Source organism: Vitis vinifera, chromosome 10 (genome assembly GCF_030704535.1).
Source record: "Vitis vinifera cultivar Pinot Noir 40024 chromosome 10, ASM3070453v1".
NCBI classification, from domain to species: Eukaryota; Viridiplantae; Streptophyta; class Magnoliopsida; order Vitales; family Vitaceae; genus Vitis; species Vitis vinifera.
This window is the reverse complement of record NC_081814.1, coordinates 8,590,214-8,702,289: the sequence shown is the minus strand read 5'-3', so window position 1 is coordinate 8,702,289 and position 112,076 is coordinate 8,590,214. Positions and strand designations below refer to the sequence as shown.

Genomic DNA, 112,076 nt, shown 5'->3' with positions numbered 1-112,076 from the left:
GATATTTTTTAATAAGATCTTTGATCAAATATAAAATATAGTTGTTATTTTCATGGGCAGCCCATTCCCACTTAAAAGTCTCTGTTTGGCTGCTGTACGATATCACACTAGAAAGGTAGGATTTTTGTGAAGAGTAAGATAATTTTAAAAAATAATTTTTAAACTATATTATAGAAAAAATAATTTCAAATCTACAGTAATTTTTGTTAAATAGAAAAAAGAATGTTATTTTCTTTTAAAATCGTCTCTTTGAAAGACTATTTTTTTTATAAAAAAAAAATTATACAAAAAAAATCATCTTTTGAAATATGATTTCTAAAATTCATTTAAAAAAAATTACACTTTAAATCGTCTCTTAAAGAAATAATATCTTAGAAGAAAAAAAATGGTAATTTAATTATTATAAATATATTATAAAATTAATTGATTTTATTTACTAAATTTAATATATAAAAAATTATAATTATTGAGATATTTATCAACAAATATATATATAAAAATATAAATTATGTTTAATATTTAGATATTGATTTAAAAAATATTTTCTTTTTAATCTTCAATTTTTTATTTAAATTAATTCAATTAATTATAACTAATAAAATTAATTTAGTTTGATATTGTTTTGAATTTAAAAAAAAAACAAACTATTATCAAATTTTATGTGAAAAATGAGTTTATAAAAAAATTTGTTATTAATTTATTAAATAATTATTTACAAAATAAATAATTTTGTTTTGTTTTAAATTTTAAATTAATTTTATTATATAAATTTTAAATTAAAAATATTAATATTTAATTGAGTTGGTTTTTTAGTATTTACATTAACAATATTATTGGTTTTTTATAATCTTTATAATAGGTGAATTTGATTTTTTAATATAAAAAAAATTTGACAATTAAGAATTGATTTGATGTTTATATTTATCATGTATCTGAATTTCAAGACTTTTATTTAGATATATAATTTTTTTAAAATAATTTCTTAAATTTTATTTATTTATTTTTAATTGATCGATTTTCTTCAAATCTATTATATTAAAAACTCAAAACAGATAAAAAAATTTATATAATAAAAAATTTCCTCAATTTTATATAATAAAAAATTTCCTCAATTTTTTTCTTAATAAAAAATAGTTAATCATTTCTAATTTTCAACGTATTAAGTTATTTTTAAACAAATATTTTATTATTTTTTCAAATTACTTTAGTTGTTTATCATTTATAATTACTAAATAAAATATTTTAATATACAAATTATTACTATTTCCTTTTAAATTGATTAAGACTCAAAAAATTATATTTCTTAATGCTGAAATTTTTATTGAAAATTAATTCATTGAATAATAAATTAATTTATTTTTCTATATTTTATTCCTTTTATAGTTAAATTTTAAATTAAAGATTAATATTTTAAATTTTAAATAATAAAATAAATTTAAAATTAAAACAAGACAAAATTATTTATTTTGTAAATAATTATTTAATAAATTAATAACAAATTTGGTTTTATAAACTCATTTTTCACCTAAAATTAATCATTTTTTTTAATTACAAAGCAAAAGAATCAAATAATTTATTTAATTGAATTAATAGATCATTAATTAAAAAAATTAGGAAATGGAAAAATGAATTTTTTTATTTTTTATTTTTAAAGAAAATCATCCTTTCAAGAGAATATCTACCCCTTACCCCTGTCTTTTTTTTTTTTTTTTTTAAGACGTATATGATTTTTATAATATAATTTTTTTCAAAAGAAATAATTTTTTTTTTTATACTGATAGTTTAGGAATTATTTTTTAACGTACTTGTGCTTGTTTTTTGGCTTAATAGAAAAAGTCAAATATTTTAGTTTTTTCTATTCAGCTAAAAGTAATTCATTGACATTAATCAATATCATTAAACTAAACTTATTGATAATAAATTCACTTTAATTATGTTGATTAGTATCAATAAGGTATTTTTAGCTGAATAGAAAAAATCAAAATATTTAATTTTTTCTATTCAATCAAAAAACAAACACCACCTAAAATTGAAACCACCTGGTTGAGAAAATAGAAGGTCGTCGTTTCAACTTGAGGAGAAAAGTTGTGTTTGGCATGGAATGATGGAGAGAGGCGGCATTTGCTAACAAAGTCAGTAGGGCCATTAATTTGGCATACCCCCATGCAGAGGCAGAAATGCAGACTCGCGTAACTATGACGTATGATCAAACCGACAAAACCTCACAGCGTCAAAAATCTTTATATTTTTAGACTCTTTATCACCCGTGTGAAAGAGAAATAAAGTCAGGGATTGATCTCTTACGTCATCATGTTCACATGGATCGATTATTAATTTATTACACGTCGTGTGTCTGACGTGTCTTACGTGTAACATGAGAGTTTGAGCATGGCTTGATTACTTACAAAACATCGTGTCATCATCAATGTCACCTTAACCTTGATGTGTCATGTATGATGCTCGGAAACTTTGCATTTTTTTTTTCTTCTTCGAGGCATCTTCTGATATAATGTTGCATCGTCTGGAAATGGAAACGAATGTATCCAAATACATCCTTCATAACCCGAATGTCCTACTTTACCCTTGAATAAAAATAATATTATATGTAAGGATGAAAATATCGATAATCACGGATATATTAGTACTTTGATTTATTGGATATATCGAAGATATATCAATGAATATTTTAAAAAAAATATCAATAAACCTAAAATTGATTAGAATTTATAAAAATATAAGAAAAACTTCATAAAAATATAATTAGAAGTATAATAATATTTTTAAATTGTTTTATTAAATAATTTGATATATGTATAATATGATTTATCATATTTGATAATAATATTATATGTGCTAATAAAAAAATTATAAATTTCATAAGTATATATTTATTATTAAATTATATCAAATATTATTCATAATAATATTTGTGATATTTGACTATAATCAGAAAGGAAAATATCGAGATATTTCGACGATATATGGAAGGGAAATATCTGTTCCACGATATTTTATCAATTTTCACAAGCTTTTTTGGTTGGCAACGAGCCAACCGCTGGGGCAAGTTTGCCCCTTGATATATAACATGCACCAAATATATATAAAGTCAAATTCATTATATAAACATAATTTAAAAAAAAATATTTTAAAGAACAAATTAATTATAATTATTTTATAATTAAATAAATTTTTTTCATCTATTTGAATACCAAAAATATAAAAATTATCGTGATAATTTTCTTCATAGTGTTTTTAATATCATTAATATATTAATTAAGTATTAAAAATTATACATATATCATCATTTATTTTATATCATTCAATATAATTAAATTAAATGAATTATAATTTTAATATTAAATAAATTTTAAAATTAGACATATTATAATCAAACATCACAAATATTATTATGAATAATATTTGATATAATTTAATAATAAATATATACTTATGAAATTTATAGTTTTTTTTATTAGCACATACAATATTATTATCAAATATGATAAATCATATTATACATATATCAAATTATTTAATAAAATAATTTAAAAATATCATTATGCTTCTAATTACATTTTTATGAAAATTTTCTTATATTTTTATAAATTTTGATCAATTTTAAGTTTATCGATATTTTTTTTCCAAAATATCCGCCGATATATCCGTAAAATCGAAGTACCAATATATTTGTGATTACCGATATTTTTATTCTTGAATTTATAATATGTCTAATTTTAAAATATATTTAATATTAAAATTATAATTCATTTAATTTAATTGTATTAAATGATATAAAATAAATGATGATATATGTATAATTTTTAATACTTAATTAATATATTAATGATATTAAAAACACTATGAAGAAAATTATCACGATAATTTTTATATTTTTGGTATTCAAATTGATGAAAAAAAATTATTTAATTATAAAATAATTATAATTAATTTGTTCTTTAAAGCATTTTTTTAAATTTATATTTATATGATAAATTTGACTTTAAATATATTTGGTGCACGTTATATATCAATGGGCAAACTTGCCCTAGCAATTGGCTCGTTGTCAGCCAAACTTTTTGGCTGGGGTTCGATTCCCTACGACGAAAATCTTGAGGCATTTTTAAAAGTTTGTGAAAATTGATAAAATATCGTGGAACCAACATTTCTCTTTCATATATCGTGTCGAGATGCTTCGATACTCAATATTTTTCTCCTTGATTATATGTGGTATCCTTCGTTGGATAGAGAAAAAAATATTAGTTCTTCTTAATCTTGTACACATATTTTAAACCATGAGGGTCCCTTAGGCTCAGAATGTTTAATCATTTGTTTAGTGTTTACATGATTGAAAACGAGTAATTACAACTAGTATCAAATTAAGTTGATCCCCAATCTCGATTGAATAAGGGATGTTTGTTTGTTTGGACTCGTAATCTTGTGGAATATAACAAGGACGTGTGATGACTTGCTCATAACCATGTAGATATTATTCGTTTTGAATCGAAGATCAATACCATTTATAAATGACTTGCTTTCAACCGCATAAATATTATTCACTTTAAACTTAAACAACTCTCATGACTTTAAAACACGTTTACATGTTAAAGATTGATTATATATATAACATTTAAAACTTGTTCCCTTATTAGACGTGAGATATCACAATCCTTCAATACAAATACAACTTTCTCATTATGTCCTAAGGTATTGTGGAGTCAAACAAACAAATATTTTTTGTAGGATCAAATAAACTCCCACATTGGGATTGGAAATCAACTTTGATATCATTTTTAATAACTTATTTCCAACAATGTAGTTATTGTTCGCTCTAAGCCTAATGAGCCTTCATAGTTTTAAAATATATCCACAAGGTTTAAAGGAACTCATACATACACAATGTTATGAACTTTTTCTTCTATCCGGTTTGGGATATCACAATCACCTCCCCATGTGGATATAACATCTTATAACAACCCACTTACAACTGTGCATATATTGTCTTCTTTAGGCCAAAGGGCCCTTACATATATAGTGTCAGAAACTTTTTCTTCTATTTGATTTGGTATATGTTTAAATTCTTCTTAATTTTATAAATCTATTTTAAAGTAGTGCGGACCAAATATGAAAATATCAGTAATTACAGATATATTATATATATTTCAACAAATATTTTTGAAAAAAATATTAGTAGACCTAAAATTGATCAAAATATATGGAAATGTAAGAAAAACCTCATAAAAATATAATTATAAGTATAATAGACATTTTAAAGTTATTTTGTTAAAGAATTTGATATATGTATAATATGATTTATGATATTTGATAATAATATCATATGTATTGATAATATATATATATATATATATATATATATATATATATATATATATATATATATATATATGAATTTTATAAGTGTACATTTATTATTAAATTACATCAAATATTATTTCATAATAATATTGTGATATTTGATTATAATATGTTTAATTTTAAAATATATTTAATATTAAAATTATAATCCATTTAATTCAATTGTATTAAATGAAATAAAATAATTTATGATATATGTATAATTTTTTAATATTTAATTAATCTATTAATGATATTAAAAACACTATGAAGAAAATTATCATGATAATTTTTATATTTTTGGTAATCAATTAAATGAAATTTTTTTATTTAATTATAAAATAATTATAATTAATTTGTTCTCTAAAATATTCTTTTAATATTTTGTTTATATGATGACTTTGAATATAAATATGTTTGGTACAATATATTTAACAAGAGACACACTTGCCAAGACCCGGGTTGACCATTAGAAATATTGGGAAAAATCAGTGAAATATCACCATATAGGTGATATATCGGGAAATATTGGCAATGTTTCTCAATATTTCTCCTAGCCAATATTTCTTCACTTGATATTGTTTCCATATGCCCCAATACGTGATATTTTGCCTATATATATTGAAATTTTCAACAGTGGTGAGCACCCCTTGAGTTTAGAACAGACTATATTTACATGATTAAGAGTCAGACATTACAAATAGTATCAAAGTTTGATCCCTAATTTAATATGAGTCTTTATTTATTTGATCCTACAAGGGATGTTTGTTTATTTGGTTCTACAATCATATGGGACACAACAAATATGTTGTATCAGTATGTGGGTGATTGTGATATCCCATTAGATAGACAAAAAAATTATTAGTTCGAGGTTATTTAATTTTGTAAACGAATTTTAAAGTCGTAAGAACCCTTAAACTTAAAGCAAACAATATCTACGCCCCCCAACAAATATGTTGTATCTTTATGTGGGTGATTGTGATATCTCATTAGATAGACAAAAAAATTATTAGTTCTATATATGTACGAGGTTATTTTAATTTTGTAAACGAATTTTAAAGTTGTAAGAACCCTTAAACTTAAAGCAAACAATATCTACGCCGTTGATAATGGACCATTACAATATGTATCTAAGAAAAATGGATGTTTCTCTCATATTATAAGAATTGTATGCTCCCTTAATAATGGTTATGGGTGATTGATTTTCTATACTCGTTAAAGTTGTTATACTTGATGTAATGCTTTGATGACAATGCATCTACCTGAATTTGCGAGGGTATAACTTGTACATTCAAATGGATTTGATGCATCTTAGTGGTATAGTTGGTCTCCCCATTACTCTAAACTTGGGGATTTGATTTGAGGTCTTAATTTTTTGGTTAGAGCTAAAGACTCAGTAAGACAAGAGTAACACATAGAGTTGGTTTGGTCATAAAACAGAAGGAGAATTGTCATATCTTTATAACACATGTCATCTGGTCTCATATTACCTTTCAACAATTACCATAAAAAATAATATTTTGGAATGTTATAAAAAGACCCCATTTTTTGTCAAATAAAATGCAAAAGAATTTTTGCTTAGAATTCTCTTCATGATCTATTGTGTCAGGGTTGCTAGTCCCTTCTTGTATGTTACTTTATGTTTCCCTTAAAACTCTTGGCATCTCATTGTCCTAGCCTTCTGTGTAATTGACCTCCTATAACTAAGAATCTTACATAAACAATGAATTAAAAAAAAATTACTAAACTTAAACTTACATCTAATTATTTTTTAATTAATATCTGAATATTGTTAGTTGTTAAATCTATTTAATTTTATGTTTTAAAAATATCTATAAAATTAATTATTATATTTCTTCTTATTTTAATTTAAAAACTAATATTTTGAAGAAAAATATAATTAAACTCATTTTTGCATATCCCCAAAATATCGGAATTAGTACTATATTTAGAATTTTATAATAATCTCTAATGGGTTTTGGGATATGATAGAGTAATATCAAAATCGATCTTCAACCCTGATATGGGAGTTTGTTTGACCTTGCAATAATGTGAGACACAATGTTATGTATGCAAGAAAGGATAATTGTAATATCCTATAATAGATGGAGGAAAATGTTTCTGGAGCTAATGTGTATGAGTTTCTCTTAACCATATAGATACGTTTTTAAATGGTCAAGACCCATTGCGATTATAGCTTTTGTAATGACACGCTTAAACAAAAGTTATTTTAGTATGGTACATAGAAACTAGGCTAAATGATTAAATGAAACTCCAAACTTCAAGTCTATTAAGTGTAAATTCAAGAATTTTGAGGTGACAACAAGGAAGAACTGTCGCTGAAATTAATGGAATCAGGATTGTTTTTATAGAGATCTTGTGCAGATGTAGAGGAAGAACCAGTAGCTATTGTCCCATCTGATGAAAATTTTGAAGCCTCACTTCCACTTAAAATCTGCTTTTGCATCCGTTTATGATAGTCTCCGAGTGATTTAAAATTCAAATAATCCTCATCCATGCTAGCATCTGAGATCACTTCCGGAACGATGGTTTGTCCTTCAAGCATGCTTACCACAGCTGACATAATAGGCCTTAGTGTAGGAGATGCATTGGTGCATAAGATAGCTACTTTAATCATCCTCTCAGCCTCATCCCGGTTGAATTCAGATCCTAACTTTGGATCCACTATCTCCATTAAGCTTCCTTTTTGTTGCAAAGCAAAGGCCTGCAATTGAAATCAATGCAGCAACTCAAAAGAAGTGACAACAATCAAGATGCTAAAGACAGCCTTGAATTGAATGTTCATATCCAAATTACACACCCTGTCAAGAAGACAAACACATTCGTTTTCCGGCTTGCGACTTGAGTTGTTCTTCCCACTGACAATTTCTAAAGCTACCACCCCAAAGCTGTAAATGTCTGCCTTATCTGTTAGATGTCCCCAGAGTGCATATTCTGGAGCCATGTATCCTCTGAAAAGTATAGTTTTGTTATAGTGACTACATTTATGACGTGATAAAAGAATCATGGAAAGTATTCCCGGAGATTGTAGCTCACCTGGTTCCAGCAATCCGAGTGCTAATGTGGGTGTTCTCCTCTTCATTAAGTTTAGCTAATCCAAAGTCTGATATCTTAGCTTTTAGATCACCATCAAGCAGTACATTTGCAGCTTTGATGTCCCTGTGAACAATCTTGAGAGTTGATTCTTCATGGAGAAATGCTAGACCTCTAGCTAATCCAATGCATATCTTTTGCCTTGTTGCCCAATCCAATATTGGAACACTTGTTTCTGCACCTGGTAACAATCCATGAAAATCAGTCGTTCAGACATTTTATATTATGATAGTTCATATGTAAGCTTGACACTTTATTCCTGCAGAGAGCAAATTTTGCAATGGTTACCAAAAAGAGCACGTGCGAGAGAATTATTTTCCATGTACTCATACACCAGCAGCAATTGAGTTCTTTCAATACAACATCCATAAAGTTTTACAAGATTCGGGTGTTGCAAACCAGAAATTATGCCAATCTCATTCACAAATTCACGGTTCCCTTGTCTTGACTTGGAAGAGAGCTGCTTCACTGCAATGAGAGTGCCATTCGATAGTTGGCCCTGCAGTGAAGTGTAAATGCAGACTTGTAAATGAAGTATTAAGAATTTAAGATTTAAGAAAGACAAGCGCCCAGTTGATCTCTTGTTTCTTCTGCCAGGTTGGCTATGGTGTGTATAACCTTTCTTACCATAAAAATGGAAGATGATACAATGGTAAATCAATAAAAAAGTGTGACCCATAAATAATCTTCGTCTCCATCAACATGTTTCCCTCTCAACTTTTTCTCCCCTTAGAAATCACATATATTACATCCTCTCCCTCCCATGATTAACTTTTAAATGTTATATTCCATGTGCAGAGCATGTGTATCCCTCTAGTAATCTATCGGGAGAGGTCAGGTACTAAGGTATGATGATCAAAATCCCAAGTATTTAGACAGAAAGAACTCGATATCACAAGTAAACAACGTCCTACATTCAATATTAACATTTTTTTTCTCATCTATTAGTTAAAAAATCAGGATATTCAATATAACACTGTTGGGCAGAACACGTTCGACGCATATCCAAAATCATTTTCTCCAATCTTGTTTGCAAAGCAACAGTAGTATAATTTTACAAGATTTTAATGTTTTAAGCCTGAAATTATTTGCATTTCATTCACAAATGTACAATTTCCTTGCTTTGATTTAGAAGATTGCTTCGCTGCAATTATGGTGCCATCTAATGATGCCTGAATTGAAATGTAGCGAGCATATCTTAAAAGCAAGTCTAGCTCCAAATATCATGGAAAAAAAAAATAAAAAATAAGATTTAATAAAAGAATTGATGAACCTGTAGAATACCTTGTAGACAGGTCCAAAACCTCCTTCCCCAATCTTATTTGCAGCATTGAAGTTGTTAGTAGCGGCTTTGATCTGTCTTAAGGTAAATAAACCAGTTTGCAGATCTAATCTTCTCAAATCTGTCCAAACAAGAAATTTAATTAAGATGTTGAATTGGATCTTACAAAGTAAAAAAAAAAATTGATTTTGGACTCCGTTTTTGAGTGCCTCCAAATAGTTAAACTACATTTGAAAAAATGAGATAAAATGAAATGCAACTGCAAAACACAAGTGCTTCACTTTGCTGCTGACAAGTCATAGAGAATAAAAATAGAAAAACATGGACTTTCTCAAAGCTACTCCTACCAAGCCTCTTGTACAGTTCCAAGTTCACCTTACCATCTTGGCAATCTAAATGAGTGTAATTTCACATTCCATACTGATTCCATAGAGAGCTGTATGTATAGATGAGCCAAATGATATAAAACATCTGAGAAATGTATTGAAGGGTGATATTTTAGAAAACTGTAACATATGACATTTTAGATCACCCAATAAATGTACATGAAAGTAGAAACCTAGAAAAACCTAGAGCAAGGAATGATATATATATGACTAAAATAGGTGCATGCCTTCATTTAGCAAAAACACCTTTTAAGACCTTGCATTTGAAAGCTAGCTTCAATACTCCATTCATTCTCCTAGAGTGTTCGGAAGTGAAGATGTATATGTAGAGTCTTATCTTGTAAGTGGAGATATGGAGAAGAATAAGGACACCAGATGGAGTAATGTTCGGAGTTCAAGATTAGATACTATGAGCAAGGAAGCATGAGATTGTTTTGAGGCTTGAGATTTGCATTTGTTTTCCTTTTCTCTATAATTTTTCATATGACACGGGATTAACTCTTTCTCATCCCTTTATATATAGTTAGTCAAATTATATCAAAATGTGGTCTACCTTGTATGTGGATTTGTTTTTATCCTATATTATTGCACATTCATCAATTCAAAGCTCCTTGTAGTAAAACAGATTGGCATCAAGGCTATAACAAAGAATTTTGGAAAAGTCTAAGATTGAAAATTTATTCATAACCATTATGGACATTTCATGCATAACCAAAAGGAAAGCTCAAAGATGAAACAAAAAAGAATAATCCTGCAACTTTGAAGGTAAAGATGGCCCAAAAAAATAATTTCCTGAACACACAACAAGAGCAAAAAGAATTTTGGTTGAACGTAGAGACTGGAGTTGGTTGTTCTTTCATTGGATGTCATACATGAAGTTTCTACTTAGTTTTCCAAAACTAGTAGTCTCTTTCATAGAAATTGTCACACCTCAAGGTTTGTAACCATGTCTCAATTTAGTTTCTAACAGTCCAAAATTACAGAACTCAAAGTGTGAACTATGTAAAATCATAACATACTTAATGATTAGGATCATTATGGAAATGGTTTCAAAAAAGGAAAGTCATCCATAATACTTAAAAACACAGAATATTGCTATAGGTCATGATTTCACATATTGTAGCATGATCCCTTCTCCATCTCAAGTTTCATGGTATGCAAAACTATTCTTACAGGATGTAAAACTATCATTGCAAGATGTGAGACATCCTTTGCATGTTGCCAAGCATCAGTTCACATGTCGCAAAATGCTTGTGAAGGCTCCTCTTCATCTCTTCTTCTCTGAATGATGCAAAGCCATGTTGGAGAGATGTGAACTTATTACAACGACATTTCTTTCCCAATTTTCTTGGCTCCTCCTTCTCCCAAGCTTCATCCTCAATATTGAATCAGCTTCCAAGAATGCAAGACACCTCACAACTAGATGGTTACTTACGGGATCTAGGGGTTTTACTATGTGCTTCAACTCTCATAACTGTGATAATAATGAAGCTATTCAGATAGCTTCCAACTTTGTTTTTAATAAGATTACTAAGCATATAGAGATTGATTGTCACTTTGTTCAACCCCATCTTCGATTCGGGGCTGTTTTATTACCATTTAGTTGGCTAATTTATTCACATAACTTCACACCATCATACACTTTTGCTTCCTTAGTTTAAAACTCGAGATGCTTCATTTCATCATATCACAAGTTTGTAAGAGGGTGTTTGAGTGTTATTATATGTGAATATGTTTCAATGTAAATATAATTGACCTATGATCCTAGTTGATGCTAATTATGTTTCCTATCATGTAAGGGTTTACCATTTATTTAAAGCTTTTCCTAAACAGACTTCTACATTGGAAAATATACTCAAGTATCTCATTCTCTCTTCATCTCCTAACTCTATTACCTCTCTTTGCTTAGTTTAATATTATTTTCATCGAACACAAGTTTAGGGGGTAGATATTAGGAATAAGGAAACATGAGATTGTTTTGAAGCTTAGGAATTGCATCTATTTTCTTTCTTTTTCTTTTTTCTTGTAATGTTTTCTTTGGTATAGTTTACCAATTCTCTATCATCCAAAAATATTGATTGTTAGGGTACAATGATGTAGTTTTTAAGCCTAAGGATGGGTCATCCAAATGACGGTTCTTAGAACAAGCTTGTAGGTTGTCATGTCAAATGCCATTAAAAATTTGGCTACCTTCACTAAATATCAATTGGTTTTCAGATGACATGGTCAAAGTCTGATCTAAGAATTGGTTTCAAAGTTGATGATTGTGGGTTCGAGTCACGTGAGCATCATATTAGGGGAGGATTGTTAGGGTGCAACCAAGCTAACATGCCCGTAGGATGTGATGTTGAAATCCATAAAAGATTTAGCCTACCCTCACTCGATATTAATTGATTTTCAGATGAAATGGTCAAAGGCCCGATCGAATTGTTATGATTGGCCAAGCTATATTAAAACCTTGTATATCTATTTACTTTTTATATTATTGCACAACTCATAAGTTTAAAAGCTTCCACAATTAGCACAACAATATTGCTAGTGATTTGGGCCATGTGTTCATTTTACTTAACAAGTGTGACATCAGCTATCATCATTGACATTAAACCATTGTAAGACATACCTGATCATTTGTATTCTAATAAAAGTTATACTTAAGCTGCAACACATTTTCTATAATTCCTGCACTAGTTAGTAATATGAAGATGTGTATTATCCTTTCTGCATTAGGGTTTCTGCCATTGATTGACATTACCTTGTTCTGTTGAGCTTTTGCCTCCAAAGTAGCATTTCCAGCAAGCAATGCCTGAAATTATGAGAATGAGAACTAATGCCAAAGCCAGAGATCCAATAAGTATCTTCTTCCTCTTGCCTTCAGAAGGAATCGGGAAGTCTAAAAATAAAAGACATCCATTGTCAAATTGCATGCCATAATTCTTATGAAATTCCACGTAATTAATATTTCATAACAAGTTTTGACTTGAAAATGCACATCTTAGAGGAGCGAATAAATGAATAGGAAAAACGAAACAGAAAACAGGGAATCAAATTTGTCTTTTTCCAATTTGTAGAATGACCCTGGCTTGGATTACCAAGATTTTCATCTGATTGTTTACAGGAATATTTAGATATCTATTTGTGTGGTTAGGCAGCAGCAAGTTGGCACAACAAAGAATAAAAAAAAAAAAAACATCTCTAACTCAATGTGACAGAGGAAAAAAAACACACTAACTTATAATTCACCATGGATGAAGGTCCTTGACTCACCGGATTCCACAGAAATAGCTGATATGAGGGGACCATAAGTTGCTCTTGTTGGAACAGCTGTTGTCCCTTTTCCAGCCCAATGAAAGCGGATCTCTAAAGTTTTATTCTTTACAGACGTTTTAAATTCTTTTACAACTACCTTATCTACCCCACTTGCTGCTTGTGCAATATCAAAATCCTTTAGTTCCAGCTTATCCTGGAATTAACTGATGAAATCAAATCACCTTCTATAAAAATCCTGTGGGCAAAAGATGAGAAGATTGACTACCTGAATGTAGACATCAAAAATGCGTCTTCCAAGGCTGTGAAAGGATTCATTGTCTCTCATTATTATCTCTGCAAAGTGAAGTTTCACTGAATACTTCCCATCCGCTAAGCAGCGTCCATAGTAAGTGAGTGACAGAGGAGAAAGACGTGCAGTTGTGTACAATTCAGAGTAGTTCATTTTGAGTATGGATACATTTGTTGCTATATAATCACTTGCAATTTTGTCACCATCCCAGAAATGTCCACTGCTACTAAATCCCCAATTATCCTTCTTAGGTTGAAACTTTGCTGGACCACCTTCATCTTTATCCTCTTCATACACAATGTTTCCACTCCTAGTTTCCTCTCCACCACAATTTATATGCAATGAGTAATGATCTAAAGAAAACAGAAAGATTATTAATGGCAGTCAGGAGCAAATCAAACATAAAAGATGGAAAAATAACCAAGTTTCGTGCCATTAATAACTTAAAATGGCAATCAGCTGTATTTCCTGCATTGTTTGCAATATCACAGAGAAAAGTTCGAAAATCCAGGATAAAATAATTGAGGCATTTACTGAACAATTCATGTATTCACCTTTTGAACAAGGAAAGTCTTTCTGGCACCCACCAAGTTCTCTAGATTATTGTAGCATAGAAGAAATGCATCAGTGCCATACAAGAAAAGAAAACTATAAAAATTGGAACTACAGAATATTATAAACTTACAAGTTTTTCCCACCAGAAAAGCTTCTGAACAAATTCCTAGAAAACGGAATAGACAGGTGAAAATTTTAAAAAGCATGCAAAGCTCGAGGAGTTTAACTCAACACAAGTAGTTCTTACAGGGAATCCCGACAAGATGGTGCAGACTGCTCAGAAAAGTTATTGTAAGAAAGATCTATTTGGCTGCAGACAAACATATCATTCATTTATAGTTCAATATAACTGCGTGCACAAATTATGAGAAGCATTACAACAATTTTAATCTATCAAAATAAAACAATTATTGATAACATAGTAACCATGAATTCGAATAATAATTATAAAAGCAATTCAATCTAATTTTGAAACTAACTGCTAATAGGTAATTACAACCTTTTAGTAAAAACAAGTTTCTAGGCTGCCCATAAGAACTGCAAGATTTCTTCCCTTTCTAGCTACATAATCAACAGATTTGTCTAATATATACAATGCTGATGAAAATTGCATGCCTGATCATATCTAGCCTGTCCCCTAAATCCATATTAACACCTATCAGATTGTTGGTGAAACCTTCCAAATTGCTATCAAAATGTGCTAGACTATGATGCAAAATTAAGTGTCGACATCATTTTCTGTTTCTCAGTGCTTCCTGGATGGAAGCAAACTGGAGCTGCAACTATAATGGGATCATTTCACCTGTCGCATATAAAAAGATCCAAAGCCAAGGAAAAGAATCAGCTGCCAATGTCCAGATAGGTCACAGATGAATGTGTTCAAGGGGGACTTCATGCATACCTATGTGCTTACATATATATCTTGTATTGTTTGGACAGATAAAAGAAAGGTAATAAATTACAAATTGGATCTCAATCTCATACAAAATTGCATCAGGATGTAGAATGAAAAAACATACTGTGTATAATCTCTATCCTTGATCCAGTCTGGAATATTTCCCGTAAGCAAGTTGTTTGATAGACACCTAATCAGCATGCGAAACAGTTTTATTGTGGTCAAGAGTTATTTCAATTGTAACTGTCTCAAAATGTTATGCAGAATAGACTAATGGTGCATGGTTTAAACCATTGATAGGATTTGATGTAGCATATAGATGCAAAATGGAGACAAGAAAGACTTTCTATGAAATCACAGGCATAGAAAACACATCCTATGAAATTTCAGTTGCTTACACTAATTCCAGGCTTCCTAGGCCTCTGAGATCTGGAATGTTTCCTTCCAACTTGTTGAAGCTAAGGTCTCTGCAAGAAAATAGCAAAACAGACATAGAGTGCCCAAGATAAAGGTTCAGCCAAACAGGGTCAAAAACATGAGATACACACATTAACTCTCTAATGGAATTACTGACAAGAAAATCAACCATAATGCTCATTTTCTGATTGATTATTTTATTAGTAAATAGATGAGGGTCGCTAGTTCCATGTTCTCATACAAGGACCTAACTTTAATCTAACAAAAATACTTGCATAACAAACCATCAAACCAATTCATCAAGAGGGGTGAGGAAATATAGGGGGGAAGGGCAAGTGGTCTCGCAAATATTTAAAAAGAAAAAAAAGGAAAGAACAAAGAAAGCTCACAACAAAGGAAAACAACTTAAACTTAGGTGGGAATAGGAAGATACATTCTTGGTCCATTGATTGCAGCTACCATCACTGAAAGCTATGGGGAAGGGAACCACTTAGGACATGTTTGGAAAGTTGGAATAGAGAATGGGAATCATAAATCTGTTCCATTTGTCATTCATTACTGCATTTGGGTTACTTATTACAAATGCCCAGGAATAAAAGTTCATTCTCATAGAAATCCCACTCATATAAGGATTTTGATTCTTCTCTTACGCATGGTATTATAATTCACCTTCTTTCCCATTTCTATTCTCACTTCCATCCCATGTACCAAATCCGTGCTTACATGGTAGCTTACCAAGAAACTTTCGGTGACAAGTCTGGCTGTAGATATGCTAGAATACCTAATTCTGGAGTTTGATTTCTACCAATGATCATTGATTCTTTAAAATTGAAATATTTTAAAAAGACTAGTCTTGGTCATCCATATATGAACAGAGAAATCAACAGAAATATTTCAAGAAAAGAAGTGATTCATATGTCATCACAAGATAATTAACTAGTAGGCACAAATTTAACTTCATTTAGTTGTATATTCCAACCCTAAAGACACAATCTTAACTGTTCAAATTTCATAACTACTATCACTACTTCAATTTATGCGCATGTTTTCTTACCACCTAGTCTCTATAGATTACCAGCATACTCCTTTCTTCACTAGCTTCTCATAAACAGATTTTCTTCATCCAATTTTTTATTAACATGATTTTTGTTTCCTTGGTGAACCCTGAGAATTCTAATTAACCATGATCTATCAAACTTAAAACAAGGTTATGAATGTCAAATGTCAAGAAAGTTAAAAACATTTGTTTTCAACCCGTTAAGAGCGGAAAACAACAGATTCAAAAGAGGAAGTCTAACTTCCGTTTATAATTATTATATATATGGGTGTATGAATAATTTACATAACCATACACTAATAAACCACCAAAGAAAATTAATACTAAAGAATAAAATAGCAAATAATTCCTGAAATCTGCTCAAAAATAGATCTGAGCTGGAACGTTATCACCTTATTTGATGGTGTTATTCTAATAGACATTGTCAGCTCATTACCTAATACTAAATCTCAAATTCATGCACATGATTATATATGCTCTAACAACAGTCTACTATTCTTGTCATAAAAGAAAAGGAAATAGGGAGGATGAGTTACAGAGCTAGTAAATTTTTCATATCTGCTATATCTTTGGGGATCAGATCAGAGATATTACAGCTCCTCAACATCCTGCAACATTAACCAAGTCAATATAAGTGCTACTGCTGGAGAATGAATGCTTTATGTCTAAAGCATCTTCTAATCATGAGTATAACTCACAATCTCCGCAAGCTTATCATGTTTGTTAGTGGTGGAAATTTGGAACTCTCTCCCGTTAAGTCACTAATTCTTCTGCACAGAATCCATCAAGAAATATTGCCAAACTGCTATTCTCTTCAGTACTAGTCATTTTAATTAAATAAATACATTATCATTGAAACAAAGAATGTCAAAAGTATGAAGTAAGAAGGCTTGACTCACAGTTCGGACAAATTATTCAAGACAGAAATATCAGAAGGTATGGGCCCTTCAAAACCACTAGCTTGGATCTCTCTGTTAATCACACAATTCAAATGGAGACAAGTATTGCAACCACAACTCTGAAAATGGGAGATTGTGAAATACTTAAACTGGAAACAAACTCACAATTTTTGGAGTCGTTTCCAACTTTGAATGAAATGGGGTATTTTTCCAGCGAAATTGTTACTGCTAATCCTACTGCATTTGGCCCAACAAGGAGAGAATTAACAATATTAATAGTATTTTTCTTCTCAACACACTTATGAAAACTTTACAAGTACAATAGGAGAAATGGTTGCAAACTGTACAATTCTATTAAATTAGTCAGATTTGCGAGATCTGCAGGCAACACTCCAGTGAGATTGTTAGAACTAAGAATGCTACACTCACCAAACAAAAAGATTAGCTGATATAAAATCAATCAATTTTAAATGATCATTGAAACCATATAAATCAAGAACTGGATAGTTTTTAACTTCAAATAATGAAAAAAAAATGAAAGACTAACAGATTCTCCAAGTTGACAAGTTTCCCAAGCTCGGGGGGAACAGTTCCAGAAAACATGTTGGTCTCCAAACACCTGAAATTTCAATTTCCTTCAAGATAACAGTGGGAGCAAACCTAAAGAAACTTTGAAGCGCTTCCCAAAATTGAAAAGAATGGTGACCACAAGAGAGAGTCACAACATACAAATATTTGAGAGTGACAATATCTCCCAGGAAGCCTGGAATTTGTCCTGATAACCTGTTCACACTAACTCCCCTGCAGAGAATTCACTATGTCAATTCCATAAGTCATTTATAAAATCACATTGAATAAAGTGCAAAAGCATCTTACAGATATTCTAACTGTGTGGAAGCCCATTCAAGCGGTATGTGACCACTAAGGTAGTTCCTATTGAGATCACTATATACAAGAGGAGAAGTTGTCATAGCAATGAAAGCTAGGAATCTGAGTTTCAGATTTGAGAAATATACACATTTTAGAATCACTTCTTACATCGTTTTAAGGTAGCGGAGTTTCGCTAGGGATGGTGGGAGCACACCAGCAAGGTCCTGCCCTCTGAGGAATCTGTTTGACAATGAACCATGGGCCAAATTAGGATCAGCTTAAATCCCAAATGCAATGTTTCTTAGTTTCAGACATGAGTAAGGAGGAGGGAAACTCTTAATAACCAATTATTATTTATTCATGCTTGAACCACATTATATTAAACATGCAAGAGAGTCATCCCCGTGATAAACAAACAGAGAAAATTCAGTGTTCCACAGGCTCACAAAACAGAGCAATAAGACAATCAAAATTGCACACCTATGGAGTATCTAAATGACAAGAATGCAGAGTGAAAATTTCAGAATACCTTTTCTCCATATCATCGCCAGAGCACCTATACAAATTTAAGCATATGTTCCTTACACAGAAGTATCAGTGTAATGAAGAGAATGATTGTGATTTAGCAGTCGGTGGCCTGGATGTTTTTATTTGTCACCCATTATATGTATGTGTATTGGCATGCCTATTTAAGTTATTAGCACACTCAGTGCATGCATGTAATATAAAATAGTAAACAGAACTAATAAACTAAACTATAATGAAGAAAATGACCATAGTCTAGCAACTGGTGTCCTCCAATTGTTTTACTGTGATATTATTCAACTTCCAATATGCATATTTTTACAACTTGTTTATATAGGTATTTCACTTTTTCTTCCACAGCCTTAAGGAAAAGTGAGGTACCATGGGAAAATTTTAAATAGGAGACATGCAACTCATTATGCAATGAAAATGTATTCCTGCCCACTATACCCTGCCTCTGGGCACTCCAATTAAAGTTGCAGGTTGAAGGATCAATGGCAGGAGTCGAAAAAGTACCCATCAATGGTATATTTCCTATCTTCTCATTTTTCTCTAGGTAGTCATTAATTAGCACAATCCATCAGTCTCTTATACTGCAAGAAATGTATTGAAACTGTGCTATCTATTTCAAAGTGGGTGTGGCTATTAGTTAATCCGAGTTAAGCATGTTCTATAACATGTTTGGTATCCAAAAAGATGTGATTGTGCAACCTAATATCAGATACAAACTGGTTAATATGCAAAACTATCCAGTAAGATGGTGTATCAGAAGGCTCCCTAAGAAATAATATTGGAGATTAAGAGATCAAACCCATGGAGGTGAAAGAGGGTTTAGTCATGCTCAATCTAAAAACTTCTGCAGAATGAAATTCTTTTGTGTATGAACCACCCACCAGACAGACCATTTTAGCAACCAAAAAAAAAAAAATGGAAGGCATTGACCAGAGAGATCATGTATCCATTGTCAATTTCATTGTAAAATGTCATCTGAGGTTAGTCAAGACAATCATGAGATGCTTGTTTCTTCTTACCATTGGCTACCATGCAAGAAATAGAATAATGATGGGTATGAACTCATACATAAGTTTCTAAAAGAGTGGAAAAAAACCAAAGGTAGCAACAGTAAGAAAAGGACATACATAGTATCAACATGGCATTTATCAAGAGAGCAAGTGCAGTTGACACTATTGTTGTAGTATTTGTCCGTGCTTGGCGTTGTCCAGTTGGCACATGGGTTCAGACTGAAATTCCAATCTTTTTTGCCCAATTGTTCTCCTATTTCTCTTAGAGCTTCCACTGCAACCATCAATCATCAACCATTAACCATCCCAAAAGGGTCGAGCCTGAGAGAGGCTTTTATAAATCATTTTTAAGTCTTTAAAAATTATTTTTATTTTTTTAAAAAAATAATTTTTAGTTGTACGGAATGAAGATGAAGGAAAACAGACTTGTGAAATTGATGTTAAGATGTATAATTTACAAAGTAATATGACAAAATATTTAAAGTATACGCATAATTTATGATATTCATGATATCATATAAAATCTATTTATTGGGCCTAATAGTAAATAATAATATCATTAGATAAAAATAAAATAAAAATCATTTTTAATTAGTTCTACTGTTTTATTAATGTAGAGATAGTTTCAAAATAAATGATTGTAAACTTTTTTCATATAAAACACGGTAAAATAATTTGAAACTTTTATTATATGAAACAGACTTACTAAATTATATTTGGTTTTGGGAAGTACTCCAAAAAGGTAAAAAATGATACAAAAAATAATTTTATCATATTTTATTATCTTTTGTAAAATAAAATATAATCAAAATTAATTTAAAAAGTATCCATGTTCAAATTATTTAATCTTTATATCTAATAATTAAAATAAGTAAATAAAATTTAAACTAACATATAAAAATCATTTATTAATTTTAAATATCAATTTTATTTTCCTTCACAAAAGATAGACTACTAATAATATTGCAGAAATAGGATAAATATCATAAAGTTTTATGACTGAAAACATCTCCATATTCACAAGCAAAAAATTCTAAAAATTTCAGAAAAAATAAAAAAAAAATATTAAAGAAAATGAGAGGGAGAATCTTCTTACATTCATCTTGAGGCAGCTGAGGCAGCTGAGACGCAAGCCCAAAGCAACTGAGAGTTGCAAGAGAGAGGAGAAGAAGAAGAAGGCAGTTGAAGAAGAAGAAGAACATGATTAATTCATCAAGTGGATACTCCCAAGTCCTATGGCTCTTCAGAAGCTGCTCTGGATTCCGGAGTGGAGATTTAACCATGATCCAGTTCAGCCATTACTGGGACTAGGAGGAGAAGTATTCATCCACGGTTCTACCCAGGTCCCAGACACAAGGACAATTATTGAAAACGGGTTTTAAATTATGAAAATGACTACCGCACAAGTCTTCTGCTTCCAGTCTACGCCAGAATCAACTACGAACCAAATGGATGGAAAAAAATATATATTTGTATATGTAAATTTAATTTCTTAACAAAAATTTAAAATTTCGTAATTTTATTTTATTTTTTTTAAATTGTTAAAAATTTCTATTTATTTTATTTTCCAAAAATTTAAATAATGCATAGTAAATTAAATAATATATCCTCTCAAAATTGTCAAATTTGTGCATATGCTTTAGACTTTGTTTTACAGTATTTTTAAAAAATAATTATAATTTTAAAAATGTTTTTAAAGAAAAATAAGACATTTGATAAATCTAAAAGACACTTTTCAAAATTTTAAAAATCACTCAAAATATTTATTAAAGAAATATCTAATAAATGATTTCTATTTATAATGATTTTAAGAATTATTTTTAACATTTTTTAAGTGTTAAAAAAGTTAAAAATTATAATAACTCGCACTCAATTATATAGATATTATATACTCTGAATTTAAAAGGCTAGTTACGAGAAACTATGAAAAGTTCATACTTATATAATACTAAAAACTTTCTCCTTATTTGATGTGAAATATGAAAAACACTCATCATTCATTCAGACATAATGTCTTTATCGTGTTTCATAAGTTTGTGATGTCAAATAGATAGATATCCCTTATGGAGTTAAATAAACCCCTATATCGAGATTATAAATAAATTTTAATACTATTTGTAATGACTCGTTCCTTAAAAACACTATTAAACATCTTTTAAAACATATTTTATACATAATCAATAAATCAAACTAAGAGTTTATAAATTAAGCATATAATATAATATACGATATTTATGTGTGATAAAATAAAAAATTGTCATATGATGATGACTTTCTCCCGAAAAAAGAAAAAAAAAAAAGAATTGGTAATTTTTTCCAAATCTCAAAAGAAAAAGGTTGAAGATTTTAATAGAACGTAAGATGACCGGACAAGGCTCCAAAATTCTTTGCTTTCATACTGCATCCAGGGAAAAGCAGATGCAGTGGAACAGTGATGGAGATAGATGATGACATGCTAGCCAATGGATGGAAGCTGGAGATAAATTTGAATATACGCGTCTTGCATGCATGTGGTGTCAGGCTCTTCATAAGCCTAGGAGTCAAAAAACAAGTCAATAGCAGGTGAATTGGTCAGAAATATGAGTTTCTGTACATTTGCCAGCCATGGATAGATGTAGGAACGATAAAGGGAGGGATTTTTTGGGTTACCTGCCTTATCCCATCCCTTATTAGACAGAGTTTAATTTTAATAAACGGATTTAAAATGGGTATGAGATTATTCTTTTAAATTCGGGGCGGGTTCGAGTATTGTCCCATCTCATCCCGTCTCGATTATATATAAAATTAATTTAATTTAAAATTTTATTTTATAATTTTTAATATATAGATAATAATAAATTTTTTTAATAAAATAAGTTATAAAAAATATAATAATTTTATTATTTATAAAATATATTTATTTTAATGTAATTAAAAAATTTAAAAGTAATTTTTTTTTTAAAAAAAAAAAGTTAAACGGGGCTGGACGATACAGGTATGGAAAATTTCCATATCTGTCCCGCCCCGTTTAATTTTTTAAACGGGATGAGGATAAGAATTGTTTTTAATAAACGGGGCGGGGTTGGGATGAGGGTGATCCGTCCCGAACCCACTCCGTTGTCATTTCTAGATAGATGTGAGTCTAGACTCTCAATTTTGCATACTCAATAATAATAATATCTCTATCATGTGTATTAAACTTTTTATCTCATGAATGGATATGTATAATAAAATTTAAAGTATTGGATGACATACAAATAAGTAGAATTAACATATAAAAATACAAATAAGTAGAATTAACATATAAAGATACAAGTGAATGAACGTCGAGTACAAAATCATAGAATCCGACCAAAAGTGTACATTGTTTTGTAATTGACCTATAGCCTAGATTGGAACTTGAATTAGAGAATAATACAAATCAAATTACATCAATTGACGAGATTACATATATTTGATTGATTCCATCCCGTTTTGCCCCATATGAAAAACTAACTATGATTATGATTTTAAAATATTTCGGTTTCGGATTATAAACCCACTTTCTACCACTATTAATTCAAAATGATAGGATTATGATTAATGACCTTAATATTCAAATTTGTTATTGTGCTCCAAATAAAGTTAAAATACGTCAATTCTAATTATTACAATATTATTAGTTTATCTTGTTTCATGACAAGTATTAAAGAAAGAAAAAAATATAAAAAAAATAAAATCTTATATTCGGAAATTATAGAAAAAAAATGTGAGAAAAAAATACTTCAAAAAAGAAAAAAGGAAAATGTTAAAAGATTCTTGTGGACCCTGTATTTTGGTTCGATGCATTCTCACTCGATGGCTAAACTCTTTTTTTATTTATTTATGAAAAATTGATTTATTATTTAGAAAATGACTTAGAGTCGTCACTTATGTTTGTTTTTATTTTTAAAGGGTAAACAAAATAAGAAAAAAAACTCTAAGTGTGACTCTTTATTTGGAAAAGGTGTTCTGTGAAAAACCAAATCGGGGCTTGAGGGTCAGGTTACTTATTGGGAAGGTACGGTAAAGACCATAACATCTTTCTTAGCCCCTAAAAAATGGATCTCTACTGATAAAATGAAGCACGTGTGACAATTGATTGATTAAACATGAATACCAAAAGATGACCATACATTGGAAGCCAAAACAAAGCATGGAAAATGGTCAGAGTGAGAGTAGGTGCGTACCTTGACAGCAAGCGAGTAATACGCCATCATGAAATGAGGTTAGTGCACAAGAATGAGCATAAAATATATCACATGCGTCACCAAACAGATTATGAAATTATCAATGACACGCATGACATTTCACTTGAGTTCATTTTTATTCTAAGTAGAACTTTTTTTATGTTGGGTCCTACCAAAGCCCAATTTATCCTGCATAAATTGGTGTCACAAATTTCATTATTTCAAAATTATAGAAAATTCATTTTTACTTATGTAAAATCAAGAGAAACAAAAGGTTATTTGAAAATCATAGTAGAATTAAAATTGTTTGAGAGAAAACTGCATTTTTGAGATTTATTTGGAAATTGGAGTCTTGAAGATTATTTGAAAATTGGAGTTTTGAAAATTAAATTTAAGAATGAGAATTTTAGGAATTAAATTTGAAAGAAATTGGAATTTCGAAAATTATTCGAGAATTAGAGATTTTCAAATTAAATTTAAAAATTGAAATTTCGGAAATTAAATTTGAAAGAAATTGGAACTTTGAAAATTATTTGAGAATTTGGAATTTTAAAAATTAAATTATAAAAATTGGGACTTTGGAAATTAAATTTGAAAAAAATTAAAATTGAAAATTATTTGAAAAGTAGAAACTACGAAAATTAAATTATACAAATTGGAATCTTGGAAATAATTTGAAGGTGGAATTTAAAAATAAATAAATAAATAAAACTATAATAATAATAATAATAATAATAATAATAATAATAATAATAATAAAAATTAGAAAATTGGAATTTCAGAAATTGAGAATTAAATTCGAAAATCGGAATTTTGAAGAGTTATTTAAGGATATAATTTTTTTAAAATAAATAAATAAATAATAATGATTATATAGATAAATGAGAATATGGGAATTTTGGAAATCGGAATTTTGAGAAATTGTTTAGAGATGGAATTTGGAAAATGAATAAATAAATAAATAAGTAAATAAAATGATAATAATGACGAAAATAATAAAGATTAAATAAATGAATGTAATAATTGGAATTTTGGAAATTAGAAATTAAATTAGGAAATCAAAAATTTGAAAAATTGTTTAAAGATGGAATTTGGCAAATGAATAAATAAATAAATAAATAAATAAAATGATAATAATGACGGAAATAATAAAAATTAAATAAATGAATGTAAAAATTGGAATTTTGGAAATTAGAAATTAAATTAGGAAATCAGAATTTCTTTTAAAAATTGCTTAAAGATGGAATTTTAAAAAAACAACTAAATAAATGAATAAATAAATAATAACGAAAATAATAATGACTAAAAAAAAAGAGAATTGAGATTTTGAAAATTAAATGAAGATGGAATTTTCAAATAAAATAAAATAAAATAATTCAAAAATGGAAATTTGAATATTAAATCTAAGAAAATGAAATTTTGAAGAATTATTTAAAAATGGAAAATTGAAAATTAAATTTAAGAAAAGGGAATTTTGAAGAATTATTTGAGGATGAAACTTTTGAAAATTTGATTTGAAAGGAATTGGAGTTTCGAAAATTTATTTGAAGGTGACATTTTAAAAATTAAATTCGGAATTGTAGGGTTTTTGGAAAATTAAATTTAAAAATTTGAATCCTAGGAAGTTAAACTTAAAATTAGAATTTTTAAAAATTATTTCGAGAATTGAATTTTGAAGAATTAAATTTTAAAAATGGAGTTTTGGAAAAGTGAATTTTGAGAATTAAAGTTTGTAAACTAAATTTAAAATCAAATTTTAAAAAAAATTATTTCGAAAATGGTATTTTTAAAATAAAGAAATAAATAAATTGGGAACTTTGGAATTTTAGGAAATTTTAAAGAGTTATTTGAGGATATAAAAAAAAAAACAAAACTTTTAACATTAAAAATTTAAAAAAAAAAAGAAAAAAAAAAAAGATGACATGTGGTTACTGTACGTGGTAAATTAAAGTTTGTTGGTTTTGCTTTAACATTGAAATGAATCATTTAAGGAATTTATATGTACAGGAGTTAGATAAAATGAGTATGATGGTATTAATAGTCTAGGACATGAATGATAAGGGGTATGGGCAGTCGGTAATGATTATGGTGGATGGGTAGGTTTTACAAAAGGTCTTGTGGGCCTTGCATGGCGTAGGAAATCATTGGCTATGGGACAGCTAGTGGGGCAAGTAAGTTTCTCCATCTCAGGCAAGGTTCTAATTTGTGATGGACTTAGTCAACCAACCCCCCAAAAGTGCTCTCATCTTCTCATCTATTCCAACTTGGGAATCCGCGTAGAGACTATCCCACATCACCTTGACTATTATCTTCTTTGCAAGCGAGTCCATTGGGTCTTTTTCATTTCCCATCCAATGCGGGCACAAAGATCAGGTTCTTCCTAAAGAATTCTTCCGTTGTCGCCACCGCATGAATTTCCTTATCATAATAGGGCTAGTGTCATTTCTTCCGATCACAAAAAGCATGCAAATTAGAAACCTATAAACCTCATCCGTTTGCTTATTCTCTTTGCTTCTTTGTAAAACTCATTGTCTACAACCTAATTCTGCCCAGTTCACTTTAACCCTCTAGAAAGAGTGACCATCTTCCATTGTGAGCCAGAAACAGGGGAAACAGCAAGAACGGGGCACCAAAAATAGGAAGTAAAAATGAAACCATACAAACCACGTTTCATGCTTTCGTCATTGAACTTGGATGTAGGGGGTAGGCCAAGATGGAGCTCAAATGATAAAAAGAAATCAATACGTGAAAGCCAAATATCTCATGTAAAATCTCAAAATATAGGCTACAAAACAGGTTGGGAATTAAGCATAAGGTGTGTACAAGCAAGCTCAAATTCCATAAAAACAAATGAGAGTCCTCAATAAACACGTTCAGACATCAAAATAGAATCTCATGATACTCAGAAAACACAATAAAATGGCATGGACATAAAAAATATGATAGCTTGTAGAAACAATACACGTAGCTTCTTCTGTCAAGGCGATTCTTTTGTGTGGTTATTCCTCTCTCTAATCAGTTCTCCTTTCCTAGCTCAAGTGCTCTTCCCTCTAGTTGTCTTCTCTCTCAGGCTTTGTCTCCAAGCTCCTCCTAAAATCTCTCTGGTATAAAAAAAAAAAAAAATTGTATTTCTCAATGATTTTATTCTCTTCTCTTCAACTTTTTCACAGATATCATTTCCTATAAGGTCTCAATACATCAAATCTAGGGACATATGTAGAGTGTGCTACGGTGCCTTTGTGATGAAAGAAACTCATTTGAACCATTGAACCGCAGCAGGTTTAACTAAGTCATCTTGTAAATCTACGACCATTCCAGATAAGCCCTAGTGTGACTGATCCAAGCAAGGAAAGGGAAAATTTTTTCCTACTAGAGACATTCTAAGCAAATTTTTACCAGGAAAAACATTCTAATTATTTTATATTTTCATTCCATGACTTTAGGGTGCAGTATACTCGTGTATCTCTTCACGTATCGGTATGGGGCTACATGTGAGGATTGGTCATAAAAAGTATAATGTATCGTGAGTTCAAATTCTACAAATTTAAGGTTTCAAAACATTATTTGTCTAACTTGATATAAGGGCTCACGCGTGTTACACCGACAACTAAATTTGGTTTTTTTATTTAATAAAAAAACAAACACCATTTAAGCCCACCTATAACCCTAATGAAAGTTATTCATGCTTTGTTTATCCATGGGTCAATATCTCTCCTTGTGTGGGTATGACATCAAATGAGAGGAAAAGTATTAGAGAACATAATATACATTATCGACCCAATCTTATAAGCTAAAGCTTTCAAGAAATTGATTGTGTAACATGATATTAACTATTAAGGCAAAATCCTCCATTGTGGTCAAATGTGTGTCATCACTTTAATCACTGTTAAGGTAAGTTGGGTGCAAAATTTGTCTCGTGAACCTCATGTCTTGTTTTGCAACCCATCAAAATATACTATGATAATGTCGGGACAATGTATCTCCATGCGAACCTCACCTTTCACTTCCTAATAAAAGATATCACCATTGATTTCTATTTCATCCGCAATCAAGAGTCAAAAGAGTATCTTAATCTATCTCCAGTTTCACACCTTAGATCAACTTGCTTACTTTCTCACCAAATCATTACCTTATTGGTAATTTCAAAGTCATCACTCTAAAATTGGCATCCAAGATGGAAGCTCAATCTTGGGGGTCACAAAAGCAAACTATAGTTGAGTTGATGTTATCAGTTCATACTTTTATAGAAACCGGATCATTTGTAATTATTGTAAATGTCAAAACCATGATTTTTGGGTAAAATATCAATTCAACATCTCATAGTAGATACCTTATTTGCACTCACTCTGTATTGTACATAGCCAAGAAGTTGTGGTTACATAATTATTTAACTAATTTTCGTCAAAGAACTTATAACTTAAAAAATAATTTAGTATGAAAGTTCGAAAAATATTGCTTCTTGTACATGATGAATTCCCAACAGACAAAGGAAATATTGAGCAATACTTAAGTCCAAGCCATTGAAAATCCAAACCTCAATTGTATCACATGCATGGCAGAAACTTCAAGCCTCAACTCTGGAGGAAGAACCACCAATCTATATTCCATCTGATGGCAGATTAGGAGGCTGGCTTCTACTTAAACTCTGATTTTGCATCTGTTGCTGTTGGTCTCTGAGGGGTCTAAATCTTAAATCATCATTGTAGATGCCAGGATCTGAAATCACATCCTGAACAACAGTTTGTCCTTCAAGCATGCTTACCACTGCTGACATAGTAGGCCTTAGTGTAGGAGATGCATTGGTGCACAAGAGAGCTACTTTAATCATCCTTTCAGCCTCATCCTGGTTGAATTCAGACCCTAACTTTGGATCTACTATCTCCATTAAGCTACCTCTTTGTTGCAAAACAAAGGCCTGCAATAGAAATTAGTGCAGCAATTTAAAAGAAGTAGCAACAATCAAGATTGTAAAGACAGCCTTAATGCCTAATGTTCCTACATAAATTACCAAATCAAGAAGACAAACACATTCGTTTTCTGGCTTGTAACTTGTGTTGTTCTTCCCACTGACAATTTCTAAAGCAACCACCCCAAAGCTGTAAATGTCTGCCTTATTTGTCAGATATCCCCAGAGTGCATATTCAGGAGCCATGTATCCTCTAAAAACAAACAGTATTCTTTGAATTACCACCTTTGAAAATTGATTACATGACCAAAAATAAATAAAATCACAGAAAGTATTTCTACAGATTGTAACTCACATGGTTCCAGCAACTCGAGTGCTAATGTGGGTGCTCTCCTCTCCATTAAGCCTAGCTAATCCAAAGTCTGATATCTTAGCATTTAGATCCTCATCAAGCAGTACATTTGTAGCTTTGATATCCCTGTGAACAATCTTGAGAGTTGATTCTTCCTGGAGAAATGCTATGCCTCTGGCTATCCCAACACATATCTTTTGTCTTGTTGCCCAGTCCAGTTTTAAAGCACTTGTTTTTGCATCTAGCAACAATGAAAAAAAAAAATGGTTTAGACATTTTATATATGCTTATTTCAGATGCTATATATCATTTTTCTACAGACTACAGAGAAGCTATGTTACCATTTTTGTCAAAAAGAGCATAAGCAAGAGAATTATTTTCCATGTACTCATACACCAGCAGTAATTGGTTTCCTTCAGTACAGCATCCATAAAGCTTCACAAGATTTGGGTGTTGCAAAGCAGAAATCAAGCCAATCTCATTCACAAATTCACGGTACCCTTGCCTTGACTTAGAAGAGAGCTGCTTCACTGCAATAAGAGTGCCATCTGATAGTTGACCCTGCATTGGTGGTACAAATGCACATTCATATGTAACCGTATTATCAAGAAAGTTTTTTCCTCTTCTCACAGATTTGAATCATTGCAAATAATGATTCCTGCTTTGACACTAAGAAACAAAATAAGTCATATAAAATAGAAAATTGTTAACGAAAAATGGGAGCCACATGTAACTGCAGCTCCATCCACATTTTTCTCTTAACTTCTCCCACTAGGGATCACATTTGTTATGTTCTCTCCATCTCAGTATTAACATTCATATGCTAAATTCCATGCATATAGCATGTGAATCCTTCAAGTCATCTACAACATTAAGATATGTGCTCAAATGTATGGTCAAAGTGCAAGCTATCTAGACAGAAGGACCTCAAGGCCACATCACATGTAAGCAATGTCCAATATTCAAGTAGGACATTCGTTTTAGTTTTTCTTTAAATAATTGGGATATTCAATTGAACAATGTTAGCTAGAAAGCCTAGAATACCTTGAATACAGATCCAAAACCACCTTCTCCAATCTTGTTTGCAGAATCAAAGTTGTTCGTCGCAGCTTTTATTTGTCTCAAAGTAAAGGAACCTATTTGCAGATCCAGCCCTCTAAGTTCTGCCAATAGCATCGTTAGAGACTTAGTGAAAGGAGGGTATATTTGATTCAGAAGAATGATTCAAAAGACATAATCAACCAACAAATTTGTGACAGAAAGCAGACATTCATTATGCAGAGAATTTAGCCAACACCTCTTTCCCTTGTGTTTTTGTCACCCAAATAGTGTCGCCAACAAAGGACACCCAGAACAAATAAAATCAGGCATAACAGTGAAGTGACAGCTCCAACAATGACGGAAAATTTTCTCTTCTTGCTCGCTTTTGTGCTCACCAAGAGGGGACTTTCTATTCTCCAAGTAAGATGAAACAACCAAAAGGTTAACATTAATATCCAGAAAAATAAAAATAAAATGAAATAAATCAACCATTATAATAGTTCTCTAAGTCTCACCTGCACAAGGTACAGAACCTGAAGTAAACAAAATACCAAGCTTATCAGATGATGTAAGAGTCAAGAAATACTTAACAAACTTGTGTTCATTGATTCAGTATGAAATTATTATAATAATAATAATAATAATAAATAAATAATAATAACAATAAAAAAAAACCAAGTCCACAATACAGAAGCCATAACTCAAATTGATTTACGAAAGTGACACCATCTAGACAAGTTCTGCTTCCCATAAAAAGGACAATGCACTTAAATAAGGCAACAAAAGCTAAAATTGCCTAATCCTTGGACCGTCATTTATGTAAGGACAATTTTGACATTCAAATATCTTATTTCACCATAGCCTCTTTTATCTGTCCAAATCAGTGGTCAAACATTAAAAAATAAAAAGGCCTTTGTTAGCTTCCTTAAAATGGGATTGCAACTTTTACATCTCTTATGTTTTAGTTCTTCTCTTTATAACAGAAACACAATGCCCAGGCCAGATTACTTCAGTCACAGTGAGGAAAATTCAACATCAAACAGAAACACAAAACTATCAGTTGAAGTAGCACCAGCAGCAATAGTAGCAGTATTTAAAGGAAAGGGTCAGAAATAGATAACATACTGTGACATGCAGAAATAGCAGATATAAGAGGACCATATGTTCCTTTCTTAGGAATGGATGTAGTCCCTTTCCCTGCCCAATACAAGCGGATCTCTAGCATATTATCAGTCACAGCAACATTAATTTGTTTTGTGACTGGTTTACCAGTTCCGTTTGCTTCTTCCATGATATTGAAATCCTTCCATTCTAACTTCCCCTGAATAAAAAGGTTCAAGATCAAAAAGTCTCCTTAGAATGGAAGAAACATATTCTTACTATAGCATAATTGATTACCTGAATATAAATGTCAAATATGCGCTGTCCAAGACTACGATACGCTTCATTATCTGTAATTTCTATCTCTGCAAAGTGGAGTCTCACAGTGTATTCCCCATTTTCTAGACAAAATCCATAATAGATGAGGGAGGTGGGAGCTCTACGTGCCGTCATATATAACTCTGAGCAATCCATTGAAAGCTTAGAGGAGTTAGATATGGTAAACATGGGAGCTTTCTTATCATTATCCATGTAGACGCCTGTGCTGCTATATCCCCAATTTGAGCCACTGACATAATTTGTTGATGCACTTCCTACATAATCATCTCCGTCATAGGAGAATTTCCCAGAATTATCCGTAATGGTTACATTTTCTCCCCCACAGTTTATATGGAATGAGTGATACTCTGTCATATATGGAAATATCAAATTAATACTAATAGTAACATTAAAATTACTGTTGGAAATTTTGAGGTGTTCAATCTCAGCTATTTATGTTCATCCACAAAGAAAACTGCATGCATAAATTAAACCAAAACTGAGAATGCATGTGCCATTTTGTTTCTGAGAACGTGTTATTGGACCAATACAGAACACATCATTTTTTTAAAGTCAATGGTTAGACAGATTGTTGTGGGAATCTGGAGGAAATCCGGAATGTACAACTGTCTTAACAGCTATGACACAGCTATAGCACAACTGTGTGGAAATCTGAAATGTACAGTTATATTAACAGCTGTGTTACAACTATGTTGTAGTTACAACTGTGTTACAACTATAGTTGTGGTTTAGTTGTATTTCCTACTCTTAACTTATTCCCTGATTGTATGAGAGATTTTCTCTCTTAAAATCAAGGATTAGATTTCCTTTCTAAGACATAACCTCAACCATTCATGTATAAATATCAATATTATAATCTATTTGAATAATAGAGAAAAAGAAGTTTTTTCTTCTCCTTCAAATTTCTTCATGGTATTAGAGTTTAATCTGAACCGTTTAATCCGTCCATAACCAAATATGGAATGACCACCAAGAAGGACTCCTCAACCTTAGAAGTCACCTCCACTCAAGAAGCTCATATTTTGAGCAACAATGGAGGATTGGATGGTGCTACTCTCCTCATATTGGACACAAATTAAATGGGTAGAACCATCTTCAGTGGTCTCACGCAGTCATGATGTTCATATGCGGTAGAGGGAAGGATGACTACCTTACTGGTGCAGTACCTCGGCCTATGAAAGAAGACCCAAAATTCAAAAGATGGAAGGCTAAGAATAATATAGTTATGTCTTGGCTAATTAACTCAATGAACAATGACATAAGGAAAAATTTTATACTTAATTAAATGGTGCAAGAAATTTGGGAAGTAGCAAGGGAGACTTATTATGATATAGAAGACACAATAGAGACATTTGAAATAGAAGGGATCCTCCATGGTTTATGCCAAGGTGATTCTTTTGCCACTCAATATTTCAGTCTTCTAACTTGCTATTGGCGGAAACTAGACATGTTCAAAACCACCAAATGGGACTGCTCAACTAATGCAATCAAATACAAGAAGATCGTTGAAGAAATGAACCTACAAATTTTTATTAGCACTAAACAAAAATTTGAATGAAGTTTGAGGCAAAATATTAGGAACTAAACCTTTACCTAATATTCGAGAAGTTGCCTCAGAAGTAAGCCAAGAAGAAAGTAGAAAGAAAGTTATGCTGAGGTCACAAACCAACCAACCTGTCACCAAGAGTTCAGCCCTAACAACTCAGGGTCCTCTCTGTCCTTCTAATGACAACCGACCAAGAAAAAGGAGACCTTAGTGTGGTCATTGTCGAAAACAAGGTCACACCAAGGACACATGGTGGAAAATCCATGGGAAACCAGTGGATTAGAAGCTGTCACATCCTTAAAATGATAGAGAAAGACAAGGACACCATGTCACCATTGAGGACAACCCAACACCACCTAATTCCAATCCATTCAGCAAAGAGCAATTGGAACTATTGCAAAAAATGTTCACCTAGTCCCAACAAGGGGCAAATTCCTCTAATTCTATCATTGGATCTGAGTCATTAAATTATTAACTCCGAAGCTTTTGATCACATAACTGAAGATGCCACAAATTTTCAAAATTCCACACCTTATTTTGGGAATTATACTGTTTGTAGAATCGATGGTTCTTTCTCAAAGGTGGTGGTATGGGTTTTGTTGTCATCTCTAAGGACCTAACTCTTGAGTCTGTTCTTTTGGTTCCAAACTTGGATTGCAATTTGTTATCCATTAGTAAACTTACTTAGGAAAAGAACTGTGTTACTAAATTTTTCCTACACCATTGTGTTTTTTAGGATTTGAATTCAACAAAGACAATAGGTATTATTGAGATATGTTCAGGACTCTATATCTTCAAAGTGACCGATTATATAAAAAGACAACCCCAACTGACAATTGGTGAAAACAGTCTTTTTTTTTTCTTTTAATTCAAATAAAGATAATGATGTTATGTTGTGGCATTATCATCTAAGATATCTTAATTTCTTGTCTTAAAAAACTCTTTTCATCATTATTCACAAACATTAACAAAATCAGTAGACTAAAAAATTCCCTATATGGTCTCAAATAATTTCCTCAAGCTTGGTTTGATCGTTTTACCAAGGTCGTAAAGAGGTTTGGTTACTCCCAATGTTAGTCTGACTAAAATACACACTCGAGGAAAGAATTGTTGTTATCATTGCCTATATGGATGACATAATCCTGATCGAGATCATGAGGAAGAAATAGTCAAACTCAAGAATTATCTTGTCCATGAGTTCGAAGTTAAAGACTTGGAAAATCTCAAAAATTTTCTTGGGATGAAAATTACTAGATAAAAAATGGGTATTGCAATCTCCCAAAGTATGTTCTAGACTTGCTAAAGGAGACTAGGATGCTTGGTTGTAAACTTGTAGACACACCTATGGACTACACTACTAAACTAGGAATTATAAAAGGGAGTGCTTTGGTGGATAAAGGGACATATCAAAGACTTGTGGGGAAACTAATCTATCTCTCACATAAGACCAGATATTGTTTTTTCAGTAAGTGTAATTAGCTAATTAATGAACAATCCAATTGAGGAATCTATGAAACTGTGTATCATATTCTAAGATAACTAAAAATGACTCTAGGAAAAGGATTCTACTTCAATAGAACATAAAGGAAAAACATTGAGATTTTTTTTCGGTGAAGACTGTGTTGGCTCCATAACTAATTGAAGATCAACCTTAAGATATTTCACCTATATATGGGGGAATTTGGTTACTTGGTGGAACAAAAAACAGTTTGTTGTAGTTCAGAGCAGCGTAGAAGCAGAATTTAGAGTTATGACACATGGAATCTGTGATGGAATGCGATTAAAGAGACTCCTAAATGAGCTTCAAATTCCAGTAGAAAATTCTATAAAGATGTTCTATGAAATCAAACTACCATAAGTATCGTTAAGAACTCGGTTCATAATGATCAAACAAAGCATATGGAAATAGATCATCATTTTATCAAGGAGATGGTCGAAGAAACGACAATTTCATTGGTTTACACTCCAACAACTCTTCATATAGTAAACATCCTTACCAAGGTGCTTTCTAGAACCAACTTCGAAGATTTGAGATCCAAGCTGGGCATGATCAACATTTACAACCCAAATTGAAGAGGAATGTGGAAATCCAGAGGAAATTTGGAATGTACAATAGTATTAATAGCTGTGTTATAACTACAACTCTGTTATAGCTATGTCACAACTGTGATTTAGTTGTATTTCCTTTTTTAACTTATTCCTTGATTTTATGAGAGACTTTCTCTACTAAAATCAAGGATTAGATTTCTTTTCTAAAACAGATGACCTTAATCATTCATGTATAAATATCAATAATAGAAGCTATTTGAATAATAAAGAAAAAGAAGTTTTTTTCTCTCTCAAATTTCTTCAATTATACATGCTTTAATTACTTTTATCCCAACCAACACAAAGAGCTGAAATGATCCCTCCCTCCCTCCCCATCCATCCATCCATCTATCTATCTATCTATTTATGCACATGGAGGTATCATTTTTTCACAATCAATGGTTAAACAGAAAGTACATGCTTTATATGTTTTTATCCAACTTGACGCAAGAGGGTCAAAGATACAGTTACATTAATTTTCTATAATCCACACATGAGCACACAACAATGAGGATTGTTTTTCTACAATCAATGGTTAAACAAGTATATCACTATCATTTTTTGACAACCAATCATTGAAAGGAAGTTCAGCCGAATGAATAGAGAGGATGTTATGAAAAGTGCATTCCATTCTGTTTGGTGTAATTTCTATCAATCTTCCTAGATTCCATTTTTTTTTTTTTCTCAACAGAAATGTTGAATTGCTGAGCCTGAGTGTTATTGCCTATTCCTCAAATTTAGGAAACCCCAGTATACTGTTTTAAGAGACAGAACTTTCAAAATGGTGCACAGACAATGCAAAATAAATGCAAAGGTAAACTTGCAGATCAGAAAATTAATTTTAAGGGAATTCATTGTTTTTAATCCTGGATATCAATACTTACTATTTTTACAGTTAGGTTTACTTGGGCATTGATGAATTCCACTTCTATTTAACAAGGAAAACAAAAGGTCAGCATTATAAATGCAATATGAAGATGTAATGAAAGCCATACCCATAAATAAAGATTGTTACAGCTAGAGAAAATTCTCTTGCTCAAGTGAGTGAATAAATGTTTCTGACATTGGCTTCAACTCATCCAGAGATTAGTTGAAGCTCAAAGTTTGCCTCACTCAAGTTGGAATTGAACAGATCTTAATGAGAGAGGGAAAGAACCATACGAGGCAGTCTGAGACGAGCACCCATAGAAATTTATGTTTCTGTTTAGAAATTAAAAAGTCAACAAATTATAGAAGTTAAGAGGGAAAATATACTGAATCTAACATTATGAATAAGTTTTCTTACACAGTATTCTTTTGACATGGCCAAGTAACATTATTATAAGAAAGATCACTGCAAGCAAACAATGAAACTAAATATCAAGTTCCTGATAAAAGCTATATATGAAGTGTATAAAAGATAAATGGGATTTGGAAACTTAAAAGCAGTCTGACATTCAAAGCTAAAATTACTCTGAAATATCATATACTAAAATAACTTAAGTAGACACTACTAGCAGTGAACATTTTCATGGTTGGTGAGGATCAGAGGACTATCTGAAAGAAGAGAAAACATGGAAAATATGAGAGAAGTACAGTCATCACATCAAAATGTAGAGGAACCTTACAGGTAATGATGGTAATTGAAAATAAACCCAACCCAACTTCACAAGAAACTAGAAACATGGTTTAGGTTATAATGCAGACTCATCTTGTACTAAAAACATCAAATGCAACCAAAGAGAAGGATAACAAATTGGGGAGAGAAGCCAATTAGAAGATGAGATGAACTTGAAATCTTTGGTCCTCACCATTAGATTTGGATATTACAACTATCCTCAGCTGTAATTCTGATAAACAGGAGAATCATATAGGATGTAGAACTTCATTCAAAGCTTTTACAATCTAAGGGAGGTTCAGTCTAAAATTTGTAAGTGAAATGTCAGGCAGAATGATCCATGTACAGAGAAGAGAGCTTAGAGCTAACTTTAGGTAAAAGATATCACAAAAGCTGAGGCGTATATATTATCTTCCAAGTAATACAACATCCAACACAGTAAATAGATAACTAAATAGTACATTGGATAATTAAGTTCTAAAAAAAAAAAGAGATGAGAATACATTAAACAAACAGAAAGTGAATCCTAGCATCTAAGTTTGAGAACGTACATATATTTATCTTCATCTAAGATTGAGTCCGGTACAGTTCCAGATAGCATGTTGCCACCCAAAAAGCTAATAAGAAACCACATAATAGTTTTAGCATGATATAATAAAACTGAGCATTACCAAGGTTTGAAATATCGGTAAACATAGATATATCAATACTTGGATTTTACGGATATATCAGAAATATCGATGGATATTTTGATAAAAATATTAATGGGGCAAAAATTATTCAAAATTCATGGGAATGATTAAAAAATTAAAAAAAAATGATAAAACAAGCAAGAATACACATATTAAAGTTATTGTATAAGTGTAATTGACATAAGTACGATTAAAGATAATATTTATCAAATTTTTATAAAAAATTAGCTTAAATTCCTTTAATATATTATATTCATTTATTTTAAAAATTAAAAAATACTTTTATAACATGTTTTATTACATTTTAAACAAAAAATTAAATTGATTTATACAAAATATTTTATTTGAAATTTAATTTCTAAAATTTTATTACAAATCTATGGTGATAATTTTTTCTATTAACATTTTAAATAATTAAAATTATTAATAATTTATCTTATCAAATTAATTTTAATTTATAAAATATTAGGACTTCATTTTTTTTTTATATTGTAGCATTTTTTGAGTAAAATTATGTTTTTAATATTTTAAAATAAAAATATTTCAAATTAAATAAAATTAAAAGGATAAATAAATAAATAAAAGAGTGAAGTGATACTAATTTTTTAAAATAGGATTAATGAGATAAATATGAAAAATAGTTAAAAATAAAATGATAATATAAATTTAAAATAAAATGATAATATAAATTTAAAATAAAAGATAAATTAAAAATAAATAATTAAAAAATGCTTTCAAAAAAGTCAGCAATTTTTTGAGACCGCCCTTTGCCCACATGCATCATCCCCGCAGCCGATTTTCACTCCTGACCGAAATTTCGTTGATATATCGGCAGTTTCTCCAACATTTTCTGTAGACCAATTATATTTCATTTTGTCCACCGCCAACAACCAATTTTTCACCCATATTTCAGCGATAAAAACTGATTTTTCAAACTTTGAGCATTAGAACATTGTTATTCCCATTTTGTGGTATCAATTTCAAAACTTAATTACTTACGTGAATTCTGGTACATGTGGAATGCTTGGGAAATTCCCTTTCAATCTGTTCAAGCTGACATCACTACAAAAGATTGCAGGACAAAAGGAGTCAGGCCTATGTCTTCCAAGGTTGTATCACATAGTCATAGATAGGAACTTAATTTCAGCATTATAAGCAATAAAAGAGATAATACAGAATGTACGAAGCAGAAAAAACATATTATATTCTCTAAGGATGCTTTCAGTCAGCTGGTATTGATAGATATTTTTGAAGATATAAGTATTGGACACCTTTTGAAAATTGTTGATACGTCAGTTTTGTCATAAGCCCCTCTTGATGTTATCTACTCGCAATCACAAACACTGACCACAACTATTGACAGGTACCTTACGGTTATCTATCTTTGCTTGCAAACAATGGATCTAAACTAAGCTTCACAATCATCATTGAGCACACACCATGATTGAGGCCCCTGCTTATGCAATATTAAATTTCCAAAATTCTATCCAGGAATGTCCTAATATCCTATTAGTTAGGAACTGAAAGGAAACTTGAGGTAATTTTGAAACCCTGTGGTTTCCATCCAGAGGTTGTTTTAAGGTTCTTGATTGGTTGGTATATGGTAGATCTGATTGTGTTTGGCTTGATATCAGGTGATGATAATCAACTAGGTTTTAAACCAAAGAAGATCAAGCCAATGTTTTAACACACCTATTCATCCACCTTTAGGGCGTTTCATTGAATTAAGGGTGATAGTCACTTTCTAATACAGATTCCAGTTTTATCATAGATTTGGAACTGGTTGATCCCAGTGTCTAATGGTTAAATAGATATTATAGATTAAAACCAGGAACGTATTTCTAAACATGTATATAGTGATAGATGAAGCACACTTACAGCACACTCAGTTTCTTCATTTCCCAAATAATAGGTGGAATACTTCCAGACATGTTCACATTTCTCAAAACCCTGATGACAAAGTTCAGGTCACTTCTGTGTGATAGCACATATTTAACGTCACTGAAACACATATGACTAAGGGGAGTATTTAACATACAAGTTTTTCATGTAGTCCTTGTGAGGCAGATATTCAGGAAAAAAGTTTGCCCCATTCATATCAGTGATCCTCCTGCATAAAAAGTAATTAGGGAATGCTGAATTTGCATTTTTCATTTTAGTTTTTGTTCACCAAAAAAGAGAAACCCATTAAGGCATGAGGCTTGGGAAATATGTACAAGAATTCCCTTTTACTCACAGGTCATTCAAAGCTTCCAAATGAAAAATGCCATTGGGGATGGGTCCTTCCAGTCCAGTCGCATATAGTTCTCTTTGTTGATGCAAAAAATGTAGAAGAAAGAGAAGTATGACTCAGTATCCTTAAGTTCACTTTAAGCATGCAAGGAAACACAATTTGTTAGATAAGAATCTCACAGCCTTTTGAGTCGAGTCCAGTTGCCAATGAATTGAGGTATGCTTCCACTAAAGTTGTTACCACTTATCCTACTGCAGATAACATTATGAAAGGTATCTTAAGGGTGTTAGATATTGCTGAGATTATGCTCGTCACAAAGAGAGAAATAAATGAGAACTTACAAATCAGTCAAGTTTTTCATCGCAGCAAGTTTTTCTGGCAAGTTTCCAACAAACTTATTGGATGAAAGTATTCTGCAATCATAAAAAGGCACCAAACACTAACAGTCCTTTTGATTGCAAAGAAAAGGTAAGAAAACTAACAAACAAATAAGAATTTGCATCTTAGAGTTCAAGAACAATCGTTATTGAGGTCAATAAAGCTTTTCACCCTTTCAGAGCAAGAAGAGAGCAAAAACCCATGGTTTTGAAGCGACCAAATATTGAGCAAAACAATACTCGCCAAGCAATTTTAAATATAGCAAGAAGAACTAAACTAAATACCCATAAAAGATTATGTTTCTTACAGCACTGTTAAGTTGACCAAATTCCCAAGCTCCGCAGGAATATTTCCAGACAACCGGTTAGCTTCAAGGCTCCTTAAGTTTCATTGGAATCACAGCAACAGAACAAAACCGAACGGCATTGTCAAAACAAATTGAGATAGCAAGTGCTAAAAACACGATGTATTTACAAAATTGGGACATACAAGCTAGTGAGATTTGTAAAACTCCCCCATTCCCTAGGGATTTCCCCTGTTATGCGATTCGCTGCAAGTGAACTGCATAAAAATTTCTGGTGGTCAAGTTCAAGAAAAGATACATCAAAGAGGAAACTGAAATTCTAGTTTATCTAATTGAATGAGACCAACAAGCTTACATAGAACGCAGAAACTTCATTGTAGCCCATTCTTTTGGAAGCGTACCTTCAAGGTAGTTTCGAGTAAGGTCACTGCATGAATTCAAATGGTTTTATATATGACGCTTTGAAATTCTGTATATACACATATAAACAACAGAGATAAGTGTTTACAGAGGCTCTCACAGTTCCTCGAGATAAGGAAGATCAACCAATTGCGGTGGAAGCGTTCCAGGAAGACTGTACATTCTGAGGACTCTATAATGCAATAAATTAAACCAAAAATTAAAAAAAATCAGGAAGGAACCAAAAAAAAAGAAGTCAACAAACTTGAATATTTCTCTCACATTTTCTGGGTAACCAAACGCAAAAGAGAAAGCGAAGAGAGAGAAGGAATGAGTACAGGATTGTGATGTGACAAGTTGAGGGATTGGGGTGGCAATTGCACACAACTTTGTTCTGGTCCAGGCCTGGTTTGGAATCAGAGATGACGAGGGTTTTGGATTCGCAAGGATCAACGCTTGAGTTTAAGGTGGCGCCCATTGTTCTTACGATTTTAGCCAGAGCAACCACTGCATTACAGGAGGAAAGTACTGTCAGTATATTAACTTAAAATGTAATAGAGAGGCAGAAACATCTTACATTCTTGGCGATCCAGATGAGCAGATGTCAGTGGGCACAAGAAACACATGGTAATCAAAGAGAGACGAAGAAGACGCCACTGCAGCATATTTTGGAGTAAGGATTTGTCAGTGATATCTCCTCCTCCTGTCTGTCTGCCTTCCTTTTAGGAAGAGTTGTAATGCTGTATCACCCAACCACGACTGGACCACATGGAGAAAATTGTGCAATTGCTTCCTGCCAAGTGCCAACCGGGCATCACGGACGACGACTGGAACACATGGAGAAAATTGTGCAATTGCTTTCTGCCAACCGGCCTGCCACTGGCTTTGACGGTCGGTCGTGGACGCGTTCAAAGTGGGGATTTTGCAAAAAAAAAAATAGCTTTTTCAAAAATATGAATTTATTTTATGTGAGAGTAAATACTAAATACTTAGGGCTTATCGAAAATGTTTTCCAAAATAATTTTAAAAAATAGTTTTTAAAAATTATTTTTTAATTTTAGTAGAAGGTCATAAATTTGGAGAGTTTACTTCTACATTGAAATGAAGACCTTGAATAACAAATATTTGACCGAAAAGAAAAAAAAGGAAAAAAAGTAATACGTATAGAAGAATTTTGTTTATGAGATTTTGACTAGGGCTACGATGTTTAGAAATCTAAAATATTTTTAATATATTTTTAAAATAATTTTTATATTTGGTATTTTATTTTTAATTATTCTGTATGTTTATATAATTATTTTTTAAAAATATTTTATTTTATATTCTTAAAAATAAAAAATAGAAAACAGTTTTTTATTATCAAAAACTGTTTTTAAAAATACTAAATACTAAGTTAAGGTCTAGAGTAAATGTTTTCAAAAATAATTCTAAAAAATAGTTTTTGAAAACAATTTTTAAAAATTATTTTCTAATTTTAGTAGAAGGTCATAAATTTGAAGAATTTGTTTGTACAGGCAACACAAAGACCTTGAAGAACAAATAATGGATCAGGAAGAAAAAAATGGGGAAAAGTAAAGTCTAAGTATGTAAAAACTTGTTTATGACATTTTGACTAGAGATGTGATATTTAGAAATCTAAAATATTTTTAAATATGTTTTAAAATATTTTTTATATCTAATGTTTTATTTTTAATTATTTTACAAGTTTATATAATTATTTTTTTAAAGGAACTCTTAGAAAATAATAGATAACAATTAAAAAATGTTTTCTAGAAAAACCTTATTTTCTATTCTTAAGAATAAAAAACAAAAAATAATTTTTAATTATTAAACATGTTTTCTATATTTTTTTTGAGTTCAAGAGAATATAAAACTATTCTAAATAATAATTTTCAAACAACCTTTATTTTTAAATATTTTATATTTTATATTTTAAAAAGTTTTTTTATGTTATAAATACTTTTTAAAAACATTATCAATATTATTGGGTGTTTTTTTTTTTTTTTACCTTTATCCTACTTATTAGTATATTCTAATTCGATTTCCTTTGCATGTTTACCAATTCAATGAGATTTGATTAATTAATTTCATTTTTTTTCATTTTTATATTTTATTATTTTGTATTTAAATAATTTAAAAGATTTAATAAAAAATTATTTCATTTTTTTTATAATATTAACGTCTTTCTTTTTTTCTTTATATCTTTCCACTCGATTCCAAATTCTCAGAGTGAGACATCAGTCAATCCCGGTCTTTCTGCGTTCTTATTTTTATATTCACCCACGATATTTCACACTTCTGTTCACACGAGACCAAATTATTAAAAGATTTGACTATCCCATCAATTTAAAGCCAGGCCATGATCAGCCTATATTGGGTCGGAAATTGATTATCAGTCCTTAAGAAATTGTGCAATTGCTTTCACGGACGACGACTGGAACACACGGAGAAAATTGATTGCTTTCTGCCAACCGGGCTGCCACTGGCTTTGACGGTCGGTCGTTGACGCGTTCAAAGTGGGGATTTTGTAAAATAAAATAGCTTTTTCAAAAGTATGAATTTATTTTATGTGAGAGTAAATACTAAATAGGCCTTATCGAAAATGTTTTTAAAAATAATTTTAAAAAATAGTTTTTAAAAATTATTTTAAAAAATTATTTTCTAATTTTAATAGAGGGTCATAAATTTGGAGAGTTTACTTCTATATTGAAATGAAGACCTTGAATAACAAATATTTGACGAAAAAGAAAAAAGGAAAAAAAAAAAAGTAAAGTCTAGGAAGAACTTGTTTATGAGATTTTGATCAAGGATACGATGTTTAAAATCTAAAATATTTTTAACATGTTTTTAAATATGTTTTAAAAATAATTTTTATATCTGGTATTTTATTTTTAGTTATTCTATATGTTCATATAATTATTTTTTAAAAACATCTTATTTTCTATTCTTAAAAATAAAAAATAGAAAACAGTTTTTGGTTATAAAAACTGTTTTCAAAAGTACTAAATATTAAGTTAGGGCCTTCTAGTAAATGTTTTCAAAAATAATTTTAAAAAATAGTTTTTGAAAATAATTTTTAAAAATTATTTTCCAATTTTAATAGAATGTCATAAATTTGGAGAGTTTGTTTTTACACAAAACACAAAGACCTTGAAGAACAAATAATGGACTAGGAAGAAAAAAAAATGGCAAAAAATAAAGTCTAAGTATGGAAAAACTTGTTTACACATTTTGATCAAAGATGTGATATTTAGAAACCTAAAATATTTTTAACATGTTTTTAATATTTTTAAATATGTTTTAAAAATAATTTTTATATATCATATTTTATTTTTAATTATTCTACAAGTTTATATAATTATTTCTTAAAGGAACTTTTAGAAAATAATAGAAAACAATTAAAAAAATATTTTCTAGAAAAGCCTTATTTTCTATTTTTAAGAATAAAAAAAAATATTATTAAACATGTTTTCTATATTTTTTTTTAGTTCAAGAGAACATAAAATTATTCTAAATAACAATTTTCAAACAAGCTTTTATTTTTAAAAATTTTATATTTTATATTTTAAAAAGTTTTTTTATGTTATAAATACTTTTAAAAACATTATCAATATTATTGGGTGTTTTTTTTTTACCTTTATCCTACTTATTAGTATATTCTAATTCGATTTCCTATGCATGTTTATCAATTCAATGAGATTTGATTAATTAACTTCATTTTTTTTTCATATTTATATTTTATTATTTTGTATTTAAATAATTTAAAAGATTTAATAAAAAATTATTTCATTTTTTTTTTTTAATATTAACGTCTTTCTTTTTTCTTCATATCTTTCCACTCGATTCCAAATTCTCAGAGTGAGACATCAGTCAATCCCGGTCTTCTTTTTGTTCTTGCTTTTGCTTTATTTGTTCTTATTTTTATATTCACCCACGAAATTCCACACCTCTGTTCACACGAGACCAAATTATTAAAAGATTTGACTATCCCATCAATTTAAAGCCAGGCCATGATCAGCCTATGTTGGGTCAGAAATTGATTATCAGTCCTTAAGAAATTGACCCACTGAACACGTATGGATAACTACAGCATCATGAAGAATATCAGATTATATTAAATCCAGATTCTGAAATATTTTCTTCAGACCTGACGTTTGGCAATGGTAGAATCTTTGATCAACCATTTGCAAATTGAATTTCAGGACCTAACCAAGCACTGAGACATGTATTTGATGGTATCCACAAATGGCAGCTGCTATTTTTCCTTTGTTTGGTTGGTTGCTGGGAAAATATAGAGAAAACAAAGAGAATGGCAGCTGGGGCCGGGGTTTCTTTTCTTTCCTTTCCCTCAATTTTCTTGGCCACAGAATGGAGTGTTAAGGAAAAGCCGTATAGAAAAACAATCACCAAAAGACATGTTCCTGAGTGGCATCCGCTGTTTGAAGTTATAAATAGTAAGCCTCAGGACTACACAACTTATTTATTTATTGGTTACCTATTTGAAAGCAAAACTTGGATCAGTTTTGTTTCTAAATACAAGTAAAAAGCTTTCAACGACAAGAAAAGTGCTTTCGAAACGTGCCCAATTAACGTTCTTACCATGGCTACATTAATGAGTCAGGATTGATTTGATGGAGATCACGCGTTGATGTAGAGGGAGATCCAATGCCTGTTGAATCAGATGAATGCTTGATGGTCTCAGTTTCACTTGATCTGTGGAAATGCATCTGACTATACTGGCTTCTGAGGGCTTCATCACCAAAAATAATTGGATTCAAGGGGAATTCCTGAACAGGAGCCCGACCTTCAAGCATATTCACCACTGCAGACATGGTAGGCCTAAGTGCCGGGGATGGATTGGTGCATAATAGAGATATTTTAATCATTCTTAAGACCTCTTCCTTGTTGAAATCAGACTCCAACTTTGGATCCACCAACTCCATCAGATTTCCTTTTTGTTGTAGAAAAAAGGCCTTGAAAATTGTACATTGAAATGTTAATCACATTTAAAGATCATACTGATTCCCATTCATAACTCTGACAGAAAATAGTAGTTCATAATAACTGGCATTGGCCATGACAAAGAAAAACAGAAATCAAATAGAACCAAACAAATGGAAGTGAGGTTCCTGGTCCAATCAGTCACCTTTCATGCCTACCATGGACTCTGTTGGGGTTCAACTTTTTCATGCATAACTTTAACACTGGCAAGTTCTACCTACATGGCACCACTTGTATAGAAAGCCTTTCAAACACTTGCGCAATATTCAGTTTATATTTCAGTTTGAGTGTAGGATGACTAGAACATGTTAAACAATTTAAATAGACATGACCCAAACCAAATAATCTGGTTTTCCATACTGTTCATTCGATTCAACAAACGTAAAGAATGAGATAAGGATCTTTCTTACCCAATCTAAAAGAGAAAAATAGTCCTCGTTTGGTCTATATTTCATGTTGTTCTTCCCAGCAACAATTTCCAATGCAACGACTCCAAAGCTGTAAACATCTGCTTTATAGGTTAAATAACCCCAGAGCGCATACTCTGGTGCCATATATCCTCTGCACAATAAAGATCCTTTCATCATATACAAACACCACTTCTGTGAAATAGTAATATTCATATCCAAAAAGTCTAATATTACTCATATTTTGAGTACCACATGGTCAATCATAGTTATCATACTGGCAATCAGGCATACATTCTAGGAGATAACTTCATTAGACTTGATAAAATGAGTTTAGGTTTCTTAAAAAACAAGCAACTTATAATGCAAAGTGCAGAAAATGCCTGAAGAGTTGGAACTCCAAGAACAAATAAAAGAGCCAGATTCACCTAATTGATGAATAACTCTTTACCACATGCCAACATTAGTTTTGCAACTTCTAAAGTTGACCATTGAGGTAACAAGCTTCGCAAATGATGACTGCTACTGTCATTAACTAGGTAATAAAGCATGAAAATTGTTTTATCACTGAGCATGAATCATGGCTAACAGCCTCCAAACAAGTAAAGTCTCATTGTAAATTAAGTGCATAACATAAACAAGTTTCTACCAAATGATAATACTAATGCCATTTTATCCATATTCACCTCCATGATAAAACTAGTAAACAGCTGACAGGTTATGGTATAAATCAGGGCAGCAAATCAATCTCTAAGGAATTTTGATCAGTAACTAATCACTATAATCTTGTATTGATTTGGAGAAAGAACAAAATGAGAAGAAAAATATTTATAGTCACCTATATCATTCTATGTACTGTCATACACTTGAAACGAAGAAAAAGATCAAATATAAAATCAGTAGCTCACATAGTTCCAGCAACTCTGGTGCTAATGTGGGTGTTCTCTTCTTCATCAAGCTTGGCCAAACCAAAGTCAGATATCTTAGGGTTAAGGTCCCTATCGAGAAGTATATTGTTTGTTTTGATGTCCCTATGAACAATTTTCAATGCTGATTCCTCGTGCAGGAAAGCCAAACCTTTTGCTATGCCAACACAAATCCTCTGTCTGGTGGGCCAGTCCAATTTCAATTGGAATTCCTCTCTACCTATAATTAACAGAAACTGCCCAATCAATAAAGTTCAACCTTGTTAATAGTTAACAGTTGCTCTCGGTTTACAACAACATTTAATGAAATAGAAAATACATCGAGTTTAAAAGTATTAAAGCAAAGCTCACCAAATAAAGCACGGGCAAGGCTATTGTTCTCCATGTATTCATATACCAACAATAGTTGATTTGCTTCAATACAGCATCCATATAATCTCACAAGATTCGGGTGTTGTAAACCAGATATCATTCCTATCTCATTCACAAATTCACGATTTCCTTGCTTCGATTTGGAAGAAAGTTGCTTCACTGCAATTATGGTACCATCTAACAATGTACCCTGAATTGGAAAATTTCGAGCATGCTTTAAATCCAAAGTCTGGCTTCAAATGTCATGGACCAAAAATTTAAAATTAATAATAGAGTTGATGCACCTGTAAAATACCTTATATACAGATCCAAAACCTCCTTCCCCAAGCTTGTTTGCAGCATCAAAGTTGTTAGTAGCAGCTTTAATTTGTCGCAAAGTAAAAAAGCCAGTCTGCAGATCTAATCCTCTCAACTCTGTCCAAGAAAAAGGTTAAGATCTTAAATAGCATTCAATAAAGTAATAAATTTGCATTTTACTTTGTATTTGAATGCCTCCTAATTAGTTAGAGTACATTTGAAAGAATGAGATAAAAGGAAATGCAACCAACCTTTCATTTTCTTGATTAGAACTTATAGGAACAAATATAGACAACAAGCAACTTTCCCACACTCCAACTGAGTCACTTCTAGAGTTCCAAAGTTTTCTTTTTTTTTTTTTTTCATTTTTCCTTCTTGCAATCTAATTGGGCATAATGTCACATGCCACATTAATTCCTCCATGACTTGTTTATATAAACGAGCAGAATGTTCTTAACCATCCTGAATGTGTTTAAGGGTGAGATGATAGAAAATTTTCTATACATGACATTTTAGAGGACCTAGAATCATGCATAAATATTGGAACATGGAAAAATAAAGAACAAGGAATTATACTTCTAAACATGCTAGAAAATTCTCAGAATGTCCTATTTTCAAATACTCATTGTCTTCTACCTCTTAGTGCATTTTTCTAGTTCTTTTCCATCTCTTGTTGGAGGAGAAACTAGCTCAACATCACAAGGTGTCTATGATTAACTCAATGACACATGATTAGTTTGGAAAAGACTAAGACTTGCAATAGGATGAAGTTCGCAAAAATTATGTTTTTTTATTAAATTTAAATTAAATCAAGGTTACTCTAGGATTTAAATTAACCACTGATGGAGGATCTCAAGTTCCTGTGAGCTTAGGAAATGTCAAACATTGGTTTGACACTTAATCCTTTCTCTCCTCTCCTCTAGCATATTCATTTACACCAGTTTTGTAACATGTTTGAAAAAATTTTTGTAACACATTTGCAAAATCTTCTAATCTTGACATAAGAGTTATACTTAAAATGTACATATTCTTCCTGGTTCCTGCAATAGTTGGAAATATATAAGTATTTGCTATTATTTTTTGCACATATATGAAAAAAATTTACATCACCTTCGATTGGGGATTTTCCTTTGAAGTAGCATTTCCACCAAATAATGCCTAAAACTGTGAAAATGAGGATCAACAGCAAACCTAGAGCTCCAATGAGTGTCTTCATGTTGCCATGAGAAGGAGGCTTGAAGTCTATACAAAAGAAGAACATCCAACCAAGGTAAGTGTAAGATTGTGTATTATGGCTTGCACAAAATTCCCCCAACTGATATTCTTACAACAATATTACCTTGAACAATGCACATGTGAAAGGAGCAAATTAGTAGGAAAAAAGGGAAAAAAAAAAAAAAGGCAATTGAACTTGTCTAATTGGTAGGGACAAAGAAAACAAGAAATTGGATTTTGTTTTTGCTCAAATTGCAAAGTAAGCTTGTAGGTTACCAAAATTATAATATCATAATTTAAGAGATGGATCCATATTTGTTCATTCAGAACAGAGCAGAACAGGCCAGAAAAAAAAAAAAAAAGCCCTCTCCAAGTCAAATATGAGAGAGAATGACTACTAGTGCTTCACCTGGACAAGGAATGAAGGGAGCACTAACTCACCGGATTCTACAGAAATAGCTGATATGAGAGGACCATAAGTTCCTCTTGATGGCAAAGCTGTTGTCCCCTTCCCAGCCCAATAAAAACGGATTTCTAAAGTTTTATTTCTAACAACTGCTTTAAATTCTTTTACAATTGTCTTATCGACTCCTCTTGCTGCATGTTCAATATCAAAATCCTTCAATTCCAGCTTGTCCTGCAACAAACTCTTTTAATCAAATTATCTTCTACAATATATACCAGTAAAGAATAATAATATTGCCAACCTGTATATAAACATCAAAAATCCGTCTTCCCAGACTATAGAAAGATCTATTGCTTCTAAAAATTATTTCTGCAAAGTGAAGCTTCACTGTATAGTTCCCATTCGCTAAGCAGCGTCCATAATAAGTGAGAGATAGAGGAGAAAGGCGTGCTCTGGTGTATAACCCAGAGTTGTTCATTCTGAGTACAGATACATTTTGTGCTATATAATCGTTTATGGAGATGCTATGGTCCCAGAAGTGTCCAGTGCTACTAAACCCCCAATTATCACTCATGGGATGAAACTTTGCAGCACCTCCTTCATATTGATCCCCTTGATAAACAATGTTTCCGATGGTTGTTTCCGCTCCCCCACAATTTATATGCAATGAATATCGATCTCAAGACAACATAAAATTGTTAATGCTGATCAGATGCAATCAAAGTAAAAGAAGGAAAGATAACTAGATTTTATGCTATTGACCACATGAAAGGTTAATCTACCATCATCATTGCATAGTTGCAAATCAAAGAAAAAGGCCCTAAGTATCCAGAATAAAAAAATTGAGGCATTTACCTCACATCTTATACACTAACCTTTTGAACAAGGATAGCTTTCCAGGCACCCACCAAGTTCTCTAAATTAATGTAGCAAGGTTCAAGTAAAGGTAGGGGAAAAAAATAGGCATCAGGACAAGAAAATAAAAAATAAAGTACGATAGCTTCTCTTCAGTGTCAAATTAGAAAAGATAATAAGCTTACAAGTTTTTCCCCCCAGAAAAGCTTCTAAACAAGTTCCTAACCAAAAAAAAAAGGAAGAAAATAAAAAATAAAAAATTGTAATCAGCGGATGAAGGAAAAAATGTGTGCAGACGCCAAGGAAGTATAATTCAAGAAAAATAGTTCTTACAAGCTATCTCGACAAGCAGGTGGTGCAGATTTCTCAGAGAAGTTATTGTAAGAAAGATCTATTTGGCTGCATAAAGACATGTAAGTTTTCATAACTCCATACAATTCCATGGAAACTAACATATCAGACATTCGGGGAAAAAAAAGAATATATATATATACATAAGAATCACTAATACTGTAGTAATTGCAGCTTCAAAGATAAGGCTGCAAGAGGAATTTGATCTAATTTTGAACAAACAGCTAATATGCGTAACAACCTTTTAAAATGAGAATTTTGTGGATCTTCTTGTAAATTATTTATATTGAGTTTTTTGCCCTTCCCTTGTCACAAAGTGAACTAATTTGCCTAGTCCATGTCATGCTGATAAAAAATATATACATCTCTCTCCCTCCCTCCCTCCCTCCCTCCCATAATGCCTCAATGGAAGAACACAAAATGGGTCTGCAAGCACATTTGCATTATCCTCCCTCCTGTAAACTGGTTCTGTGACTGTGAACTAGATCTGCAAGTATATTTGCATGATCCTCCCTCCCATAATGCCTCATGGGTGACCATAACCTCCCTCCCTCCCTCCTATAATGGCTCATGGAAGGCCACAAACTGGGTCTGCAAGCATATTTGCATTATTTCATCCATGACACATGGCACGATGCAAATGGTAGGAACAAGGGAGGCATATGTGTATGAATTTGTATAAATAGATATAATTCGTGGTTTGGGTATATAAAAGGTGAAGTAATAAACAAGAATGGATCATAATCTCATGCAAAGTTAATTTAAAAGGTAGGATAGAAAACATACGAGCGACTTTCTCTGCTCTTGATCCCGTCTGGAATATTTCCATTAAGCAAGTTGCCTGTCAGACACCTAATCAGCATGCAACAGTCTCATTGTGGTTAAAAATTATTAAGTTATTGCTATCTTAAAGTGGCATGCAGAATAAAATGTTGAAAATCTTGTAGTTTGACTTTTGGTGAATGCAATCCACATACAAGTGCAGGAAGCCAACTCTACACATCTCCTGGCTTTCTAATGCACCAGGCTTATCATCTTGGGAGACCTACATTCCCAGGGTGAGTGACGAATCTGCTACTCAAAGTTTGGTATATTTACAATCAAGGGAAAATGACAAGAATGGATTAATTAATGCATGGTTAAACTAATTGATCTATATATTTTTGTAGTGAATGGATAATTCACAGGATAGACTTCCTGTGAATCAAAGACCCCACATGTCCTCCTGAGTTTCACTGCTTACATGGCTTCAACATTTGTTAGACTGTCAAGATTTGGAATTTGTCCTTCCAACTTGTTGAAGCTGAGGTCTCTGCAAGAAAATAACAGTACAGACATCATAATAAAGCACAAAAATTAAAGGTTTAGCCAAATGACAGTTTAATTGAATTTAGTGCAATGTAAATATATGATGACAAGAAACCAAGGAATGAAGAATCTAGTAGTATAAATGAGAGAAAGGTGTAATTACTGACAGAACTACTGACAAGGAGTGCAACCACAATGCTCAGGTGATTGATCAATCCTGTTCTTAATAATAAAATGAGGATCCCTGGTGTCATGCTATTATCTAAAGACCTACTTTAATCTAATAAAAGTCCTTTACAGATAGGCCATCATTGAAAAATAAAGAAGGAAAGAACAAATGTATCTCCCATATTTAAAAGCTAAAGATATAGTTTGGTACATGAGGCCCTTCTAGTATAGCAAAAGTTGCCTGTTTATATTACATACTCTGCACCCTTAGGTTTTTGAAAGCAAAAAGATTATTTTTTCTCATATGCAACAAAATGGCACGATTTACCCAATGTTAAAAGTCAAGACTCGAAAATAGATCATTCAGAGGGTTATCAATTAATTGCTAGCTTAGTTCTCACGTTTCGTCAAGTTTACGGTAAACTTTCGATAAGGTTGACCAAGCTAAAATGCTCTTGCCTATGCAGCTTGAACCAGCCAACTCACTGGTGTCAAAATCCTTGGCTGGTTATTGGGCCCACATAGAAAAAAGAGTTAGCATAGGAGTGTCCAACGTGGATGAAGATATTAGGCTAAGTTTTGTAGAATATAGAGCATATGAATAATTACAATGACTAATCAAAAGACCAAGCAAAACCGATTATCTCAACTAATACTATACCTAATCAGACCCAAAATTTTCTGAAAATTAAATCTGCACTAGAATTATATAATCGTATTTAATAGTACTTCAAAGCTTTGGCATAATGAACTACATTGAGAAAGTATTTTTCAGTGCGATCAGAATTTCAGGTAATAGAATCTATGTTGCAAGTAAGTTTCTCGTTCTGAAAAACAATAGAAATTTAGATACTAATCATCTCACTTCAACACATGCACAACATATATTCCTACAATAGAAGATTCATAATAGTAACATAGTTCTCTTTCTTTTCCTTCTTTGTATACAGCCTGTGTACGTAGGGAGCGCCCCCTGTTTTTTGGCATGATTTAATCTAATTTTCTTCTTTGTCTATCAAAAAAAATAAATAATAATAGTAACATAGTTCATTTATTCAACTACTTAGATCCAGCTTTTTACCAGCCTTCTCATTGAAAGACAATCAAAGAGGCAAAAGAAAGATTGTGGTGGTAGTTACAGAAATCTCAATTCTGTCATATCTGCTAGATATGTTCGGATGGGTCCAGAGATATTACAGCTCCTCAACATCCTGAAACACAAACAATATCCACGTAAGTACTACTGCAAGAGAGTGTGAATTAATTTATTTCTAAAATTGTGAAATAAACTCACAACTTATCCAAGCTTTTCATGTTTCTTATTGGTGGAAATTTGGATCCCTCTCCAGTCAAGTCACTGATCCTTCTGCATTGAATCCCATCAAGAAAAATAGCCAAATGCCACTCTTTTCAATGAAATATATACAGATATATCTTAATATGAAAAAAACCATTATTTTTTAAATCAGGCAAAAAGGCATGAACTAAGAGGGCCTAACTCACAGTTCAATTAAATCAGTCAAGGCAGAAATACTAGAAGGTATGGGGCCTTCAAAACCACTGGCCTGGATTTCCCTGTTAATCACAAAATCCAAGACAAAAGTAATGCACCTGAAAACTCTTAACATGGAGAGATTTTAAAATACCAAATCAATAAGGAACATACAAGTACTGAAGTTGCTTCCAATTTTGAATGAAACTAGGTATTTTTCCTGTGAAATTGTTGCTGCTAATCCTACTGCATTTGGCACAAAATGAAGATAAGTATGAAAAAAATAAATATAATTTTTTTTTCTCAACACACACCTGAAGCTTAACAAGTACAATGTCACAAAGGGCTACAGGTCTTACAGTTCTTTTAAATTAGTCAGGTTAGCAAGGGTTGGAGGCAACTCTCCAGTGAGATTGTTAGAATTAAGAATGCTACAATCACCAAAGGAAGGAGCAAATTAAAAGTTGCAACTCATAAAATCTAGAAATTAATATATCTAAATTATGGGTAATGAAAGTTTAATGAAAGAACCAACAGATGCTCCAAGTTGACCAGTTTCCCAAGCTCGGGAGGTACAGTTCCAGAAAAAAAATTGCCCTCAAAACCCCTGAAAATTTAGTTTTCATTAAGGTTAAATCAGGGGGCAGGAAAAAAGATACTTCACCACTTCTACAAAGGAGTGCATGTGTGTATGTGAGAGAGTGAGAGAGAGAGAGGTCAGAACATACAAGTACTTAAGAGTGGTAATGTTCCCAAAGAATTTTGGGATTGGGCCTGAGAATCGGTTCATAGAAATGGATCTGCAGTAAAGTCTGTCTGTCAATTCTGTGAAGAACACAGTCCAACTTTGAGCATGGAGTGCAAAAGTAACTTACAGAATTTCTAACTTTGTAGAAGCCCATTGAGGAGGTATGTCACCACTAAGGTAGTTCCTAGTCAGATCACTGTAAACAAGAGAACAGGATGTCTTATCAATAAAAGCTTGGAATTTGAATTTTTGATTTGAAGATTAAACTGTACTCTAGGAGCCCATCCTACATCATCTCAAGGTAAGGTAGTTTCACCAGGGATGGTGGAAGGACACCAGCAAGATCCTGCCCTTTGAGAGTTCTGTTTGACAAGGAAACAGGGGCCCATTAGATTCAAATTTAGGTTTGGTTAAAGTCCCAAATGTAATATTTCTAATCTGCAACATGAATAAAGAGAGAAGAAAGACTGTAAATAACCAAATCATTCATGATTGAACCGCATTATATGTAAACACATAATAGGGTCATCTCCATACAAATAAATAAAACAAACAGAGAGAAAAATTGGTATTCCAAAAGCTCATAAAACAGAGTAATGAAGTAATCAGAGTCACAAAACTTGTACCTAAGTAACAAGAATTTATATGCAGAGATGGAGTGACAATTTCAGAATACCTTGACCTCCATAGTGCTATATATTTATATTGGTACCATACAGAACGTGCATGTACAGCAGAAAATGATTGTTATTTAGCACCTCATGAACCAAACTCTCAATACACATTACCTGTTAGATGCATGCGTGTATCTATGACTTGCACATGCAAATGGCTAAGTGCACTTCTAATAAAAAACAATCATTCAGCATAGATAAAGTCAAAACCTTTTTTATCAGATAAATAAAAGCAAAACATAATACAGTGAATGATTGTGTTCTGTTAGCTGTATATATCTGTACATACCATAATTTGGTTGTTTCCTTAGGGATAATACCTTCCTAATCTAGGACTCTCAATTGTATATATATATAAGTATTATTCCTCTAATAAAGAACAAGGAATTGAGAAATACCTTGGTTGAGTTACATGTTCTAACAATATGCAGAATAAAATGTCTTGTTATGACAACCTTCAACTTCCAATATGTGTAAGTTTAATATTATTTAAGAAGGAACCCTTATTGAAAAAATACAGGTTACTAACTGGGGGAAAGAGGTATGCTTTAATCATAAAAAGGGTTATGAGTAACTAAACAAAGGAAAAGATGAAGAAAAAATCCACATGAGAGCTCCCTAAAGTCAACACTCTCTCTGTTAAAAAACCAGCAAATTTATGGACAAATCTCTGTGGACAAGTGAATAGAGCAATCAATAGAAGATTATGAAATCTATATGGACTAGTGAAGAGAGAAACCAAGAGAAGAATGTGAGCTGCCTTTGGAAGGTGGATATACCTCCAAAGACCTAAATCATTCAAGCACCATCAAATAAAACCCAATATCTAAGATGTTTGAACAATTAAGTCTCCTTTGTCACCAAAATCAAGAATGAAGGATTAACTTCAATTGTGTCCAGCAACTCTTGCTTCTGTTCTTGTGTTGGAAGTTGCTTCTCCTCCAATAGACAGCAAATTGAGGCTACTCTTGCATTTTCCCAAAGGACACAGCTTTTTTGCCACCAGTCCCACAATTTCATCTCAAAAAAAAGAACATACATCCTTTTTCAGTGCATCAATGAATATATATACACAGTTGGATAGGAGGGAAAAAGGTCCAGTAACTTGGGCAGTATAGTACTTTTCTACCATGTCCTTGTGGTATCATTGTCTATGGGGTCTGCATAGGACCCATTGTAAATGTTCAAATCCCAAAGGCAATGCTACATAGATGCTAATGTTGAAATCAGAAAGGTAGCAATACACTGATGATGTTCCTTAACTACTGAAGGTCCTTTCTATTGGGTGGGAGGGGGAGTTGGCACTCAATTAGGTCACGCAGGCACTCTGTTTAAAAGAAGTAAAAACAACTAAGAGTCATTTTATCTTAATGTAGTGCCACCACTAAATATCCTCCACAATTTAGCAGCAATGCCCCATCCAGATGCATATCCTAAATCATAAAGAAATAATGGAATAAGATAATTAATGAATTTTAATGGCCATTTATGATAGTCCCTATATGTAGAATACATTTCACAACAATGACGATATTTTCTGATTATGCTATGAGATAATAAGTGCAAAGTGTGGTGACTTCTCTACTTCTAAACTGCAAGCATCTTAGTACAGCACATTTTCTGCCACCTGATTGCTTAGAGTAAGTATAGATTACACTCCTAACACTAATGGAGTGATTTTCTCTTATCTCTCCACAATATTGACAATAATTTCTACATGCAATATTAACTTTCTCAACAATTGGTTGAAGAACTCCACAGAATTAGGGTTGCCATCTAAGGGGAATGGATACCTCTAAGAGGCAATTTATTACTGATACAACCCAAAAAGTTTCTCAAGAACACAATTCAATTGATGCAAGCAACAGTACTTTTGTCAAAGTTGATTCTTCAGCTAGATCATTTCAACAATCCAGGGAATAAGGCCAAGATACTACTTCACTTTTTTTTCCACGACCTTAATGAAGAATGATTGTATCATATGCAAACTTAATCTATCTCTCACACCCACATTCAGCTCTCATCTTTGTGAACAATTTAAGGCCATTTGGCACTAGATTGAAGTGAAAAGGGAGATAAAGCTTGTTTCCTTGATGAAAGAATAACCCTTGCACTCTAAATCCAACCTCAGCCAGCTCCATCAATCAATATTGCAAATTTGAGGATCAAGGGGAGTGACACCTAGTACTGGAGGATTGGAAAATGCCCATCAAACTAGTCTTATGTTTCTTACAAGTCATTGCATAATTTAGCAATTTGCAAGAGATGTTTTGAGATGGTGTTGTCTATCATAGTGGGTCATGCCTTATTTGTTAATCCAAGTCAAGGCAGGTCACTATAATATTTTTATAGGGGAAACATGTTAAAGTGCAACCTAACATTAGATAGGAACCAGTTAATAGTTTTTGTAGGTTCCTTGATATTGTTGTGTCATATGAGTTGCTTCCTATTTCCATTTTGTGCTTTGTGGAAACTCAAATGTGATATGCATACTAGTAAGCTGTCTCTGTGGAACCAGAAGGTCGCATTAAATGTTAAGAGTTTGAACTTTGGACGTATAGCAAGGCTTACATCATGCAAACAGTGAAAGAAATATAGACAATTGCCCGTAGATATCATGCATGACTTGTCAACCATATCATACTGAAATGGAATAATGTTTAGTCGTTGACTGCTGAAACATCATATGTAAGTTCATGAAATAGAGATATACAATAACTTGTAATGATAGTAAGAGAAGGAAACATACATGTTAACCACGTGGCATTCACCATTAGGATAGGAGCAATTGCAGCTGACATTATTGCCATATAATGGCTTCTCTGTTATTATTGGTGTTGACCAGTTGGAGTTCCCATCACAAGGGTTGAGACTGAAATTCCAATCCTTTTTTCCCAATTGTGAAGCAATTTCACTAAGAGCATCCACTGCAAACATCAAACAACATAGTGATCTTTAAGGTAAATGGGTAAATTTAATTAAACCGCATATATATCTCGTATTTTTTGTGTTGACCAGTTGGAGTTTGTTGAATATAATGAATTTATAGTGTACAGTCTTTCCTTTTTTTAATATAGGTCACATGTATGGTAGTTAGGACTCCTAACCTTGTATATATATATTTTCTCAATTGTAAGTAGACACTCCACGAATGAGAATCAAGGTTTTCTTCTCTCTCTCTCTTAACATGGTATCAGAGCCAAGGGAGAAAACCTAATTCTTTCCAGTTTCCCCGTGTCATCAATTCCGGGAAACCTTCCTGTGATCGTGTTTCATTCCGGTCACCTTCCCCAGACCCCAAAGCTTTCCGGTCGGTCGAATCGTCGTTAGAAAACATTCACCGCCGGCGACTTTTCCGGCGAACTTTTCCGGTAACGTCTTTTTCCGACACTGCAAGGAGCACTTGGAGGAGATCTCCAATTTTTCCCAGAGCACCGGAGCCAGAAAAACCACCCACGCGCTGTCCACGCACGTTTTTCCGGCCGGCAACTGCATCTTACGCGCCGGCGCGTGAGGGCGCGTGAGACACTTTCCGGCGACGCGCTTCCTCCTCTAGCCTCGCCTGACGCCGACTAGCCACCCTTCATACCTGTTTCTGCCGTCCGAGCCCTGCACGTGCCTCTTTTGGGGTTCTTTTGCCTCCGTCGGCCCTCCGAACAGTTTTTCCGGCGTCCTCCTTCTATTTTTTCTCAACCCCAATCCCTGCACGTGCCTTGGGAAGTGTTCTTCTACCTTTCTGGTGGTGCCACGGTTGTTTTTCTTTTCTATTTGGTCTCTCACACGGGCGATTCTTCGGTTTTTCCTTCTTTAGCCACATCTGAAGCCGTATTAGGGCTCTCTTCAATCCAAATATACTTCATTCTCCAGATAAGTGGATATGGCTACTAAAACTTCCATTTTTTCCTCTATCATATCTGGATCTCCTATGATTACTTCGGAGAAATTGGTTGGCAGTGAAAATTATCTTTCTTGGTCTGCCTCTGTTGAACTTTGGTTTATGGGACAAGGATATGAGGATCACTTGGTTACACAGAAGGTAGATATCCCTGAGGTTGAGCGCGTATAGTGGAGAAAGATAGATGCCCAGTTATGTAGTGTATTATGGCAATCAGTTGATCCCAAGATCCTTCTTCATCTTCGGGCCTACAAAACTTGTTTTAAATTTTGGACTCAAGCCAAAGGATTATACACGAATAATATCCAGCGTCTTTATAAGGTGGCTTCTGCTATTGTCCATATCAGCCAACAGGACTTGGATCTATCTACTTATATTGGCCAGATTGCCTCTCTTAAGGAGGAGTTCTTGACTGTGATGCCTCTTACTCCTGATGTTGGGGCTCAACAAACACAACTTGATAAGTTCTTCATGGTCCTTACTCTTATTGGCCTCCGTCCGGATCTTGAGCCTGTCCGCGATCAAATTCTTGGTAGTTCATCAGTTCTGTCCTTGGATGATGTGTTTGCTCGCCTCTTTCGTATCTCGTCCACTCAGACTTTGCCATCTGATAGCATTTCAGATTCTTTTGTGTTAGTTTCTCACACTACCTCTCGAGGAGGACGCAGTGGTAACCGAGGTAGAGGCCAACGTCCTCATTGCACCTGTTGCAATAAACTTGGTCACAATCGCGATCGTTGCTATCAGTTACATGGACGACCTCCTCGCACTGCCCATGTGGCCTAGTCCTCTGATTCTCAGCTGCCTCAGCCTCCGAGCTCCTCCGCATCTCAGGCATCTCAGGCTTCTGTTGCCTCTGTTGCCTAGCCTGGTAATGCTTCTGCCTGCCTTACCCACACATCTTCTCTTGGACCCTGGATTCTAGATTCTGGAGCTTCTGATCACATATCTGGTAATAAGGATCTTTTCTCCTCTATTACTACTACCTCTGCTTTATCTACTGTTACCTTAGCTAATGGTTCTCAAACTGTAGCTAAAGGTATTGGTTTGGCCCTTCCTCTGCCTTCTCTACCTCTCACTTTTGTCCTTTATACTCCTGAATGTCCTTTTAATCTTATTTCCATCATCAAAATCACTCGTACTTTTAATTGCTCTATTACCTTTTCTGATAAATTTGTGACCTTGCAGGACCGGAGTACAGGGAAGACGATTGGCATAGGACGTGAGTCTCAAGGCCTCTATCACCTCACCTCGGATTCATCTCCTGCAGTTTGCATTTCCACTGATGCTCCTCTCCTCATTCACAGTCATTTGGGCCACCCTAGTCTCTCCAAGTTCCAGAAGATGGTCCCTCGTTTTTCCAGTTTGTCGTCGCTTTCGTGTGAGTCATGTCAGCTTGGGAAACATACTCGTGTCTCATTCCCAAAGCGTTTGAATAATTAGGCAAAGTCTCCTTTTGAGCTTGTCCACACTGATGTTTGGGGTCCTTGTCAGACTGCGTCTACTTTAGGATTTTAGTATTTTGTCACTTTCATTGATGACTATTCTCGATGTACTTGGTTATTTTTAATGAAAAATCGAGCTGAGTTATTCTCTATTTTCCAGAAATTTTATGCTGAAATCCAGACTCAATTCAATATTTCTATTCGTGTGTTACGCAGTGATAATGTCAGAGAATATTTTTCAACCTCATTTACTTCATTTATGTCTCATCATGGGATTCTTCATCAGTCTTCTTGTGCTCATACTCCTCAACAAAATGGGGTAACTGAACGCAAGAATCGACATCTTGTTGAGACAGCTCGTACTATCCTCCTCCATAGTAATGTTCCTTTTCGTTTTTGGGGGAACGCTGTTCTTACCGCTTGTTATTTGATTAATCGTATGCCCTCCTCTGTTTCACGTGATCAGATTCCTCATTTCCTTCTCTTCCCTGACCAATCACTTTATTTCCTTCCTCCTCGTGTCTTTGGTTGTACTTGCTTTGTTCATATTCTCACTCCTGGACAGGACAAGCTTTCCGCCAAAGCCATGAAGTGCCTCTTCTTGGGATATTCCAGACTTCAAAAGGGTTATCGTTGTTATTCCCTTGAGACTCATCGATACTTTATCTCCGCTGATATCACTTTCTTTGAGGACTCACCATTCTTTTCCACCACTTCTGAGTCTCTTTCTGTTTCTGAAGTCTTGCTCCTTCCCATTGTCTCCCCATCTGATGTTGTGCCTCCTCGACCACTTCAGGTTTATCATCGTCGCCCTCGTGTCGCTGCTCCTCTCCCTTTTGCTGAGGCACCTGCTGACTCACTTCCTATCCCTTCGGCTTCTCTTGCCCCGGCTCTGCCTTCTCCTGATGATTTACCCATTGCTATTCGGAAAGGTACTCGCTCTACTTGTAATCCTCATCCTATTTACAATTTTTTGAGTTATCAGCGATTATCTTCACCCTATTCTGCTTTTGTTTCTTCTATATCCTCTGTTTCTCTTCCAAAGAGCACCCATGAAGTTCTTTCCCATCCAGGCTTGCGACAGGCAATGGCGGATGAAATGGCTGCTCTACACTCTAATGGCACTTGGGATCTTGTTATTTTACCCTCTGGTAAATCTACAGTTGGCTATCGTTGGGTCTATGCAGTTAAGGTTGGTCCTGATGGTCAGGTTGATCGCCTCAAGGCCTGCTTAGTTGCTAAAGGCTATACTTAGGTTTATGGTTCTGATTATGGTGACACATTCTCCCCTGTTGCCAAGATTGCTTCTGTCCGCTTGCTTCTCTCCATGGCTGCTATGTGTTCTTGGCCTCTTTATCAGTTGGATATTAAAAATGCCTTCCTTCATGGTGATCTTGCCGAGGAAGTTTATATGGAGCAACCTCCTGGTTTTGTCGCTCAGGGGGAGTCTGGTTTAGTGTGCAGGTTATGTCGTTCTCTATATGGCTTGAAACAATCTCCTCGAGCATGGTTTGGCCGTTTTAGTTCTGTTGTTCAAGAGTTTGGCATGCTTCGCAGTACAGTAGATCATTCAGTTTTCTATCATCATAACTCCTTGGGACAGTGTATTTATCTGGTTGTTTATGTGGACGACGTCGTCATTACAGGCAATGATCAGGATGGTATTCAGAAACTAAAGCAACATCTTTTTACCCACTTTCAAACCAAAGACTTGGGAAAACTCAAGTATTTCTTGAGAATTGAGATAGTTCAATCCAATTCCAGTGTGGTCATTTCCCAAAGGAAGTATGTTTTAGACATCTTGGAAGAAACTGGTATGTTAGACTGTAAACCGATAGACACACCTATGGATCCGAATGTCAAACTTGTACCAGGACAGGGGGAGCCTTTAGGAGACCCTGGGAGATATCGACGGCTCGTAGGTAAATTGAACTATCTCACCATTACTCGTCCAGACATTTCTTTTCCTGTGAGTGTTGTTAGTTAATTCCTACAGTCACCATGTGATAGCCATTGGGATGTCGTAATCCGCATTCTTCAATATATCAAAAGTACACCAGGCCAAGGTGTGTTGTACGAGAACAGAGGTCATACTCAGGTTGTTGGTTACACAGATGCAGATTGGGCTGGCTCACCCACAGATAGATGTTCCACTTCAGGGTACTGTGTTTTTATTGGAGGTAATCTAATATCTTGGAAGAGTAAGAAACAAGATGTAGTGGCCAGATTTAGTGCTGAAGCTGAGTATCAAGCAATGGCTTTGGCAACATGTGAACTCATATGGTTGAGACATCTTCTTCAAGAGTTGAGATTTGGAAAGAATGAACAAATGAAACTCATCTGTGATAACCAAGCCGCATTACATATTGCATCCAATCCAGTCTTTCATGAAAGGACCAAACATATTGAAGTTGATTGTCACTTCATTAGAGAGAAGATCGCATCAGGATGTGTTGCTACAAGTTTTGTTAATTCAAATGATCAACTAGCAGACATCTTCACTAAATCTCTCAAAGGTCCTAGGATTAAATACATTTGTAACAAGCTTGGTGCATATGACGTATATGCTCCAGCTTGAGGGGGAGTGTTGAATATAATGAATTTATAGTGTACAATCTTTCTTTTTTTTTAATATAGGTCACATGTATGGTAGTTAGGACTTCTAGCCTTGTATATATATATTTTCTCAATTGTAAATAGACACTACATGAATGAGAATCAAGGTTTTCTTCTCTCTCTCTCTTAACAGAGTTCATCACAAGGGTTGAGACTGAAATTCCAATCCTTTTTGCCCAATTGTGAAGCAATTTCACTTAGAGCATCCACTACGAACATCAAACAACATAGGGGTCTTTAAGGTACATGGGTAAATTTAATTAAACCACATATATATATATATATATATATAGATGGATAGATGGATAGATACATAGATATAGTTGGTCCAACATCGCAAGAAATTTATAACCTGAATCTTAAAGGTCTAGTTATACTTGTCCCAACTAAATTTTCCAAGAAGACATAATGCACAAATACTCTTAATCTTAATCCCTATCAGGGAAAGTAGCATTTTTCATGTAAGAAATATGTTACTCAACATTGAGTTGAGCTGGGCAGAAATTGAATGGGAGATTTTGGTGGTGTCGTTGGAACTTTAATGGTAAGATGGAAATCACTAAAATGCCCTCTTCCCCTCCCACCGTCCTTCTCTTCCCTAACTTTCTTCATCCTAAAACCCTAGTTACCTCATCATCTTTCCTTTCCCCTTTCTGGAAAGCCAACCCAACCCAAGTGTTCATGTATACTAGAGAGTCCGACATCTGAATGAAGATAGCTGAGATGGTGGCCAAGGTCTATGGTACCAAAACTGAAGCTTCGCTGAGCTCCATTTTTAAAATTTTTATCCACTGGCAGTTTATTCTTTATTTTTAATTTTGAAAGAAAATGACAAAGGCTAAAAAAAAAAAAATGCTAAGGATGGAATATATTTAGGGGAAATTTTTTCCACATATGGAACTTATTTTGAAATTTATGCAATATCCCAGGAACAAAAAGCCAAAATATCAAGAGCCCTAGTTCTTTTACCAGAGACAATATCAAATTTTACACTTATTAACCATTGAAGCTTCAAGTAAATTCATCCAACGCCTCTCCCTAAAATTTCAAATTCAAGGGCTTCTTGACAAAGACGACTTAACGGGGTACCCTAATTTATACTCAATTCTGCTAAAAGAATTGATCTGAATCACATTCATCCAAATCCAAGCAACAATTTTCTTGGAGTCCAATTCAACTGTGTATGTGTGACTGAGCAGGGGGCTGAACTTTCATTTTCCTCATGGCACCTTCATAGCAACCCAAATTCATGAAAAAACTAAGTATGGTCTAATCACACAAAGATCCCACCTTTTCCTTCATGACAATCGTAAAAGCAGATATATACCAAAAAAACATTTCTACGCCAAAAGCTCTCCTTGTAACCGTACAAAAGCTCCAATGGACAAGTGCATGCCCTAATAAGAATTAAAATACATACATACATACATATTGGTTCCACAAAGACACAGTATCGATGGAATATGTATAGAGGCATGCAGAAGCTTCTTGCTTACATTCATAGGCAGGCAGCTGAGCACCTGTTGCTGGCCTAAAGCAACTCAACACAGCGACAGAGAGAAGAAGAAGAAGAAGGCACTTGTTGAAGAAGAACCTGAGGATGTTTAGATTAAGCATCTGCATCCTTCAATAATCATTCAAGCTTAAGCTCCTGACTCTGGCTCTGACTCTTCACTATTGGCTGTTTGAAGTTGAAGGGGAAATTCATGGATTCTATTTTACCCATACTTTTTCTGAACATCAGCTGGAAGAGGGTTATAAGGATAATGAAAAAGACAACTGTAAGGCACATGGTGCCGTGCAATTTGCAGCTTGTTTATTCACTGCATCCAGTGAGGAACCATGTTTATCAGGGTCCAACCATGGCAGGGCCCAAGGGGAATGATTCATCCTGCGACTACCATACCTATGACTATAATTTTTTCATAAACTTTTCTTGGGATCAGTCAAACATATGTATCTCACGGGGTCCCATGTGTTGAAAATTTGAAATTCATGAATGCTTCCATTTTGAAGTTTTTCCACCTACAACAAAATAAACAGTGTGGATAGGTGTTTGATTGAATATACTTTCTATTTATAATAAAATAAAATAAATAAATAATAACAAAAAATTATATTGAAAAAATAATCATTGAAAAAAATTCAAAACATAAAATAAATTTATATTTTTTGTAGGAGATGTTCTATTTATATATATATATATAAATTATTTTAAATACAAAAAAAATAAAAAGTGTATCCAAGCGCATATTACATTCCATATCTTTTATTTTGAAAAATAAAAAATAGTAATCTTATATTAAAAATAAGCACTAATTTATGTCTTTAAAATTTAAAGTAACAAATTTTTTGTAATATCTTAATTTTTTAAAATTATTTTTAATTTTAAGATAAGAGCCAAAACCTTCTCGCATTTCATATAAACATTACCATTGTTGGTATTATTTTATACAGAAGTTACCATTATCTTTTGTTTTTAAAAAGCAAAAAACATATACCAACAACACCTAAAGTAAATTTTTAATACTCGAAAGTTTGGAGTCATGGAGAAGGTTGAAAGGGATGTCTCATATGAGCTGAAAATTATGGTTGCTTTCAAAATCAATTTGATTTTAGGTCCATTTACCGAAAGGGGAAAAGACTATATTCAAAGCCCCACTTGTCAATTTTTAGTCATACGAGTCCACTTCAAATTGAAGAGACACGAATCTTAGCTTGTAGAAGAGAAGAAGAATGAATAATTATATCAAATGATTTTCCATGTGAATGGTGGGTGACCCATCACATTGGGCCCCATGGCCAGATTTATGTACCCATTTTATTTCAACATCCCATTCAATTTCCTTTCTGGGACTAGGATGGATGGGATTTGATTAATTAATTTCATATTTATAATTTATAATTTATTATTTTGTATTTAAATAATTTAAAAGATTTAAGAAAAAATTATTTCATCTCATTGATGAATAAACTCTGTACCACATGCTAACATTAGTTTTGCAACTTCTAAAGTTGACAATTGAGGCAAATGATGAGTGCTGAGAATGAATCATGGCTAACAGCCTCCAAGCAAGTAAAGTCTCATTGTAAATGAAGTGCATAACATGAACAAGTTTCTACCAAATAATAATACTAATGCCATTTTATCCATATTCACCTCCATGCTGAAACTAGTAAACAGCTGACAGGTTATGGTATAAATCAGGGCAGCAACTCAATCTCTAAGACTATGTTTGGTTCCCGGAAAGTATAAAGGAAAGAAAAAAAATGTCAAGGAAAATGATTTTCTCATGTTTGATTGTCATATGAAAAATATCAAAGAAAATCAAATATAATTAAAACTAATTAAAAACTTATGTATTTTTAAATTATTTAATCTTTATATTGATGAGTTAAAATAAATAAAATGAGTTTGAAATAACAAAAATATAATTTATCAAATTTTAATCTATTTTTTTATTTTTCTTCACTTTTTCTTTCCTTCTATTTTTCCTTTATATTTTCTTTCCCTTGTATTTTCCCTCAAATTTTCCGGGAACCAAATAAAGGAAAAAATGAGAAGAAAAATATTCATTGTCACCTATATCATTCTATGTACCATAGATGCACATGTCATACACTTGAAGCGAAGAAAAAGATAAAAGTATAAAATCAGTAGCTCACATAGTTCCAGCAACTCTGGTGCTAATGTGGGTGTTCTCTTCTTCATCAAGCTTGGCCAAACCAAAGTGGGTTAAGGTGCCTATCAAGAAGTACATTGTTTGCTTTGATGTCCCTATGAACAATTTTCAATGCTGATTCTGGTGGGCCAATCCAATTTCAATTGGAATTCCTCTCTACCTATAATTAACAGAAACTGCCCAATCAATAAAGTTCAACCTTGTTAACAGTTAGCAGTTGGTCTTGGTTTGCTACAACATTTAATGAAATAGCAAATACAACGAGTTTAAAAGTAAAAAATATCTTTTATTTTGAAAAATCAATATTATGGTTGCTTTCAAAATCAATTTGCTTTTAGGCCTATTTAGTGAAGGTCCATATACCAAAAGTGAAAAAGACTATTCAAACCCTGAGTTTTTTTTTTTTTTCAGTCATACAACTGTACAAGTCCACTTGGCTTGTGTTAAGAAAAGGATTTGTGATGTGAATGGTGGGTGACCCATCACATTGGGCCATGGCCCCATGGCCCCATGGCCCCATGGCCATCTTTATGCGCCCATCAATTTGGGTTTATTTCAACATTCCATTCAATTCCCTTTTCCCAAAGCTCCAATGGACCCACAAATTCTTGCCCACCAACCAGTGGGCCAAATCATTATCCAGCATATCTCCATTGTGAAGAGCAAAGAGAGCCTCTCCTTCTCCTAATCAAAATCATTTCCTTGAATATTATTTCATATACTGTTGTCAAATGATGTGCAATTCACCTAAATATTATTCTGTAATGGGAGGAAAAAAAAAAAAATGATATCCCAAGTAGGGAGAAAAAGTTTCTAATATTTTATAAATATAGACTCTTTTTAATTATATAAATATGTTTTTAAGTAATGAGAGACCCAAAATATATAATATCTATACAATTAAATGTGGGTTATAACAAATAGTATTAAAATTGATTCCAACACATTTAAGAGCTTACAAAAAATGGACAAAATATACATATATTTTAATCATATATGAATTTTTTTATATAACTTTATTAATTTATATAATAAATTCATTTATCGTTCAAATTGCACTCGACCTTCTTTAATTTGTTTTGAAAACAAGAGTTATTCAAGATTTTTAAAAATAAATTTGGGCTTATTTTATTTTATACAACAAAATAAAACGAAGTTAAAAATTTTCATTTTTTTAATTCTAAAAAAGTGATAAGTTAAAACAAATAAGTCTGAAAATATTTTTTAAGTCTTAAAGCAACTTACTAAAAAACCTAAGTCTTATCCCATCACTCTTAAAAAATTTGAGAGAAAATATTAAGAGGGGAAAAAAATGAGGAAAGAGAAAATAAAAAAATAAAAATGTGTTTAAAATTAATTAATTAATTTTATACACTCATTTCGCTTTTTCCTTTTTTAATGCAACATTAAATGCTCTAAAAATCCATAAAATTCTAATTAGTTTAAATTAATTAAGCACTTGAAAAGTACCCACAACACAAGAGTTTAAAAGCTCTACAATCAAAAGAATACAAAGAAAAAGATTAATTTACCCTACTCCTAACGAAAAAAGATAATAATTCTTAAATAAATATTTGTACCACCATTAAAACTCTGCTTTTGCTTCTGCTGATGAAGGTCTCTTAGGGACCTGAATCTCAAATCATCCTTGTAGATGCCAGGCTCTGGAAAGAATAACAGCCACCACAGCAAAAGTTTATCAGAATGGAGTTCCAAAAACCGAATGCTGCATGACTATAGCAGGATTACTTTTTATTTCCAGAATGAAGCTAAATTAAGTCTTCAACAGATCACCAAGAAAATTCTCACCATGACTAAATCAATGTGAGTTAAGATTGATGTGAGAAAGATCCATTCATTGTTGAGTGGCCCACTGGTACTATAGCTCTCAAGTTGCATCTGATCATACTGGCCTCTGAGAGCATTGAACTTCATGTCATCACTATAAATACCTGGATCCATGGTCAGTTCTGGTGCAACGGTTTGTCCTTTCAGCATACTCACTATGGCGGACATGGTGGGCCCAAGTGCCGGGGAGGGATTGGCGCAGAGTAAAGCTACTTTAATCATCCTTATTGCCTCTTGTTGAACTCAGTTCCCAACTTTGGATCCACAAGCTCCATTAAATTTCCTTTTGTGGTAAAACAAATGCCTTAAAGAGCATAGAGAGGATAGTGGAAATGTAGAGAAGCAGGTCAGAAAAAGAATATGAAACTCGGATAAAACCATATCAAACTCCATTCAGACACTCAGATCAAAATTTAAAAGTTCATAAACCAGGACATGCTCAAGACAAACAAGACCAGAAAGAAAAATGGAAGTGGTCTACATGGAACCAGTCACTGCACCATGTCTTCCATAGAGTATTGGGTCTAACAGTGAGTACCTTCTAAACAATGGTTTGCAATTTGACAATTTTCTGTTAAATGTTTTTCTTTCTGTGCCATGGCTAAATTGCAAAAACTTCACCAGTTTGAATCTTTCCACATACACCACACACGGACAAATACACAAACACACAGAAATAACTAACTGATGATAATTTTAATGCACATAGATAATAATTCGATCTTTTTTTATTTTCACACACATAAAAATAAGATTAGAGCCGCAGCAGACAGTGAGACCTCAGGTTATTTAGCATCTCATGGATTGCCAAATTACACCTGCCTTTTCTTATGTGACTTCATAACTTTTGGGGGTTTTCTTTCAACAAATATTGAAGGCGAAAGGGGGAGCTCCAAAGAATTGGGAACCAGTTCTCTTTTCGTACATTGGTGTAGACTAGTCTCTCAACAAATTTTAGCAACTTTGAAATTCTAGATGATCTTATTCTAATGACTGGTATGCCGTGTCCAGCTAAAAATTTAGAACCTTGCAAACAAAGTTTGGTAAATGATCATCGGACTTGCCTAACACAGACCATGTCAGATGCTTTTTTTAGAGTTCAGTTTACTTCTCACTTCAGTCTCTCTTGGGTCACAGCTCGTTGAGCACGTTAAATGGACAAGTTCCAAAGCAAGTAACCTAGTTTTGCACTGTTGTTTTCATATGATGCATGCAAAAGACATTTAGCGGCTTACCCAGTCTAGAAGACAAATACATTCTTCATTTGGCCTAAACTTCGTGTTGTTCTTCCCAGCAACAATTTCCAATGGAACAGCTCCGAAACTGTAGACATCTGCTTTATAGGTTAAATAACCCTGTAATGCAACTCTGGTGCCATGTATCCTCTGCACAATAAACATTGTCTTATGGCTCCACCTTGCTAATAAACTTTATGTACAAAAAGTCCAACAAAAATCTTATATATTTAGTAAATAGTAAGATTTATGTCCAAAAGGCCCAGCATCAATCATATTTTAACTACAAATTGCCAATCAAGCCTATTCTATTGAAAATTTGGATTGCATATATGCAATTAATATAGCTAAAATTCTTTTTACTTTATAAAAATGAAACTAGTTTGTAAAATATAAGCGACCTTCTTGTTGTAAGGCAGATAAAAATGATTAAAAGCGAAAAGATTGCATTTTACAATGTTAAGAGTTAATTCTCTACCACAATTGTAACATCACCAATTATAACTTTATGAGTTGACTATTGCAGTAAAACACCCTTCAAGGATCCTAAATTACACTATCATTCTATTTAACTAGCTGACAATCTTAGGAAATCTTCCTAATCTTAGGGAATCTCATTCTCTATGATTTTCGATTTTTTCTTGTATGTATTCTATCCTAAATGGTAGTGATCTTGTAAATATATAGGTTGTCATTGACTCATAGAATTATGCCTAGACAGAAGATGTAGTTTTCTAGAGTACATCCTCTGAGGCATACCAATGAAATGCTGAAATTCTACCATATGAAATTCCTAAAAATCTTAATAAATTTTCCTAATCTCAGGAAATCTCATTCTCTATGACTTTTTGTCTCTCCTTGTATGTACTCTATCCTAAATGGTAGTGATCTTGTAAACATAGGTTGTCAATGACCCTAGAATTTTGGGCAAGGATCCTCTTACATCCATAAGTGAGGCTTTTGCTTATGTTCAAGAAGAAAAAGGTCAAAAGGGAGTTGTGCTTAGGAAACCAGAAAATTTGATTTCAACCTTTGAGAATTCTATATTGGCAGTTTCCAAAACCAACTCCATATGGAGGAAACATGGAGACAATGACAAGCTTTAGTGTGACTATAGCAACAAGCCTCAACATATTAGGGAAATGTGCTAGAAACTTCATGGACGACCACAACCTAAAGCCAAATTTGCTTAGCAAGGAACTGGAAACAAAACTGGGGCCAAATCAGGGTAGGCTCATCAAAGGAATTTCATTCAGGAATCCCAAAAGGCCTTATTTAACAAAAATGACATTGATAGACTCAAGAAACTTTGTAATGCAGTTTGAGAATCAAAACATAACCATGGGTTCTTGTTCTTGGCCCAAACAAGTAGTATCTTTGCCTTAAATGCCTCTAAAATGAATTGTTCTCATACCTGGATCATTGATTTAGGTGCCTCTGATCATATAACCAGTTTCTCTAATTTGTTTTTTGTATATACCACTTGTTCTAAAAAACAAAAAATTAAAGTTGCAAATGGGTCATTGATTCATGCCCAGCTGGTGTATGTCCTGTTGATTGGTGCTTAATCAACTAGTGTACCTTGAGTTTGGTCCTCAGACGGGAGTAATCAACAAAATTTATAACCTATATCACCATGTACTAGGATAGCCTCAACTAGCATAGCATAGTGACTTTAGAATCCTTCACTGGGATGGGCTTTCACTTCACAATTGATATTAATTCAAATATGAATTGGTACTTTTTCATTTCAAGGTTAGCTTTAAAAGAAAACATAAAGATGTTTGAAAATGTTGGTTTTAAGCTAACAAAAAATAGTAACTAATTTTAATTACAAAGAAAAGTGTTTCTTGGAATTTCAGATCACTAGGCTTAGGTTCCTTATACAAAAAGGGAGTTCTGGTCACTTGAATCTTTTCCTCGCATTAGGGATTTAACATATAGTTATTTCCCGAACCGGTGTGGTACAGATGCTTCCCCTTAATGGGTTCAAACACTAATTCCCTCTCACTGATGCATCTTGCAATGACTCATGCCTCTCACCTAACATTTGCCATTCAAGGTAATCCTTAACCTGGGATTACCCTTCAAAAGCTCGCAAGAGATAACTAATGGATGTCTCCTTAGAGTCCAAAAGCTTACCAAGTGTTGGCTATTCTAGAAAATCCTACCTTTAAACCATCTCTTAAAGGCTCGCAAGAGATAAACTAGTGTATCTCAATGGATAGAGACCACTTGCCTTACCAAGTGTTGGCCCAGGTGATTTCAAGGCGTTTTAAGTTAACTAAAAAGATAAAAACCATTAACGAGTCACACTTTCTCTTCATTAAAAGCTAAAACAACAAAACTTCCAATTTTTGCATGTGGAAACTTACCTGGCTTTCTTCACTCCAAGAGACAAAAAACCTAGCCACACATCCTCTGAGGAAACATCCTCAGAGTTTGATTTGCTAGAAATAAAAATAACGAGAAAACAAAAATATAAAGGAAAAGCAGAGCAAGTGCTTTGTAGATATATTTCTTACTTTTATCCTCCTCTCGTCGGATTACATATATTGGATCTATCATATTTTCTTTACATTGGTTCAAAGATATATATAGAAGATATTTTCTAATAAATATCCCAATAATATCTTTAGCTTATTACAAGGAGAAAATAGAAATTTACACAAAATATCTTGAGAAAAAATCTAACTTAGTCGGTGGCAAATATCTGAGATTACACAGGTGGATTTCGCAACATGGTTCGTAGCTGCGAAGATGGAGTTTCAACTTGCAAAGTGGCACACGTGCGCTTGCAGGTGGTTTTGCAGCTGCGAAACACCTTGCGAAATTTTCGCAACGAAAGGTTGATTTTGCAGCTAATTTTGCAGTTGCGAAATTTTCGCACAGCTTGAAGCGGTTGTCTTCAAATGGCCATAACTTCTTCGTTTCAACTCCAATTCGCGCACCGTTTGAAGTGTTGGACTTCTGACTTCCCGAGCTTCGAAACGACATATAGTATGCATGAAATGGACTCTAGGAAGTACTCGAAATGTGTCCAACAGTTGCTGTCCTCTTGAATTCTTCATGTTAGACTCCTCTGTTTTTCCTCCTTGCATCCTTGATTGGCTTTGGCAAAGAACTACGAAGCTCCAAAGCTTGGATTCTTCATGTAAATGAGCTTTCATTTGCTTTGCCATTGATTATATAAAGCTCTCCCCCATCTTAAATTGCTTTGGTGATCAAAAAGCTATCAAAAACACCAAAACTTAACACAATTTGATTAGAAACTATTGCAAGGGTCCTTAACATGCCAATTGAGTCAAAAGGTAATAACTACTACTCAAAAGTGTTTAAAAGAGTTAATTACAAGCTATAAAATAACACTTTTTGAGTAGTAATCAGTCATTTTCCCCCATTGTTGTTAAAGGAACAATCCAAATAACTCAATCCTTAGTTTTGAAACCTGTCTTACATGTTCCCAACCTATCTTACATGTTCTCAATCCTTAGATGCATAGTTCATTCCTCCTTTTTAGTTCAAAAAAAACTCTTTCCTTTGCAATATTGATGTCAAGGATTTGCATTGTGAAAGTTGTGAACTTGCGAAACATCGTTGCATACCTTTTCAAATAAATGCTTCAAATAATTTTCCTCATTTTTTTGATACATTCTGATTTCTATGGTCCATCTCATCTCATCAATATTTTTGGGTCACAATGGTTTGTTACATTTATAATGATTATGCTCATTCTACTAGGGTATATCTTATGAAATCAAAATCTGAAATATCATCTATTTTTTTGCATCTTTTCATAATTTTATCTAGAACCAATTTGGAGTTAAAAACCATACTCTCAATATAGATAATGGGAGGGAGTATTTGAACCAAAAATTGATTGATTATCTTCAAAATGAGGGTATAATCACCACTCATCATGTGTTGACACATCCCAACAAAATGGGGTTAACAAAGGGAAAAATAAACATTTATTAGAAGTTGCCTGTACTCTACTTTTTGAAATAAACCAAAAACACATTGGGGAGAAGTCATTTTGATAGCCACCTACTTGATAAATAGGATGCCTACTAGGACCCTCAATTTCAAATCCCCATAGAAAAACTCCACTTTTTGTTTCCTAATTTTTAGGGATTTGGTAAATTGCCTCCAAAGATAGTCAAATGTCTCCTATGTCTATGTTCATAACCATTAAAGAGAGAAACTCGACACTTGACTCTTGAGTAGTTCGTTGCATTTTTTAAGGCTACTCATCCACACAAGAAGGTTACAAACATTACCATCCAACCACAAAATATTTATATATGTTACAAGGGATGTAACTTTTGTGGAAAACCAATTCTTTTATGGAAACATCTATCTTCAAGGGGAGAAAGATGATATGGAAGATAGGTGGTGGGATCTTGAACTTGAACCTTCCTTTGACTCCTCTATGTTAAATCAAAATGATTCCAAAGGCCCATTTTCTTACATAATTCTTTTCTCTTCCAATGAATTTATTCAAAATTCCAACATCACTTAAATATGGATGTTACCCTTGGTTTTTCTCCAAGAAGATAGGGTAATAAAATGAGCAGGTTAAAGGATCTCTATATGGGCTTAAACAATCATCAAGTGCCTAGTTTGGAAGGATTACCATGTCCATGGTGAGAAAAGGCTCCAAACAAAGTCAAGGTGATCACACATTATTTATCAAACATTCTACTCGTGGAAAGGTATTTGCCTTAATTGTATACATAGATGATAATGTGGTTATTGGAAATGATTTAATTGAGATTGGAAAACTGAAATCTTATTTGGCAACTAAATTTAAAATTAAAGATCTAGGAAGTCTTAGATACTTCCTAGGAAGGTAACAAGTTCAAAAGAGGGTATTTTTATATCCCAACAAAAATGTGTGAGTGATTTACTAAAAAAAAAAAGGATTACTAGGGTGTAAGTCAGTAGAAACACCAATTAAGGCCAATCGTAACATTAGGGACATAAATGAGGATTTAACTGAGGAAACTTTTAGAGAATGGTGGGGAAACTCATTTATCTCTCACACACCAAATATGAATTGCATATGCATTTAGTGTGGTGAGCCAATTCATCCATTCTCCACTAAAATCTCACTTGGAAGTTGTGTATAGAATTCTCAAATATCTCAATTCTTCTTTGGGTAAGAGAATTTTGTACTAGAATAATGGAAATCTTTGTTTAGAGGCCTATATTGATGTAAACCAGTCAAGATCCTTAACTACAGGGTATTGTACTCTACTTGGAGGTAGTCTTGTCACTTGCAGGAGTAAGAAGTAGTTAGTGGTGGCTTGGCTGAGTGCAAAGGTTGAATTCAAGGAAATGGCCTAAGGGATTTGTGATTTAATTTGGATTAAGATAGTGCTTACAGATATTAATTTCAAGACTTAGGTGCCTATGCTGGTATATTGTGGCAACAAAACTGCCATAAACATAGCACATAATCCCATGCATCATGATAAAACCAAACACGTAGAAATTGACAAACACTTAATCAAAGAAAAAATGGACAGAGGGCAAATCTATACTCCTTATGTTGCTTCAACTAAGAAACTGACTGACCTTTTCACTAAGGGTCTATCAAGCATTGGGCAAGCTTGGTATGCGAAATATCTTTGCATTTGTTTGAGGGGAAGTGTTGAAATGCTACTTAATCTTAGAAAAATTCATTCTCTATAATTTTCCATCTTTTCTGGTGTGTATTCTATCCTAAATGGTAGTGATTTTGTAAATATATAGGTTGTCATAGACCTTAAAGTTATGCCTAGACAGAATATGTGGTTTCCTAAAATATACTACCAACTGTGCATATATCCCTATGTAATCTCAATTATTCATCATCAATGAAAGTCAATTTTCACCATAAAAGTAGTACTCAAAGTAGGCTAGGCCAAACTACCTTATAAAAGAAAATAAACAATTGGAAAGATAACATCATTGGGGGGAAAATCTAGTACTTGGATTTTTTTTATGGGATGGAAATAATTTGTTTCTCGAGTTTGTTTTTGTACAGCATATGTCAAATAATCTTGTTCAAATCAAGGAAATTCATATACTTGCATCTTATTAACAAGAGCTTAATCTCAGAGATAGTGATATCAGTAGTACCATACTGTCTAATTAGTAAAGCTCTTCCAAGTGGCAAGACCAAACCGGCTACATAGACAAAAGTCACAAAACTAAATGCATATTTTTCACAGTGAATAACTGGCTACAAAGGGGCTTGTCAATGTCTAATTAAAAGGGTTGGGAGTTCAAACAACCCACCAAGGTAAAATGGGGTTTCATCATGCTTGATTTAATACTGTATTTTTGGTATGTTCTCATAACCAACCATCCCCATCCCCACCCGCACCCCACAAAAATAAAATGATATACACATAGTTAGAAACATGGCAGCATTGAATATACTTGCAAAAAATCAGAATGGTAACTGTTAAACTTCAAATATATAGACATATATATAACCAGGGAAGGAATCATACATCTGAACGACATGGCATTGACCGTTGGGATAGGAGCAATTGCAGGAGAGAGTATTGTTCTGCAATGGCATCTCCTTCCTGTAAGGTGTTGACCTGTTGGAGTTGCCATCACAAGGGTTGAGGGTGAAGTTCCAATCCTTTTTCCCCACTTGTTCTGCTATTTCATGGAGAGCCTCTACTGCACCCATCAATACATAGAGCCGGATTTGGTCGTGAATCCCAAAACTATAATACATGCCATACCCAGTTTTTGCGAAATTATTGGAAGTGGTGTTTTACTTTGTGACAGGTTGCCCTTATAGCTTTACAGTGAAAATTATTTTTATATTCATTTTCAGAAGTTATTTTATATTAAAAAAAATGTTTCTCAACATTGATAATAAGATTTTCGCTTTAAAATCATGCCTTTCAACTTTGCTTCATGTACCAAATGTGAAAACCTTTCCAAACAATGGCTTCCTCTAGCCTCTAGGCGTTTGGGCCTAGTGGGCAATCAGCCTTGTTGTCTTTGGAGATTGTTGGTATTTTTAAGCCCTTAGGAGTTAGGACATGGATTCAGTTTGGGCCTCTCTTGGACTCTGATGGGCTCAACTTCAACCTAAGGGACATGGGCTTTGTCTTGTTGCGAAATTGTTGTTAGGGGCTTTGGGGCCAGTGGATATGAGGTTCTGATCCAAAGCTTCTGAACAACCATTGGGGTGGGACTTGGGAACCAAACATAACTAAAAACTTTCAGAAATTTATTTTGTGTTTCTTAAAATTTCTTTTAAACTGTTAAAAATTTGTGAATGTAATTTTTTTTTTTCCTTAGATTTTTTAAAAACTTTAAAGACTGTTTTCAAGTACACAAAATATGTTCCTACTTTCTATATAAGACACTTTCTATTTTCAAAAACAATAAAAAAGAAATATATCCGAATATGCACTTAATTTCTTCGTATTGATATGTATATAAAATAATATTTTTGTTCAATCGATGTCCAATATTATTATTATTTTTTGTATGGAATAAATAGTTCCAAGATTAATAAATTTAAGTATGTTTGGTTTCAAAAATTTAAGATAAAAAAATAAAAAGGAAAAATATAAGGAAATAAAAGAGTTTTTTTCTCTCATATTTTCGTAATATTTTTTACTTCACATTTTTTTCATGGTCTTAACTTTTCTAAAATGCTCATTTGGCTCCAACATTACTTATTAAAATAATGGTTCATCCTTTTTTATTACGAAAAAACCATTGAGGGAAATAAAATATTTCATTTTCAAAATTATATATATTTTAATTTAAAAATTCATTTTTATTAATAAAAATAGAGGGAAATAATTTTTTTTTAAATAATTTTAAATTACTGTGATAATTTTCAAATTTAGAAAATCGTTGGAATAAAAAAGAAAATAGTTTTTTTTTTCTAAGAAACAATTTTGGAGAAAATCACTTCTTCATAGCATGACTTATTTTCTTGCACTTCACTTTGCAATATGACCTTTGGAAAAATTGTTTGTGTAAGAGATGATTTTTGCAAAAAACTTTTGACGCGTGCTTTTACTTTTTTTTTTTTTTTTTTTGCATGTGCGGAGAAATTGTCCATTCAAGAGATGTTTTCTTCAAAAAAAATTTGATAAGAAAATTGGCTTAAGAATATGCCTTTAAAAGACACAACTTTGGATTAGCAATTAAATTAGTCTAAAATCATTTATCTAATAGATGATTTTTGTTAAAATTTGAAAATAAAAATGAAAAATTTGTCTTTCCAAAAGACGATGTCCTAGAAAAAGAAGAAAGAAAGAAAATTGGTTTATAAAATCGACTCTCAAAAAACGTTATTCCAAAACACGTGACAAATTATATTTTTAAACTTGCTTACTATAAAGGGAAAGGAAATTAATGTGAGGTGGAAGGCACTCCATGCATGGCCCCCAATTACATCACCATACATCAATGTTTCCAAGGGGTGAGAAGCAGTTCTACACCCCCATACATCATGATATTTTATCCCTTTTACTCAAAATTTTTATCTCCATCATCAACCTCACAAGCCTCAAGATCCATCATCTCACTATCCATTTAATTTCACCAAAAAAAAAAAGAAAAAAGGAGAGGATCAAGTCTGATCTATATATATATATATATATATATATATATGTTGAAAATAAGTTAATTTTCTTTAAGTATTCATTTCAATTAATTATCCTTTCTTCTTGTTTTATGCAATTTTTAAATCTATGAAGTTAGGTACAAGGCTTTATAAACGATGACAAACATCGTTAGTCAAAGTAGCATGTCACTGCTCCATACAACCACGCCTATACTTATAGTTAAATAAAAATAAGACATGGTTTTATTGAGTAAATTTGTTAAGACACCCAACTAATCACATTCCACATTTAACAATCCCTCATTTCAAAGAAGATTCAAAGTAGCTTGAAAACTAAGGCATGTGCAAAGAACTTGAATTTTAGCTCCACCTTCTACATCTAAAGATAACAAAGCTTCAAGTTTTCAATGGTAGGTACCACTTTTTGTCAAGGTATTTGCATGGTTCTGATTGGGGTTTGTCATTTACATAACTTGTAATCTTTTTGTCACTTTCCCAACTCTTTTATTAGATTTTGTAGCAAATCATCTTCTTGCATGCATGCCTTTGTTGCAACCATATATTATGTTTCCATTGTAGAAATAGTAACAAGCTTTTGTAATTGAGATCCCAATTGATTGTTTGTCTTATGTTGTTTTTTCTAGTATCAATATCTCCTACTAAATTTGCATCAACATAATCATATAAATGAATGTATGATTCTCCACAAACAGAACAAGATTAGTATTATCTTTAGGATCTTGAAATATTCATTTAATCACTTCTTCTTGCTCCCTTTCAGGACTGCTCATGAATCTACTAACAACACCTACACCTCGAGCAATGTAGTCTTGTATAGATCACGACATTCATTAAGCTATCAATAGTTGAGGCATAGAGAACTCTGCCATGTAGTCACGATCAGCTTGTGTTTCTGCACATTGTCCCTTTGAAAGCTAAAAATGACTTGTTAAAGGAATGTTGACTAGTTTAGATCCTCTCATATTAAATTTCTTATGCATCATGACAATGTATTCAGCTAGTGATAATTTCAATTTCTTGTTCACATGGTGCCTGTTGGTTCTCATACCAAGGATTTGATTAGCAGCCCTTAAATCCTTCATTAGAAACTCCTTAATAATTACTCCTTGAGTATGAAGATCTCATTCATGCTTGAGCTTGCAACAAGCGTGTCATCCGCACATAGTAGCAGAATCAAATAAGAAGAGTGAAGTTTCTTGAAGTAGCAATAATGATTTGCATGACATCTGCTAAACCCATTCTTGATAAAAGCCATGGGACTCCTTGTACCATTGCTTCGGACCTTGCTTCAACCTGTACGAGCTTTTCTTAAGCTTACAAAACCATATTTTCTTTTCCACTCAAAACATAATCTTTTGGTTCATGCAGATCCCCGTAAAGAAATGCAGTTTTCACATCCAACCATTCCAAATGTAAATTCTTTGTTTCCATGATACTAAAAAACTGATGAAATGGTTACAAGTTTGACAATAGAAGAGAAAAATTCATAGTAATCAATACCTTCTCTTGGCTAGAAACCTTTCACCACTAGTCCAACTTTGTATTTCTTGGAGCTATCATGTTCCTTCTTCAATCTATAGACACTTATCAGTGGGTAATTCAATCAAATCCTTAAGTTTGATTTGATAAAAGAAACTGCATCTCGGCATCCATAGCTTGCTCCCACTTTTCTCTAGTATGTACTTGTAAAGCTTCTTTATAAGACCTAGGTTCACCATTAGCAGTTGATAACAAATAATGCAAAGGAAAATAATGACTTGTAGGCTTAACAGTCTTGGATGATCAACAAATCTTCATCAATACCTCCATTCTCTTTTCACTCTACAAATCTGAATTCAGACATTCTTCCAATTTCCATCAATACCTTCATTCCTTTTTCACTCATGAGCCAAAGTCGACGATGCCATGTATTTAACTGTGTTGGTTTAATTAGAGGAAGCTAGAGGGTAGGTCAGTTAATGCATGGATTGATTAGATGTGAAGTGGCTGTTATATGGGGTTGTTACATGTGATTGACTTATATATATGTTCAACTCTGTAAAACCTTTCCAACTTTTGATCCAGTATAATTCACCAACCAGAATTCTCAGATGTTTCACCTATACTATTCAAATAGCATGTAAATATCTCAGTTTCTAGTGTTGACTCTAATACGATAGATTCAAATTAAGATCTATGATTTAGTTTATTTACCATTCCTCTGATCATCTCAGTCACAAGAAAATGAGAATTTACATGTCTGAACAACTACTGCATTATCAAAATAGTCAGAATTCTTCAATTCCAGGAGTGCTCATCTACCTTTTAGTAATAGATGCACAGCCAAACTCATCTGGAGCACACAGCCTAGGCTAATAATATCGTGCTTGAACATAAAATCAATGCCACAATTCCAAAAATTGAAAGAAATTACTACATTTCCATTTCATATGTTCAGCTTCACAGAATGGAGCTCTAAAGTACTGTTGGCAATATGCAAGTAGTGAAACCTAATGCTGCATAACTAATGCACTGCTCAACCCGCAATTTCAAAGCACTTGAAATTGAAAGCTACAGCTGGATTACATTTTACTTCCAGAATGAAGCTAGAATTTCCAAGAATAATATAGTTCTTATGAAATGGTAATTACCAAGCAAACTCTCTCACCATGAGGAAATTAATGCGAGTCAAGATTGATTTGATATAGATCCTGAGAAGATGTGGAGGAAGATCCCTTCGTTGTTGAATCCAATGACTTGTTGAGTGGCCCACTGACACTATGGCTCTCAAGTTGCATCTGATCATACTGACCTCTGAGAGCATTGAACTTCAAGTGATCACTATAAGAACTCGGATCCATGATCAGTACTTCTGGAACAACAGTTTGTCCTTTCAGCATGCTCACTACAGCAGACATGGTAGGCCTGAGTGCCGGGGATGGATTGGTGCAAAGTAAAGCTACTTTAATCATTATTTTTGCCTCTTCCTTGTTGAGATCAGCCCCTAACTTTGGATCCACAAGCTCCATTAAATTTCCTTTTTGTTGTAAAACAAATGCCTTCAAGATGCAGAAAGAGGGTAGTGGAAATGTGAAGGAACAGGTCAGCAAAAGAAATATGAAACTTGGATAAAACAATATCAACCTCCATTCATGCACTCAGATTCAAATTTAGAAGTTCATAAACCAGGAAATGCCCAAAACAAACAAGACCAAAAGAAGAATGAAAGAAAAATGGAAGTGAACTACATGCAACCGGTCACTGCACCATTGTCTTCCACAGAATACTGGGTCCAACAGTGAGTAGTGTCCATACAGCGGTTTGCAATTTAGCTATTTTCCGTTAAATATTTTTCTTTCTGTGCCACAGATAAATTGCAAGCACTTCACCAGTTTGAATCTTTCCACATACAACACACACAAACATCTATTATTAACAGGTAATGGTATTTATTCACACATAAAATGAGATGAGAGCAGCTGAGAGTGAAACCTCAGGTTATTTAGCATCTCACAGATTGCCAAATTAAAAACATCTGCCTTTTCATGTGTGACTTCATATCTTTCAGAGGCTTTTCTTTTAATAAACATTGAGGAAGAAAGAGTCAATACATTTTACGGAGGAGAGTCCTCAGTGTCCAAAAAATTTAGAGCCTTGCAAACAAAGTTTGGCTAATGATCTCTGAACTTGCCTCAAGCAACCAAGTTGGATGCTTTTGCAGAGTTCAGTCTACTTCCTACTTGAGTCTCTCATGACTCACAGCTTGCTGAGCAGGTTACATGGACAAGTTCCAAAGCAAGTAACCTAGTTTTGTACTGTTGTTTTCATATGATGCATGCAAAAAACATATAGCGATCTCTCTTACCCAGTCCAGAAGACACACATAATCTTCATTTGGCTTATATTTCATGTTGTTCTTCCCAGCAACAATTTCCAAAGCAACAACTCCAAAACTGTATACATCTGCTTTATAGGTTAAATAACCCCATAATGCATACTCGGGTGCCATGTATCCTCTGCACAGTAAACATTGTTTTATGGCTCCACTTCAATAATAAGCTTTATGTAGGAAATTTCCAACAAAATCTTATATATTTAGTAAATAATAATAGTTTGTAAAACACCCTTCAAGGATCCTAAATTACATTATCATTATATTTAACTAGCTGGCAAAGCATGAACATTGTTCACAAAGACTAGCTAATTACCTCTATGCAAGTAAGGTTTGCATTTGAATTATAGCACCTAATGTATACAAGTTTCTACCAGATATTGATGCCAAAAATTCCATACATGAAAACTTTTTTGGTTGCAGAGGTTTTAATCAATTGACATCTTCTAAGCCTAAATTGGAGCAGCAGTCTAATTTCAGAGTTGATCAACAACTACTGGCTATTATCTCATGCCATTGATTTGGAGAAGGAAAAATTCAAATGTAATATGTTCATCATCCCTTCTCTGTACTATAGTTAAATAGCCATATTAATAAAGGACTGAAAGAAAAAAAGACGAGATCAGTAGCTCACATAGTTCCAGCAATTCTAGTGCTAATGTGGGTGTTTCCTTCTTCATCAAGCTTGGCCAGACCAAAGTCAGAGATCTTGGGGTTAAGCTCCCTATCCAGAAGTACATTGGTTGCCTTGATGTCTCTATGAACAATTTTCAGTGTCGATTCCTCATGCAGGAAAGCCAAACCTTTTGCTATGCCAATACAAATCCTTTGCCTGGTAGGCCAATCTAATTGCAATTGGATTTCTCCTCCACCTATAATCAACAGAATTACGGAATCAATGGAATTCATCAAAGCTATTAATGAATGAGTCAGTTTTTTTTTGTCACTATTGATATATTTAAATGAAATAAAAATTAACATGAATTTCAAAGATAGAGCTTATTACCAAATAAAGCACGGGCAAGGCAATTGTTCTCCATGTATTCATATACCAACAGCAGTTGATTCCCTTCAATGCAACATCCATATAATCTTACAAGATTCGGATGTTGTAAACCGGATATCATTCCTATTTCATTTACAAATTCACGATTTCCTTGACTTGATTTCGAAGAAAGTTGCTTCACTGCAATTATGGTTCCATCTAATAGTGTACCCTGAATTGGCATGGTGCAAGTGATCCTTGAATCATAGGTCTAGGTCCATATGTCATGGACCAAAACTAAAAATTAAGAATTAACCAAAGAACTGATGGGCCTGTAGAATACCTTGTAGACTGATCCAAAACCTCCTTCTCCAATCTTGTTTGCAGCATCAAAGTTGTTGGTAGCAGCTTTAATTTGTCTCAAGGTAAATAAACCAGTTTGCAGATCTAATCCTCTCAATTCTGTTCAATGGAAAAAGTTAAAATGGTAACTTGTGTCTCACAAAGTACTAACATTGCTTCTTTTAGTACTTTGAATGCCTCATAATTAGTTAGAATACATTTGAAAGAATGAGACAAAGGAAATGCAAATGTAATACTTCATTTTCTCGCAGATATGTTTTAAGAAATAAAAGAGAGAGGTCAGAGAAATCCTTAAAAGCTGCTCCACCTAAAGTCTCATATACAATTCGGAATTCTTCTTGCTCAGCAATTTAATTGAGCATTGGGTGAAATTAGGGAACACCATACAATGAAATTTCCAATTATCATTTTTCTTGAATTTGATATGCATTCCATATAACTTATTCAAAACCTGATTATTTTGGCATTTAAATCTTCAGGTGATGAGCTAAAACCTCTTCAGAGCTAAAGAAATGTCAAAACTGGATTGTTTTGAAATCAGTTGTCCATTCGTCCTCTTTTGTCTATTTCCACATCTTTCTAAGATATATGTTAGAACACGATAACAAAGGTGATTCATCTATTACCATAATTGAAATAAAAATATTGAAAATTCTATATGGTTGCTAGCATGCCTGTAACAAATATACTTAAGTTTTAGTTTGTGCAGTAGTTTTACACCACCTTGTTCCCGGGAGATTCTGCCTCCAAAACAAACTTTCCACCAAAGAATACCAAAAACAAGGAATAATACCAAAGCCACAGCCACAGCCCCAACCACAATGAATATCTTCTTTTTTACATCAGAAGGAGGCTCAAAATCTACACAAAGAATAACAAAAAAAATAAAAGAACATGTCAGATTGCATTATCATGAATTACGGAAAATTTCGTCTGATTCAAACGTTAATATGAATATAAAAAACATCAATTGGATAATACACATCCCAAACAAGCAAATTAGCTGGCAGAAAATAAGACAGCAAATTGATTCGGCCTCTTGTCAAATATCAATGTAATCTTGCCTTGTTTCCCATAATTTAAGGGAGTTTCTTGTAATGTATTACTATGCTTATATATTTATTTATTTACACAAAGTGCAGAACAAGTTAAACAAACTAAGAATCTCAAACTCAAATATGATAAGAGTGACAAGAAGAATACAAATATTTCACCATATATATACAGAGCATACAACTCACCAGCTTTTACAGAAATGGCTGATATGAGAGGACCATAAGTTCCTCTCTTTGGGGCAGCAGTTGTACCTTTCCCAGCCCAATGAAATCGGATCTCTAAAGTTTTGTTCTTTACAACTGCTTTAAATTCTTTTACAAATGCCTTATCAACCCCTTGTGCTGCTTGTACAATGTTAAAATCTTTCAACTCCAGCTTTTCCTGCAATAAACTAATTGAATTTAAATCGTCTTCTTTGACATTCCAGTTGCAGGAATAATAAGATTGACAACCTGGATGTAAACATCAAAAATACGTCTTCCAAGACTGTGAAAGGATTTATTGTCTCTTATCACTATCTCTGCAAAATGAAGTTTCACAGTATAGTTCCCATCTGCTAAGCAGCGTCCATAGTAAGTGAAAGACAGAGGAGAAAGTCGTGCTCTTTTGTACAATTCAGAGTCATTCATCCTGAGCATGGATACATTCTGTGCTATATAATCCTTTGAGGTTCTGTTTTGATCCCAAAAGTGTCCTGTGCTACTAAAACCCCAATTATCTCTGATGGGGTTAAACTCGGATGGACCTGCTAAATCGTCATCCGCTTCATAGACTACGTCTCCAATGGTGGTTCCTTCTCCACCACAATTTATATGCAGTGAATACCGATCTTCATAAAACAACAACAATATAAATGATGATCAAATAGGTTTAAAACATAGAAGAAGTAAAATAACTAAAATTCATGCATGGAAATAAATTCATAAAACATAATTAAGGCATTTACCTTTGGAACATGGAAAACTATTCAGGCACTTACCAAGTTCTCTATATAGAAGGATAGATTTGACAAAACATCAGTATTGTACAAGGAAACTAACAAACCTGCATATCACTACTCTTCAAAGTTTAATTTGAAAAAAAATTACAAGCTTACAATTTTCCCCTCTCAGAAAAGCTTCGGAACAAGTTCCTGATAAAATAACAGAAAGTTATTTTCAACCAAATAGATAGTGAATGAAGAAAAATATTTGTGTCAAGCTCAATAAGGTTTAAATCAGGAAAAAAAAAGTTCTTACAAGCTTTCTCCACAAGTAGATGGCACAGAGGGCTCAGAAAAGTTATTATAAGAAATATCAATTTGGCTGCATACAAAAATTTTAAGAACTCTTATAAGAATTATCAATGATAGATTAACTAGAAGTTTGCAGATGAAACCTTGAAGGGAATCTGACCTAATTTTGAAATTAAGAGCTAAGGAGTTAGATTCTTTTAGAATGAGAAGCTTTTGGAGCACCCATACGAGTAACTTCTCTATGAGTTCTTCTCTTCAATAGCTACAGTATGAACCGATTTGGCTAATATGCAGCAATAATGAAAAAAAATTTATGAATTGAGAAAATAATGACAAAAAGTTTATGAATTGAGAACTTCTACCTCACCATCTAAATCAGCATTATAATATATCTACCATGTCCCTGTTGCACTTTTTAGATGTTGTACACTGAACTAATGACCATTCAGGTGTTGGCCTAGCCTAAATCAAAGTGTTGTGAAAACAATAAAAAAGCATAGACAATGGAGAGAATAAAAAAATGCACATTTTTTTTTTCAATTTCTGCAATGCCTTGTTACGCCTATGAATACATGGGATGATTTTATATGTTGCACATGGTGGGATGAAAATGGCTAAAACAGGTCTACTGCATACTAATCTCCAAAAGGGTTAGAGAAGGATCACTTTCTAGAGGAGGAATTCATATATATATACCCGTGTACAACTTAGGCATATAGAAATAGGAGATTGAAGCACAAAAATAAGTAATTTCATATCAAATTAATTGAAAATGTAGGATTAAAAGCATACTAGCGATTATCTCTGCTCTTGATCCAGTCCGGAATAGGCCCATTAAGCAAGTTGCTTGTCAAATACCTAAATAGAAAATGACAAAGTGTCTTAATTGTTAAGAGATGTTAGTCGTTACTATCTTAAAATGTTATGCAGTCATATTGAAGAAAAATGTAGTCTGAATTTTGGTAAGGGTAAAGCATAAACCATAGGATGAATATATAGGAAGCCTTCCCTACATATAACTCAGTTTCTTATACCATTCTATATTATAACCTTCTTGGTAAGCCTACATCTTTCGGGTGTGAGCTTAGTCATAGTTTAGTAACTCTATGATCTAGGTAAACTACCAAGAATGGAACAATCATACATATATTTTAGTGTATCAATCCACAAGAAGACCTCCTATGAAAAAAAAAAAAGAAAAAAAAAAAGAAAAGAAAAAAAAAGCATGCTTTCCTGATTTTCAATTGCTTACATGAGCTCCATTTTTGTTAAATCTTCCAGGTTTGGAACAGTTCCTTCCAGCTTGTTGAAGCTAAGGTCTCTGCGAGAAAATAACAATACAGATGTCATAATTAAGCAAACAAAATAAAGGTTTAGTCAAATGATCTTTCTACTGAATTTAGTGCAATATAAATTTGAAAACAAAAAATGCCACAAGTATGAAAAATAAGTAGGAAAAGGAGAGACATAATTCAATGATGGAATTACTTACAAACAGGTCAACCATAAGATTATAAAACTAATCAACCTCACCTCTTTTTTTTCAAAAGAAAAAATAAAGGTGAACTGAGGGTCCCTAGTGCCGGTATCTTACTAAAATAGCTATTTTATCTTATAAAAAGGTTTCTACACAATCAAAAGCTTTCTTTTTCTTCTTTTTTCCCCTCCAGTTCTTTTCATCATAGAGAATGAAGTTTATTTAGGGGAAAAATGCACAAGAGGGAAGGAATTGCTTTTCAAAGCAAAAAAGGACAACAAAGGATGTTCCCAACTAAAAAGTAGAAACCAAAACACAATTTTGGTCCAAATTTCCCAGCACCCTTAGTCAGCATCTCCATATGGCAAGTTCTAGCCTATGAATCCTTCCCAATATAGCCAAAAAAAAAAAAAAAAGTGGTTTACCTTTTCAATTGTTTTCCTCTTTGGTTGAGCAGGAAAATAATTACCTTCTCTCCATGTGAAAGAAGAGTCACAAATAGTAAAAGGTCAAAGTTAAAAGTTAGGTTTGGATAAATATATAATTTCTCAGTGTCCAATTTTAGTTACCATGATAGAAAATATGAAAGAAGAAAAACCCTTACATAGTTGTTTGCTCAAACTAACTTAGACATTTGCACTTATATTTATATTCTTTGAAAACAAATAAATACAGTATTTGACATCTTGCTTCCATGCATACACACACAAGTTCATAGTAATATTAAGTTTGTAATATTAGCAATGCATTACTCTAGCGGACTCACTAGCATTGCCAAAAATGAAAGGCAACGGGAAAAAAAAAAGTTAGTTGTGGAATTACAAAATTTGCAGTTCTGTCATCTTTGCTAAATCTTTGGGGATTGATCCGAAGATATTACAGCCTTTCAACATCCTGCAAGGTAAACCTGATCTATATAAGCACTAATACAGGAGTATGAGAATGATTATGCACCTAAAGAATTTTTAAACCGCAACTACAACTTACAGCCTTTTCATGCCTGTCATGTTTCCTAGAGATGGAAAATTTGAGCCTTCCCCAGGTAAATCACTAATCCTTCTGCATGGAATCCCATCAAGAAAAATTAAAATCCTAGTCTATTTTAATGATATGATGTGAAAGGCAAATGGCTGCAAAAATTAAGCAACTCAACAAAATATTGACTAAGAAGGTTTAACTCACAATTCAGTTAAATTCTTCAAGACAGAAATGCTAAAAGGTATGGGCCCTTCAAGACCACTTGCTTGGATCTCTCTATTAACCACACATTTCCAATTCACTAAGATTGCACCTAAAAACTTCTAATATCATGAAATTTCAGAACATGAGAAGAAACTTACAATTTCTGAAGTTGTTTCCAACTATGAATAAAATTGGGTATTTTTCCAGTGAAATTGTTGCTACTAATCCGACTGCATTGGATCCAACACAAAGACAAAAACGTAATTGTATAAAAGCTAATCTTTTTTCCATCACATATATGAAATATTTACATTTACATTGTTGTAAAGGGCTTTGAAATCTTACAATTCTGTTAATTTGGTTAGATTAGCAAGTGTTGGAGGCAACTCCCCAGTGAGATTGTTAGTGTTAAGAATGCTAGTCACCAAAGGGAAGATCAAACCAAAATAAATTGCAATAATTTTGAAAGATTACAGATAATCAAGAAATGAATAGCCAAATATGAATAGTGATAAGAGCAGAAGGACCAACAGATTTTCCAGGTTGACTAGTTGCCAAAGCTGGTGAGGAACAGTTCCAGAGAATAGGTTGCTCTCCAAACTCCTAAAAATTCAATTCAATTTCTTCAAGATAACAGTAAAAGCAAACCTAAACAAACTAAGAAGCACTTTCCAGAAAAGAAAATGGGGTTGTTGAGATAAAATGAATGTCACTACATACATATATCTCAGAGTAGTAATATTTCCCAAGAAGCTAGGTATTGGTCCCGATAATCTGTTCACAGTAAGTGACCTGCAAGAATAGTTCACTCTATCAATCTTATAAAGATCATCTACAGGTTAACCTTAAAGATGAAGTGCAGAAGTGTCTCACAGATATTCTAATTGCATAGAAGCCCATTCATGCGGTATGTTACCACTAAGATAGTTCCTAGTGAAATCACTATAGACGAGAAAAAAAATGTCACAACAATGAAAGTTTGAAATTTAAGTTTTGAGAAACATACATATTTATAGAAGCATTTCTTACATCATCTTAAGGTAAGGCAGTTTTTCCAGAGAGGGGGGAAGCACACCAGCAAGATCCTGCCCTTTGAGAAATCTGTTTGACAAAGAAACAAGGTAATACATGTCCATAGAATTCGAGTTTTGGTTTGGTAAATTCCCAAATGTCATGTTTTGTTAGTAGGCACGAGTAAAGTGAAGAAAAACACTTAATAAGAAACTATTCATGTGCGAACTGCTTATATTAAAACATGTAATAGAGTTATGTAAGTGCAAATACAAATTAAGAAACAGTAAGAAATCCATAATTCAGTAGCTCATAAAATAGAGGAACATCAAAATTAGAAGCCCCGAAGCATGTGAACCATGAGAATGTAGTCCAAAGTTAGATTGAGAACTTCAGTATACTTTGTGGTCCATGGCACTATGAAAACACTATACATGTACATAATAGATTCATATATATATGTATACCATACTACAAGTGTTTAAGTAATGAGGAGGATAATATTTTAGTAGTTGATGGCTTGAGCTTCTTTATTTGTCACCCACTGTATACATGCTTATATACATGTATATCTAAACTATATGTATGTGTATGCAAGCACCCCACATCTAACTCAAAAAGTCATTTTGCATTAAAAGAAAAACATAATGACCCTGTTTTTCTTCAAGAGAATTTTCTAATCGTTTTAGATCAACTAATAGAAGATCATGGATGTTGTTCAGGAAGTGAACATATCTCCATAGACCTTCTAAACCATTGAAGCACCCCCAAAATCCTAAATGGCACAGTAATGAATAATAAAGATTGTCAAACTTCTTGTCAATTGGGATATAATGACTATGATAGATTTTGTAGATTGACTGACCTTAAAGTAAGGAGAGGAGAATATATATCCTCTAAGGCATACCAATGACAAAGCTCTCAAATAGGTAGTAGGTACCGTATGTAAGCAATGAGCAACTGGAAAGATACAAGCATTGGGGGAAAAAAACTCTAGTACTTGGATTTTTTTTATGGATGGCAGATGATTTGTTTCTCCTCTTTCAAGTGGCAAGACCAAACTGGCTACATAGACAAAAGTCACAAAACTAACTGTATATTTTGTATAAGTGAATGACTGACTACAAAAGGGCTTGTGAATAATCTCAGTTAAAAGGGTTGAGAGTTCAAATAATCCACCAAGGCTAGACGGGGTTTAATCATGCTTGATTTAATACTATTTTTGGTATGTTCTCATAACAAACCATCCCCATCCCCACCCCACCCCCACCCCCACCCCCACCCCCACCCCACAAAAATAAAATGATATACAGATAATTAGAAACATGGCACCATTGAATATACTTGCAGAAATCATAATGGTGACTGTTAAACTTCAAATATGTAGATAGACATATGTATAAATCAGGGAAGGTAGCATACATCTGAACGACGTGGCATTGACCGTTGGGATAGGAGCAATTGCAGGTGAGAGTATTGTTATACAAGGGCATTTCCTTCCTTTTAGGTGTTGACCAGTTGGCGTTGCCATCACAAGGGTTTAGGCTGAAGTCCCAATCTTTTTTCCCCACTTGTTCTGCTATTTCATGGAGAGCCTCCACTGCACACATCAATATATAGTAGGAGTTAGTCGTTAATCCCAAAGCTATATATATATATATATATATACTTATATTTCCCACATGCATATACGCTTGAGTAAAGACCGAAAATTGATAATATCGAGCCAATACAATCAAAACCGATTAAATTTATTTGATTTTCAATAACTATAAAAGTTTGTTAGGAATTTTGAAAACCAAATTTATCGATTCCATTTTCAGTTCTTTTGTTTCATAATCCATAAAAACAAGAACCAAACCAATATTTTAAGATTTTAATCTCTTTATTCAATATTTTATTATATTTTGTTTTACACTATTACAATAATTTATTATTATTAAACAGTAACCAAATTATTTTTTAAATACAATCATTATATTTTAAGTTAGAAAATTTAAATATGTTGAACTTCAAACTCAAATTTGTATAATTTTTATATTTACTTGCATTGAGCTAATGATATAAATCGAAGGAAATTAAGCTTAAAAAAATCTATTATCACTAAAGGATTGATTCAATTTTGATTCTAACATCAATCAACTATATCGGTTCAATTTCAATATTTTACACCGTTCGTATAGAGTGACTTTTAAAAGTTAAAAGATTTTATTTTAAAATCAATTAACACTAGGTATATGTTTTGGTGATTTTTTTGAAGGGCATATACTTTTAAAAAAGAATTCAAAAAGAAGTTAGCATCATTATAGTGAAAAATGGCTTCCTCTAGGTCTTTGGGCCTAGTGGGCACTTAGCCTTCTTATCTTCGGAGATTGTTGGTATTTTTAAGCTCCTAGGATATGGATATCATTTGGGCCAATCCAAAGGGCATGCGCTTTGTCTTGGGGTCTTGGGCCCTTGGGCCCTTGGGCCCTTGGGGCCAGTGGATATGGGGCTGTGATCTAAAGCCTCTGAGAAACTATTAGGTTGGGCTTGGGCCTGAACTCTTCAAGAAGAGCACCCTCAACCTCAACCTCATGTCTTCGTTCTTGTAGTACATGTAGCTTCCATTGCACAAAAATCTCACAACTCAGATTTAATATGTTGCATATATAATTCATTTGATTAAGGTTCATAATTAGGGTGTGGTGGCGTTTGGATGTACTTCTTATTTTTTATTTCTAAAATAAAAACTTCTATACAAAATAAAGAACTCTTATAAAATATTTAAAAAAAAAATGAAAGAAAGAAATTTACTTTCTACCTTTAGAAAATCTTTTCAAAATTTCAAAAATTTATTACGGTAAAATTTTTTACTTCTCTAAATTTTAAAAAGTGTTTTAAGAATTCCAATATTTTGTGTAAGACTTTCTATTTAAAAACAAAAAAAAATAATCCAAATTTAATATTAAATTTTTTTATAGTAATTTATTTCATAGCATCTTAGTTATGCTTATGTATAAGGATGGTAACGGGTTTGGGACAAGTCACCTCATCCCAATTTATTTATATTTATTTTCATTCCCATAAAAAAAAAAAAATAAATAAATGGTGGAGACAAATATAGAAAATTATCATATCATACTTACCCTGCCCTATTTAAAATTTTTCAATATTTTTAGTTTTAAAATTTTATTAAAAATAAATATGATTTATAAATAAAAAATATTATAAATATTTAAATTTATTTTTATAAAAATTAATATTTTATTTATATTTAAAAAGTTGAAAAATAGAAAAAAAATCAATTAAAATAAATTTTTATTTAAAATTACATATAATCAGGTAGAACAAAGTCATACATGAACTTTCTCGGAACCCATCCCGTCATTTTTAAACTTTCCAAACTCATCCTGAATCCGTTTATCTTTATTCTAAACTCTTCTCATTATGAGCGGGTACTAAAAAAAAACCCAACTCATTGTAATCCTTATATGTATATATAAAATAACATTTAAATTATTTGTCTGGTGGATTTGATGACATTTTTTTGTGATTATTTCTTTCTCTTGTTTTGGGAAAAATAGTTCAAAGAATAGAATAATAGATTTAGGTATGTTTGGTTTCTAAAATTTGAGGTAAAGAAAACAGGGAGGAACCTTAATATTTTTCTTTTATAGGGTTGTTCACAAAAAAATTTGAGGAAACCTTAATATTTTCTTCTTCACATATATATATTTTTTTTTATGGTCTTAAAATATTGTTCTTTTCTTGATAATTTCTAAGAGGCAAACATGGGGGAGCAGCCATGCAACTATATAAAGAAAATAATGTGAGGTGGAAGACAGTCGGAAAAAAGAGGATCGACCAAGTTTGATCTCTTACCTTCATCGTCAGGAAGCCGACCACCTTGGGCTTTGGAGCCAAAGCACATCAGTATGAGCCATATGAGAATGAAAGCGAAGAAGAGAGGCTTCTGAATATCTGGAAAAGTAGCCATATATGATATATGATCTCCTCCTCCTCCTCAAACTCCTTGAGCTAGCTCACTTCGTTTGCAGAGGTGTGTAAGATCCTAATGAGAAAATGAAAACAATAAATCCTGGCGCTGGAGACCAATTTAATATCGTGGGGAAATTATGTCCCAGTGTAGCCAACCTTGACTAAGACTTTCTAATTTGTCCAGTAGTCAGACCGATGGCGGAGAAAGTTGAGTGGAGTAGTAAAGGTATGTTTGGAATTGTTTTTAGAAACAGTTTTCACTTCTCCAAAAGTAAAAATACAGAAAACACATTTAATAATTAAAAATTATTTTTTATTTTTTATTCTTTTCAAAAAATACCTTTTAATTTTTTATTTTTTTATTTTCACTTATTTTCTAATAACTATTTTAAGAAATAATTATATGAATATATAGAATAATTAAAAATAAAATATTAGATATAAAAGTTAATTTTAAAAATATTAAAAAATAAGTTAAAAATATTTTAGATTTTTAAACAGATTTTATTTTATAAAAATTAAAAAATTATTTTTAAAAATTATTTTAAAAATACTATTATTTAGAATTGTTTTTCAAAAACAGTAATTAAAAGATTAAGTTTGAGTTGTTTCTTCTATACTTGAATTGAGACCCATTTTATATATTTACATCACCCGTACTCAATGGACAGGTCTTACTGTTTGGCTCAAAAGTACGTCTCCCAAAGATATTGCAACCATAACATGTACATTAAAAGCAATGGAATCTTGACTTTAATCGCAATGACAACAACCTCCTACCCATTTAAATAGTAGAGAATTACCACAAATGATGGATTGGACCGAACAATTATTAGAAATGTGGTATCTTTTAATAATTCTTGGGAAGGATTTTAATAGGTTTAATATACCAAAACTGTCATTTAACTAAAACTTTTAAAATTCAAAGCATTTAAAGCACTTCACTTGATTTGTCAATACATTTATGATACATGAGTCTCACATTTATTGTAATTATTGATATTTAAATTTTAAATCAAAATTTTGGGTTTAACCCTTACAATTATATATAATTTGTTATTTAAATTTACTATTTAAAACAAAAATACTTTCAAAAAATATTTTCAAAATATCATTTATTGTTTTTTTTACCTTTTTATATTTTTATTATAATTTTTAATTTTATGAAGAAAAAAATAAGTTTTATAATTATATAATAAAAATGATTATTTTTTCATATATATATATATATATATATATATATATATATATATATATATATATATATATATATTATAATTTTAAATTGATAAATTATGTTTTTGTATTAAATTTAAGGAAGATAAAATGTTTAAATTTTCATTCAGATTCTCTAAAAAGAATAAGAAAATGATAGAGAAGGTTTAATCATTTTTTATTTTTATAATAAAATAATTTAAAAAAATTTATATGATTTTTTTTCCTTTGCATAATGTTTTTTTTTTTAATTTTCATATAAATTTTTTTTCTCAATGCATCGAGTGGATGATGTTAATATATTTGATATGTTGAATATTAATAAGATATAAAAGATGATCCTCAAGATTATTACTTTTATTATAAAATATCAACACAACAAAAATATGTTATAATTACATATAAATACACTTACATTATAATAAAACATAATTAAGAAATTTATGAAATTTTTTTATAAAAATGGTAATTTCGTATGATCATACCATATTTCACAACATACCTATATCATAAATAATTTCTGAAACCAAATGAAATACTAATTTGAATTCACGTAGTTTATATATATATATATATATATACAAAAATTATTAAATAATTTCAAAACACTAAATAAATGTTGTTAATATATTAATACGATGTGTTAATACCAATAGGGTATGAATAAACATTTTTAGAATTATTACTTTTGTAATGAAATATAGGTACAATATAAATGCATTATACTTATAATATAAATACACTATCATTACAATATATTACAACATAATTTAATTTATTTTTATTTAATTTTTTCACGTGCTATATTATCCAATGAATAATTGTGAGTTATTTCATTTAATAGGTGTGTGTTAGTCAATTGAATATTTATATATTATTCAATTGATGAGTGCTAGTAAAAAATAATTATTCATTATATTATGATAACAAAGTTTTTAATTGTATGTTTTATATATAAAACGATATAATAACTTTAAGATATGGTTTTTATTTATGAGATATTAAAAATTATTTTTTTTACAAGGTTCTTTAAAAAATCTCAATTTTTTTGAAAAAAAAAAATAGCAAATTTTTAAATAGTCATTTGATTGTTCAAAAGTGATAACAATTTTTTCAAGCTGAGAAATGTACCGTTGATTACCTATCAACTTGTACTTATCATCATGTATGAGCCCCACATCATTGACAATCTCAATTTATTTATAAATAATATAAAAAACATATTTAAGGGTAAAATTATCCTCTAAAAAAGTGAGCCTTTATAGTCATTATTTTTTTCAGCCCACCCTTTTGGGTAATTCTTCCTTTAAATCGGCACACCCACAAGTAGTACTCCACTGGGTTAAAGGCCAGTCCTGCAATAAATTCAACTTTATGAGATCACCAATAAGAAGAAAACTTAAAACAAAAATCTAAGTTGTGGTTGAAAATTCTTCTTGAAATTAATGAGAAGACAATTCTCAAGAAACTTTACTTTGAGAACAAAAAAAAAAAAAAAAGTTATGAAAGTATACATGTTTGGTTGTGGGCTATTTCATTTAATAAGAGGGAAAATTGTTTTGAAAACAAAGTGTTTTTAGAAAATACATTATTATTATTATTTTTTATATAAATATGAACATTAAAAATATTTGAAAACATAAAAAATAGGTTAAGAATGTTAAATCTCACGTAGATTTTTATTATAAAAAACCATTTTTGAAAATATATCCTATTAAACCTTAATGGCTTATTTAGTAATTTTTTTTTTTAAAAACAGTTTTCTCTTCTTGAACATATTTTAAATGTTTTAACTTGTTTTTAGATAATTATTTTAAAAAATAATTATAGAAATATACAAAATGGTTAAAAACAAAACATTATATACACAAAAACATTTTTAAAATACATTTAAAAACATAGAAAAAAATTAAAAACATTTAAATTTCCTAACAATTTTTTGTTTTATAAAACATTATAAAACAGTTTTCAAAACTAGTTTTGAAATTTTCTTTTTAAATAAAGTTTTAATCTCTTATTCTAGAAAATTATTTTTAATTTTGAAATTATATTTAATAAATTTTTAATTGAAAACAATTATTGAGAATTATATTAAAAAAAAAACAAATTTGAGAGTTGAAAAACATGAAAAATATGAAAGACTTTTGAGGACTTTTGCATTTTGAATAAGATGCTTTTAGAGTATATTTGTACATATAATTAATTTTCTTTATCTTATTAATCTTTTTATAAAATATTTTTTTATTAAAAAAATCTACTAAACATAACCACACCCTTTCTCCGGGAAGATGCTTCAAACTTCAAAGATGTTAAGATGGAAGAAAGATTGCAGTGGGCTTGTGTAACTTTTTTCCGTGTGAAAGCGCGTGGGCGAGGCCCACATGGCAGATTTCCATCTTTGACTAGGCGAACGTAGACAAGTAATGAGGTGCATGGATCAATCATCAATCATGGTTAATAAAGGTCGTTGTGACGGTCGGGTGAATGGTCCGCAGCCGCCACTGATAGCATTATGTGGGACCAACATTCCTTGATTTCTTTGTTTATAGGGTCCATAAATTTTATGTCTCTTTGGATCTACCAAGACCTAAAAGGATCATGCTAGCTAATTTCATTCAAAATTTGGAATCATAATAATAATAATAATAATAATAATAATAATGTATTTCCTAACTTCTGTTTTTCTATAAATAATAATATTTATAGATTATATCTTGGTTCCATAAAATTTTAAGAAAATATAATTAAAGTTTTTCATATTTGATTGTAGATGAAAAATATAAAAAAATTAAATATTATTAAAATTAATAAAAAATTTATAAATTATTTAACTTTTATTTAAAAAATATTAAAAAGATTAAATAAATTTGAAATAGTATATACAAATAATTTATTATTTTTTTTCATATTTTCCTTCACATATTCTCAAAACCAACCAAGTAGGAGAAAGTGTTATTATATATACAATTGAAAATAAGTTACTTGTTATTTTATTATTTTTTTTGTATTATCCTTTGTCAAATTCTTCAATACTTCAAAAATTAAAATTAAACATCAAAGAAGAAATCTATGAAGTTACCTAGCAACATCCATGTTGGGTCACATCTATGAAGTTGCCGAGCTACATTGATGTTGGGTCACACCAAATTAATGCACTCACTCAGGACCTCTTAAATGATTATGAATATCATTAGTTAGCATGTCACTAATTCCGCATAGTCATTGTGATTGTAATTAAATTGAATATATAGACTTATCGAATGAGGTTATGTTTGGATATTGGAAAGTTTGAAGGAAAATGCTAAGGAAATAAAATAAATAAGAAAAGTAAAAGAAAAGAAAATGAAGAAAAATAAAAAATAGATTAAAGTCAATAAATTATTTTTATATATTACTTCAAACCTTTTTCACTTATTTAACTCTTCTATATAAGTATTAAATAATTTAAAAATATATAAATTTCTTAATAATTTTAATTATATTTGACTTTTTTATTTATATATTTTCTATAGTAAAACCAAATATAAGAAAATTATCTTTCTTAACATTTTTTTTCTTTCCTTAATACTTTATGGGAATCAAACATAGCCTAAATATGTCAAGAAACCTAAATAATCCCACCCAACATGTAACAATCTTCCATTTGGATGGAGATTCAAAAGTAGCTCATACACTAAAATATGTACAAGGAACTTGATGTAATTTTTATCTTTGCATCTAAAGATAAAACGAAATTGAACAAAGCTTCAACCTTTTAATTGTAAACACCATAATTAACATTGACTTGTCCAACTTTTTCATAAGAATTTTGTTAGCCAAATCATCTCCTTGCATACCTTTATGGTAGCAATATATTTTTCTTCTATCATGGAAATAACTACAATTTTTTGTTATTGAGATATCCAATTCATTGTTGCATTACTTAAAGTCAACACATAGCTCATAGCGTTTATTCTAGTATTAATATCTCCTAATAAATTTGTATAAACATAACCTTATAAACAAGATTAGTGCTATCTTTAAGATATTCTCCACATATAGAAAAAGATCAGTGTTATCTTTAAGATATATCAAAATATTCATTTAATTGCTTCTCAATGTTCCTTTCCAGGAGTACTTATGAATGTACTATCATCTACACTTTGAGCAATGTGCTTTTATACGGACCATGGCATACATTAGGTTTATCAATAGCTGAGGCATATGAAACTTTTCCATGTAGTCATGATCAACTTGTGTCTCTACACATTGTCCCTTTGAAAGCTTAAAATGACTTGCTAAAGAAGTGTTGACTAGTTAGATTGTCCCCTATTAAACCTTTTATGCACCATAACAATGCATTTAGCTTATGATAATTTTAGTTTCTTATTCACACGGTCTCTATTGATTCTCATACCAAGGATTTGATTAACAACTCTCAAATTCATCATTGAAAATTGCTTAACAATTACTCTTTTAGTTTGAAGATCTTATTCGTGCTTGAGCCTACAATAAGCATATCATTTGCGTATAGAAGGAGAATTAAATAAGAAGAGTAAAGTTTCTCAAAGAAACAGTAATGATATGCATTACATCTATTAAACCTTGTTTTTTTGACGTAAAACCATTCAACTTTTCATACCATTTGTTTGACGTTTGCTTAAGTTTGTACAAGCTTTTTTTAAGCTTACAAAACCATATTTTCTTTTCCACTCGCAACATAATCTTATTGTTGGTGCATGTAATCTCTTCTTCTAGATCCTCATAAAGGAATGCAATATTCACATCCAACTATTCCAAATGTAAGTCTTTTATTGCCATAATATTCAAAAGTAATCTAATAGTTGAAAGTTTGATAATAGGAAATAAAATTTCAATGTGATCAATACCTTCTAGCTTTGTATCTCTTTGAGCTAGCAATTTCCTTCTTCAATCTATTCATAGGCACCTTTATTATGTAAAGTTTTCTTACCTATGGGTAATTTAATCAAATCCTAAGTTTGATGTGATGAAAGAGACTTCATCTCGGCATCCATAACTTGCTCCCAATTTCTCCTAGTATCTACTTGTAGAACTTCTTTATAAGACTTAGATTCATCATCAGATTGATAACTAATAATGCAAAGATCGAGAATAATGATTTATAGACTTAAATAGTCTTGGATGATCTTCTTAATGGAGATAGAGTAGTTTTAGGTTCAACCCTTAAGGTTTTAGTTTGAGGTTTCATGGCATCCTTGTTATCTCCTCGAGCTCTACATATTTAGGAACTTTAATTTTCTTTGCTAGTTTCTTTAAATCATGCGTGATAGATTTGTTAAAAATCATAACATTTCACACCACCTTTTCCAATAATATTGCATGGTTCATCATCGCTTTAGCTAATGTTTGTAGAAATCATATTGCACATAGTTTCTTATTAGAAGTAGCATGGAAAGATGCACAAGTGTTTATGACCCAACTTCCATCTAGAGAATCCATGGATCAAATTAAAGCATCATAGTTACTACCATCATCAAAGACATTTGTTGAATCTCTTATCGATTACTAACTAAAGTCTATGACCTAAGAATCTCATACTATCAACATTAATTTGAAATAGCAATATTATAATTGTCGTCATGCATCCCTAATTTTATTCCAACTAGTATGGCATGAGCTCACTTTTTATGCATTATGATATTGGTCCAAACATTACACTTTAATACTATTGCACCATCACTTTTCTATTATTCCTTTATCTTAATCTCATTCCATATTTCTGACTTTAATTAATTAACAAAGAAAGAAATATTTAAATATGAAAATTGAATCCGCTTGATAAGGTATTTGATCCAACAACATCATTCAAAATTGAAACTATTTAACAAGGATTCCGAGCAAACGATATAATTTGATAACATTGAATGCTTGCGTAAATAAAGTTAATGGATGCAATTGATGTATATATGTTAGTACCATTATAGAGTTTTCAAAACTCATCTACATAATTCAAATGTTTGCACTAAAAACAAGCTTTCTAATAATTAAGTATGAAAGAGAAAGAAAACAAAGAAAAGAACATAAAAATAATTATAACCATAATAATAAAAATTAGAAGATAACAGTTTGATTAAGGGACATAAACTATATATTCATTAACTTTATGATAATCACACTGTCAAAGAGCTTTGAACACATCTACGAAATGTACAATAAAAGAAAGATAAATAAGAAATTAGCTTTTTAAATATAATTACTACTTTATGAATGGTTTTTGTATTACATCACATTATTACATAAATACAAAATCCCACAAAGCATGTTAGAGGCACCATATCATGTTCCTTTAAAGGTTAAGTCATTAAATGATGGCAATGATGATGATGATGATGAGAATAAGGATGATGATGATAGTAATTGTGATGTTTGGTAACTGAAAACTAAAAGTCTAATAGGGAACACCCACGGAAGGGGTGAATGGGTGATTTAAATTTTAAAATAAAGATTTATATGTATTATCCCTAATTTTTTTATCCTGTGAGATACTAGGGGTACCGTATATAACCAAATGGACTCTACTTGAAATCTTTTAAGTATAAAAATTATAATTTTTATCCTCTAAGGAAAACTTGGGAGATGTTAAGGATAACAATGATAATTAATCATAGCAATGAGCACAAGATTTCTAGGTGGAAAATCCTCACACTAACTATAGAGATAAAAAACCACGAGGTTTAAAACCTACTAATCTAAATCCACTACACGAAATCAAAAGATTTACCTGACCGCTTTACCCTAAAGATCCACTCTCTAGTACCTATAATTTGATTCATATTCGCGACGCAACAACCTTCGATTGCTCTGGTGGATCACTTTAGCCTCATTGAAGGGATGACAACCTTCAACCCAATATTCAACACTTGAATCCTTTATATCAGAGATCGGGAATGGTATGACACTTTAGACTTTTCTCTTTAATGAAACCCTCTAAAAAATTATATGATTTCTTACCCTCAAGGGGTTATAATGAAGTATATATAGGCAAAAAGTCCGAAGAGTTTCGATTTTGAAAGAGTTCTAAATTCAATTTTTGTGAAAAATTATCGACATAAAAAGTATAATTGCTCTAGCAAACTAACATCGCTTGAGCAATCCTAACCGCTCGAGTGGTTTGACTGTTTAAGCGATACTAACTACTTAAGTGGTCATTTTCTCTATAAAAAAAAAAATCAATAAAAACATTTTGACTTGAGAAAAAAAATTATTTCTTTTTTACCTCAAAAAAGCCTAATATGTCATAAGTCAAACATTTTTATACATACTTGTGACTTCTGGGTTGGTCGAATAGTAACCCTTGATCTTTAATGGAGAGCAAGACACTATACCTAAAAAAACTTTTGACAAAAAATAAAAGGAACAAAATTATCAACATACAAACAAAACTTAACATCCTAACAGTAATGATGATGATGAGGATGAGAAGGATGATGATGATTTTTTTTTTTGATAAGTAAGCCAGGAATTTATTAAACTAGAGGCCAAAAGCCACACAACATACAGGGGTATACAAGGTAGCTAAGGCCTCACAAGCAAAAAAAAAAAAGCCAAAAATCAAACTGTCGACACACCGACAAGTAGTACTTCATTGGGTTAAAGGTCAATCCTGCAATAAATTCAACTTTATGAGATCACCAATCAGAAGAAAACTTAAAACAAAAATCTAAGTTGTGGTTGAAAATTCTTCTTGAAATTAATGAGAAGACAATTCTCAAGAAACTTTATTTTGAGAACAAAAAAAAAAAAAAAGAGAAAAGTTATGAAAGTATGCATGTTTGGTTGTGGCCTATTTCATTTATTAAGAGGGAAAATTGTTTTGAAAACAAAGTGTTTTTAAAAAATACATTATTATTATTATTATTTATATAAATATGAACATTAAAAATATTTGAAAACATAAAAAATAGGTTAAGAATGTTAAGTCCCACGTAGATTTTTATTATAAAAAACCATTTTTGAAAATATATCCTATTAAACCTTAATGGCTTATTTGGTAATTATTTTTTTAAAACAATTTTCTCTTCTTGAACATATTTTAAATGTTTTAACTTGTTTTTAGATAATTATTTTAAAAAATAATTATAGAAATATACAAAATGGTTAAAAACAAAACATTATGTACACAAAAATATTTTTAAAAACATAGAAAAAAGTTAAAAATATTTAAATTTCCTAACAATTTTTTGTTTTTATAAAATATTATAAAACAGTTTTCAAAAATTGTTTTTCAAAACTGGCTTTGAGGACACTTTTTTTTTTAAATAAAGTTTTAATCTCTTATTATAGAAAAATATTTTTAATTTTGAAATTATATTTAATAAATTTTTAATTGAAAACAATTTTTGAGAATTATATTAAAAAAAAACAAATTTGAGAGTTGAAAAACATGAAAAATATGAAAGACTTTTGAGGACTTTTGCATTTTGAATAAGATACTTTTAGAGTATATTTGTACATATAATTAATTTTATTTATCTTATTAATCTTTTTATAAAATATTTTTTTATTAAAAAAATCTACTAAACATAACCACACCCTTTTTCCGGGAAGATGCTTCAAACTTCAAAGATTTTAAGATGGGAAGATAGGTTGCAGTGGGCTTGTGTAATTTTTTTCCGTGTGAAAGCGCGTGAGCGAGGCCCACATGGCAGATTTCCATCTTTGACTAGGCGAACGTAGACAAGTAATGAGGTGCATGAATCAATCATCAATCATGGTTAATAAAGGTCGTTGTGACGGTCGGGTGAATGGTCCGCAGCCGCCACTGATAGCATTATGTGGGACCAACATTCTTTGATTTCTTTGTTTATAGGGTCCATAATTTTTATGTCTCTTTGGATCTACCAAGACCTAAAAGGATCATGCTAGGTAATTTCATTCAAAATTTGGAAAAATAATAATAATGTATTTCCTAACTTCTGTTTTTCTATAAATAATAACATTTATAGATTATATCTTGGTTCCATAAAATTTTAAGAAAATATAATTAAGTTTTTCATATTTGATTGTACGATGAAAAATATAAAAAAATTAAATATTATTAAAATTAATAAAAAATTTATAAATTTATAAATTATTTAACTTTTATTTAAAAATTTTAAAAAAGATTAAATAAATTTAAAGTAATATATAATAATAATTTATTATTTTTCTCATATTTTCCCTCACATATTCTCAAAACCAACCAAGTAGAAGAAAGTGTTATTATATATATAATTGAAAATAAGTTACTTGTTATTTAATTATTTTTTTGTATTATCCTTTGTCATTGTCTTCAATACTTAAAAAATTAAAAGTAAACATCAAAGAAGAAATCTATAAAGTTACGTAGCAACATCCGTGTTGGGTCACATCTATGAAGTTGTCGAGCTACATTGATGTTGGGTCACACCAAATTAATGCACTCACTCAAGACCTCTTAAATGATTATGAATATCATTAGTTAGCATGTCACTAATTTCGCATAGTCACTATGCTTGTAATTAAATTGAATATATAGACTTATCGAATAAGGTTATGTTTGGATATTGGAAAGTTTGAAGGAAAATGATAAGGAAAGAAAATAAAGAAGAAAAGAAAAAAGGAAGGAAAATAAAAAATAGATTAAAGTCAATAAATTATTTTTATATATTACTTTAAACTTTTTTCACTTATTTACCTTTTCTATGTAAGTATTAAATAATTTAAAAATATATAATTTTCTTAATAATTTTAATTATATTTGACTTTTTTTTATATTTTCTATAGTAAAACCAAATATAAGAAAATCATATTTCTTAACATTTTTTTTTCTTTCCTTCATACTTTATGGGAATCAAACATAGCCTAACTATGTCAAGAAACCTAAATAATCCCACCCAACATGTAACTATCTTCCATTTGGATGGAGATTCAAAAGTAGCTCATACACTAAAATATGTACAAGGAACTTGATGTAATTTTTATCTTTGCATCTAAAGATAAAACGAAATTGAACAAAGCTTCAACCTTTTAATTGTAAACACCATAATTAACATTGACTTGACCAACTTTTTCATAAGATTTTGTTAGCCAAATCATCTCCTTGCATACCTTTATGGTAGCAATATATTTTTCTTCTATCATGGAAATAACTACAATTTTTTGTTATTGAGATATCCAATTCATTGTTGCATTACTTAAAAGTCAACACATAGCTCATAACGTTTATTCTAGTATTAATATCTCCTAATAAATTTGTATAAACATAACCTTATAAACAAGATTAGTGCTATCTTTAAGATATTCTCCACATATAGAAAAAGATCAGTGTTATCTTTAAGATATATCAAAATATTCATTTAATTGCTTCTCAATGTTCCTTTCCAGGAGTACTTATGAATGTACTATCATCTACACTTTGAGCAATGTGCTTTTATATAGACCATGGCATACATTAGGTTTATCAATAGCTGAGGCATATGAAACTTTTCCATGTAGTCATGATCAACTTGTGGCTCTACACATTGTCCATTTGAAAGCTTAAAATGACTTGCTAAAGAAGTGTTGACTAGTTAGATTGTCCTCTATTAAACCTCTTATGCACCATAACAATGCATTTAGCTTATGATAATTTTAGTTTCTTATTCACACAGTCTCTATTGATTCTCATACCAAGGATTTGATTAACAACTCTCACATTCATCATTGAAAATTGCTTAACAATTACTCTTTTAGTTTGAAGATCTTATTCGTGCTTGAGCCTACAATAAGCATATCATTTGCATATAGAAGGAGAATTAAATAAGAAGAGTAGAGTTTCTCAAAGAAACAATAATGAGATGCATTACATCTATTAAACCTTGTTTTTTTAACGTAAAACCATTGAACTTTTCATACCATTACTTTGACGCTTGCTTAAGTTTGTACAAGCTTTTTTTAAGCTTACAAAACCATATTTTCTTTTCCACTCGCAACATAATCTTGTTGTTGATGCATGTAATCTCTTCTTCTAGATCCTCATAAAGGAATGCAATATTCACATCCAACTATTCTAAGTGTAAGTCTTTTATTGCCATAATATTCAAAAGTAATCTAATAGTTGAAAGTTTGACAATAGGAAATAAAATTTCAATGTGATCAATACCTTCCAGCTTTGTATCTCTTAGAGCTAGCAATTTCCTTCTTCAATCTATTCATAGGCACCTTTATTGTGTAAAGTTTTCTTACCTATGGGTAATTTAATCAAATCCTAAGTTTGATTTTATGAAAGAGACTTCATCTCGGTATCCATAACTTGCTCTCAATTTCTCCTAGTATCTACTTGTACAACTTCTTTATAAGACTTAGATTCATCATCAGATTGATAACTAATAATGCAAAGATCGAGAATAATGATTTATAGACTTAAATGGTATTGGATGATCTTCTTAATGGAGATAGAGTAGTTTTAGGTTCAACCCTTAAGTTTTTAGTTTGAGGTTTCATGGCATCCTTGTTATCTCCTCGAGCTCTACATATTTAGGAACTTTAATTTTCTTTGCTAGTTTCTTTAAATTATGCGTGATAGATTTGTTAAAAATCATAACATTTCACACCACCTTTTCCAATAATATTGCATGGTTCACCATCGCTTTAGCTAATGTTTGTAGAAATCATATTGCATATAGTTATAGAAATTTCTCTTATTAGAAGTAGCATGGAAAGATGCGCAAGTGTTTATGACCCAACTTCCATCTAGAGAATCCATGGATCAAATTAAAGCATCATAATTACTACCATCATCAAAGACATTTGTTGAATCTCTTATCGATTGCTAACTAAAATCTATGACCTAAGAATCTCATACTATCAACATTCATTTGAAATAGCAATATTATAATTGTGGTCGTGCATCCCTAATTTTATTCCAACTAGTATGGCATGAGCTCACTTTTTATGCATTATGATATTGGTCCAAATGTTACACTTTAATACTATCGCAACATCACTTCTCTATTATTCTTTTATCTTAATCTCATTCCATATTTCTGACTTTAATTAATTAACAAAGAAAGAAATATTTAGGTATGAAAATTGAATCCGCTTGATAAGGTATTTGTTCCAACAACATCATTCAAAACTGAAACTATTTAACAAGGATTCCGAGCAAACGATATAATTTGATAGCATTGAATGCTTGCGTAAATAAGGTTAACGAATGCAATTGATGTATTTTTGTTAGTACGATTATAGAGTTTTCAAAATTAAGTATGAAAGAGAATGAAAACAAAGCAAAGAACATAAAAATAATTATAACCATAATAATAAAAATTAGAAGATAACAGTTTGATTAAGGGACATAAACTATATATTCATTAACTTTATGATAATCACACTGTCAAAGAGCTTTGAACTCCTCTACGAAATGTACAATAAAAGAAAGATAAATAAGAAATAAACTTTTTAAATATAATGACTAATTTATGAATGGTTTTTGTATTGCATCACATTATTACAGAAATACAAAATCCCTCAAAGCACGTTAGAGGCACCATATCATGTTCCTTTAAAGGTTAAGTCATTAAATGATGACAACGATGATGGTGGTGATGTTGATGATGATGATGATGAGAATAAAGATGACGATGATAGTAATTGTGATGTTTGGTAACTGAAAACTGAAAGTCTAATAGAGACCACCCGCGGAAGGGGTGAATGGGTGATTTAAAATTTAAAATAAAGATTTATATGTATTATCCCTAATTTTTTTATCCTGTGAGATACTAGAGGTATCGTATATAACCAAATGGGCTCTACTTGAAATCTTTTAAGTATAAAAATTATAATTTTTATCCTCTAAGGAAAACCTAGGAGATGTTAAGGATAACAATAATAATTAATCATAGCAATGAGCACAAGATTTCTATGTGGAAAATACTCACACTAACTATAGAGATAAAAAAACCACGAGGTTTAAAACCTACTAATCTAAATTCACTACATGAAATCAAATTATACAGATTTACTTGACCACTTTACCCTAAAAACCTACTCTCTAGTACCTATAATTTAATTCATGTTCGCGATGTAGCAACCTTTGATTGCTCTAGTGGATCACTTTAGCCTCATTGAAGAAATGACAACCTTCAACCCAATATTCAACACTTGAATCCTTTATATCAGATATCGGGAATGGTATGACACTTTGGATTTTTCTCTTTAATGAAACCCTCTAAAAAATTATATGATTTCTTACCCTCAAGGGGTTATAATGAAGTATATATAGGTAAAAAGTCTGAAGAGTTTCGATTTTGAAAGAGTTCTAAATTCAATTTGTGTGAAAAATTCTCAACATAAAAAGTATAATTGCTCTAGCAAACTAACATCGTTTGAGCGATCTTGACCGCTCGAGTGGTTTGACTGTTTAAGCAATACTAACTACTTAAGTGGTCATTTTCTCTTTTAAAAAAAATCAATAAAAACATTTTAACTTGAAAAAAAAAATCTTTTTTACCTCAAAAAAACCTAATATGTCACAAGTCAAACCTTTTTATACATACTTGTGACTTCTGGGTTGATCGAACAATAACCCTTGATCTTTAATGGAGAGCAAGACACTACACCTAAAAAAACTTTTGACAAAAAATAAAAGGAACAAAATTATGAGCGTACAAACAAAACTTAATGTCCTAACAATAATGATGATAATGAGGATGAGAAAGATGATGATGATTATGTTGACGGCGAGGATGATGAGGAGGAAAAAATGAGAGAGCACAATAAAAATAAAGACTGGTTATGGATATCGAACTTCCATTTAAGGACTTTAGGCCTACAATGTTGCTTAAGATTGTCAATTGGTTGCAGAAAACAAAGGAGATGATTAATGCACTCATTCTTATGATTAATTTATAAAATGAAAAAAAAAAGAATAACAAATAAAGAAATATTTAGATATTAAAATTAAACTCATTTGATAGGGTATTTGTTCCAACAACATCATTTGAGTCCAAAACTATTTGAAAAATATTTTCAAGTCGACAATATAATTTGGTAGCATCGAATATCTGCATAAATAAAATTAATGGATGTAATGGATGTATTTGTGACAATCAGGGATGACAATAGGGTGAGTTTGGGACGGGGCACCCTTATCCCATTGCCATCCCAATTATATAATCCTTCCCCATCCCCGTCCCAAATCCCGAGTCAGGGCATGATGATGAATACCCATCTCCATTTACGGGAAAAATGATAAACCCGTTCCCGCATGTCTCAACCCAAATATGTATTTTTGTTTTGATGGGGATGATGATTTTCTCAAAACCAACAACATTACATCAATCCATAAAACTTCCAATGAACAAATTCATAATTTTCATGTTTATACACTTCTTTGAAAAAAGAAAAAAAATCACAAAAATTTCTAGAGATCACAATGGCTTTTAGAAAGAAAATATTGAAAAAAAATAAAAATGAACGCGTCTGAGACATATAGATTCACACTTAGAGCAATATGGGATGCAAGTTGATTATCAAACCAAAACTCAAATTAGAAAGGAAAAAATATCCAATTTTTTTTTAAATCAAATATTTTTACACAATCCAACATGAGATGAAAACCAAATCAAAACACCTTCAGAAGAGGAGAAGGCTTAAAATGGAGGCCAAAGGCTTTGACACTTGATAATGTTGAAGTTGTCACTATCACATGGAGCCAATCATCATTATGATTCCACTTTTATTTGAAAAGAAGAAAAGGGTTTCTCTACGAACGTTTCTTGATTTTGTTGCTCTTCTTCGATTCATCATTGAAGATGGATTTTTGAAGTTTGAAGTAGAAATGGGCAATATACAGATATGATAGAAAAGCGATGAGAAAAGAGCAACGGTTGATCTAGGGAAATGAAAAAAGAAACTATTTATAAGGAGTTGTTTGGTATTTTATAAATTTTGAAGGTTAAATTTGTAACTTAGCTAGGCGGGCCGAGGTGAGTTGGTACAAAACCCATTCCCGCCTTGAACCCGATTTGGGTTTTGAAAATTTTTCCAAACCCGTCCCATCCCCGATTATCACCTACTCATACCCGTCTTAATAGGGGTGGGGCGAGGTGGGTTACCCGAATAGCCCACAAAACTGCCATCCCTAATGTCAATACCATTATAGAGTTTCCAAAACTCATATATAGCATTCAGATTTTTGCACTAAAAGTAAGCTTTCTATTAGTCAAGTATGAAAGAGAATGAAGACAAGAAAAAAACATAAAAATAATTATAATAATAAGAATAAAAAGATAATAGTTTAATTAAAGGATGTAACCTATTTATCCATTTACTATATTGAAACTATATCGTCGAAAAGCTTTAAACACTTTCACAAAATGTACGAGTAAAGACAAACAACTTAATTTTTTATAATGAAGTCAAAAATAGAAAAAAGATAAATACATTCTTAAATACAAGAACCACCTATTTGTTGAAGGTTTTTTATTTGCATCACATCATTACAAAAATTAAAAATCATGCACAAAGTATATTGGAGACGATATTGATGATGATGAGGAGGATCTTGATGATGATAATGATGACAATGAAAATCATAATGATGAAAATGATGGTGATGGTCGTGATGATAATGAGGATGAGGATGATGATGATGATGAGGAGGAGGATGAGGATATGGACAAGGCTGATGAGGAAAAAAATAAGAAAGTATAGTGAAAATAAGATTGGATATAGATAACATAATTGCCCATTTAAGGACTTTACGTCTACTATGTTGCTTAATATTGTTGACTAGCTGCAAAAACATAAAAGAGGATTAATGCCCACATTCTTATGGTTAATTTAGAAAATGACAGAAGAAAAATATAAAAAAAATGAAATATATAGTTATGAAGATTGAACATGTTTAACAAGGTATTTTTCGAACATCATTTGAGACCAAAACTATCTGAAAAGGATTTTTAAGCTAACAATATAATTTGATAGCATCAAATACCCACATAAATAAATTTAATGGATGTAATGGATGTATTTGTGTAAGTACCATTGGAGAGTTTTCAAAACCCATGTATAACATTCAAATGTTTGCACTAAAAACAAGTTTTCTAATAGTCAAGCATGAAAGATAATGAAGAGAACATAAAAATAATTATAAATATAATAATAAGAATAAGAAGATAACATATTGATTAAAGGAAGAAACCTATTTATTCATTAACGTTATGATAACTATGCCACCGAAGAGCTTTAAACACCTGTACTTGTATAAGGCAAACAACTTGATTTTTTTAAGACAATAAAAAATAGAAGAAAGATAAATAAGAAATAAAATTATTAAATATGAGGACTATCTATTTGTTGAAGGTATTTTTTTTGCATCATACCATTACAAAAATCCAAAATCCTGTACAAAGCATGTTAGGGGCATCACAACATGCTCCTTAAATGTTAAGTCATTAAATGGTGGTGATGTTGATGATAAAGAGGATGAGGACAATGGTGATGAGGAAAAGTTGAGAGAGTACAATAAAATAAGATTTGACATGGATATCAAATTTGCTTACCATGTTGCTTAAGATTGTTGACTAGCTGCAAAAAATAAAAATAAAAAAAGTCAATTGAGAAAATAAAGAAGAAAAAAAAATCAATGCACACATTCTTATGGTCAATTGAGAAAATGAAAAAAATCAATTGAGAAGAAGAAAAAGTCAATTGAGAAAATGAAAAAAGTCGATTGAGAAAATGAAAAAAGTAAATTGAGAAAATGAAGAAGAAAAACACACACATTTTTATGGTCAATTGAGAAAATGAAAAAAGTTAAAAAGAAAAAAAAAATAAGAATAAGAAGATTCTTATGGTCAATTGAGGAAATGAAAAAAAAAAATGCACACATTATTTTATGGTCAATTGAGAAAATGAAAAAAGTAAATTGAGAACAATAATAACAACAATAAATGAAAAAAAAGTCAATTGAGAAGAAAAAGATCTTATAGTCAATTGAGAAAATGAAAAAAGTTATCTTATGGTTAATTGAGAAAATGAAAAAAAAAAAAATAAAGAAGAAGAAGAAGAAGATCTTATGGT

General features: G+C 31.8%; 4 protein-coding genes across 15 annotated transcripts; all 4 read right to left on the bottom strand.

The window, feature by feature from the left end:
- Nucleotides 1-7,476: 7,476 nt before the first annotated feature.
- On the bottom strand, nt 7,477-21,311 carry LOC100261690 (probable leucine-rich repeat receptor-like serine/threonine-protein kinase At3g14840). 4 transcript variants are annotated; one of them, XM_010657280.3, is made up of 24 exons: nt 21,027-21,311; nt 20,048-20,204; nt 18,552-18,623; nt 18,390-18,458; nt 18,243-18,314; nt 18,061-18,132; nt 17,861-17,932; nt 17,679-17,750; nt 17,514-17,585; nt 17,313-17,384; nt 17,151-17,222; nt 15,539-15,607; nt 15,265-15,330; nt 14,493-14,555; nt 14,376-14,411; nt 14,245-14,285; nt 13,667-14,043; nt 13,399-13,594; nt 12,887-13,024; nt 9,751-9,869; nt 8,866-8,965; nt 8,410-8,647; nt 8,174-8,324; nt 7,477-8,077 (listed from the first exon to the last, which is right to left on the bottom strand). In XM_010657280.3, exons 1-24 carry the CDS (start codon nt 21,211-21,213, stop codon nt 7,655-7,657), a joined length of 3,006 nt encoding a protein of 1,001 aa, XP_010655582.1. In that variant the 5' UTR covers nt 21,214-21,311; the 3' UTR covers nt 7,477-7,654. The 4 variants fall into 4 exon arrangements, with proteins under 4 accessions (XP_010655582.1, XP_010655581.1, XP_010655580.1 ...); XM_010657279.3 differs by having other exon boundaries at nt 8,755-8,965; nt 12,887-12,937; nt 21,027-21,309; XM_010657278.3 differs by having other exon boundaries at nt 8,755-8,965; nt 21,027-21,308.
- Nucleotides 21,312-28,478: 7,167 nt separating this feature from the next.
- Nucleotides 28,479-41,963, bottom strand: LOC100256593 (probable LRR receptor-like serine/threonine-protein kinase At1g29720). Of its 5 annotated transcripts, XM_010657281.3 has the most exons (25): nt 41,671-41,962; nt 41,432-41,600; nt 41,215-41,286; nt 41,050-41,121; nt 40,880-40,951; nt 40,698-40,769; nt 40,354-40,425; nt 40,192-40,263; nt 40,016-40,087; nt 39,818-39,889; nt 39,658-39,729; nt 38,779-38,841; nt 37,639-37,704; nt 36,776-36,823; nt 36,652-36,690; nt 36,375-36,418; nt 31,815-32,203; nt 31,542-31,737; nt 30,932-30,949; nt 30,673-30,825; nt 30,420-30,538; nt 29,717-29,936; nt 29,379-29,616; nt 29,126-29,276; nt 28,479-29,032 (listed from the first exon to the last, which is right to left on the bottom strand). In XM_010657281.3, exons 1-25 carry the CDS (start codon nt 41,756-41,758, stop codon nt 28,715-28,717), a joined length of 2,967 nt encoding a protein of 988 aa, XP_010655583.1. In that variant the 5' UTR covers nt 41,759-41,962; the 3' UTR covers nt 28,479-28,714. The 5 variants fall into 5 exon arrangements, with proteins under 5 accessions (XP_010655583.1, XP_019078214.1, XP_010655584.1 ...); XM_019222669.2 differs by lacking the exon at nt 30,932-30,949 and having other exon boundaries at nt 41,671-41,963; XM_010657282.3 differs by lacking the exon at nt 36,652-36,690.
- Nucleotides 41,964-45,515: 3,552 nt separating this feature from the next.
- Nucleotides 45,516-65,167, bottom strand: LOC100251456 (probable LRR receptor-like serine/threonine-protein kinase At1g07650). Its single transcript, XM_010657284.3, has 24 exons — nt 64,766-65,167; nt 58,063-58,240; nt 54,930-55,001; nt 54,767-54,835; nt 54,620-54,691; nt 54,427-54,498; nt 54,251-54,322; nt 54,066-54,137; nt 53,903-53,974; nt 53,694-53,765; nt 53,539-53,610; nt 52,167-52,235; nt 51,710-51,775; nt 50,906-50,971; nt 50,758-50,793; nt 50,593-50,633; nt 50,019-50,395; nt 49,753-49,948; nt 49,207-49,338; nt 48,095-48,213; nt 47,779-47,989; nt 47,410-47,647; nt 46,505-46,655; nt 45,516-46,066 (listed from the first exon to the last, which is right to left on the bottom strand). Exons 1-24 carry the CDS (start codon nt 64,890-64,892, stop codon nt 45,698-45,700), a joined length of 3,021 nt encoding a protein of 1,006 aa, XP_010655586.1. The 5' UTR covers nt 64,893-65,167; the 3' UTR covers nt 45,516-45,697.
- Nucleotides 65,168-70,130: 4,963 nt separating this feature from the next.
- On the bottom strand, nt 70,131-93,916 carry LOC100241193 (probable LRR receptor-like serine/threonine-protein kinase At1g07650). Of its 5 annotated transcripts, XM_010657272.3 has the most exons (24): nt 93,699-93,915; nt 91,257-91,434; nt 89,853-89,924; nt 89,697-89,765; nt 89,544-89,615; nt 89,355-89,426; nt 89,169-89,240; nt 88,982-89,053; nt 88,824-88,895; nt 88,629-88,700; nt 88,464-88,535; nt 87,417-87,485; nt 86,957-87,022; nt 86,169-86,234; nt 86,027-86,062; nt 85,877-85,917; nt 85,383-85,759; nt 85,116-85,311; nt 84,598-84,735; nt 83,855-83,973; nt 83,533-83,743; nt 83,161-83,398; nt 82,500-82,650; nt 81,055-81,693 (listed from the first exon to the last, which is right to left on the bottom strand). In XM_010657272.3, exons 1-24 carry the CDS (start codon nt 93,811-93,813, stop codon nt 81,313-81,315), a joined length of 3,027 nt encoding a protein of 1,008 aa, XP_010655574.1. In that variant the 5' UTR covers nt 93,814-93,915; the 3' UTR covers nt 81,055-81,312. The 5 variants fall into 5 exon arrangements, with proteins under 5 accessions (XP_010655579.1, XP_010655574.1, XP_010655575.1 ...); XM_010657277.3 differs by lacking the exons at nt 81,055-81,693; nt 82,500-82,650 and adding an exon at nt 70,131-70,185 and having other exon boundaries at nt 93,699-93,916; XM_010657273.3 differs by lacking the exon at nt 86,957-87,022.
- Between the last annotated feature and the right edge of the window lie 18,160 nt (nt 93,917-112,076).

Bases quoted from the DNA above. Each gene is read 5' to 3' on its own strand.
- LOC100251456 (XM_010657284.3), bottom strand. From the start codon at position 64,892: ATGCAGATGCTTAATCTAAACATCCTCAGGTTCTTCTTCAACAAGTGC. The intron at 54,836-54,929 runs GTAGGATGGGCT...TCTTGTTTACAG, and splicing joins CTACCTTACCTTGAGATGAT to TGATCTGACTAGGAACTACC. The intron at 46,067-46,504 runs GTAAGAAAGATC...ACAATTTTCAAG, and splicing joins ATTTTTCTCTTTTAGATTGG to GCCTTTTTTCTACAACAAAA.
- LOC100241193 (XM_010657272.3), bottom strand. From the start codon at position 93,813: ATGGCTACTTTTCCAGATATTCAGAAGCCTCTCTTCTTCGCTTTCATT. The intron at 88,896-88,981 runs GTAAGTTTCTTC...TGTGGTTAATAG, and splicing joins TGGAAACAACTTCAGAAATT to AGAGATCCAAGCAAGTGGTC. The intron at 86,235-86,956 runs GTATGCTTTTAA...TTTTGTATGCAG, and splicing joins AAGAGCAGAGATAATCGCTA to CCAAATTGATATTTCTTATA.
- LOC100256593 (XM_010657281.3), bottom strand. From the start codon at position 41,758: ATGCTGCAGTGGCGTCTTCTTCGTCTCTCTTTGATTACCATGTGTTTC. The intron at 39,890-40,015 runs GTGAGTAAAAGG...CTTTTTATGCAG, and splicing joins TTGGAAGCTTTGAATGACCT to GAGGATCACTGATATGAATG. The intron at 29,033-29,125 runs GTAATTTATGTA...TTTCTATTGCAG, and splicing joins GTGTTTGTCTTCTTGATTTG to GCCTTTGTTTTGCAACAAAG.
- LOC100261690 (XM_010657278.3), bottom strand. From the start codon at position 21,213: ATGGTTAAATCTCCACTCCGGAATCCAGAGCAGCTTCTGAAGAGCCAT. The intron at 8,648-8,754 runs GTAACCATTGCA...GATTGTTACCAG, and splicing joins TCTCGCACGTGCTCTTTTTG to GTGCAGAAACAAGTGTTCCA. The intron at 8,325-8,409 runs GTGAGCTACAAT...TATACTTTTCAG, and splicing joins ACTCGGATTGCTGGAACCAG to AGGATACATGGCTCCAGAAT.